This window comes from Schistocerca gregaria, chromosome X, assembly GCF_023897955.1.
Source record: "Schistocerca gregaria isolate iqSchGreg1 chromosome X, iqSchGreg1.2, whole genome shotgun sequence".
Classification (NCBI taxonomy): domain Eukaryota; kingdom Metazoa; phylum Arthropoda; class Insecta; order Orthoptera; family Acrididae; genus Schistocerca; species Schistocerca gregaria.
The window spans coordinates 529,011,425-529,155,603 of NC_064931.1; the positions used below are offsets into that span (position 1 = coordinate 529,011,425).

General features: G+C 42.9%; 1 long non-coding RNA gene across 1 annotated transcript; it reads left to right on the forward strand.

Annotated features, from left to right (window-relative positions):
• Positions 1 to 4,588: 4,588 nt before the first annotated feature.
• LOC126297979 (uncharacterized) lies at positions 4,589 to 113,992 on the forward strand. Its single transcript, XR_007552588.1, has 3 exons — positions 4,589 to 4,666; positions 107,552 to 107,796; positions 113,669 to 113,992. It is a non-coding gene; the product is annotated as an uncharacterized LOC126297979 (long non-coding RNA).
• The last annotated feature ends 30,187 nt before the right edge of the window (positions 113,993 to 144,179 follow it).

Genomic DNA, 144,179 nt, shown 5'->3' on the forward strand with positions numbered 1-144,179 from the left:
GAAAACGATGCACCGAATGAAAAAAAGTTCTAAGTGAACAGTTAATATTAGTAAAGGGGATATCTGTCTCTGCTACAACTGGTCACCTCCTAATTACTCCTGAGTGGGCGGGATCAACTTTATATTTTAAAATGGAACCCCCTCCTCCCTTTTTATTGCATATTCGGGTTCTATGCCAAAAAATAGGTACAGTTTACTCAAACCATTGTGTCCTGTTTGTGGTGGATGGCACTGTAGTTGACAAATATCAAGTCTGTCTATTTTTTCAATTAAGAACCGACGCATTTGATTCTACATTTCGTTTACGATTTAAATGTAAACTTTTGTCCCAACGGTTGATACTTATGTTAGAAATTTACTTTAGTGCTGCTAATTTGATTGTACAGAACTATATCGTTAGCCGTTTCAATGTCTGGTTAGAAACCACTTTTACCGTGACTCAGGAACAACAACGTGAATATAATAGTTTTCTTTTCCCATCGTAATGCTTGATGTCGGTGAGTCCCCTTGTCTCCACAACATTGTGGCGCTTGATTTCGGTGAGTACCCTTTCCGCTCACCATAAACGTAATTCACAATGATTTTAACTTGTGTACTTGCATTACACACACTAATTAGTAAATGTGTCGAAACAGAAGTTCGTCAGTTTGAGCATTTTTACTATGAATTACAACTATTGCAACTATTGGGAGAGGGAAGGGTACTCACCGAAATCATGCCTCCCGATGGGAACAGAAAACTATTACAGCCACGTCGTTATTCTTGAATCACACAACATCTACATCTACATCATACTCCGCAAGCCACCTAATGGTGTGTGGCGGAGGGTACTTTCGGTACCACTATCTGATCCCTCCAACCCTGTTCCACTAGCGAATAGTGCGTGGGAAGAATGATAGTCGGTAAGGCTCTGTATTGGCTCTAATTTCCCAAATTTTCTCCTCGTGGTCAATACGCGAGATGTACGCGGAGGAAGTAAAATGATGTCTGACTCCTCCTGAAAAAAGCTCTCCCGAAATTTCAATAGTAAATCTCTCAGTGATGCACAACGCCTCTCTTGTAACGTCTGCCAGTAGAGTTTGTTTAACATCTCCGTAACGCTCTTTCACCAGCTAAACGTTCCCGTGACGAAACGTACCGTTAATCGTTGGATCTCCTCTATCAGTCCTACCTGATAGGGATCTCATATAGATGACCAATACTCAAGAATTTGGCGAACAAGCGCCTTATAATTCACTTCTTTCGTGGATGAGTTACATTTCCGTAAGATTCTTCCGATGAATCTGAGTCTGGTGTCTGCTTTTCCCACTATCTGTTTTATATGATAATTCCACTTAAGGTCGCTCTGGATAGTTACGCCTAGCTGTTTTACGGGAGACGGTGTCTCCAACAGTTTGACATCAATAGAGTAGCTGTACAGTAGTGGATTTCTTTTCCTGTATATGCGCATATACGTACACTAACCGCAGTTTCTAACCAGACATCGAAACGGTTAACTATATTGTATTGTACAATCAAATTTCCGACACTGAAGTAAATTTTTAACATAAATATCAACCGTTATCCCATTTGAAAATACAAAGTTGACCCGACCCACGCAGGAGGGGTAGTTAGGAGTTGGCCATTTGTACCACAGGCAGATATCCAATATACTAATATTAACTTTTCACCTAGAACATTTTTTTGGTACGATGCCTCGTTTTCGAGATACTTAGCTGTTGCAAGTTAAAACAAAAGCTCTGTATACAGGGTGATTCGTATAAAAGATTAAAAAACCCCGAAGCGACGTAGATAAAGCTGTGACACGTAATGCAATATAAGACACACGTGGCTCAAATATCGTTAAATACCTCAAAAGTGGTTCAAATGGCTCTGAGCACTATGGGACTTAACTTCTGAGGTCATCAGTGCCCTAGAACTTAGAACTACTTAAACCTAACTAACCTAAGGACATCACACACATCCATGCCCGAGGCAGGATTCGAACCTGCGACCGTAGCGGTCGCGCGGTTCCAGACTGTAGCGCCTAGAACCGCTCGGCCACCCCGGCCGGCATCTCAAAAGTGGATGACAAATGCTGAACATGTGACTTCACGAGATGACATACCTGGCTGCACGAACTGCAGTGGAGCCGACCAGTCTACCGCGCCTGATCATCACAGCCCAAGTCAATTATTAGGTGTGACTCCGGGCCTACGTAGGCATCTTTAGCGCATGGGGCTCAGAATTCGAATCTTGCGTATGGGAGGCAGTGTTTTTCTGCATTGCGTTAGATAATTATGTGTTTACAATGAGGTAGCATTCATTATTTTATTTACCGGTCTCGCGGTCTCCACTGGTTTTCAAACTACAAAAAATTGTTCAAATGGCTCTAGGCACTGTGGGACTTAACATCTGAGGTACGCCGGCAGCGGTGGCCGTGCGGTTCTAGGCGCTCAGTCCGGAACCGCGTGACTGCTACGGTCGTAGGTTCGAATCCTGCCTCGGGCATGGATGTGTGTGATGTCCTTAAGTTAGTTAGGTTTAAGTAGTTCTAAGTTCTAGGGGACTGATGACCACAGATGTTAAGTCCCATAGTGCTCAAAGCCATTTTGAACATCTGAGGTCATCAGTCCTCTAGACTCAGAACTACTGAAACCTAACTAACCTAAGGACATCACACACATCCTTGCCCAAGGCAGGGTTCGAACCTGCGACGTACGAGTAGCGCGGTTCCGGACTGAAACGCCTAGAACCGCTCGGTCACATGGGTCTGCCTTCAAACTGCGGTACAATAAACACGTACTACATTGCATCACAGGTAAGTAAGTATAAGCTTCCAAAATGAATTGCTACCAATAACTGACCTACGTGTTCTTTCGTAAATGAAGTCCATAAAAAATACCAGAAGGTCAAAAGAACAGCTTTTGGTTGGTTACAGTGAGGACAATAATTTTGTAATTTTTACGTGTGCAACAGGTTTTCGAAAACAGAGCAGCCTAACGGAGCGATGTGTAGCACCGTCGCTACCGGTGACGGTAGGATCGACAAGCCCAAGTGCTGCACGTGTGCGATGTACATAATCTAGTGATTTACAATGTTCAACATTTGTCATACATTTTTTGGGGTGTTTCCCAATCTTTGCGACCCCATGTGTCTTACATTAAATTACCTGTTTCAGCGTCATCTACTTCGCTTCGAGGGTCTGTAAACGTTATTAATAATCACCCTGCATGTCAAATGTGATTAAAGGCTGGTGGTGCGAGTACGATGCTGCCTTCTGTAACAATAACGAGTCTTTTACTGAACTCATGAAGTCCGTTGCGATAGAACATCCTTCTACATCTACATCTACATTTATACTCCAGAAGCCACCCAACGATGTGTGGCGGAGGGCACTTTACGCGCCACTGTAATTACCTCCCTTTCCTGTTCCAGTCGTGTATGGTTCGCGGAAACAACGACTGCCGGAAAGCCTCCGTGCGCGCTCGAATCTCTCTAATTTTACATTCGTGATCTCCTCGGGAGGTGTAAGTAGGGGGAAGCAATATATTCTATACCTATCAAGAAACGCACCCTCTCGAAACCTGTACAGCAAGCTACACCGCGATGCAAAGAGCTTCTCTTGCATGGCCTGCCACTCGAGTTTGCTAAACATCTCCGTAACGCTATCACGCTTACCAAATAACCCTGTGACGAAACGCGCCGCTCTTCTTTGGATCTTCTCTGACTCCTCTGTCAACCCGACCTGGTATGGATCCCACACTGATGAGCAATACTCAAGTATAGGTCGAATGAGTGTTTTGTAAGCAGCCTCCTTTGTTGATGGACTACATTTTCTAAGGACTCTCCCAATGAATCTCAACCTGACACCCGCCTTACCAACAATTAACTTTATGTGATCATTCCACTTCAAATCGTTCCGTACGCATACTCCCAGATATTTTCAGAAGTAACTGCTACCAGTGTTTGTTCCGCTATCATATAATCATACAATAAAGGATCCTTCTTTCTGTGTATTCTCAATACATTACATTTGTTTATGTTAAGGGTCAGTTGCCAATCCCTGCACCAAGTGCCTATCCGCTGCAGATCTTCCTGCATTTCGCTGCAATTTCCTAATGCTGCCACTTCTCTGTATACTACAGCATCATCCGCTAAAAGCCGCATGGAGCTTCGGTGTGGAATCGGGTAGAGAGTGTGTTCGTGACTGTATGTGTATGTGTATGTGTGGCTGGGTTCCGCGCTCCCGATGAGTAACGACTTGGCGGATCAGTTCGCTTCGGCAAAGCTCCGAGCCCTGCCTCCAGAACCAGCGCGCCGACTTGTTGCTCGGTGACGTCACACGACGGGTAAGCGAAGTTCGCGGTCGAATGTCACGGCGAGCTGGGACTGCTACCCCGCGACAACATTCTCGACTTAGGTTTCAAATTAGAGAAGAGTCGGAACGGTGCATCGGTTACATAGGTGAGAGCGGAGGGGTGGTAGCTGGGAAGAGACGCGCGCCTGATCAATAGCGGAAGGCCGCGGCGTGGCACGCTGCCGCCGTCTTCCTCGCTGAGTCCTCGCTCCGCCTGCGAGCCAAGCAGAAGCTGCGCGCCCGCGCCCGCAGACAGTGCGCCTTCCACAGCCTTGGGGCGTTCTGCGGCCTGCCTGCTCCGCACTCTGCAGCGCGAACCGCCGCAAGGTGCGTGCCAGAGACTCCTCTTTATTCTACCGCACGTTTCTTCCCGTTCAATTTATTTACAAAACTGAACAGGAAAAACTGCACGTACGTGGCGAGGCCCCTAACTTTTACACCTCAAATAACTTCTGATTCTTAAAAAATATTTACAATATCCGGCTCCATGGTACTTCATTAAGCATGGAGATAGAGGCATCAGTTTAAAAAAAAAGACAAATGTGAATGGGACTAGATTTCTGAGTGTTCCCCACAAACTTAACTTTGCACATAGATAGCTTACCTGTGGCAGGGATAGTCAATCTTTTTTATCTACCACCAACTTTTGTATCTCTGTTAGTGATAAAATTTTCTAAGACCCACCAGTTCCCCAGCAGTGGTGACTTGTAGAGTAAGGAAGTAACGCCGTTTCACAAAATTTATAAAGCCGAGTTGCACCAAGTTAATGCATATAATAATAGTTATTTACTTTACGTCAAATAATTTTTTTATTCCCCTACCGCCTACCACCCACCATGAAAACTGGAACACCCACTACTGGGCGCTGGGGAGCAGGTTGACTATAACTGATCTATTTCTGTGAGTGAGTTTTCGAGTAACAAAATATGTGACATAAATGGGCGTATCTTTTGACTGCTTTGAATCAGAAGCTTAACTCTTTTACACCGTTAGCAGACCGTAGACTTTAGTATTTGGCATTAATTTCAGCCCTATACCTCTACCTGCCCTGGAGGAAAAGGGCTCCTAACAGACGGACGGACAGGCGAACAACAAAGTGATCTTGTAAGGCGAAGTCAAATAAAAAACTATAAAAATGGAAAAAGTAAGTAAACCGTTTATTATTTCAAAAGAAATTGCTGTAACTGTTAATATATTTTTCCCACTGTGACATAAGACGGCCAATACCTTCATGGAAAAATGTTTACGGGTACCTGTGTTACTATGATTGTACCCAGGCGTGCACCTCTTCGTCAGAAGCAAGACGACGGCCACGAATGTCTTTCCTCAGAGCTCCAAAAATATCGAAATCGCACGGTGAGTACAGTCGCGATCTCTCCCCCCTACGAATTCTATATTTTTGGAGTCCAGAAGAAAGTCATTCGTGGCCGCCGATTTGCTTCGGACGAAGAGATGCACGCCTGGGTAAAATCATAGTTTCCTAGGGCACAGCAAACATTTTTCCATGGAGGTTTCGCCCGTCTTCATTTATGGCGATTGCTTTTGAAAAAAAAATAAACAGTTTACTTAGTTTTCTTCCATCTGACTCATTTTCATTTCACTGTCCCCTAGAAAGGTTCCGTTTTTACCGGTTGAGATACGGAATTCTTAAAAGACGTAACTGTGGTATTTTTTGCACCAGAATAACATGTCTGTGTGAGAAAAATTCAGTGATGATACTTTGTTGTGAAACTAACAAGAAATTACTGAGTAAAACCTCGCTTAAAAGGGGAGTTTTTGTGCTGTCGCTGCGGCCATTTGAACTGCGCGCTGTCCGAAAGCTTACGCCATTCTCTATATAAACTAGCGCTACCGAGGCAAGAGGTACGTTAAGTTTACATCAACGTCCACCCAAACCATTAACCCGCTTTTCGTGCTGGCTAAAGTAGCATTTTCTTTGATTTAAAGTTTTGCAAAGAACACAGAACTTAAACAACTGCAACATGCATGACAGTAGACAAAAATATTCTTCGTTTTTTCCAACTTAAAAGATTTGCAAACACGTTCTGGCAACTGGTTTGTGTGCTCAGTATGGAGTGAGACCACCTCTGGCAGCAGTACAGACCTGATACCAACGGTGCGTACTGTGGATGATGCCATCAATCTCATTTTGAGGCAATAACGCCAATTTTTCCTGTAAAGCTTCTCGCAAGTCTTTGAGAGTGGTTGGTGGATTGTGACGTGATGCAACCTGTCTTCCCAGCGCGTCCCAGACATGCTGTATGGGACTCAAATAGGGAGAGCGAGCAGGCCACCCTGTGCGTGCAGTATCTTCGGTTTCTAAGAAAACATCAACCATCCGTGCTCTATGAGGTCGAGCATTATCATCGAAGAATACGAAGTCCTAGCGTACATCATCTCGCAACAACAGCACATGAGGTACCAAGACATGATAGCGATACCTGACAGCCGATTCACCCGTACAATTTCACGAAGAGGTGTTCGAGTGGTCAACATAATCCTTGCCCACACCATTAAGGATACTCCTCGATGTCGGTCTTTTTCCATAATGTTTGGATTCCGAGATCGTGTTCAACGTTCCCTCCAGATATGAATGCATCGAGAATCACTGTCCAGACCAAATCGGGACTCGTCTACGAAAAGAACATTGGCACACTGTTCGACCGTCCAGGTGGCATGTTGACGGCTCCACTCTAGACGTTCCCATCTGTGAAGACGCATCAGAGGTATACATACAGAACGTTTCCGACAGTAAAGGCTACTCTGCCGAAGCCTTCTGTACACCGTTTGCCTCGATATAACACGTCCAGCGGATGCTATGAGGTCAGATGCCAGGCGCCGTGCAGTACTAAGCCGGTACTGTCGTGCCCTTGCTGCCAAATAACGGTCCTCTCTTTTTGATATCACACGTGGACGGACGTGCCCTCGTCTTCGGGATACTTTATCGGTCTCTACAAATTGTCGCCACATCCGAGAAACGACAGAACGATTCGCATTCGGGCCTCATCGTTTTGCGATTGTCTTGCTTCCGTTCTTCTTATGACCCTCCACCGTAGAGAGTTTCGTAGGCATCTTCTTTGTGCCATACTGCACCGTCTGTGACTGTACACACAGCAATTGTGGATGTTGGACTGCCCGGCAAACACTACGCCGTTTGATAGGTGCCCTGACGTCATCTTGACGTGGTGGTACATTGACCGGAAAGCCATCTTCCATGCAGAACACGAATGTACGGACATCTGTTGACATATTGTATGATTATACTGTGAATTAGACACAACACGGGTAATTAACGTTTTATTGCTTTAATTGTGGACACCGGTGTAAACACTTTGCAGCAACTTTCTCCGTTCTTCGTCGCCTTATCAGCTACATTTTCACCTCACACGGGATTTTACTTGTGTATTTTACGTGCACCAGTAGAGTAATTTTGAACCTCTGTATCTCCGAAACGGAGAAAGATATGAAGAAAATTTTCAAAGTTGTTCGACGTCGGTACCTTAGGAATACATCGTGGTAGTTTGAGCCATTTGCTGTGCATATCCGTCTTGGAATCTTCAGCCGAGTTTTGTTCCGCTAGTGACGGCAAAAGTAAAGCAAAAAAACATCTATCTGAAAGATCACTCAGAGAGAGTTTTAAATGAGCAAAAAGACCTGCGAAATGGGAAATTCTTGGACAACGTTTTACCAATTCTACGACGAAGCATTGCCGAATCATAGAATGTAAAATTATCACTACACTCATTATTAAATATGACTGTAATGCATCATGCAACCATAAAGCAGTTTTTACTCGACTCTCATAGTTTACAGTACTGTTTCATTGGAGTGCTGTGACAGATTTGATACATAAGATCTTTGTACCATCTATTCAAAAATGACGTGCTCCCACAATAAAAGAACAAATATTTAGAAGTTATTTTAAAGAAATTAGTCACAGTCATATTTACACCAATGATGAACGATAATTTATTGTAATTGATTACAAAACCATATGCGGGTTAATTAACAAATTTCTGTAAAGTAATTATAATCTTCCTTGTGTTAAGAACGTTCAAACATTGGTCTCATAAATAAGAGCTTTGCGACAACCGCTCGAAAGTAACGTGCTCCTAAAATAGCATTAAACATCTGGGATTTATTTTATGAGCATAACATGGAGCCATAGGAGCAACGACATACGTGGCATAATTTATTACTAAAAATCATCCATAAAGTAAATTATAATACGCCTAGTATACCTACAATTACGACTTGTTCCTACATCAAAATCACAAGTGTCACTTAAGTATCCAATGCATAATGCTTCCGTTTTAGATACTTTAAAATACTCTAAGGCCTAAATTGTACAATCGTACATGAAATAAAGAGAATGGCAGCACAAGGTATCATGAAACCTTTCAAAAAATTCATCGCAGTTGCAGACGATCGCACTGAAAATTAAAGAAAATTATACCGCAATCTTGGCCAGCCGAAGTTTCCATTTCCTACATCCTACTGTCCTAGGTGTGTACCTAAAAGACTCAGACATTACTATTTTATTTCTTGCATTTATGTTGTTTAAATCTGTGTATGTACCCATGTATATATGTTTATCCCGTCTTAGAAATCTATCTTAAGGACTCAGACATCAAATTTTAACTGAATTTTTTGTTCTGAATGTTTAAATCTCTATATGTAGTCATGTATATATGTTAATATAACATGTAAATTTTAAAAGTGAATATTATGTAAATGTACAAAGAAAATGTAGCTGGTGAATTGCTGGATGCAACCTAAAACCAAATAAATAAAAAAAATTCAGCATCAACATCAACGAGCGTTATATCACTGTTACTATCTTTTCAATAGGTTTTGAATGCCGCCTAAAAAAGTACAGCGCTGCATAAAAAATACTTGCTGCAATATCTCGGATGGTACAAGATTTAAAGAATATTACCTAAGAACAAAATTACGTGCCATTCTGCCTAGTATCATTTTCAGAAAACATAGTTTCGATAATTTGAGCCGTTGACGAAATAAAATGGGTGATAGTTTTATGTGCTCCATCCTGTATATTATTGTTATCAGTAGTTTACAAACAACATTTGTCAGACTAATCTATCTGCAAGTGCCTTGTTTGGCAATGTCATGACAATGATTTTCAGAAAATCTAATCGTAAGCCACTTCTATCAGAGGTTTTTGACGCCAACTCAGATAACGTTCTAGTTCCTACGTCTCCCGCGGATTTCAATAACTCCAAAGATATGCCATCGACTCCTGCTTCCTTCTTTATGCTCAGATTATTTAGAGTTCTGTTCAACTCTGAAACCATTGTTGGATCACCTATGTCTTCCACATGAACTTTCTCCTCCTCTTCTGCCTCTCTTATGGACAGTTACTCTCCATTGTACAGACCTTCGATCAAATGCGGATCGAAAGGGTAGAGATCAAGATCTCCCTCCCAAAAGCAATAGAACTGTACTGACCTCTGATGTACATAGTTATCGAGATTATTTTAAAACATTTTAAATTTTTGTTTTTGTTATTATTAAAACTACACTTTATGCTAGCAACAGTCCGTCTACAAATAGTTGCACACAAAAGACATTGCGGGCAGAAGAGGATTAAGTTTTATTCTGGAAAGTTGGACAATACAAACGTCCAACAGGAGTCCTCGATCCAACTGAGAAAACGTTTTGGAATGCTCAGCAGAGGAATCGAAGAGAATGACATTGAGGGTCAATGGGATACAGTGAAAACGACCTATGTGCAGACTGCCGAAGTAATTCTTGGAACAAAGGACCATGGCACACACGACTGGATCTCTGACCATACTTGGAATGCAGTACACCAGAGGAGGAAGGCAGAACTTCGGTTAAACTGCGCACAAACAATGGAATTAAAATAAAAAATCCAACGGAAAAACTGCATGTTAAATAAGATGGTGAAGAGGATCAGAATAGATAAGAGAACCTTCATCAATAATTCCGCAGCTAAGGCGGAGGGAGCAGCTAAGAGAGGCGATAACAAGACACTACATAACATCACAAGGAGACTGTCAAATAAGAAATTGGGGAGTGATATGCCAAATGCAGAGGGTGGTGGTGGTTGTTGGGATGTTTAAGGGGAACTAAACAGCTAAGGTCATCAGTCCCCCAATGCAGAGGAGGAAACAACATATTGAGAACGTTCTGAACCGTGAAACTACAGATGACAATGTAACCCAACTTAATGTGGATAGGGGAGGACTCCCACAAGGTATGTCTATTAACGTAGATCCGCCATCCAAAGAAGAAGTCGCTAAAACAGTCCAACAAATAAAAAATGGAAAAGCTCCGGGTCTGGACAACATCAGTCCAGAGTTACTTAAAGTAGATCCCTCTACAACAGCAGAAATTTTACATCCACTCCTATCGACCATATGGATGAATTAAAATGTACCAAATGACTGGAACAGAGGCTTGCTCATCAAGCTCCCAAAGAAAGGAGACCTATCGGTTTGTGATAATTGGAGAGGCATCACCCTGCTGTCGATCGCAAGCAAGATCCTCTCGCGAATAATCCTAAACAGGATAAAAGTACATGTAGACAAGAAAATATGAAGAGAATAAGCAGCATTCAGGGAAGGTCGCTCTTGCATTGACCAGGTAAACACCCTGAGAATAATAGCTGAAAATTCATTTGAATACCCGTCACCGCTTTACATGCTGTTTGTAGACTTTGAAAAGGCGAGCTACAGTATAATTAGAACAAAAACATGGAGCTCACTCCAAACGTTTGGAATTCCCAAGAAAATAATTGCTCTTGTCAAGTGCATGTATGAAAACTACACGTGTCAGGTACAATATCGAGGTCTGCTTTCAGATCCAATAACAGTGAAAACAGGAGTTAAGCAAGCCTGCATGCTCTCACCCATACTATTCAACACATTACTGAATCTTGTAATGGCGCAAGCAATGGATAAAGTGAGAGCAAAATGGAACACATCTAGAAGACTTAGATTTTTCACACGACCTTTGCCTTATATCCCACAGCCTCAACGACATGAAAGAGAAGCTAGAAGATCTGAAATCTGCAGCGAAGAAAGTCGATCTGAAAATAAAAATGCCCAAAAAACAAAAGACGTACGGGCAAATGATAACAACACTGCATAGCTTAAGCTTGTGAGCCATATAATCGAAAGGGTGGATAAGTTTTGCTACCCTGGAAGCATGATTACACCATATGGTGGGGCAACAGAGGACATTAACAGCCGTATCAACAAAGCCAAAGGCGTTTTTACAACTCTCCACTCTATCTGGAGATCGAAGGAAATAACATTGAGAACCAAATCGCGGATATTTGAAAGTATTGTAGAATCTGTGCTTCTATATGGATGTGAAACATGGAAAGTGACAAAGCAGCTAATTCATAAACTGCAGACATTCAGCAACAGATGTCTGAGGAACATCCTGGGGATACGGTGGCCAAATGTCATCTATAACGAAACATTCTCGGAAAGAACCAGCCAGAAGTCAATTGAGATGCAAATAAGAAGCAGGAAATGGAGATGGTTAGGGCATACACTTAGCAGACCAAATGAACATATTGCGAAGGAAGCACTTTATTGGATCCCGCAGGGACGACGGAGACGAGAGCGGCCCCAAATGACGTGGAGACGATCAGTTGATGCCGAAGGTCAATAACAAGAAATAACCTAAGAAGAAGTGGAAATACTAGCAGAAGACAGAACAAGATGGTGATCCCTTGTTGCAGCCCTATGCTCCACATAAGGAGTTAATAAAAATGATTATTAAATCCTAGTTACCAGTGGCACGTTAATTGTGGGTGTGGCGGTAAGCTATATTTATGGTACGGGAGGAGGGGGAGTAGGAAGAGACATAGTAAAAGACTAAAAGACTGCCCCTCCTCCCCCTCCACCTACATCCCGAGCCTACTGGTCTTACTACTTCATTCTTAATATTCTTATACAACGTGATTCCGTAATGATGTTACAAACTTCCAGGGATGATGGAAGGCTGAATGTGTCGCTTTGAGATAAGGGACTCTAGTCCGGAAACGACAGAGTAGAAAAGTATAAGCGTGGGTCTACTCAAGTTCCGCCTTAGCCTCTTGCAACGGATACTCTAAGGGTCTCAGCTTCCTAAACCAGATCTGCATGTACAAATTTCCGCTGAATACTCCCCAGTACCCTCAGATAATTTCTCCTGTTGGCGGACTAGCAACGGGCACGTAACTTGATGTCAGAAAGACCAAAAATACTAAGTCTACAGTACAGTAATAATGAATTCCATTTACTTGTACAAGTTTCACGGGCTGCTACACTTACAACAGTTGTTCAAAATGGTGTCTTCCAGCGTCATTGCAGGCATGCTATCGTTGTACAAAGATCTGTCGTACCCGTTTTAATATCTTCGGTGTCGTCTGAACAGTGCGACAGGCAGCGACAACTCTTGCCAGGAGATCCTCTTCAGCCTAGACAGGCGTCTCGTAGTTCATCTGTTAACAACACGGTGTATAGAAGACTAGTGCGACCCATTTTTGAGTACGGCTAGAGCATTTGGGATTCCCACCAGGTCGGATTAAAGGAGGGCATCAAAGTAAATCAGGGGCATGCTGCTAGTTTTGTTACCAGTAGGTTCGATAAGCACGCAAGTATTACGGAGGTGCTCCGTGAACTCAAATGGGAATCCCTGGTGGAAAGACTGCGTTCCTTTCGCTAGACACTATTGAGGAAATTTAGATAACCGGCATTTGAGGTCGATTGCTGAACGATTTTACTGCCGCCATCGCACATTTCGCGTAAGGACCACGAAAATAAGATGAGAGAAGTGAGGGCTCGTGCGGGGGGTTATAGATGAAACGTCCCCTTAGAACAATTTATACACGACTGTGCTTAAACTGACACACAATAGTTTTTAGCACAACGCAATCTGACTTTCAAAAATCCCTACGAAAGAATGGCCCTGACTAACATTAACCTATACGTTTCACAAATCACTTACCTCACAAAAATCTTCGTTACTCAAGCTACTGCAATACAGCGAGCACCACTACTGCCAACTAAATGAAAGATTCAAACTACGGAAGGCACTATCTACTGATAGGCATAGTTAGCAAATGAAAGATTTTAATAGAGAACAAACAATGTATTTACCTTTATAGTCACAATATATATATATATATATCAGTTCATGACACCAATTCTTACAAATTTCAAAACTCCGCCATCTCTCTCCCCACGTCCACCACTGCTGGCGGCTCACCTCCAATTGCGGAACGCTACGCGCTGTTAGCATCCAGCTGCCCCTGCCCGACACTACAATGGCAGACAACAATGCAAACTAGCCACAGACTGCGCACAGCACAGCCAGTGATTTTTCATACAGAGCGCTATGTGGCGTTGGCGTTACCAATAAAAAAACCTAAACAGCCTACTTACATAGATAGTCGTTTTTCCCTTCCTGTATTTGAAAGTGGAACAGGAAAGGAAATGACTAGTAGTGGTGAGTGGTACCCTCCACCAGGGACCATACGGTGGCTTGCGATGTGTGTATGTATGTAGAAGACTTCTCACATGTCCCCACAGGAAGAAATCAGGTGGCGTGAGGCCAGGTGCTCGTGCTGACCACGAAACAGGGCCTCCTCTGCCTATCCACTTTTCAGGGAATATCTGATCCAGGTGTTCACGAACCCTCAGTCCAAAGTGAGGTGGGGCTCCATCATGGTGGAACCACATACGTCGTCGAATGATGTGTGGCATATTTCCTGAAACGTGGGTAGTGTGTCTCTCATAAACACTGTATTCAGTGGTGTATTTAAGAGAAGGGGAGGAAGAAGAAACAGGCCTAGCACGTAATTGTTGATATGCTGATCACACGTTACCTGATACGTTAGCTGCATTTCCCGTTATACTCGCCACACAGTACTCTGCGAAGTATTCATTTCACGTCCAGCTGATCGAGTACTGATGGCCGGCGCCTCATCCACTCTAGCAAGCAGTGCATCTTCTAAGTCGGGAATCTGTTTAGTTCGTCGTCCTCCTCGGTTGTTGTTCTGTGGTACCAATTTCCCTGTTTCGCATAATCGTTGGAATAGCCTTGGAAACACTGTGTGAGCCGGATGTCTACCACGCGGATATTTCGTCCTGTACAGCCCTTCCGTTTCTCTGCTGGTTCTATTTGCTTGCCTACACACGAAAATCATGTGTGCAACCTACGTTACCGGGTACAACACTGTATCGTAATGGCTGATCGACGTTAGTACTACTAAAGCAGGATATCATTGCACTTGACCATTATCGGAAATACCTCAAATTGATATATTTGCCCTTCTCCATTACCCCTGAACATCTCCAAGACACTACTCCAGGGGAGTGTAAAATTAATGTGCGTAACGGACAGTAATGAACGCTAAAATGCTGATTTGACCCTGTATGACTATCCCCCTGAAGCAGATCTTAGGATCTCTTAATGCTCTGTAAATGTAAATCACAACCTAAAAATAAATCACAACCTAAAAATAAATGAATGATTAAGGCAACTAATACTGCTAAATGATAAACGTTGTTTCTTATTATAAATTTATTGTAGATTAAAAAACAACCCTTTATTACAAATGTCTATATTTCCTAAGTAAAATTTCTGATCAATTGCCCAACTCTGCCCCTTTTTATGGCCATGCGATCTAACATAAATAACGCGAAATTACGGACATCATCTACGCACCAACCACTAGAAGACACTACTTTCAAAGATGACCTATGGTGGTGTGGAACCTCATTGGAAAGAAACTAACGTGATCGCAGTTGTTTAGCTTTATAGCCCTAATAAGCCGAAGCAATTAGAAATATCACTGTATGTACTGCGTCTGGTACATCGGAGTGATGGTTCTCATACTTGTCTGCGATGATGGAAGCACTCCAGTCACAAAATAAACTCTTTCAAACACTAGGATGGCAGAAGGCGGTCCTCTGACTAATGTATTCTAATACTGCCTTCTCCTCTCTGCGTTCTACAGATGAGAACCGCAAACTCCCAGTCACAAGGTGAGAGTTCAAATAACGTCTCAACGTAAGTGTAAGCAGAAGAAGTGCTCTCAATCACTGACCACTAGGTACTCAACGGCGACTTCCAACCCAGAGGCGAAGTCCAGAATTGTATAAGTTCGCTACAGTACAGTGCCTAACCGTTCTAACTATGAACTCTCCTGAGAGCAATGACAGTAAAGTACGTGTATACCAACAAAGCTGATACTGAGCGACCGTCACGAACGGGCACTCAAAAATGGAAGACCACTTCTCTACACCGTTGGCCTCCCAGCACAGCTCGGCTCGCCCTCCCTTGTAACTCAGAAAACGAATCATCTTCTCGAAACCACGGAACATTCTCCCTCTCTACAGATTCTTCTGAAGGCCGACCAAACATATTTCAGTCTTTTGTCGTCCAGCGCGGATAGTTTGCGAGGAAATACCTATACTCATACAATGGTACGCTTCTGAGTGAAAATCCGTGGAAATAACCCAGCCGACATGATTTCTGAGGTGACGCTTCCTCGTTCCTCTCAGCTGCATCCAAGATTTTCGTAGTTTCCGAAGTATAATCCTTCCGGCCGAGTTACAATACCGGTCAGCCGCCACTGTATTGTGTTTCCGTGCCCAGGTGTCCAGACTGTCCCTCTTGGCACTTCCTGTGTCAAGCAGGACAAGCACACCTGTGCGGGATTTTTTTTTTTTTCACCCAGAGCTTGAGTGCCGCTTGCCATTTCATCTCCACTGGCGTTCCAACCTCTACTACTATAGGCAATCATTCATTACGCCGTTTTTATAATAAAGTCACTCTGTCATCTTTCATGCAAAAGCTTTAACAATTATTTACAAAGCGTACAAGACACTGTCAGTCTCTTTAAATATTCATATATATGATGTACAACCTATCAAATGATACCTAATTGTGGTTGTAGATCATGGCAAAGTATGTAGATGAGTGCTTGTAAGGTGCGAAATTATAGCCAACTTACACCATTATCCCTGAACATCTGTAACGTCATTCTGGAATCATCCTGTATATTCTTCTTCTATGAATACTCTTGAGCATTTCCTTCTTTCGGTATACCTATGGTGTCATATCTAGGCTTAATTATTTCTTTCTTTATTAAATCCCATTCCTCTTTCAGTCAACTAATCTCAACGATTTTGCTTATGTTCTTGGTCACTACCTCAGTGAATTTCTGCTTAGTCTCATTCTGTCCTAAATTTTCAGCATTCCCTTTCATCGTGTACTCTGTTTTCTCTCATCTTCTTGAATTTAAACTGGGGTTATATTTTGAACTTCTGTCAGCATCCGGGTGTTTTCACTAGTCCTTATTTTGATGTCTAAATCTTTGTCTAAGCAGTCCAGCTGATATCTCCGTTTGGCTTCTTGCCTTTTCCAAGTAAACCTTCTATTCTTCTGACTGTAGAAGAGAGTGTTCGCTAGTACCACTTGGTTCCCATAACAGAACTCTAAGTACCTCGCTCCTCTCTCATTCATTTCACTCAGTCATAATTTCCTGTTGCCCTACCTTACATTCCTTTTCCTACATTAGCGTTGCGTTCACCTAGGATCGTCCAATTTTCATCTCCTTGTACATATTTTATTAATTCCTCTATTTCGTCATACATTCTCGCTCTCTCTTTATCACCAGCTTGCCGCGTTGACATGTAAACGTGTAAAACGGCGGTTGATGTTGGCTCTTGTTCAATACTCAGATGAATAAATCGATCACTGCGTTGCTCATATTAACACGCTTTGTTAAAATGCCACAAGATCATTTCTTTTTTTACCCCCCTTCCTCTTCATAGCGGTGCCGACACCTGTTATCATTCGACCAGAAACCTCTGTCGTCTTTCTAATTCGCTTTACTAACAGTTACCAAGCCTAGTTTGTCGCCTCTTGTTTCGTTTCTAGTTTTTATGCAAGATTCAGTTTTTTTGTTTCGTTTTTCCAGTTTAAGTATCTATAAACTTCCTTTAGGCGAGTTGAGAATAGTTTTGGCGATATGGAATCTCTTTGCCTGGCTCCTCTTTCATTTTTGGATTCGCCATTCTCCTGATGATGAAGTCTGATGGAAGCTGTAGCATTGAGTTATATAAGGGCCAATCAAGAATTTTCCGTTCGAAGGACACATTAACCTCTTGTTTAGCTGTCGATGTTTATACAGGGTGTTCGGGGAGGAGAGGTCAATATTTTACACAGTGATAATATAAGTAATTCTGAACAAAAAATGTTATTTGAACAGAGGTCAGCAAATGCTTCGTTAGGGAGGTATGGATATTGAAAGGAACTTCAATTCTGCAAAATTGATGTGCACAACGTAAGCGTATACGCAATACGACTGGACCGTAACGTGATATTCTTGAAAACAATGTTACAGAGAAGTACAGGTATGTTACACATTTTCACATAATGTTTATTTACTTTGCATTTAGTACATAATGCATTACAACATGCATGTTACCTGTATTCAGTTGAAAAAGACGTACCACGTCTTTTACAAACGGCTTTAACACTTATCGTACAGATGTTGTACAGTTCACAGAACAGGTGCGAATAGCCCACTATGAACGTCAACGCACTTTTACGCTCTAGCGATAACATGTTGTGTTGCTTGTTGAATTGCCTGTGGTTGGTTCCTAATAAATTTAGCAGCGTCCATGATGCGACGAAGCAGTTCATCTCGTGTATTTACCTTCAGTTTATGCACCTATGATTTCATCCAACCCAATAAACAGAAATCTAAAGGTGTAACGTTATGTGATCTTGGAGGCCAGTTAATATCACCGCCAGGACAATCCAGCGATTAGGGTAGACGCGGTTGAGGTAACGTAAGGTAGCATGTGGAGGGGCACCGTCATGTTGAAAGTACATTCCAGTTCGCTTGGCTAAAGGAACGTCTTCCAATAGTTCCAAAAATGAATTTTCCAAAACATGCAAGTACCTCTTTCCCGTCAATCGCTGATTGATAATAAATGGACCTATCAAAAGGTTGCCGATCATGCCGCACCAAACATTTATGGCAAAACGAACTTGGAAATTGCTATCCACTGAAGCGCGTGTATTTTCCCGTGACCATCGATGATAACTGCGTGTGTTGTTTATTCCATGTCGTGAAAACTGGGCTTCGTCAGTGAAGAGTATGTATGGAAGCAAATGACTATTGAAGTCGCTGGGCATTGTCGCCAACGTGGAGATTTTGGACGCGCTGTATGTGAAATGGATACAGGTTTTCCGCATGTAATGTTTCCCATACACGTGTCTGTGGGGCCGCCCGTACTGGGACTTCGCTCAACACTTGCCATAATTTCTTCCTGTTCTTGCAAAGTTTGTTGACTTGCAGGCTAGGACGAAAAATGTCTACTTGGAAGAGAGCCTGTTGCACGCAAGGTGATAAACACCCTGCGATGAGGTAATCGTCGAGTCGGAAAGTGCCCGCGGTATTCTTCTCCTGCAGCGGTAGCACTACCTTCGCAGAAGCCATAAACATACGCCATATATGCGTATTACTCATTACTGTAGACGTGTGGCATTGTTAGTAGCGCTTGTACGAACACAGTTAACACCATACACTACACAGCTAACCGATCCGTCGCCGGTACACTGCACAATGCGGCATACACGGCACATATGCGCAAACAACGGGTGATTCTTCTACATACTACGTACGTCACATGACCATAATACGTGGTAGATTGCATTGTGTAAACATGCCATGTAGCCGTGCATTGTTTGCAAGAAAATCACGTCACGGTCCAGTTGTATTGCGTACACGTTCACGCCGTGCACATCCGTTTTGGAGAATTAAAGTTCATTTCAATAAACATACCTCCCTAACGAAGCATTTTCGGACCTACGTCCATATAACATTTTTTGTTCAGAATTACTTATACTATCACTGATTAAAATATTACCCTTTCCTCCCCAAACACCCTGTATACGCGCATAAGAGTCACGTTGGGTTGTATACACCTGCAGTAACGCACTCAAACGGAAATGATTTGATAGTCTGTTATATAGTCTCTAGTATGCCAACACAAGTAATGGCTCATCGACTTCAGTACTACTCAAGCAAGGGCTGTCAGGACAGATTGGAGTCAAAATATTTCTCAAAATCTGTGAAAAGCAAGCAAATTGGTACTTCATACGAACTTTTTTGTGGGGTTTTGCTCCTACGCCTCACGTCGTGTATCCCATTCAATAAAAACAATTACGACGCAGTAGTAAGTTCCGTCCGAGTACGGGCAATGTACGGCCACGAACTATGAACGTGGCTCGCTACCGTCAATAAGAGGTGGCGTACACCGTCGAACAATTCACCATAATAATGTTTATGACAAAACCTTGCACTAGCAGTGAGACACAATCGCGAATAATTTAATCAAAGCTGAAATGAAGTTGGATCTGTTGGTTGAAACCCAGAAGGATAATAATATTGCTCAAAACACACTGATTTTAACTTTGATATAAACCCCTTTTATTTTCCAGAAATGCACAATGTATGCGAATAGTGGCCACGAACAAATAACTCATTGACTAACTGTTCAGTGTCTATCTGTAGTGAAAAATCTGGAGTTACTTTGTGCAGACAAAGCATTTACACCCAGCAGCATGTGCGAAATAGTAAAGTGCATCAGTACAATAAACTCTCGAAAACCTGAACTATCTCTCAAAGTTATGTAGCACGAGCTCTTTTATTCCCAGAGAATTTAAATGTTATAACCATAAATGATATTCAAACTATATCAGTTCGGGTCCATCGCAACATAATTCCGTTAAACCAAAAGTCTTTCCAGTTTCACAATTGCAGTGACATATAACAGAAACTAAAGTCGCTCATGCGACATCTCGTCACTAAGTAGGTGACTCTAAAAATTGAAATGAAAGTCCCGATATTTACAAGTTACCACACGCGCCCAAGATTATTCTAAGTCCCACTACACTAAAGTAACATTCGCAGCATACACACACTCCCATAACGTTACCACAAACAACTTAAGTTGACCAACTCCAGACGAAAATAACTCAACAAAACACCAGATGCAGGACGACAGACTGCACAAAATGTTCGGTCACACGATCACTCCTCGAATGCCTGCAAATACTTTCATGCTAACCATCGTTCATAATTTTCACAATAATTTCATAAAAATACTTGTGACAGAACTTATAGAAAATCTCTGCGATCAGTTTGCGGCCTCTTAATAAAATCAACAACTTTACACAAATCTGAAACACACAAATCACCGCATTCGGCACTCGAGTCAAAACACTGACTTGAACTATTTCATAGATCACAACTATAATGAAATATACATCGAAAGTTATTGGAATATAAAAGAAGGAAAGATTATTTGTGTCTCTGTGGAGGATTTCATAGTGATGTCACTGTTTACATAAATAAATGAAACTTTTTGTAAATCTGTTTAATTAGAAAAGTAATCCGTTCATTATATTGTTCACATTATTCTATTTCATCTGGTGTATCGTAAGTGTGTCTTTCACGATGGGTTGAGCTGTTACAACTTATTATGAAAAGTACACTACTGGCCATTAAAAATGCTACACCAAGAAGAAATGCAGATGATAAACGGGTATTCATTGCACAAATATATTATACTAGAACTGACATGTAATTACATTTTCATGCAATTTGGGTGCATAGATCCTGAGAAATCAGAACCCAGAACAACCACCTCTGGCCGTAATAACGGCCTTCATACGCCTGGGTATTGAGTCAAACAGAGCTTGGATGGCGTGTACAGGTACAGCTGCCCATGCAGCTTCAACACGATACACAGTTCATCAAGAGTAGTGACTGGCGTATTGTGATGAGCCAGTTGCTCGGCCACCATTGACCAGACGTTTTCAATTGGTGAGAGATCTGGAGAATGTGCTGGCCAGGGCAGCAGTCGAACATTTTCAGTATCCAGAGAGGCCCGTACAGGACCTGCAACATGCGGTCGTGCATTATCCTGCCGAAATGTAGGGTTTCGCAGGGATCGAATGGGGGGTAGAGCCACGGGTCGTAACACATCTGAAATGTAACGTCCACTGTTCAAAGTGCCGTCAACGCTAACAACAGCTGACCGAGACGTGTAACCAGTGTCACCCCATACCATCACGCCGGGTGATACGCCAGTATGGCGATGGCGAATACACGCTTCCAATGTGCGTTCACCGCGATGTCGCCAAACACGGATCCTGTAAACAGAACTTGGATTCATCCGAAAAATTGACGTTTTACCATTCGTGCACCAAGGTTCGTTGTTGAGTACACCATCGTAGGCGCTGGTGTCTGTGATGCAGCGTCAAGGATAACTGCAGCCATGGTCTCCGAGCTGATAATCCATGCTGGTGCAAACGTCGTCGAACTGTTCGTGCAGATGGTTGTTGTCTTGCAAACGTCCCCATCTGTTGACTCAGGGATCGAGACGTGGCTGCACGATCCTTTACAGGCATGCCGATAAGATGCCTGTCATCTCGACTGCTAGTGATATGATACGAGGACGTTGGGATCCAGCACGGCGTTCCGTATTACCCTCCTGAACCCACCGATTCGATATTCCGCTAACAGTCATTGCATCTCGACGAACGCGAGCAGCAATGTCGCGATACGATAAACCGCAATCGCGATGGGCTATAATCCGACCTTTATCAAAGTCGAAAACGTGATGGTACGCATTTTTCATCCTTACACAAGGCATCACAACAACGTTGCACCTGGCAACGCCGGTCAACTGCTGTTTGTGTATGAGAAATCGGTTGGAAACTTTCCTGATGTCAGAACGTTGTAGGGGTCGCCACTGGCGCCAACCTTGTGTGAACGCTCTGAAAAGCTAATCATTTGCATATCACAGCATCTTCTTCCTGTCGGTTAAATTTCGCGTCTGTAGAACGTCATCTTCGTGGTCTAGCAATTTTAATGACCAGTAGTGAAATAGTAATAATGTTGAGAACTTTTTTAATATTAAAGCTTCAAACGTAGTTTTATGTTCAGTGAGCTCGTCCCATTGCCACGCCGCGGTTCCAGAAGCTGTCGTTGGTTTCTTTCTTGCAAGCATTTTACATATTTTCACTAAAATTATATTAGTGATGATGTTCGAAGTCACAGGTCCCCCCATCTTAGCTGATCCCGCGACCACGCCGCCGGAAGATACCCCTCTTTCTTCCTGGGAAAATACCGATGACAACTGGGCCTCGTGGCTATCAGGCTGTAAGTGCGCTCATCTCGCCTGTCACGGTCCTGACAGCTGGCCGCTCTAACAAAGATTCACGCCCGCCCGCAGCCGACCCGTCAGATTCAGTCTGCCCTGCGACAGCCGAACCAGCTCTGATAATGTTACGTTCATACCCATATTCGTTCTATACTTTCGTTCATGACTTAAAAATGATCCGCAGTGTTACATCCGCTTCTAAGGCCAATTTATTTCTTCGCCTGATAAAAATATAATTGTTTTTCATAATTTTAAAGATTATCTGTCGCATTTATCGAGCAGCAGAATAATTACGTCGTTGTTCTAGTTTCGGAGCACTGTCTTATTTCGCAGACGTCATTCAAATATTTTGGAATTTCTTTTCGTATAACTTCTGCTTCAAAATTTATACTTTTAATGAAAAGTCATTATCCAGGCTCCTTCCCTTACTCTATACCTCGAGTGGCTTGGTACAGTTCATCTGAGCATTAAGTTTGTTACATCCAGCGCTTGATTTGTGATGGTACGCACGGTACCTCTGACGAAAAAATAGTCAGAACCGCAGATTACGAGATGTAGTACGATAGAATTATTGGGGAAAAAGACGTTGAGTCACTTTCAATGCGCTTGCCACTGAACAAACGAGATATGATTAAAGCATTTCGTGAGTATGTTTTTGACAGTTGTGAGAACTTTGATGGAAAGTGTGAAAACAAAAACAAGTATCCCACAAATTAGCTTATATTGACAACTACCATCAAGACAATTACTGTATCATCTAGTGAATGTGAACCAAATGAATCTGATCATTACTGACAGTAGAGCCTCTCTGTTAACAAAAACGGATTTTTCACTACTTTTGCTGAAGTTAAATGACCCACCACTGACTCGTTTTGACCCTTCAAAAGTCGTGGAATCTTGGCTGCTTCGTGGGCAGCGCCCCACCATGGACACCAACAGCAAGGAAACAGAGAGAAGGGATACGCGCAACGAAAACCTTTCAAAGCTTTGGACAGTTTTATAAACTAAAAGTTAAAACATTTAAGTTGTTTTCCCTTCTTCACTATCTTATAGTTCATATTTACGTGTGTTCGACTTACTATGATTCTTTTTGTAACAAATCGTAATTTGAGAAATAATCTAATAAAAGGTTCTTGGTGCACATGAGAGTTTTATTTTTTACCTATACAAATTGACACTCTTAAAATGTTCAAAAACCATTAACAAACGTTTTACGATGTCTAAATTTCGAGCCATCCACCTTTCCCCGGATGGTCATAATACAAGAACGTCTTCTTTTTCTTTTTACACATCATACACTGGTTATAACTATACGTGTTTCTGATTCGGCTGTTCAACTGTACAAACATGTAAAGAAATATATGACTGCTTGTAAAATATTCTCTCTATTGTAATAATGAACAAAGGGTTAAATTTTTTCAGTATGCTCATTTCTAGTAACTTGTTTTTCTACCAATGCATCGAACCAGTTACGGGAATTTTAACTAATATACAGTTGATTCCTTTTTTGCCGACTTTCGATAGCGATTTGGTAGAGGAGTACAGTTACACGGTGCTGTTACTGTTTTCGGAGAAAAGTTTATCAGAAAGCCGGGCAATCTGCTAAGTATTACGAACAACACAGCCATTACATGATAGGGACCGCGTCGTTACCAGGTGCTTACGTGGCAAAGCAGCCGAGACTGCAGTAGCAGCTGTATTGTCTCCTATATTTAACAAATTAACATTTCATTATGAGAAGAAAATTGACTGTAAACCGTAACTAGATTTATTTCATGCGGTTGGAAGTAGATATGAAGTGACGCAGCCAAACTGTCATCCCTTTGTGTGTATCACTTCTTAAATGACCTGTTTGAATTTCTTGAAACATTCCAAAAATGACTGATGTTAAAAACAATGGATGCATGCTATGTATTTGGGATCAAGAATACTCCTATAACCGTAAGAGCAACATCGGAAGTGTATTAATGCAGTATCAAAAGTTGCGAAAACATACTTGACCTCTAAGCAATAAATAATCCTGTGGAACCAGGGAGCATCATGACGGGTACAGGAATCAGTGACCACAAGTTAGTTGCAGAGACACTGAACATCGTAACATCCATACCCACCAAAAATAAATTCAAATGTATTTAAACGAGCAGATAAAAATTCGTTTGACGCCTCCATAAGAGACCTTCCCTGCTCCTTCTAAACTCAATATGTAATTGAAAACCGGATTGTGGCTTATATTCAGATTTGTATGAGCTGAATCCAAATCTAGCCTTGTATCACCCATAGTTTTCGAGCAATATGCTTTTTATTATATAGCATAAGAATCCTGTGCTATACGGTAAAGGGGGAAATTAATGAAACGCCTTGTTACAACATATGCATGGTTTGTATTTACAGTAAGCCACTTAAAACAATGATAGGCGTTAATAGAAGTTTCACTTGTCAGCTGGAATTGGTTTATATTTTCTTTCTCTTTTTTCTTTGAAGCTTCTTCTGTAGCTTTTTCTACGATGAGTCGCTTGCTGAACTTCTCGGTGAAGTGACAAACAGTAGTCCCCCATCATATTGGTGTTCCAGTGGCCTTGGTAGCCTTTCTTCCATCACTTTAATGTCGTGCTGAAAACACTCTCCTTACTCCTCACCAACATCTCCCATATTGTCCGGGAAGTAATCACGGTGGCTGTTGAAAAAGTGAACTTTGAGGCTCATTAAACATCCTAAAGTTTTAAACTTCTTTTAACATTGTAGCTATAATAGAAAAACAATTTGGGTCTTTTTCATGTCCTAAGAACTTCTTAACGACTTTTTTGAATGATACTCATGCTTCTTTCTCATTTAAGGTCATTGAGGATTCAAAGTTAACATCAGATATCAATTTTCCAATGTCAGGCCAGACAAAGACGACTTCTTCCACTTTAGCTTCTGAAAGGTGTGGAAACTTTTGGCAGAGATACTTATAACATCGTCATCTTTACGAAAAGCCTTTACAAACTGTTTCATTAGGCCTAACTTTATATGTAGAGGTGGTAGGAGTACGTTTTTTGAACTACAAGGTTTTTGCGTAGAATGTTCTTCTCACCAAGTTGTAAAGACTCCCTCACAGACCAGTTCTTTCTGCACCAGTGTTGAGCCCTAGCCCTACTGTCCCATTCACCCAAGAAACATGGAAATTTGGTAAAGCCACCTTGCTGACCAAGGAGCATGCATGTTACTTTTAGATCGCCGCATGTCATCCAACCATGAGCAGAATAGCCTATTTTATTTAGCACTATTTCGAGGTTTTCATAGCTTTCTTTCATATTTACAGAATTCCCAGCAGGTATAGATGCATACATGTTACCATTATGTAATAAAACAGCCTTTAAACTAGTTTTGGACGAATCAATAAACAGCCTCCAGTTTTCCTTTTTGTATTCAATACGAAACTCATTCATCAGACCGGGAATGACCGAGCAGTACACTAAATCTCCTTCTTCTTGAAAAAACTTTGAAAGTTAGTGCTCGCTCTGTATGTGCTGGTTCCAACTGCCAATAAGTTCTTTTCTTTTAATCTAGAGTCAAGCAATTCCGCGTTTTCTTTCGTTAAGCCCAAATCCCTAACCAAATCGTTAAGCTTGGTCTGAGTAAATAATTTGGTCTCTGGACTTTCTGTATTACACTGGAATTCATCATCATCTGGTTCATCTAAGTCATATTGTACATCAGAAAACACTTCTGTTGAAATAGATTTAAATCATCTGGTGGTTCAGGAACTGGCAAACCTACACCATGCTCTAGTGGTCTGATGGCGAATGGAAGATTAGGATAGCTTATTACTTTCTTGGTTTTCGAATTATGACCAGTAATATCAACACTGCAAAAGTAGCAACCATCGGAATGATTTCTTGGCTCCCTCTATATCATAGGAACAGCAACTGTAAAGGCTTTTTTTCTCCTTTCTGGACAATTTTCTCAGATCTTCAACACACACATAGCATACCATATGTGGCGCCCAAGATTTATCTTGATCACAAAGTTTAGATCCAAAGTATGATAAATAAAACTTTCTTACACTGTCAGTGATGTTTCGCCGGCCGGGGTGGCCGAGCGGTTCTAGGCGCTACAGTCTGGAACAGCACGACCGCTACGGTCGCAACTCGAATCCTGCCTCGGGCATGGATGTGTGTGATGTCCTTAGGATAGTTAGGTTTAAGTAGTTCTAAGTTATAGGGGACTGATGACCTCAGAAGTTAAGTCCCATAGTTGTCAGAGCCATTTGAACCATTTGTGATGTTTCTTTGTTATTGTTTAATCACAAATTCACCGCAAATATAACAAAAACTGTCAGCAGAATTTTTACAACCACGATTAGATATTGTACTGAGCACATGTATAGGAAACGGGAAAGTGAGATTAGGTTGACAGTAAGCAAAACACCATCTGTTAACACAAAAATAGAATCGACCTTTTTTGCCAGCTAATGTTTTTCAGCAGTGCTACCAACGTCAGCTACATTCATTACACTTCCTTTTTAAATTATTTTAACTATATAAAATCTGTTAAACTCTTTAAGAAATAGCTTAATTTAATAAATTTAACTGTAAAATGTGAAGAAATGGTGGTTGATACAGTTTTTAAGTATCATATTTGGATTTCCCATCCTAAAAAAGTAAGAATAAGGTATTTTCTGCAAAAAAGTTTTTCCATCGTTGGCCTATGTTATCATGAGCTGATAGGGATTCACCTCTCCACCGTGAGTAACATGGTCTACGTAAAACTGGTGGACGACGCAGCTTATGAACGGATCCTCGGTAACATGAGTGACCGTCAATTGAGACACCCAGAGAACGCCCTGTCCCTGTGGCACCAGATTGTGGTGCATGTGTTCAAGCTGCTGTTTGAAGCGCCCGCAGAGATGGTGCTCACAACATTGAGACCCTACGGAATTGAGATAAGCCATATAGAGGAAAAATGGGCACACTTCACCACATACACAGTTCTGAAAGGGATGCGCCAAGTTCTTGCAGACTAAACATGTTCTATCCTATTTGCAAATAGATAGATGCCATGCCATCATAACTGCAACAGTTCAAGTTGTGGGCAAGAGAGATATCTCAGATCAAGTAGAATGAAACATTGCATCACACCACTGTTACTGGGGGAACAGAATATGTCACTCAGTCTGACAGTGCTCTTACTGACGTATGTGGGATGCCTTCAATTTATGCCGTTTGATCATCGATTGTCAACAGAAACGACACCTCGAATCGATGCTGATGCGATGGCAGTGCACTACAGACGGACAATCTGGGCTGCTCAAGTACCCCCATGTCTCCTGCCATAGATAAAGCAGTTGCATCATTTCATGACAGTCAAATGCCGATGGATACTGTAGGGGACCCATTGTTGACAGAGGGGCCTTCTTCAGATCTCCCACCTCCACACCTCCCAATGGGCGCTAACAATACCACCAGTCCATGAAATGTCTACAGGATTGCCACCATGAACCTCAATACTATCAGTTCAACGGTCAGGTTGCAGATGTTTTGTCACATGTTGTGGGCGACGGATCTCGACATCACATTCCTATAGGAAGTGTGCCTTGACCACTTCCTGACTATTTATGGATATCACGTTTACCAGGTGCCATGCGGCAGTGGTAAGGCCATTCTTGTGAAGGAAAGCATCGTGATCAGTGGTGTTACCTACCTTCTGCCAGTACGATGTCTTGCTATCACGTATCAGGGCTTGAGAATCATGTATGTGTAAGTCCTCTCTGGTGCAGACAAGGGGAGGGAGCATTCGAGGTATTATGCAGAGAAGGTCGCACCCGTATTCGAGGGAAACTACAATCATATCATCCTAGGGGCAACTTTCGTTGTGCCCTATCACAACGGGATCAAATGCCGCATTTTAGCATGTGCCGCGAAGTACAACAGCTAATGCAAAGCCTCAGCCTCGTTGATACCTGGCGGATTATTCATAGTGCCTGACATAGATACACATACGTTATCAGACATTCGGCGAGTCACCTTGACCAGATCTATGTCTCTCGGGGACTTGTGAGGGAGATGTTTGATGCTGTGATATGGCCGACGGTCTTTACTGATCATGATACCTACCTCTGCACCATCTCCCTTCTGCGACAGAGAGTGTGGCTAGCTCGTGGGAGATGAATGTCGTGCTCCTCAAGGACCTGGAGTGTCGGCATAAGGTAGTGGAGATGTGGTGGAACTCTGAGAGGTGGCATCCAACGTTTCCTTCCATGATCCAGTTGTGACTCGATTGCTCAAAATCTATTTTGCTTCTCACGATAAGGCACTGCCGTCAAGAGGCAATGTGTTTACTACTACACACCATGGAATATCATTTTATGCTAGAACGGGAGATACCCGCCCAACCACTATCGCCAGGACGTCAGGCTGAGGGTCTCCAATTGCAAGCAAAGATCACTACCCTTACACGATGTGCGGGTGCGTGCATGTAGTCTGTGTGTTCATGCAGTCAGGACAAGATCGGGCGTGAGCTGCCAGCCACACATCACATTATCTGTGAAAGTCACAGATGTCGCAGTTGTCTCCTCATTGTGTTTTATTGTATGTTCCACGATGAAGTGTAGCCCTGATGGGTTAAGATGTAGCAAGAACTGATGATGCCTGCAGTGCAGATGCCACCTGCATTTGTCGACAGCATCCTTGCATCAGTCCCCAAGCCGTCTGCCGGAGGGAGACGTGACCATTACTGGCTTCTACGCTGCTCAACAGCGATTTCAAGACCTTTAAGAGGATTTTGGCTGCCCAAATTCAGAGTGTCCAGACAGCGCTAGGTGATTACTGTGATGTCTTCGCACTGGCAGTGGCGTGTTGCGTATATGGGGCCTTGGTGGATTTTGTCCTCGCTATCGAAAGGGTACGCCGTGACTATGTTGCGAAGCTGCTGCAGGGGCCGGCCTTCCCCCAGCCCTTCATTAACACCTTCATGTAGCTTCTGCTTGATGTGACTTCACAGGTTATGATCAATGGACATTCAGCAGGCAGGGTCACTATCGCCCACTCTGTGAGGCAAGGTTGCTTCCTATCAGTGGTTATGTATGCGATCTTACGCTGCTCAACAGCGATTTCAAGACCTTTAAGAGGATTTTGGCTGCCCAAATTCAGAGTACTTCTTCTTTCCGTGTGTGGAGAGGGATTCTGCAAGACACCTTTGCAGTTTTGTTTCCAACCAGACATGTCTCATCATTTTTTGTGCTATCTACATGAAGCTACTGGAAGTTTATGCAAGTAGCTCTGTGTCTACTATGCAGTCTACCGCTTGTCAGTTTTTTCTGTTGTGATGTTGTTACTACAAAGGTGTCTTACATAAGAAGGAATTCCTCTCCAGTGACATATGCCATTGACACGGAGCTGCTGTTACACGGATTACAGTGCTGGTTGTAGGGACTTACGGTGAGAGATCATAGCTTTGTCAGCCATCCGTATTTGGACGATCTTGTGTTTTTAGAGCGTACACTAGATGAAGTTCAAAGATTAGTGGACTGGATTGCCCTATACGGTGTCACAGCTGGAAGCGGCGTGAGCTTGGAGAAGTCTGGGATAATGGTCATCGGCAGATACCTCTCAGAAGGAAGCTTAGCCCCATACCCACTCTGAGATGTGATCAAATGGTTAGGTGTCATCTGTATAAGTGACAGTTAATGGACGGTGCACGTTAACCATGATCGTCTCCTACAAGGCATATGTACAGATGTCTGCAGCAATTTGCTGCGGCCTTTGAACATTGCCCAGTGGGTGGCTTATGTCAGTGTCCATCTGGTGGCGAGAGTACGCTATCTGGCTACGGTTCTCCTTATGCTGAATACTATAGCAAGCAGGCTACACGCAGTTACTGGTTACTTCGCCAGCGAGTGAATGATCATCAAAGAGCGACACAATACGCTCACACTCCCTACCGCCGAGGACGGTCTCGGAATGGTCAGTGTGAGGGTTTGAGCATCTGTTTTACATGTCTACACAATGACGAAAATGTGGACTCGCCACTAGCGCACCTACGTGGGAGCGCTGATCGAAGAATAGGCCCAGTCTCTCACGAACTACCAATTGCAGTGGCACAATTTTCACTGACACTATCTCACCTTAAGTATATTTCTGTGGACTTCAGTTACGTAAACACTGACCTGTTGAGTGAGCGGCTGAAGAGGGATCATGATGTTTATTACCGGATGACGAGAAGCCATCCCTGAAATCCGATCGCTCAGTTACTTGGCTGGTGGTCTAGCGTTCAGTGCACGGTGCTTTCTTCGATTCAGACGCCAGAGTGGTTTGGTAGTTGGTGGTCAACCGGTGAACCATAAATACACTCCTGGAAATGGAAAAAAGAACACATTGACACCGGTGTGTCAGACCCACCATACTTGCTCCGGACACTGCGAGAGGGCTGTACAAGCAATGATCACACGCACGGCACAGCGGACACACCAGGAACCGCGGTGTTGGCCGTCGAATGGCGCTAGCTGCGCAGCATTTGCGAACCGCCGCCGTCAGTGTCAGCCAGTTTGCCGTCGCATACGGAGCTCCGTCGCAGTTTTTAACACTGGTAGCATGCCGCGACAGCGTGGACGTGAACCGTATGTGCAGTTGACGGACTTTGAGCGAGGGCGTATAGTGGGCATGCGGGAGGCCGGGTGGACGTACCGCCGAATTGCTCAACACGTGGGGCGTGAGGTCTCCACAGTACGTCGATGTTGTCGCCAGTGGTCGGCGGAAGGTGCACGTGCCCGTCGACCTGGGACCGGACCGCAGCGACGCACGGATGCACGCCAAGACCGTAGGATCCTACGCAGTGCTGTAGGGGACCGCACCGCCAATTCCCAGCGAATTAGGGACCCTGTTGCTCCTGGGGTATCGGCGAGGACCATTCGCAACCGTCTCCATGAAGCTGGGCTACGCTCCCGCACACCGTTAGGCCGTCTTCCGCTCACGCCCCAACATCGTGCAGCCCGCCTCTAGTGGTGTCGCGACAGGCGTGAATGGAGGGACGAATGGAGACGTGTCGTCTTCAGCGATGAGAGTCGCTTCTGCCTTGGTGCCAATGATGGTCGTATGCGTGTTTGGCGCCGTGCAGGTGAGCGCCACAATCAGGACTGCATACGACCGAGGCACACAGGGCCAACACCCGGCATCATGGTGTGGGGAGCAATCTCCTACACTGGCCGTACACCTCTGGTGATCGTCGAGGGGACACTGAATAGTGCACGGTATATCCAAACCGTCATCGAACCCATCGTTCTACCATTCCTTGACCGGCAAGGGAACTTGCTCTTCCAACAGGACAATGCACGTTCGCATGTATCCCGTGCCACCCAACGTGCTCTAGAAGGTGTAAGTCAACTACCCTGGCCAGCAAGATCTCCGGATCTGTCCCCCATTGAGCATGTTTGGGACTGGATGAAGCGTCGTCTCACGCGGTCTGCACGTCCAGCACGAACGCTGGTCCAACTGAGGCGCCAGGTGGAAATGGCGTGGCAAGCCGTTCCACAGGACTACATCCAGCATCTCTACGATCGTCTCCATGGGAGAATAGCAGCCTGCATTGCTGCGAAAGGTGGATATACACTGTACTAGTGCCGACATTGTGCATGCTCTGTTGCCTGTGTCTATGTGCCTGTGGTTCTGTCAGTGTGATCATGTGATGTATCTGACCCCAGGAATGTGTCAATAAAGTTTCCCCTTCCTGGGACAATGAATTCACGGTGTTCTTATTTCAATTTCCAGGAGTGTATATGAATTACCAGAGACTCCCTTTCAGATGTATGGCCGGCTCTCTGCTATGTTTCCGATGTCATCTACGTGATACGAATAGACACTCTCTGGAATGTGGGTCTGCCGTAGAGGTGTGGAGATTGAAGAGAGTGATACTGGTTCTCTTCCAGTGCACGACCCCAACTGCAGTGACTCCGACCTCACTTCGCTTCCCGGATATGACGTTTTATCCACGTAATAAGATGCTTGCAGTGGCAAAGATCAAGGGTTTGACCGCACTGTATCTTTACCAGTATGGTAACAAGTACTTTCTCAATTTTCGGACCTTCCTATTGGAACGTTTCTCTACTCTCCGACGGCACCCACCCCACCGCCAATACTTTGATAATTATTTGGACAGTGTCTTCTTGGGTGCTCCCCACAGCAGGGGTGTGCTGAGCGTGAGAAGTGACAGAACTATATGGACCCTATGCCAGTGAAGACGTGCGCAGACTCAATGGCGGGTTGGAAGGATCCGCGGACGTCTCATCGCTAGTAGTTGCGGTTGTAGAGTGTAATGTTGGTTCTATTGGAAAGGCGACCTTTACGTTGTACCTATGCTTTTAGTATGTTTCTGCTATTTAAATACTTCCTTTACCGCGAGAAGGGCACAATTGTACGAATCAAGATTGTTTGCTTAACCTGCCTTCCTGTTCCACAGAAAAAAAAATCGGAGAGGGAGAGGTGGGTTCAAATTTTCGTGCGTCCCTATTGGGTAAAATGTTTATATATGATATACTGATGTCAAGAAACTCTCATTCAGCGAATTAATGTCAAAGTATTTCGTACAGTGTCTGTTCTCTCAATCATGCAAGTAAAACTTATTAATTACCTCTAAGGAGACGGTCTATTGACACCTAGCCAGCATCGATTCATAAAATGCCGTTCTTGTGTTATGTAACTAGCTCCTTATTCCACAAAGTCATGAGTGCTATCAATAACGGATCTCAATTTGATTCCATGTTTCTAGATTTCCAGTAGGCTTTAGGCACGGTTTCTCAAAAGAGATTTGTAATCAAATTTCTTGCCTATGGAATATCTTATCAGTTATGCGACTGGATTTGTGATTCCCCGCCAGATGGGTCACAGAGTAGAACACAAGTGATATCTGGCGTTACCCAAGGAAGTGTTATTTATGAGCCATTTGATGTTCCTAATCTAGATAAACGATTTAGGAGATAAGCTGAGTAGCCCTCTTAATTTGTCTGAAGATTATGCAGTCATTTATTGTCTAGTAAAGTCATTAGAAGATTAAAACCGATTGCAAAATGACTTAGACACGATATGTGGGTGTTGCGAAAAGCTGCAGTTGACTTTGAGCAAAGAAAGGTGAGAGGTCATCCCCATTAATACTAAAAATATTTGGTTATGCGGCAACTCACACATGTTTCACGTAAATTCAATCGCCAACATTCTCTTCTATATGCAAAAATCTTTTGTTGAAGCCAGCCTACATAGATAGAAGTGATTATCGTAATAAAATAAGAGATATCAGAACTTGGACGGTAATATTTAAGTGTTCGTTTCCCCGTGTGCCCTTCGAGAGTGAAATAGCAGAGGAATAGCCTAACACGTGATTCGATGAACGCTCAGCGAGACACTTAAGTATGAATTGCAGAGTATGTCATGCAGATGCAAATGTAGAACGTTGACTCCTATTTAGACACTAGAAATGATGGTGGCCCACAGATTTCATCTGGCTTGTTTTGCATCTAGTCCAGCCACTTTGCGAGGATGGTCCACGCCAGTCGTTATTTTTCCTGTCTTCACGAAAGTCTCCAGTTTTCCTTCAGGAAACCCTGGCAACAGTCCTTATATCATAAGTCATTCTTCCTCGTAACTTCATGTTATGACGGTACTACTGGAAACTTAATGACTTCCGCGATGTGGGAACGCAGCTGTTGCAGCGAAGCACACATTTCCCTCTTTACTGCGCTGTTTCGTCGTCTGTAGTCTGTAATTTACACCACCATCAAGGTCAACGACGTACAGCACCTTGTTACTCAAGTGTTGATACAGAAAATAACTAGTAAGGTAGATGGAACATTCTTTTTTATTCAATGCTGCCTTCTGGCAGGTTTTCAATCATAATTACAGGAACAGCAAATTATGGCACTGAAAAAAAGAAGGAAAGGTCAGGGTTCAACCTCTCGTCAGTGACGAGATAATTACAAAGGAAGCGCAAGCTAGGATTCGGGGAAGGTTGGGAAGAAAATCAGCCCTATTCGCTTCAAAGAAACCATCCTGGCATTTGTCTTAAGAGATTTAAACAAATCACGGAAAACCGAAACCTGGATGGCTGGGCTGGATTTGAACCACCACCAGGATATCTCGCTAGATATTTGTTCTGTTGGTATTCAAATCAAATGGCTTTGAGCACTATGGGACTTAACGTCTGAGGTCGTCAGCCCCCTAGAACTTTGAACTACTTAAACGTAACTAATCTGAGGACATCACACACATCCATGTTCGAGGCAAGATTCGAACCTGCGACCGTAACAATCGCGAGGTTCCAGACTGAAGCGCCTAGAACCGCTCGGCCACGCTGGCCGGCTTCTATTGGTATTGGTTGGTTAACTGCTAGTGGTTACATTTGCTATGTAACTAAGTATGCAAAATGTTTTTGCCATTGCATGGAACGTCTTTAGTCGTGTTTCGAGGAAGAAGACATTTGAGTTATTGTACTGGTATTCCTTAGCTGCTTGTGACTACATTTACTGGGACTACGCAGCACACTAAATTTTTGCTGTGGTATGCTGCAACTGGCTTCACGCTGCGGAACAATTATATTGCGACCGTCCCGTCAGCAAAACGGCTGACAAGACAAAAGGGCCACGACATAATTTTTCCTCAGCGCGGAGCCAGTTGCAGCAAACCACAGTTGGGTGCCAGACCACTGAAGGCAAACTGAGAGTCATCAGATTTATAGACTTCTGAGCAAACTGCATGACTGCAAAGAGGCTAATAAGGAACAGCATACATTTTAAACAAATAGATAAATTATTAATACGTGTTTTCCGTAAAACAGGAAAATTGTACGTTTGCCCAGTGCATCTCGGAATCACTTGACCTAGGTGGAAAAGAAATCATACATTCACCATTCTACGTGGTCTCCTGAATGCAGGTGTGTGATACACTGCCGGAAAAAAAATTGGACACCCTTTCAGAGGTTTTCTAAATCACTCAAGATTGGTTGTTGCAATAGTATACAGGGTGGTCCATTGATCATGACCGGGCCAAAACTCTCACGAAATAAGCGTCAAACAAAAAATTCACAAAGAACTATACTTGTCTAGGTTGAAGGGGGAAACCAGATGGCGCTATGGTTGGCCCGCTATATAACGCTGCCATAGGTCAAACGGATATCAACTGCGTTTTTTAAAATAGGAACCCCCGTTTTTTATTACATAATCCTGTAGTACGGAAAGAAATATAAATGTTTTAGTTGGACCATTTTTTTCGCTTTGTGAGAGATGGCGCTATAATAGTCACAAACATATGGCTCACAATTTTAGACAAACAGTTGGTAACAGGTAGGGTTTTTTTAAATTAAAATACAGAATGTAGGTACGTTTGAACATTTTATTTCGGTTGTTCCAATGTTATACATGTACCTTTGTGAAGATACCATTTCTGAGAACACACGCTGTTACAGCGTGATTACCTGTAAATACCACATTAATACAATAAACGCCCAAAATGATGTTCGTCAACCTCAGTGCATTTGGCAATACGTGTAACGACATTCCTCTCGACAGCGAGTAGTTCGCCTTCCGTAATGTTACGTGATACCGCGTACGTTTGTGACTATTACAGCGCTATCTATCACAAAGCGAAAAAGCATACTACACGAATATGTAATACAAAATGAGGGTTTCTATTAAAAAAAAAAAACGCAGTTGATATCCGTTTGACCTATGGCAGCGCCATCTAGCGGGCCAACCATAGCGCCATCTGGTTTCCCCCTTCAAGCTAGACGATTTTCGTTCTTTGTAGGTTTTTCGTATGATGCTTATTTCGTGAGATGTCTGGCCGGGTCACTATCAATGGACCACCCTGTACGTGGAGTACATGAAATGAGTACATTGCAGATCAATAGAACAAGCAGTTCTGAGGTATCAGTTACTGACTCATACTGAGACACCCGTATTTATGTGGTGTAGCCTCCACAGGCGGCAATACAGGCGCTGACTCTGGCATCCAGTCGATCGTACAGATAGCAAACACTGTCCCGGGATACGTTATGCCACGCCTGTTCGACTCGTTGGCGTAGTTCTGTGAAAGGTGTTGGCTGACGAGTCGCATGAGGCACTTCTCGTCACATCATATCCCACACATGTTCGATTGGAGACAAGTCCGGAGATCGTGCTGGGCGGGGAAGTTGCTGCTCGTCTTGCAGAGCACGATGAATTTCACGGGCAGTGTGTGGGCGAGCATTATCCTGTAGGAACAACACATCACCCTCCTGTTGCAATAACGTCCAAAGAACGGGCCTAACAACGTTCTGCACATACCGAGCACTTGTTAACGTTCCATCGAGAAACAACAAAGGTGAACGAGAGTTCTAGGTTATCGCATCCCAGACCATAAGGCCGGGGTGGAGCCAGAGTGTCTTGGACCAAAGCATTCTACGGGAGAATGCTCAACAGGTCTATGTCGTACACGCAGACGACCATCACTTACGTGCAGGCAGAATCTGCTTTCATCGCTGAAGGCCACGGTGTGCCATTCCATCTTCCATGTGATCCTTTGACGGCACCAGTCGAGGCGTGAACGTCGATACTATTGTGTAAGTGGAATACGGGCAAAGGGTGTGCACGTCCGTAGTCCCACTGCTAGTAACCGAGTCGCAATAGTTAGTTTTGACACGTCTGGGCTCACAAGCCCTCTTATCCGTTCTGTGGTAGCTGTACGATCTGCCGCTGCTGCCCTTACAATACGTTTATACTGGGAGTGGCTGTGCTGCGTGGACGTCCAGAACTTGTTGCACAACTAACGCATCATGTCCAACTTGTGTTGCAGTTCTCAGAAATAACCATCCCGTCATTCGGAAGGTCACAATTTGACCCCTTTCAGACTCGCTCGGTTGACTGTAGGAAGCACAATTGAATCTCTGTGGCATGGTTGCCTACTTGCTTCACACGTTAGCACCGCATTCAGCCTCCACGCTGTGAGAATTCCCTATTAAAATTCCCTATTAAAGAGTAGACACAGATGTCGCTCTGGTAACTGCGCCACTTTGTTGGCGGACGACGTTGAAACCATTATCAGTACATCTATTATGCCCCAGGAGGCGTATGTCGTCATCAGATCAAAATCGACGTCGTCTTTCCAGGTGTACTAACTTTTCCCGGCAGTGTAGTTTACAGAAGTTGTTCGAACAGTGGAGTGTGATGTAACTCTTGGTAAAAAGCAAGAGTTCCTCTGTAATATCGGAATATACCTTTTATTGTCCGATGCCTTGCTGGAGACAGCAGGGATCTCGTAAAGGTATCAGTTAGCGGACTGTTTGGCGCTCCGTGTCTCGATGAACTGTGGGTCTGCAGAGTACAGCAGGAAGTTGGCTGGCGAATGAATATCAGCGTGTGATGAGCAGATCAGCACCGTGTCCTATCAGATAGATCATAATAGTTTCTTGTTTTTACAGCTCCTATTTAACTGTTTATCTCTCTTCCTCTGCATCTTCTGTGATACCCGATTTCCTCCGTTGTGTGCCATTGGTCGGAAATATACCACATTATTGTACCAGTGATGAAAACTGTCACTTCTCACTCAAACTACTTACTTCCTCCCAGTTTATCGGCGATTCTCTTCCGAGCTCAGATATCATTATGTTTCCAATAGCGTCTAAAAAGAACAAGCTTAGCGGCGGTTTGCATTCCATGCTTTTACATAGTCTGTATACGGCATCGTTTACAGTGGGTTTAACTTCAACTGCACTCTACATCTTTAGCGCCTTTATGGCTGTACACACAAAAAGAGTTATAAGAGGGCAACGGCAGCAGAAAACTGTCAGTTGCTCAAGAAAATCGCGAGGACGAGCTGGTATTCAGGAATGAACATTAGCGGACGATGATTTTATGATTGCTGTGGCGAAGGATTTATGGTCACTTATTTATGGCTGCTTTGCAAAAAACTGGCCTCCTACAACAAGGCGAGCTTCACAATATTTTAAAGTAAAGGTTGCGAATGATACCGAAATTTTAGTAGCTTGCCGGCCGCTTCAGTCCGGAACCGCGCGACTGCTACGGTCACAGGTTCGAATCCTGCCTCGGGCATTGATGTGTGTGATGTCCTTAGGTTAGTTAGGTTTAATTAGTTCTACGTTCTAGGGGACTGATGACCTCAGAAGTTAAGTCCCATAGTGCTCAGAGCCATTTGAACCATTTTATTGGTAAATTACCATCACAGGTGCAGTAATTCTTCCAACTGTTTCCCAGCGAAATTTAAGGTATAAGGAGCAGTCAGATGAAAACGAGATAGATGAAAATAGGAGGGGCGTTCAATGAACAATTTCACACTTATATTTCTGAAAGCAGATTGATTTCATTCAGGATTCTAATACACTATATTACTGCCTACTCTTTAATCTAGAAAACCTTATGTTCAACACAATCTCCGTTCAATGCCATGGCTTTACCCCACCTCACTGGTAGGGCCTGAATAGTCACATGGTACCACCATACTGGTCGCCATAGAAGCCAACGTCTTACTGCATCAATAACCTCACAGTCAATCGCGTACTGGTTCCCGCGGAATGCATCCTTCATTTGGGCAGACAGATGAAAGTCGGAAGGTGAGAGATTCGGGCTGTAGGGTGGACGAGGAAGAACAATTCAATGAAGTTTTCTAACGTCCTCTCGGATACGCTGACTTGTGTGAGGCCCTGCATTGTCATGGAGAAGGAGAAGTTCGTTACATTTTTGTGGTGATGACGCGCTAAAGCTGTTTCTTCAATTTCCTGAGGGTCGCACGGTATACTTATGAATTGATCATTGCACGACGGGGGAGGACATCAAATAGAATAACCGCTTCAGAGTCTCCACGCTGTGGAGAATATGCATACAATTCTCAGTGTTCCCTATGGAATGGCCAGTTTCAGTTAAATGCTGTCCCAAAGCAGTTTTGTTCCGTGTCTGTGAGTGTTCTTTATGCCTTAATTCAAAAGAGAGGCCTGTTTGACCGATATAATATTTGTCACAGTTACTGCAGTCAATCCTGTATATCCTACATTAGCGACATCTGGTGAACTTACAACACAAACATCTTGTGGCTACTGTACGACAGCTTGTTTTGAACAGTAGTGTTACTGACAACATGACTCGTGCATATGATGTTATATATGACGATGCTGGTGCTGATTTTGCATTTTAACATTTGACGATGCCACTCTGGCTGCAGTACATTAGGACTCTTTGTTTTTATAATACAGGTGTGCCTCTTCATACTTAAAGCGCACAAACGCATATATATGCCAGTAGTACTTTTCATTATGGTCTATTTATTTTTTTAAACTGTAGACAATCTGCGAGTGTATTTACATTTTTTTCCATTTTTTGCTGCAGATCTGGTAATGGTCATTATAGACTGAAACCGGTAATCTGTTAACAAAAAGGTTTGTGACCATAGATGTAAATTAAAGGAAACGTATTCTATATACAGGTCACTGTTTTATTCGCGACAATGTCGCAGCTTGTGAAAAAAGCGTGCTGTAACCGATTTTCGAATTCCGAGACTTCGTCCACAAATGGAGCACTTTTAGCACTCTCTGCTTGAGCATGACAATGCCAGACCACACACAAGCGCTGTGACATCTGTAGCAATCCGACGTCTTGGGTTTACTGTCGTTGATCATCCTCAATATAGTCCCGACTCCATCCGATATTCATGTGTTTCCAAAATTTAAAGAACTCCTTTGAGGACTTCACTTTGATAGTGATGAGCTGGTGCGAGTAGAGGTCAACAAAGTCAAGTATTTTATGATAACAGTATCAAAAAACTAGTCTACATATGATGTTGTTGTTGTGGTCTTCAGTCCTGAAACTGGTTTGATGCAGCTCTCCATGCTACTCTATCCTGTGCAAGCTTCTTCATCTCCCGTACCTACTGCAACCTACATCCTTCTGAATCTGCTTAGTGTAGTCATCTCTTGGTCTCCCTCTACGATTTTTACCCTCCACGCTGCCCTCCAATACTAAATTGGTGATCCCTTGATGCCTCAGAACATGTCCTACCAACCGATCCCTTCTTCTGGTCAAGTTGTGCCACAAACTTCTCTTCTCCCCAATCCGATTCAATACTTCCTCATTAGTTATGTGATCTACCCATCTAATCTTCAGCATTCTTCTGTAGCACCACATTTCGAAAGCTTCTATTCTCTTCTTGTCCAAACTATTTATCGTCCATGATTCACTTCCATACATGGCTACACTCCATACAAATTCTTTCAGAAATGACTTCCTGACACTTAAATCTATACTCGATGTTAACAAACTTCTCTTCTTCAGAAACGCTTTCCTTCCCATTGCCAGTCTACATTTTATATCCTCTCTACTTCGACCATCATCAGTTATTTTGCTCCCCAAATAGCAAAACTCCTTTACTACCTTAAGTGTCTCACTTCCTAATCTAATTCCCTCTGCATCACCCGACTTTATTCGACTACATTCCATTATCCTCGTTTTGCTTTTGTTGATGGTCATCTTATATCCTCCTTTCAAGACACTATCCATTCCGTTCAAATGCTCTTCCAAGTCCTTTGCTGTCTCTGACAGAATTACGATGTCATCAGCGAACCTCAGAGTTTTTATTTATTCTCCATGGACTTTAATACCTACTCCGAATTTTTCTTTTGTTTCCTTCACTGCTTGCTCAATATACAGATTGAATAACATCGGGGATAGACTACAGCCCTGTCTCACTCCCTTCCCAACCACTGCTTCCCTTTCATGTCCCTCGACTCTTATAACTGCCATTTGGTTTCTGCACAAATTGTAAATAGCCTTTCGCTCCCTGTATTTTACTCGTGCCACCTTCAGAATTTGAAAGAGAGTATTCCAGTTAACATTGTCAAAAGCTTTCTCTAAGTCTACAAATGCTAGAAACGTAGGTTTGCCCTTCCTTAATCTAGCTTCTAAGATAAGTCTACATATACATCTACATTTATACTCTCCAAGCCACCCAACGGTGTGTGGCGGAGGGCACTTTACGTGCCACTGTCATGGCCTCCCTTTCCTGTTTCAGTCGCGTATGGTTCGCGGGAAGAACGACTGCCGGAAAGCCTCCGTGCGCGCTCGAATCTATCTAATTTTACATTCGTGATCTCCTCTGGAGGTATAAGTAGGGGGAACCAATATATTCGATACCTCATCCAGAAACGTACCCTCTCGAACCTGGACAGCAAGCTACACCGCGATGCACAGCGCCTCTCTTGCAGAGTCTGCCACTTGAGTTTGCTTAACATCTCCGTAACGCTATCACGCTTACAAAATAATCCTGTAACGAAACGCGCCGCTCTTCTTTGGATCTTCTCTATCTCCTCTGTCAACCCGACCTGGTACGGATCCCACACTAATGAGCAATACTCAAGTATAGGTCGAACGAGTGTTTTGTAAGCCACCTCCTTTGTTGATGGACTACATTTTCTAAGGACTCTCCCAATGAATCTCAACCTGGCACCCGCCTTACCAACAATTAACTTTATATGAACATTCCAATTCAAATCGTTCCGTACGCATACTGGTACCAGCGTTTGTTCCGCTATCATATAATCATACAATAAAGGATCCTACTTTCTATGTATTCGCAATACCTTACATTCGTCTATGTTAAGGGTCAGTTGCCACTCCCTGCACCAAGTGCCTATTCGCTGCAGATCTTCCTGCATTTCGCTGCAATTTTCTAATGCTGTAACCTCTCTGTATACTGCAGCATCATCCGCGAAAAGCCTATGGAACTTCCGACACTATCCACTAGGTCATTTATATATATTGTGAAAAGTAATGGTCCCATAACACTCCCCTGGGGCACGCCAGAAGTTACTTTAACGTCTGTAGACGCCTCTCCATTGAGAACAACACGCTGTGTTCTGCTTGCTAAAAACTCTTCAATCCAGCCACACAGCTGGTCTGATATTCCGTAGGCTCTTACTTTGTTTATCAGGCGACAGTGCGGAACTGTAACGAACGCCTTCCGGAAGTCAAGGAAAATGATATCTACCTGGGAGCCTGTATCTAATATTTTCTGGGTCTCATGAACAAATAAAGCGAGTTGGGTCTCACACGATCGCTGTTTCCGGAATCCATGTTGATTCCTATAAAGTAGATTCTGGGTTTCCGGAAATGACATGATACGCGAGCAAAAAACATGTTCTAAAATTCTACAACAGATCTATATCAGAGATATAGGCCTATAGTTTTGCGCATCTGCTCGACGACCTCTCTTGAAAACTGGAACTACCTGTGCTCTTTTACAATCATTTGGAACCTTCCGTTTCTCTATAGACTTGCGGTACACGACTGTTAGAAGGGGGGCAAGTTCTTTCGCGTACTCTGTGTAGAATCGAATTGGTATCCCGTCATATCCAGAGAATTTTCCTCTGTTGATTGATTTCAGTTGCTTTTCTATTCCTTGGACACTTATTTCGATGTCAGCCATTTTTTCGTTTGTGAGAAGATTTAGAGAAGGAACTGCAGTGCGGTCTTCCTCCGTGAAACAGCTTCGGAAGAAGGTGTTTAGTATTTCAGCTTATGCGCGAGTCATCCTCTGTTTTAATGCCATTATCATCCCAGAGTGTCTGGATATGCCATTTCGATCCACTTACTGATTTAACGTAAGACCAGAACTTCCTAGGATTTTCTGTCAAGTCGGTACATAGAATTGTACTCTCGGATTCAGTGAACGCTTCACACATAGCCCTTCTTACGCTACCTTTGACATCATTTAGCTTCTGTTTGTCTGAGGGGTTTTGGCTGCGTTTAAATTTGCAGTGAAGTTCTCTTTGCTTTCGCAGTAGTTTCCTACCTTTGTTGTTGAACCACGTTGGGTTTTTCCTGTCCCTCGCAGTTTTACTCGGCACGTACCTGTCTAAAACGCATTTTACAATTGCCTTGAACGTTTTCCATTAACACTCAACATTGTCAGTGTCGGAACAGAAGTTTTCGTTTTGATCTGTTAGGTAGTCTGAAATCTGCCTCCTATTACTCTTGCTAAACAGATAAACCTTCCACCCTTTTTTTATATTCCTATTTACTTCCATATTCAGGGATGCTGCAACGGCCTTATGATCACTGATTCCCTGTTCTGCGCTTACAGAGGCGAAAAGTTCAGGTCCGTTTGTTATCAGTTGTTCTCTCCACGAGTCGGTTCTCTGTTTAAGTGCTCGAGGTAATTTTCGGATAGTGCACTCAGTATAATGTCACTCAAGGCTCTGTCCCTACCACCCATCCTAAACATCTGGTGGGAGAAATGTGTTCGTCACCGGGGTGCCTATGTTGAGTAATAAATTTGTAGACATTAAGAATAAAGATGTGGAATGTTAATAACGTTTTATTTGAAAAGCCTTAAGAGTTGACATATAAAAGTAATCGGAGGCATTAGTTCTCAGCACGCGCTCGTATTTGTCTCAAGTGTAGCCTGGCATGCAAAGGATATGTTGACAGTAAAAAATAGGGATGGAAGAGAATATAAGATTTATAATTGTGGTGCTACAGAAGGATGCCGCAGATTAGGTGGACAGAAAGGATATCTAATAAAGAGGTACTGAATCGAATAGAGAAAAAAAAATATTGTGATGGTATACTTCGCATAAGGATGGTGTAGGGGGGGGGGGGGGAGGGGGACTTCCTGAGGAATCAATGGACATTTAATTTGGTAAAGGAGAAAAGTATGGTTGTTATAAATTGAAGATAGAGACCAATGCTTAACTTCAGTAAGCAGGTTCAGGTGGTGTTTGTTGTAGTAGTTACATATAAATGAACTGCGCAAGATACACCAACGTGGAGAGCTGCTCCAAACAAGTCATCGGAATGAAGACCACAACGACAACACCCAAGTGGAATAGCGATTTGGATAGGCAGCTGTTTGGCCAGGAAGGGCACTGGGCCTGCCATCTATTCATCCGACATCTACACTGCCAGGAACCATCCGCGCAAAACATTGATCGGAAATTGTATGATGTAATATTTCTCCTCTTCCCTTTTTCGTATACCAACAAAATAACGTCTGCAGAACAACGAAGGTTTACTTCGATGATGCTGGACAAAGCTTACATTATGACAGGAATGTATATAAATCCTGGTATGTAGTATGGTACATAAACTTGTCATGGTTTAATTAACTGAAGTGAATGTCAATTTTTTAAATGTACAGAGGCACATGACAATGAAGTCTGCATGCCGTAGCTGCGAGCATTCTGCAGTGCGCTACCATGTACAAGGACATGCACTAGTGTGTTCCTAAGCGAACGAGGTGGCTTAGTAGTTAAGACACTGGATTCGTCCTCGAGAAAACGGTTTGTTCAAATCCCCATCCGTCCGGTCATCGCTTTTTAAATGTTCCGTTATTGAGTCAGTTCGCCTACGGCTGAGGCCGGGACAGAATATTTGAAAAAGACAGCCGATTTCTGTCCTCATTATTCCCAAATCCGTCTCTAAATGGCGTCGTCGTCGATGCGAATCACAGTAAAATATCTTGGACTGACCCTCGACCGGCAACTAACGTGTACACCTCACCTACTAACCATCCAGCAGAGCCAGGCGTTGTGGCCGTGCGGTTCTAGGCGCTTCAGTCTGGAACCGCGTGACCGCTATGGTCGCAGGTTCGAATCCTGCCTCGGGCATGGATGTGTGTGATCTCCTTAGGTTAGTTAGGTTTAAGTAGTTCTAAGTTCTAGGGGACTGATGACCTCAGATGTTAAGTCCCATAGTGCTCAGAGCCATTTGAACCATTTTGAACCATCCAGCAGAAAGCCCAAAATAGACTACAACTACTTACAGGCCGAACGCGGGGATTACAACACTCCGCTATTATCCACACCTATACAACACTGATCCGAACCATCCTCTGCTACGCAAATGTTGCATGGATCTCTGCCCCACCAAAGTTCTATAAGTCTCCTCAAATCCTCGAGCAGCATGCACTCAGTCTCGCTTTCCGCATCCGTTTACCTTTCCCATCATGGATCCTCTACCATTTTATCAAATTCCCACCCCTCCTTATCCACATCGAACACCTCCGCATCTCCTATACTGTTCGCAATAAGATTCCAATAAACCCATTGTCTCGCCTCTGATCACCAGCCCAGCTATGCTGCCACACCTCCACAAACACGTCTCTCCATCCCAACACCTACACACCCTACATATCCTCTGTCAACGCAACTCCAGCGACTCCTAGAGAATGAGATTTGCCCCGATATTTATCCCTCCTATCCCTGCTACCAACATTAACCCTTCCCCACCTACCTCACTCCACATTAGGGCTCCTCTCTCCTTTTCCCTCTCCATCCATCCCTATATCTTTCCTCTTATACCACCAATCTCCCCACACACCATACACCTCCTCACCATGTCTTTACCATTTTCTATATTCTCACTATCCTCTTTACCTCCTACCTAAATCTCCACAGTTTCCCTGCCTAAAAGACCCCTATCTCTTTACCCACACACTTCAACCGCTATGGAACACAGACTCTCCTCCCAGAATCCTTCTCACTCTGTGCAGGTCCTTCAGATATTAAGTGAAAGTGCAGTACTCCAGTGCTTTTTCGTAGAAGAATATCATCATTTGAAATTGTGCTTTCTAAACTGTATATACTTTTTCGTCCTTTTTGCTGTCCATCATTAACCTTTTTAATTTAAAACGAAAACAATCCTCATGTTCTTTTTTCTATTATCTTTGTTGTATCTTTAGGAATGCTACTGGCTGAAGAGCGGAGTATAGGACTGCTGACAGATCAACCCCCGCCCTTATGGGGTGGGAAGGGGGTGGGGATGAAATAACAGTAAGAAAAAAAGAAGAGGAAACGAATCGAAACTTCAAAGGTTGAGAAGATATGAGATGTTATTTCAGTGGTCACAAAATGGAGTCAAATTTACAGAGAACTTGGCAGTGTAAGCACACTAATCATTATGATACTATACCTTCTCTGGCCTGGATCCATTCACTGATCCCATTGGAAATGGTGTCTTAAAGCTGTTGTATTCTCTGCTGAGGCAATATGGCCCACAACTGTTACAAATGGTTTTTCATATCCTGGATAGTGGCACTGTGACGCAGTTGACGTCCGAGCCCGTCCCACTAATGCTCTATCTGCCACAGATCTGGAGATCTAGCTGGTCGCGGGAGCAACTCAACATTACTCATACAGTTCATAGAGACACGTGCCGTGTGTGGACGAGCATTGGCCTATTGAAAAATGGCATCACGATACTGTCTCATAAGAGGTAAGACGTGAGGATGCAGGCTGCCCTTAACGTACCGTCGTGCAGCGGAGTTTCGTCAATCACTGTCAACGGTGACCTGAAGTCACACCCAACGACTCCCTACAACACGACGCCAGGAGTAACACCGCTGTGCCTCACCAGACCATTGGAAGCATGGGTCGCCAGGTCGCCACCATTCTGGCCGACGATGGACACTCGTGGTAGTGCAGAACCGCGATTCTTCGCAGATTGCAATACGATGCCATTCATCAGCAGACCATGCTTCCCAGTCACGGAACCATTCCAAACGCAGCCGTTAGTGTTGTGCTGGTAACGACAATCTACTCCAGGTGTGTCCAACCTGCCGTTCGTGGGCAGCATGAGGCCCAAAGCAAGAATGAGTGCGGCTCAAGACTGAGCATAAAAAAATCCATACTTTCCTTTTGTGTAAAGAAAAATAATGACATCTCTAATACAAACTGTCAAGTTATAGAACCATAAATTAATAAATTATAAATTACTTATCTGTTTTAACAAAGCATCTAGGACCCTCCTTTTTCCTAGCTGGTATTGTTGGTGTTATGGATGTTGTGTGCGACCCAAAAACACTCGCACTCTTCCAATGCGGCCCAGGTAAGTTGAAAAATTGGACACCACTGGTCTATGCTGTAGATAGATAATCCCTAATCTGGGTACTGCTAGTCACCAACCACAGATCAGGGATAACACAGAATGTTGCAGGGAGTCGATGCACTGTTCTCGGATGACAGGCACAGATGTGAAGGTTCAAAATGGTTCAAATGGCTCTGAGCACTATGGGACTCAACTGCTGTGGTCATTAGTCCCCTAGAACTTAGAACTACTTAAACCTAACTAACCTAACGACATCACACACATCCATGCCCGAGGCAGGATTCGAACTTGCGACCGTAGCAGTCGCACGGTTTCGGACTGCGCGCCTAGATGTGAAGGTGTTATGACGTGTTTGGTGCACAGTACGGTAATCCGGCCTTCTGGTGGTCAGAAGTGATCAACCGAAACCCAGACAACGAGTATGCTCTCCCTAAAATTCTCATGCTGTCCAACATTGGGCCACTGTCGCATCCGAATGCCCCAAAAAGACTGGATACTGCGCGATTCAAACAATGCTAATTCACAGCGGTGGCCGTCATAGAGAACTGCAATCTAATCATTTAAGGACCATCGATGATGTGTACGTATACGAAGTTCAAGTGACATCCGATCACGTCTTTTTGGGTGCTCCCTTTTTTTTTTTTTTTTGTTAGGCAGTGTAATTGGTACGGAGCACTTATTATTTGTCGTTTCTCTTCTCATCCACGAATGAGCCATGAGACATAAGAAAAAAAACCCAGTGTGTTTCTCCGTATGTGTAGTAAAGTCTCCCGTCATTCTCCAGTGGTACTTCAACATGATGGACAGTGTTTCACGGTAAGAGCGTCCAATTTCTTTGTATGGGTGTCAGTGTATGATCGTTGATAAACCGTCTGTGAACTTTCATTAACTGCTGTGGATTAATCTAATACACTTGGATCACATAGACGCTAACTGCGTCAAATCCAAGTCCCCGCAGTGGCAGACACTACAGAGCATCGATTTAAGACAGGAACGAAAGAAGCTCTGGGACACATTAAAACTCACTAGCGATATCATTGAGACTCACTCAACTTGATAATTCAAACCTTCAACCTCACTAGAAAACTGTGCGTGGCGTTCAGTAGAAAGAGGCCGTGAGTGGACAAATGCAGGAATATGATGACAGTCACAGGTCTACAATATTTCGCTCTGCCTACTAACAGACAGATGCAATATATGAAACACTTAGCGGATCGTGGCATGTACTCGTATAAGCTAGACTGAAATCTATCACACTGATACAAATAGCCAAGTGCAGCACTGGAATGATTAAAGGAAATTAGCACAGTTGTACTTATAATTAGAGGCTCCTCCTTTTTATTCTAATGTTTACATTATTTATTTATACTCATTTAATTAATTATATTTTCGGTCTTGTGATACTGAGCGAAATTAAAATACAAAAACTATTAAAATAACTGACGTTTCAGCCGCGTTATCGTGACCTTCCTCAGAGCATAAACTCTTTTTGCTGAAGGTGGGTCTTTTATATCTTGTGTATCTGCTGGAGCCGCAAGACCACCAATGTTAATATTATCAGTTTTTATAGGCATTAAAATTACAATGGTTTGTAGAAGACTAGAGAGGGGGAATCGACTATAGGCTCTTTGTGAATTTCGAAACTTGCTGGTAAGAGACTCGGCGACAAGCTTGTGGGTGCCGAGTTGTCTTACTGGTAGCCATGGAAACAGGCCGCCAGTTTTTCCTGTGCTGTTTGTTTACATATCGTGAAAGCCTCCTGTGAGTCTGCTGTCTGTCGTATCTGTGTCGGTGGCAGCCCGGATGTCGGAAGCCTGTTGATGTTGTTGGGTTGCTTCAGAATTTCAGTCTTTAGAAGAGCGTCTCAAAGCTACCATATTCGAGTCGATGAACTAACGCATATATTGTCCAACCAGCCTCATAGAACGGATGTTCTCTACTTTGCTATGCTCAAGAATTTGTGCCGAGATCTTTGTTTAACCACCATTAAAGACTTGTCTGACCATTAACCTGTTACTGGATTTATCAGAGAAGCCTTGGACCACACAAGCCAGTCAACATCTATCACAACTAATTGGATTAACAACAATGTTCGTCCCATAGAGGATGTTTCCATTACAACCAAAGTAGACGAAGTCGTCCCCTCATTCAAGGAAAAAATCAGAAGAGCCTTCTGACAAGCATCAGAACAACTTACCGGCCTAGCTACGACGAGTTCTTTTCTCCACTGTTACAAGACTTCAAGACACTCAAAAATCAGGCCCGACGACAGTGGAAACATTTGAGGAATCCAGATGAGCGGGAGGAAATGTAGTAGTTATAAATGAAACTACATATTCATGCTATAGTAGTCTAAACATTCATGGTGGTGTCTGTTTGTTCTATATCGTGTCTCCCTACCACTTTCGCGCAACGACGCTCTGAGTGTGTTTTTTAGGGAATTAACTAGTTTGAACCTGGGACCTGTTGCTGGTAAGGAGACGCCAGACCACACATGACATGTAGAATTCAGAAGAGTTCAGTGAGACTATCGATGATATAACCAAATACTTAATGATCTCAGCGTCAGCTCCACTGCACTCCCTGTAAAAGAATCTTAATACTAACTAAATATAGTGGAAAGGGTTCAAGGCTTTCCTATTTTTAGTTAGCTGGTAAAATAACGTCGAAAAAGCAGTTAAGTTTATCATTGGAAATTTTATTCTACTCACAAAATATCGTTTATAAATTGCACTATTGATAAAAGGAAATGTTTTAATACAGGATGGTAAAAACCAACTGCGTTCAACAAAAATGTGAACGAATATTCCCTAAATGGGTTTCCAAGTTCTACAATCGATCGAAGGATGACCTATGCCATATGACATCTATAATATAGGTTTAATTTAAGTTTCACAAAAGAGAAAACTATCAAAATGGTCTACAGTGACCCTCAATTATCTTTAATTACTTATCTAACTTGTCGTAAATTACAGTGGCTGATGTGGCTTCTCAATAACTATATAACAGAAAAATTATCGCGTTTCAGATTTTTACTTCAAGTGGCAAATGTGAACACCATGAGTTTTAATTAACGATCGACACTAGTATTACGCAAAAAAGGGGTGTAACAGATGAGTCTTCTGCAGTTCTGAGTGAAGCCTTATGCGCTCAAAAATGAGGCATCGCGTGCGTTCATTACCTTGTCGGTGTTTAGGCAGCGTCAGGGCGACAGCGGCCGGCGCAGCAGCCTTCCAGCTCGCCGTCTCGGAACCAACTCTCGTCTTCTCCTACTACAATTTACCGAAGTTGGTTTAAAAAACTATCTGGCTGTGTTTTAATCTGACCAATCAGGGTCTCAATGTTAACCTTAAGCTCAGCCTACAAAAATTCTTCCTATCCAATGAGAAACGTTATACTTTTCGTGGTGGGGCAATGTTTTTTAAAGTTTGCAACGTAACAGAGGCGCTAAAAAGTCTCACACTAAAACCTGCAGCTGGTGTGGTCCTTTTAGCGTTATCGTGAGATCTATACTGTTCTTCTGGAGGGCTCTATCTTTTAACATGGGCTGGAGGATTGTCCTAATGTAACAGACACGCGAAAAAGTCTCACGCTAAAACTTGCGGGTGGTAGTGGCCCTTTTTGTGTTATCGTAAGATCTATACTGTTTTTCTGGAGGGCTCTAGCTTTTAACATGGGCTGGAGGTTGTCCTTGACGTACCTGAGACGCGAAACAGTCTCACGCTAAAACGTGCGGTTTGTGTAGTCGTACAGGTAGGCTCTCGGCGTGGGTGCCCAGCCTCTCCCTTATCGTAGGGCCTTCTAGCTTAACACGGTTCTGCTCTCGGCTTCTGTCCTCGTTTCTCCCCTCGGAACTGCGTCTGCCTCACGGTGGGAAGGTACGACATGCATTTAGGCATTCTTGTGTTAGTCTGTGGTATTCCATTTGCTCACTCGTTACTCGTATTACTTTGGTTAATTTAATGTCACGATTTATTCGGAGCTATGTGACATACTACTGGATTTGCTTATCATGTCAGGGTTTTCATGTAAGGTGTTGGATTTGCCTGACACCTTACAGTAGATCGCACCGAAGTCTGGGAAGACAAGATGTTGACCAATATATTACAATCATGGAACTAATGGAGCCTCATCTGGTATCTGCATCAATCAGAGCCTCCTAAGCTGGTCATCCAGGATCCCACTGTTCCCATATGCGACCACAATCAGAGCCTCCTAAACTGGTCATCCAGGATCCCACTGTTCCCATATGAGACCACCTGCACAAGGCAGAGAGCTTAGCCAGTACTTAGTATGCACAAAACACCTTGGACCTCGACGACAACTATCCACAACAGAGTTCGCATGAGGGAATCTGAACTCACCAACCCATTTGGAGTCCAGAATATCATCAGGCATCTTGGGACCCATTCAACCCCAGGACCATTTAGTGCTACCAATGTCCAGCTTAAACACTTTCCGTAGAAGCTGTCGATACTCCTAATGAGAATATTCAATAAGTGCATGCTTGTGGAATACTGTCCAGCAGCTTGGAAAATCTCCAGGACAGTGCCACTTTCTAAAGCTATCAAGGACTTGAATCAGCTAGTGAATTTCTGGCCGATAAATATGTTATGTAATATGTTCAAAATTTTCGAATGTCTCATATTACATCAAATCAGACAACTGGTCACATACCACGAAAAAATCAGGCCAGACCAATTTGCATTTCAACCCTGATTATCAGGTGAACTTCCACTTCTGCGTATTTCTGAGAACATTGTTTATGATATAAATGTCTCCAAATACACTGCAGCGGTATTTTTAAATGTGGAGAAGGCATGCGTCCGCGCCTGAAAAGACAAACTACTGGCCAAACTACAGGACACAATCGGATCAAACTTCTAGATAGCTTCTTTCAGGACAGACAACTGATGGTAAAGGCGGAGGGACAACTATGTAGCATTGAACAACTCTCAGATGGTATCCTGCAGGGTCGGTGTTGTCCCTGACTATGTTCGTCATTTACGTCAATGATCTACTGGTGCTGCCACAGGTCGTCTTCGCCTAGTTTGTCGATGACACGGCTCTCTTAACTTGTTGCAAACGAGTGGCCACTGTTGTTGGGCACCTTCAGGGCCAATGGAACAGTGGGTGAAGACTAATACCATCACTCTCAACACAGACAGAACTCAAGCAGCTATGTTTACACGCTGTCGACAGGCCCTACAGGATTAGCAATTGCCACATGACACACCTAGTGTGTGGAACTACCAGGCCAAATATCTGGGAGTCATCTGAGACAGCAAACTATTCTTTAAACATAACATCTGAGAAAAGAGGGTGCAGATCCTCCGCCTCATCCTCCACTGCTTAGCTCCAACACGCAAGTACGTGAAAAGCTCAAATTGTGTAGGGCAACAGTTCACCCTGTGATCCTATATGTTTGTTCTATGTGGGGGACAATAGATGTTCAAACTTAAGAGCTATGCAGACAATGCAAGACGGGTGCCTACGTCTCATCCTCTGAGCCCCCAGATGGACAAGGATTCTGGATTTACACCAGGAACTCTAACAACCTATGTTCCAGTAGGCTATCATCCAGATGACGCAGAAGATCTTGGACAAAATCGATGCACTGAGACCTATTCTAGACATATCCAGTACACAGGATCAGTAGCACTCAAACACTGGCACTAAGTCACGGTGCCTGGGTTAACCATAGAAGTTCCCCAATAACATTAGACCTGAAAAACTAACACAAACCAAGGGCTAAAGGACAAAGAGCCCGCAATCCTAATTAGCTGCATATAAAGTGAACAATTACGCTTCCACTCACCACACTTGACGACCAGCCACCCAATTGGTAACACTTCAACTCAACCACTCCTCCCCAACTCCCCCATAAAAAACAAAAAATTCTACTGCCTCTCGTTCCCAAAACGAGTTTAAGAGACTACAGCTGCCCCTCTCCTTAAAAAACCATAGTGTAAAGTCCAATATTAGTAGGGTACTGTCAATTCTAGGAATGAATGAGTGACATATACAAAATCCATTCATGTGAAATAATTAATTAAAAATGGTTTGTCCTTGGAGTATCCATCTTTAATGGGCACTTAAACATAGCCGGTTGTTGTGACCGAGCGGTTCTAGGGGCTTCAGTCTGGAACCGCCCTGTTGCAAAGGTCGTAGGTTCGAATCCTGCCTCAGGCATGGATGTGTGTGATGTCCTTAGGTTAGTTAGGTTTAAGTAGTTCTAAGTATAGGTGACTGATGACCTCAGATGTTAAGTCCCATAGTGCTTAAGGCCATTTGAACCATTTAAACACAATAATAATATATTGCCTGAATAGCTGGTCATCTCACTATACTGTCCACCACTTCTACTTTCGAGAAATTTAGTGTGACATCGATTGTACATTTGTTTAAATTAGTAGTAATGTTTAACATAAGGTTGGGGAAGCTACCTCAAATGCCTTGATGTGGTAAAAAGGGTGCCTATTTTCGCCATTAGGCAGAGGAACACTAAGGTGCAGACAGCCTGACATCAATGGTACTGCACACAATTAACCTCTGCTGCTTCCTGACACTACATGTCCACATCTTATTAACTGTGGGATGTTATTTCCCTTGGCTTGGGCATGATAAAAGGGGGGTATTTGGCAAAACCGGCGTGGGGGGGGGGTTGGTTCTTTCAGATCGCCACCTCTTTAGTTGGTATCCACGCCAGGTGGTGGGAGATCCGCTTAGTGGAAAAATCAGAGCAGTGAAGGTATAAAGCCACCAGCATCTCGTTGTTAATACACTCCTGGAAATGGAAAAAAGAACACATTGACACCGGTGTGTCAGACTCACCATACTTGCTCCGGACACTGCGAGAGGGCTGTACAAGCAATGATCACACGCACGGCACAGCGGACACACCAGGAACCGCGATGTTGGCCGTCGAATGGCGCTAGCTGCGCAGCATTTGTGCACCGCCGCCGTCAGTGTCAGCCAGTTTGCCGTGGCATACGGAGCTCCATCGCAGTCTTTAACACTGGTAGCATGCCGCGACAGCGTGGACGTGAACCGTATGTGCAGTTGACGGACTTTGAGCGAGGGCGTATAGTGGGCATGCGGGAGGCCGGGTGGACGTACCGCCGAATTGCTCAACACGTGGGGCGTGAGGACTCCACAGTACATCGATGTTGTCGCCAGTGGTCGGCGGAAGATGCACGTGCCCGTCGACCTGGGACCGGACCGCAGCAACGCAGGGATGCACTCCAAGACCGTAGGATCCTACGCAGTGCCGTAGGGGACCGCACCACCACTTCCCAGGAAATTAGGGACACTGTTGCTCCTGGGGTATCGGCGAGGACCATTCGCAACCGTTTCCATGAAGCTGGGCTACGGTCCCGCACACCGTTAGGCCGTCTTCAGCTCACGCCCAAACATCGTGCAGCCCGCCTCCAGTGGTGTCGCGACAGGCGTGAATGGAGGGACGAATGGAGACGTGTCGTCTTCAGCGATGAGAGTCGCTTCTGCCTTGGTGCCAATGATGGTCGTATGCGTGTTTGGCGCCGTGCAGGTGAGCGCCACAATCAGGACTGCATACGACCGAGGCACACAGGGCCAACAACCGGCATCATGGTGTGGGGAGCGATCTCCTACACTGGCCGTACACCTCTGGTGATGGTCGAGGGGACACTGAATAGTGCACGGGACATCCAAACCGTCATCGAACCCATCGTTCTACCATTCCTAGACCGGCAAGGGAACTTGCTGTTCCAACAGGACAATGCACGTCCGCATGTATCCCATGCCACCCAACGTGCTCTAGAAGGTGTAAGTCAACTACCCTGGCCAGCAAGATCTCGGATCTGTCCCCCATTGAGCATGTTTGGGACTGGATGAAGCGTCGTCTCACGCGGTCTGCAGGTCCAGCACGAACGCTGGTCCAACTGAGGCGCCAGGTGGAAGTGGCATGGCAAGCCGTTCCACAGGACTACATCCAGCATCTCTACGATCGTGTCCATGGGAGAATAGCAGCCTGCATTGCTGCGAAAGGTGGATATACACTGTACTAGTGCCGACATTGTGCATGCTCTGTTGCCTGTGTCTATGTGCCTGTGGTTCTGTCAGTGTGATCATGTGATGTATCTGACCACAGGAATGTGTCAATAAAGTTTCCCCTTCCTGGGACAATGAATTCACGGTGTTCTTATTTCAATTTCCAGGAGTGTACATTAGTTATGCAGTCATACTTGGTCTCTCTCCATCAATGCCACCACCACAACACATGAGTAATTTTTCCTTGAGGTGAGCCAGTTTCATCATTACTTTCATTTGTTGCATGCTCCATCCTTTACGCTCTGGTTACACCCTTGATAAAATATTCCTTGGGATGAACAGCTGCAGTAGAGCAATGTGTTGTTTCTAAATTTTCCTGTAATCTATTATGTTTATAAGGCAGAGTGTAGGAGTACATGCCCAGCAACTCTTCAAAATCATGTCGTTCGATTTGAACTAAATTTGGCACAGGAGTCGCAGACCTCATGAATATCAGTGCTGTGGGGTTTGTAATCTCTTAGCTCCAGTAGGAGTGGAGATATGGGCAAATATGTGTTTTTTCTAGCGTCTGGTTTATAGGATGCCCTGCTCAATGAGCATGTTGTGCAGAAACAGTGTTAGCCTGCAAAATCAACCTGCATTACAGAGCAGCCTACATGTCAGCGGCAGGAAAAGGTTTTCTGGGCCCTGGCATATAAGTTTGACCTGCACAACAGACATGTTGTGCTGGAGTAGTATCAGCCTACTTTATCGATCTGCTTTGCATGATGCCAGTATATCAGGGGCGAATAAGTAACATTGAAGCTCCTGAGTGTAGCCTGCTCTGCATGACAGGTGTGTTGTAGGAGTAGCATAAGCCTGCTTTGTTGAATTATATTGCAGGGGTTACATGTGCTGATGAGCATAGCTGGGGACAGGTTAAGATGGATAGAGGACGGGGTAGACAGAGCGAGAGGGAGGAGAAAATGGACACAGGGAGAGGAGGAGGAGGGTAAGCAGCAGGAGTCAGGTGGAAGGTGTAGAGTGGTAGTGGGCAGGTGGAAAATAAAGAGAGAGAGACGAAAAGAGAGGAATTGAGGATATGGTCTGAGAGAGGAAGATGTGGTCGAAGAGAGGAGACGGAGGAATTGGACAAAGAGAGGGAGATGAGGAGATGAAGAGATGGAGAGATGAGGAGGTGAAACAAAGATAGAGATGGGAAGACAAGGTGAATAAACAGAGGGAGGAAAAGGTAGACACAGAGAGGGGCCGAGAAAATATGTTCCCTATATGTATAGAATACATACTAGGGCGAACCTGTGGAGAAACGCACGTGCTCGTTTGTGTGTGTGTGTGGGGGGGGGGGGGGGGGGGGGGGCGGCTCAAATGTTTTGTTCTATTGTTCTCTTTAATTTCAATACACCCTTTGCCTACAGTTCCATGCTAACTTCAATGAGATGAAAACGGCTCTGGGGTAGGAAAAATATCAACTTCATTCTCACTGATAAGAGCATTGAAAGAAGCCATTTACTTGTGTTTTTTTGATGAATATACCTTTTTATTGTGATCAGTAATTGCGACAGGAAGGAGGTACATAGTAAATAGGAAATCCACCATCAGTAAAATTACAGTACACGAACTTCTCCTCCTGGTAGGCAAGGAAGTCCGAATTGCTTGTCGAAAGGATAAAGTACATTAATCATTCTCGTTGCGCTTCACTTGCCAACACTCTCCCCCCGCCCCCTCCCCCACTTGGAACGGAAAATATAATAGTTCATTGGAGAAAATACGACTTGTAAATTAAAATATGTACATTTCAATTGGATCATTCATCAGTTAATTTCTTGCAAAATGTCTCGTTTTTAAGCTACGTAATTATAAGAATGAGGATCAAAGAAAATATTTGCGCTTAAAACCATAAATATCAAGGCCATATACATATGCATATGCTGCAGCTCTCCCGCTTACTTGTATTTTTCGACAATACACAAGCATCAGCTTCTATCTTTTTCATGATTTAATTCCTAATTTAATTTGCTGTTTCAGTCATGGACATTGTCACCAAATTTCTAGGTGCAAAATTATCGACAAAACAGCGATAAACGAAGAACTGACACCTACAGATTCTTGCAGACGCTCAGGTAGTAATGATGGAAATCTATGCTGCAAAGCGCCGGCCGAACCGCATACATGGAGGAGTATCTCAATTTTGCTGTTTTCGCCCAGGTATCTTTCGCAAATGTTTGACGGGCTACGTAAGATGCGGAGGTTATGAATAAGGTCGCAAAAAATTCGCGTAAACGATAAAGAGAAGAATAGCGTAAACTCGGCGGTTTTTAACGATATAACAGGAAATCGGATGTTTTTACGGAATGTCGCGTAATTTGACGCTTTCCCGTCCTCGTGTAAAAATTTCGTAGATTTGATGGGATCAGCTTACTAATGTCGTTAACTGATAGCCATTTAATACTGAACCTGAATCTTTATTTTTTTCCTTAAGGGTTACGTTATCGTGAAGCCTTAAAATGACCGTTCGTTTCATGCGTAGGTAACTGATTTACCATATGTGACGCCAGGTTCAAATATCCTACCTGAAATGAATTCTATTCCGTTAACAGGTTTATTCATGCATAGAAAAATCGAACCAGAAAATAAGAGTTTTGGAGAGAGATTTAATGCGGTGCACCTATTACGATGCACATTTTCATATACTTTAAATATAAATAAGAAAAGCTCAAAGTACAGTGCCTTAGCTATGCAAACACGCAAATAACGTAGTGGCTAGCTTTGTTTGCTTCTGGCAGCCAATTATAGCACAGGAAACGTGACGTCAGTAAATACGAGGGCAAAGACTGTAAGGAATTATAGGGGACAAGTTGGTTGCTTTGAGAAATTGCACAGTGTAGTTTCAATGAATTCCCATAAGTACGATACTTCAGATACACCTATTGTAATCTTTTTATTCTTTAATTCATGGTTTTCAGGTATTTATAGAATAATGATATATGATTAAAATCGTAAATTAAATCCAAACTGCGAATTTAAACGGTCAACACAGTTACGTTTTATGATACGAAGATTTTCATTACCCATTTTTGAAAGAATGAAGTACAGCGCCCACAAAAATTAACCTATGATTTAGCACCATGTTCAGCAGGGCACTTAAAATTGCTGATATCACAGTGTCAAAAAAATACACGTAAACAATGGCGAGGGACACAACATTGCTTATTTGCTTAAAGAATTATTCACATTTACGTGATTAGCACGAACTTTTGCAGCGAATTTGTGTTCATCAACATGTTCTGCATCGTAGTTACCCACAGCATCCTCGGATCTGTACAAATCGTCTCTCAGAAGCATTTTCCTGTATAAACACCACACACGTTACCATATGTTTTTGGCACTTCCCACTGTTTACGTGCACACATCTTGACAAAGTTCCGTTAGCAAGAATCTGAAATTAGAGATAGCGCTGCCATTTCTCGGTTTATTCTGTAGCCGTCCACTAACTTGAATAAAGCACACCCCATACCATGTTTTACATGCTATAACTCTTTTTCTCATCGAGTGTCCCTTACCATCGGTTACAATTGAGGTCTTCATACATCATTTCCATATATATATATATATATATATATATATATATATATATATATATATATATATATATATATTCCTGGAAATTGAAATAAGAACACCGTGAATTCATTGTCCAAGGAAGGGGAAACTTTATTGACACATTCCTGGGGTCAGATACATCACATGATCACACTGACAGAACCACAGGCACATAGACACAGGCAACAGAGCATGCACAATGTCAGCACTAGTACAGTGTATATCCACCTTTCGCAGCAATGCAGGCTGCTATTCTCCCATGGACACGATCGTAGAGATGCTGGATGTAGTCCTGTGGAACGGCTTGCCATGCCATTTCCACCTGGCGCCTCAGTTGGACCAGCGTTCGTGCTGGACGTGCAGACCGCGTGAGACGACGCTTCATCCAGTCCCAAACATGCTCAATGGGGGACAGATCCGGAGATCTTGCTGGCCAGGGTAGTTGACTTACACCTTCTAGAGCACGTTGGGTGGCATGGGATACATGCGGACGTGCATTGTCCTGTTGGAACAGCGAGTTCCCTTGCCGATCTAGGAATGGTAGAACGATGGGTTCGATGACGGTTTGGATGTACCGTGCACTATTCAGTGTCCCCTCGACGATCACCAGAGGTGTACGGCCAGTGTAGGAGATCGCTCCCCACACCATGATGCCGGGTGTTGGCCCTGTGTGCCTCGGTCGTATGCAGTCCTGATTGTGGCGCTCACCTGCACGGCGCCAAACACGCATACGACCATCATTGGCACCAAGGCAGAAGCGACTCTCATCGCTGAAGACGACACGTCTCCATTCGTCCCTCCATTCAAGCCTGTCGTGACACCACTGGAGGCGGGCTGCACGATGTTGGGGCGTGAGCGGAAGACGGCCTAACGGTGTTCGGGACCGTAGCCCAGCTTCATGGAGACGGTTGCGAATGGTCCTCGCCGATACCCCAGGAGCAACAGTGTCCCTAATTTGCTGGGAAGTGGCGGTGCGGTCCCCTACGGCACTGCGTAGCATCCTACGGTCTTGGCGTGCATCCGTGCGTCGCTGCGGTCGGGTCCCAGGTCGACGGTCACGTGCACCTTCCGCCGACCACTGGCGACAACATCGATGTACTGTGGAGACCTCACGCCCCACGTGTTGAGCAATTCGGCGGTATGTCCACCCGGCCTCCCGCATGCCCACTATACGCCCTCGCTCAAAGTCCGTCAACTGCACATACGGTTCACGTCCACGCTGTCGCGGCATGCTACCAGTGTTAAAGACTGCGATGGAGCTCCGTATGCCACGGCAAACTGGCTGACACTGACGGCGGCGGTGCACAAATGCTGCGCAGCTAGCGCCATTCGACGGCCAACACCGCGGTTCCTGGTTTGTCCGCTGTGCCGTGCGTGTGATCGTTGCTTGTACAGCCCTCTCGCAGTGTCCGGAGCAAGTATGGTGGGTCTGACACACCGGTGTCAATGTGTTCTTTTTTCCATTTCCAGGAGTATATATATATATATATATATATATATATATGAACAAAAGGTGTGCATATAAATTGGAAATGTATCTGCTCAAATTATTTATTTATTGGTTACTTAGTCTGATGATTAGGGCCTCTGCGCGTTTTACATCTGACCAGGAGCAACACATACTAAAAAATATCACATAACAATCACAATAATAATAATTTATATTATCAACAAAATAACTGGATCTATTAATAATAACAATAATAGTAACACTAGCAGTGATGATATAATGGATGAATTAAGAATGATGTGATTAGTTATTACATAAAATATTCAACAATAATTTGTATTATTAATTAAAAGTAATAATTGGCAATAATAACAATTGCAATCTATATCTACATCTACATCCATACTCCGCAAGCCACCGGACGGTGTGTGGCGGAGGGTACCTTGAGTACCTCTATCAGTTCTCCCTTCTATTCCAGTCTCACATTGTTCGTGGAAAGAAAGATTGTCGGTATGCCTCCGTGTGGGCTCTAATCTCTCTGATTTTATCCTCATGGTCTCTTCGAGGGATATACGTAGGAGGGAGCAGTATACTGCTTGACTCCTCAGTGAAGGTATATTCTCTAAACTTCAACAAAAGCCCGTACCGAGCTACTGAGCGTGTCTCTTACAGAGTCTTCCACTGGACACTAATAATGATAATAAAATAATGGCTCCTTTAAGAACGATACTGATTAGTTTAGCACTTTTGAAGCCTTGCTTGATATTACAAGGAGTGGAAGAGGCAATAAAGAGGAGACGATTGAAATGCAAGTGACAATGGCTGCTAGGAAAGAATAGAATTTGTACAGAGAGCTCTGTAGAGAAGGGGAGAGAAAACTAGTGGGCGAGGAAGGGCTGATGAGAGTGATTGCAGAAGAGATTGCTATTGTGATAGAAGACGGGCCATTAGGTGTTTTTTGAAGTTTGAAAAGATTTTAATTTCCCAAATATTTTAAGGAAGATTGTTCCAAAATCGGGTTCCTGATACAATAAATGATTTAGAGAAGATGGCAATATTTGCACAGTGGTACAGAGTGGATTTTACTTTGTTGAGAAAGAGTATTTCTGCTGTGTTGTTCAGACAGTTGGGTAAGAGTTGAAGATAAATAGGAGGGAGTGCGATGATTGAGAATGTGGATTATTAGTGCAATAGAAGGTACTACAAGTTACTGACCGATTTAGTTATGTCGGCAGCCTTGTCTGTAATAATAGGGACGCAGATGAAGATACGAGTATCACCAGGAGAATTCCAAAAGCTTTACCAGTATTCCAACGAATGCGATCCACATGACTACTAGATTCTATCTGTATGTCCACGAAACTTAGGCTGCACTCATCCACCATCCTAAGGACGGCCAAAAACGAATGTGAAATCTGGAAAATGTCAGAAAAATCAGGCCACAGGTTCAGTATATTTCACAAACGATGCTTGAGGCGAATTTTCATTATCACCAATCGCGAACACGTTTTGCATGATAAATTGCTGAGAAGAACTGAGTCTGCATAAAACTGTTGCTGATGGAAGGTTGAAGCTTGCGGGGCATGTTCTACGCATGAAAGGTGGAAGGATCCCCGAATCAGCTCTGTTATGGGAACAAATGGATGGATGCAGACGTAGAGGAAGACCTTGTAACGCCTGGAAAGGAGTTTTTACAACGGATGTTCGATGCATGAACATGAACAGGGAGATAGCTGAAAATCTGGCAGTTGATGTAGGAAGCTTGTTGCAGGATATACTACATAGCCTTCGAAGAACAAAGTCTAAGTAAGTATGTAGTCATTAATTTGTAACATACCATTGAAAAACAATGAAATAAGACTAGAAATATCTGGTACTTGAAAGCTAAGCCGCCAAAAAAAACCTCCAAATTTGGAAAAAATAAAACCAAAATTAGGCAAAGATCACACCGAAACAACTCATAAAATGAAAAGATTTTTTCCCGTCCCCAATCTTAGAGTACAAACCACGCACGCTGCTGGACACAGCTGCGGAGAACTGGATCCACAGACGTGACGAAACTGCATGCGCCACATTCGCTCTCCCCCATACAAGCGACTCGGCATCACGCGGCAGGCAGGTCACTCACTCGCCTCCACGTGTGCGAACACTCGCCGGGTGCGAGGCAACAGGTGCTATGGCCTTGTCACTAGCAACGGAAACATAGAGGCTAACTTCTTCAAAATGCAGTGATACTGATGGGTCTGGTACGCAGTGCAGCGCATTTCGAACTGGGACTCCCTTTTAGTAACGGGATTTCCGTACGTTCTATGGATGTAGTGTATGACCGATCCCTGAGGTTCTCAGAGTTTTCCACTGCGCTTGAATATCATTACGTATAACTAATATTAGCCGACCGAATTTACTGAAAGTCTCTGCAGGCCACGGATTTAGCTGTACAGCAGTAAGTAAGCTAATAGTTAATGTAATAACGCTCGTGTCCAATTTGCAGCCAAGATCACGCTGACAGTAAGAAGTATTTGGAGCAGACCAAATGAAAAAGATCAACATTGAAAATGTAATATTTGATAATAATTACCATCTCCATCAATAAATAATGGCATTAATAGCTTAAGACATAGCGTATGATGCCCAGTTTCATAATAGTGAAAGTAATTATTTTTGGAAGTACAGAATTTGTTGACGACTACTTTCATAGAACCATTCTAAAGTTTAGGCACGTAATAGTGAGTAAAATAAAAAATATGGCTATTAGAGTACAATACAAGCGGTACGTAAGTATAAGCAGGAATCTTAATTTCATTAAGTGGGGTAAGGATACCTAATTCCGTGATATTTTTCAACTAGTGTTGCGCACTGTCAGTAAATAAAAGATGCTTATTTAAATAACAACTCAGGAAGACAGACTGAACGTTATAGAATATTTTTTTCATTTGACTGATTACTGTAAAGCTTTACAAATATAGCGAAAATGTGCAGAACTGATTTTTGTGAAAATGGCTCCTAAAAGCGTTACAAGATTCCTAAACCGATGATAGTGGTATCCTAATTTCGTGAACGGTGTCCTAATTCCGTGAGACCAAAAACAATGAACATAAAATACACAACGTGATCCGCTACACTGCTTAATATTTCTAATAAATTAATATGATCAAAAAGACCTAAACGGCAAAATCTGCCAAAACTTATGTAGTTTAAAGCAACACATATCTTATACAGGGTGGTCAGAAACAGTCTGAAAAGCTTGTAACGGTGTTACAGGAGACGCTGCCTTGGCCAATAATTTTTAAGAAAAAAATTCGATACGTTACGCCATTGACGAATTGTTTAGCATTGAAGTTAGCCAATCAGGTCGTAATCAGCCTGTCAGAGAGAGGGTCGCCAAACTTGTTCTTCGTTTGGTTTCATCAAACCGAACATACGTTTCTCACCTATCTAAAATTTATCACATTCGAAAAAGGCACTTTTTAACTGTAATGAGCACTTGAACAAGACGTATCTCAAGGACCTGCAGACGTCTGTGCATTACCGCAGTTTAGCGCGTCAAGTGCTTGAATTTTCGGGCTTAAAGACCTGATTGGCCTACTTCAGTGCTAAAAAACTCGAAAACGGCGCAACGTATTTTTTTCTTAATAATTTATGGTCAGCACAATTTCTCCTGCGACACCATTACAAGCTTTTCAGATTGTTTCCGACCACCCAGTATAAGAAAAAAAAAGAAAAACTTGTACAAAAGTAAAAAAAAAAAACAAAGTAAGTAAATCAATTGCTAAACCTAAAACAGAAAGAGAAACTAGGTATCACATTTTTGTTCAAACAAACACATTAATCTATACACACTGAACACATTCAAACATCTTCGTCATGAGCATCCCCTAGACTCTCACATTTGTTGTGGTACAACTGAAGATAGAAACAACACTGTATCCACCCTGTTCCAGTGCTAGTCTGTATACTATGTTCCTAGTCCAAATTGAACACGGAACATTTAATGTTGTGAGATTTTGCGTTTCTTACTCCGCTCTTCCCCCATTTATTTCCAGCGCATTTTTTAGAAGATGTGCCATGTTCTCAATCAGGAAAGAGTATATTTGGAGATATAGTATGAACTTGAGCAGACTATGATTTTATATGAGTGTTCCTCGCTGGAGATGATTCACATAAAGGAGCAGACAGTATTTGTTCTTTCTTTGAGGTCTGGTTATCTTCAGAAACTGGTTTATTGGAGACTGAAAAGGGTACCAGAACCTCTGTTAAAAGTGTGCATCCCAGCGTTAAACTCATTATGCTATAATAATATTTACTTAACAATATGTTTCGCCATTTTTTCAGAAAATAGTTAATGAAAATTATATATTTACTTGTCTATACACTTCACATTATGTGTATGTAGAGCTTCACTTTCTTGGCTGTTTTATTTAATCATCTCTTTTGTTTAAATTTCCCATAGTAACCTTGGTTACGTAAAAGACCATGTTGCAGAAAATACGAAAACAAAGCATGAAACGGGAAAAATATTCTAGAACTGTGTAAGCACGACATTATTATAATAATGACTTACATCGATTCCTTGGAAGTTTATCTACATTATCAACCATTATTAACGTTTTTGCACTGATATTTACATCTCAGTTCAGTAGTTTTTCAGCACAAAGCACAGAAAATCTCGAGCGTTTCACTAACGTTCATGCACAACACATGGTGTGGTCATCTCCTTTAACATAGAATGTTAGGGAATATAGAATTGCTTGGGCTGTCTGCTGGATACTTCAGAAGGTCTAACTCACAGAGCCTAACACCACGGCAGGCAGCTGTAGTGTGTCACGCTATAGCTTCCTTACACTTAAATATCAAACAAAACTTACTCACCTAAATAAGAATATTTCGCTATCGTTTTAAGGCGGATCTAAGCTGACAATCATTTTATAGTTTAAAATATTACAAAATCCAAATACAGTTAATTACGACTGCAAGTGTACAAAAACGCATACTATTATTTCATGTAAGAAAATACAAGAGAACGCACTGCCAATACGTATGCGATAGTATTACGAGAGTTTTTGGTAATAGGAACTATATTGAGTTAGTTATTTAGGTAGTTTCTTGTTCCAGAGATCATTTGAACGATTATTTTATTGAAATATGTGGAACGAATCAGTTTACAGGATATGTATACATGTCTAATGTTAACATTAATGAACATATTTTTATTTTCTCTGCCTCGTGATGACTGGATGTTGTGTGATGTCCTTAGGTTAGTTAGGTTTAAGTAGTTCTAGGGAACTGATGACCATAGATGTTAAGTCCCATAGTGCTCAGAGCCATTTGAACCATTTTTTAACATATTTTTTAGTCCTACTCAAGCAACTGGTGTTTTTTACAGGCAACTTCCTTTAAATATAAATTCCTCCATGGAAAAGAAAGACTTGTCCAAGAAAAATGATTTTACGTTAGATTTGAATGGGTGAAAACCGTAATGGATAAAAGACATTTTTTGCAAAACTGAGTTAAGTGCACTTTCGACCACGAAATTAGGTATACTTGTCAGTAGCACAAAGATCCAGGTGCCTACTGTTAATGTCTGCCATTTATCGGCATGTGGTATAACTTCATTTATCGAATCACAATCGATAGGGAGTGTCAGGACGTTGCAAGCTACAACATGGCGGACGATTGACGAAATCTCAATCGGAAATGAGTAGTTTTACCTTTCAGTGTCAGTGTCGTTCAGAAACGACTGATGAAGATTTACCAGATGATGATTCAGTCACAGACGAAGATTATGTTCCTGTTCAATGTAACTAAAGTTCAAGCATTTTGTGTAACATTTTAGTGATTATGTAAGGTTTTGTTTTGAAATTTTCAGTGAATTTTGTGGCTATTAGAAACGTCTTAAACTATTTTTTAGTATATAAACACACATCAGACGAGCATAACAACTTCTCCTTACTGTCAATAAAAATTACGTTCCACACGGAAAATACTGTCACGAAAATATTGTCACCTGTACCGGTATGTCACTAAAATGCTTAACATCTCTGAGGTACGTTAGCATTCCCTTGACACAATTACATTCACCAGAACGACGTGATTATTTTGGGAATTTTATGTATGAAACTGATTTTTATATTGCTATTGGCGCTATATCGGTGCTTCAATGATATATTTCCTTTTCTATCCAGATGCATCATCTTCTGATGCAATCGAAGATCATAGCAAGCCAGAAAAACTCTAACAACAAAAAATCCATAACACAGTTGAAAAATTGTGCATAAAGCCCCTCATGAAACTCAAGGAAACATTGCTTCAAAAAAAGAGAAAAAGGAACGTGGAGTCATGGAAAGAGAATAAAAGGAAACGCCTAAGGAACCTGAGACAAGAATATACATCTACAACAGGAAAAATTATGCATGCAAGAGTCATCAAGCCATTTCAACATATCTGCCAATATGAATGCAGTAAAGGCAAAGAACTATCCACGAAGAGTTTTGGAAAACTGATTCTTGGCAACAACAAAAGTCCTTCATAGTAAAATGTGTTTCAACTGCAAGACCAAGAAGTCCAAAAAAAAACTGTAAGAAGTCAAAAACACAAAGAATTGTCATTATCCTGGATGGTAATCGAATGAGTAAGGAGTTCTTCCTGACGACATAACTATAAGCAATCGCTGGTTTACCACAACTGTGTTATACAAATCAAGAGTGGAAGGCCTATCTCTGGTTGATCAACATGGTAAACATGCTCCTGGAAATAAAGTAACAGAAGGTCGCCTCACTACCATAAGGAACCACATGAAAAGCCTTCCTAATTACAAAATTCTCATAAACATAATCTTCACAGGAAATGCATGCCGCCAGAGTTATCTGCCTCAAAAATGTATATGCTTTATACTAAGAAGTGTGACAAATGTCTCTGAGCACTATGTGACTCAACTTCTCAGGTCATTAGTCCCCTAGAACGTAGAACTAGTTAAACATAACTAACCTAATGACATCACACACATTCATGCCCGAGGCAGGATTCGAACCTGCAACCGTAGCGGTCTCGCTGTTCCAGACTGCAGCGCCTAGAACCGCACGACCACTTGGCCGGCAAGAAGTGTGAGGAAGAAAACATTTTGCCAGTGAAGGCGTGCATTTACCGTAAAGTGTTCAATTCAGAATTGAATCTATCATTTTATAAGCTAAGGACTGACACCTGCAGTACATGTGACCAATTAGAAAATTTAATCATAGAAAAGGTAGATACCAGTAAAATTAACATTCTAAAGCTGGAGAAAGAGCTTCACCTAATGAAAGTTGAGCAAGCAAGAGCCGCTAAGAAAGTAGATATACAGAAGTCAAAAGAAGGCTCAACACATGTACTTACTTTCGACCTTGAAATAACGTTGCCAACTCCAATGCTAACAACCAATATTATTTACTACAACAGACAGCTTTGGATATTTAACCTTCGAATACATGAGTGTAGAACAGATCATGCTTTCATGTATATGTGATTTGAAAATACTGCCTCAGGTGGACCTTCAGAAATTGGTCCTTGCTTACTGAAATAATCATTGCCATCTGATATTAAACATGTTATTACCTACAGTGATAAATTAAACAATCGCCCGATGTTGGCTCTATATTGTTGCTCATACTTCTATTGAAATTGTTGATTATAAGTTCCTCGTGGCTGGACATAGTTACCCTGAAAATAATGCTGGTTTTTCTCACATTGTGAGGAAGAAAAAGCAAACCGAAGTTATATTTGTGGCACAGGATTGGATGAAGCTTGCAGAAAATGCCAGGATGACATTTCATTTGAAAGAAATGAAGCAAGAGAATTTCCTATATACAGAACCAATTGCAAACTTCTTAACAGAGAAATAGCCACTGAGAAGCAAAAGGTTAACTGGTTAACACTGAGATGGATGCAGTGCAGAAAAGCTGAACGAAAAGCTTCCTTCATCAAGGAGACATTGAATGAAAACATACAGTATCGAAATGTAAATCTTGCACGTCCATATAGGTCTGGAGCAATACCTGAACAACTTACACTACTTCGACATGGGCCAGTATGTTTAAAGGAAGCAAAAACTGATGACTTGACGTCGTTGTTACAGTTTATTCCTCCAGTGTACCACAATTTCTATAAGAGTCTAACGCCGATTCAGAGCTCACCAGAAAACCAACCACAGGATGTCGTGGCGCCCTTGTAATAGTCCTTGTGGTTGTGGCAGCGGTCAGCATCAACTTTCACACTTTATGCAATACACTGCACACCCAGGTGATGAAGAATGCTATCCTGACAACTGTGATAGTGATAAAGGGAATGAAAGCGAGCAAGAGGAAAGAGTTTTTCTTTAAAAGCATAGTGATACAAGTGACATTGTATGAAGACATTTTGAAACCCTGATGGTACGAGTGAACTTAATGGATATTTTAAACTATGACGCCTTACACGAAAGACCATCAGATTATTATCATATATATGTCCCTCAAGTGTAAGACTTTGTATAAATCTTTTGTTTCATTTTGTATAACCTGTGACTTTATATAAACACTGAAATTTTTAAGGTCGTTTTTCTCACAATAAACTCTATGCTACTTACACCATTACGATTTTCACCCATTTATTTAAACTTGCTTTCCTACCTGTCAGACATCTTATGACACTGACTAAAAAATAATCAAAAGTTTTTGTTGCTGCATAGTGAATTGCTTTGTGAATCACTGACAGCTTTAATAAGCGGTAATAAAGGTCATTTTATCCTCTAGTGATGTAGGTGTGGACATCACTGTTTGTTCTCAAATTAAGATCGATTATACGGGGAGTAACGAGTATAAGTGGCGATATTTTTATATGTGGTACCTTAATATGTACACAATTCAGTGCATCGATTGTTTTTCCTCTGCGTCAAACAGTTTCCTGCAAACGCATCACATAATTTTCTGCCTGATATTTCCTGCATGGTCGTAACTGCACCACTGAGTGCATCCATACTTCAACACCTAAGGACTGCCAAGGGGAAAATAAGTATCAATGGCTTGCTCTTACCATATTTACTTGGAGGTACTAACAAAAATAAAAACATACAGCCCGTAAAAGCTGTAATTATTAATCTGTATATGAAGTAAATACCGATGTAATGTTGTTCAGAACACTGTCCTCAGTCACAAATAAAAATATCTGTACGTATAGCTCTAACACTCCATACACGAAGTTCATATCGATTATATGTATTGTAATGGTGCAGTTAAAATGCCAAGTCTAGAAGAGTTATCTAGATGACGACCGCAGGCGAACACCACATATTATTCTTACTCGCTTTTGTGCAATTGATACTTTCTTCCTTGAGTTACCCCAGAAAAGTATTCAATAGCACATTGAGTGGAAATGTGCAAAATGTGTCATGGGAGTCTTTCGTTATTTACCAGATTAGCAATCATAAGAAGAGCAAAAGTCGTTAATCTTTTGTTAATTATCACAGCTCCGAAAGAAGGTTTCAGTGTATTGTTCACATACCTTTCACAAATTATGGTTTGTGGAAAAGGATTGACCCAGTAATTTGTGTTGCACTAACTGCACATCATATTCGTATTTTCACACCATGCAGAGGGTGTTGATGAATTGATGAGGGTTTTCAGAGATACAACGTCGTTTGTTGTGCAAGTTCACCCACTCTTTTAAATATAATCATGCATCATCAGGAAAAATATCATTTTAGAACCAATCTCATCATCATGCACATACTGATATAGTCAGCTGCTATACCAAAGCCAAGAAATGGTATGTTAATCGGTCAATCGAATGCTGCTGACACATCAGCCTGAAGCGTTACGTTGTGGAATGACTTTTTTCCAACTTCTTTACAAAATAGTTCATAACCGTCTAATTCACCTAAAACTGATACGCTGCTTACCACTGCCTGAGGAAAGGGGTAGATCTTGCAAAACCAGGTTATCTTGATATGAAGCGCTGTTAGCTGTAATAGATCTTACGTCTCAATTATTTGTGCTAGGTTTCCCTGCTTACTGTAGCACTACGCCAACTCAAGTGTAACTTTCCCAAATCTACTACCCCCTTACTCGAAAAAATAGATTGCGTTTCGAGCTATGCTGTGCACGTCAAGAAGTTCCTAGGAGCAAACGCGAACACCAGCGCATCTAATCCGACGGTGAAACGAGTATGCTACTCTGAAAATAAATCCGTTGAACAAGGTGTTTCACAATTGCTCTAACAGAATTCTAGTGGTTCTTGGGGGGACTTAGTAGAAACGTTTTGATAAGCAACCCATGCGCAGAAATGTACCGTTTGGATGTAAAGTATATTTGGTGATCGGACCACTTTCAAATCTACCGTTTCACTGAAGGCACGCAACGAAAACATGAGCCCTGACCTGTGTAGTACACAGGAGCCGATGACACGGACAATGTTTCGAATACTCGTCACCGAATTCTCTTCTATGTGACGAGGGACGTCCTCTTCAAAATCGAGAGTGCGGTGCGTCCATGTAACAAGACAGTCAGCCATTCTAGTTACGAACGTACCAGTTTCTCGCAGCCGTCGTTGCATTCGGCGAAAATTGTGTGTTACCTTAATTAGAACATGAACAGACGACACGACACTCCTTTTCTCAGTTTGCGTGTACCGTGAAGCGGGGGGGAGGGGGGGGGGTTTGAAAGTGATCCGATCTTCAAACTTATTTTATATCCAAGCGCTACATTACCGGACATGGCTTCCTTATCAAAACTCTGTCTAATGATTTCCATCTACAGCCCCCACAAGCCTGTCATGAGAGCTGTGAAACACCCTATATTTGACTGCTAGTAGGAGACGTGATAGAGAGATTCGTGAAAAGCACAATACTGCGCATCTATGAAAATGGTAATGCTTGCTCTTCAAGAACAGGTTTCCTGACCAATTATTCGATTCAAGTTACAGCGTATTTCCATGTCGTCGACAGTCATGCATTGTACATGTGCAGCTAGCCTCCTTGCTGTACGAAAAAATTACCGAATAAAATGCTTAATGCTCGTAAATGTGCTTGTCTAATCCGCATAAAATGCATGATAATGCATGAATGAGACTTCCATTTTATCTCACAGATAAAGTTACGAATTTTCAGGGACACTGTTACCATAGTAGTAAAATTCCGTGAAGGACCATGTGTCGATGTAGGAAGTTATAGACAAGGTGGAAGCTGATAGCTGTCCAGGTAAGAATGCGTACGAATCATGGTTCACCTCCTTTTCACTTACTTCGGTTAGGTGTCAAGGATAACGTTTTCTGCGAATGTCGGAAGATACAAGAACATGCAAACGAATTGCTGTTTCCTTTGCAGATTCTTCAAAGCACAGAAAAACCGCCTGCTGTAAATATTTGTAAAAATGATGGTCCCATTTTCAAAAAGTGTGCCAGTCTCATGTTTCACGGAGATTTCGAAACGTAAAAAGTCGTTTTTGATTTCATACGAAACAGTATCGTGTGTTTACAAAATCTGGTGTGCAGCGGTTACATTAGCACTTTGATCTCCAGGTATAGGCTCTCCAGTTTCTTTTGAGTTACTTATCTTTTACCTTGTTTGTATCCTATTTCCTCCACGGTTGACGTCATGATCCTCATTATTTAGCTGCATGTTATGTGCCTATGTGGAAACAGTAAAATAATATTAAATGATTCTATAAACTCTTTCTATTGCGATCTCTCTATATAGATATTTTTATATTTGATTTGTGCCATGGCATTGGTGTTATAGTTCAATAAATCTAAACCAAATACATAAAATCATCACAAACTTCCCCGCAGAGTCTTTTGGAACTATTAAATGTCATACATTATGATCAGTCGGATTATACAGTTGAGGTCTTTGGTTCCTTCGATGCTTTTTGGACTATGCGTTAGCATCTTCAGCCTCTGTTACCTGTCAAAATCTGGCTCGTAGATATATGACCTCTTCAGAGATGTATTCAGGTTATGAGCAATTAGAGAGAGAGGAAGAGAGAGAGAGAATGTCGGGGGAGGGGGGGGGGCAAGAAGAGTAAGAAAAACGGAACATAACTGCCATATAAAGTTCTCAGACTTACTTACTCTCAGGCTCGCCTGACTTTGCCAGACTGTAAACGGTCGGCTACGATATTCCACCTATGATTTGCAAACGGACAGTTACGATAGGCGGTGGAGATAAAGCTACTTGCGAAACCGTACTGAAAGCGTTGTCTGAATAAACAGCTCGGACATCGTGTTTGGCGACACATTTGCTCCCGATGTATTTGACCTCCACCAGACTGGTAACTTTCAGGTAATTTTCCATACTGCTTACACATACGCAGGTGCAGACCGTCACACTTTCTTATGATGATGACGTATTTCAGCAGATTGTTAAAAGTGACTAAGCTGTTTCATGTTTTGTGAGTCACGTACGATGAATCTTCATTCAAATCTAAAAGGAGGTGCGAAAAATGATGAAACGCCAAACACACACACACACACACACACACACACACATGACAACACAAAAGAAAAAAGGAAAAAAGTAATTTCCAGAAATTACTGGGTTGTTTTCCAGCTAGTGGTAGAACGTGATATTAACAGTGTATAAAAGGGATTACAATGCATAGCTTTGGGACGTACAGGAGTAATCAATTTATTGGCTGCCCAATGTTCTGTATGACTTGTGAGATGTATCAGGGCCATAGAAAGTGAGATTACTGTTTAACATTCGTTCCAAGATCTCATGTTTATACGAAAGAGTGGCTAGAGGACTACACATTTAATCAGAACGAACTACATATATTAAATGCTGTAAAAATGACAATTATCCTTCTTATTGCTGTATGACTTCAAATAAGTTTCGTGTACAGGAGGAAGAAAGGAAGAGTTGAGTTTGTTGTTTCGTGAACAAGTAGGTCATTACAGATGGAGAGCAATCTTAGACTGGGAGGAGAAGAGATGTACATTGACTGGGTCATTTTCGGAGGAACTATAGCAACATTTGCCTTAAGTGATTTAGGGAAACCGTAGAGAATCAAAATAACCCGACTGAATAGCCGTGCGCCTTACCACGCCCCTTCCTGGATTCGAAGTATTACCGACGAGAGTTGGGGTGCCAGCCAGTTTGGGTGTTGTTTTTAGGCGGTTTCCCACATTCGACTAGTTGAATATCCGGCTGGTACCCACGTCCTGCCTCGGTTACACGAATCACAAACATTTCGGAAACGTTCTCACACTTTTACATGGGATAACACTAGGCACACACAAATGGGTGCACAAATTCCGTCCTGGGGAGGGGGGAGGGAGGGAGGTGTGGTGACAGGGAGGACATCCGACCACCCTCTGTCATTAACAGTGCCAAATATGCTGAAGACACGAGGTAAGGGGAAAAAGAAACAGAGGATAGATAACCTATATGTGGACGACCAGTTATGGATCCTAATCCCAGTCCTTGCGAATGCATTAGTTTAAACTTTGCACCATGTCGCTCGATTGACATGTGGGGCATGATACTACAAAATTGTTCACGGCATCAGCAGATAAGGGCACCTGCACAAAATATACATACACAACAAATAAAATTGACTGTAGATTCTACAATTCTAAGTCTCAATCGCTTTTTAATCATCTTAATGCAGATCGTCCATAATTCAATGATATTGCATCTTCCTACAGTCAAGAAGCTGTTACGTATTTAGCAGTTAGTTTGTTCACTGAACTTCTGTCCAGTAATTTACCACGTTTTGCTCTCACTAAATCAATCGAGTCTCAAGTTGTTCCGTGCCTAGCGTACAGTATAGGGCATGCTGTAGCCAGTAGCTAGTTCCTCCTCAGTGTATTATACTCGCCAGAGCGGTATTCTGTGAGACCAAGGAAATTGTGAATTGAGCTCCGTCGTCCTTCCTCGATCTGAGACTAGGGCAGTTTTTCACCTCCAAACACGAGACGAAGCTTTGTTATAGCTTCCACTCAGTCGATTCAATGAACTATATCCATTTCTTCTATCGTTGCCAGCTCCAATCATGGCGCGCTTTCAAGCTCAGACTATCAAAAACAGACAGAGTCGATAACACTACATAGCTTCGTTAATTAGACTCTCTTACATACGTATTCAAAACATAAAACATGTATCTAAAACACATACACACACAGGCTACACCATTTTAATCCATAATGAGGAATAAACCGGGATAGAGATGAGGTACTGCAAAACGTTTTAGATAAAAGCTGTAGGCGCCAAAGAGGGTCACATTCACGCATTGATACTAATGGCCGTGACCTTGAACGTAATTTTCAAGGTGATCTGTAGGTTGAAGTGATTTTTTAAAATGAAAACCGCAATATTTGATTTGAGATTTGAAAAGAGCTGGAAATTTTATGTATAAAATGATACATTATTGAAGGCCATGGTAAGGCTCAATCAAGGTCAAATAGGCAAATACGTTTTTAGTTCTAGTAGGAATTTACTCGGGATAGAGGAAGGCTATAGAAGAATGCAATGTTAGATGCAGATTGGAAGGGGCATAAGGGATAACCAATGACCATGATTTTAGAGGTAATTATGAATACACTAAGCAGATTCAGAAGGATGTAGGTTGCAGTAGATACTCGGAGATGAAGAAGTTTGCACAGGATAGAGTAGTATGGTGAGCTGCATCAAGCCAGTCTCTGGACTGAAGATCACAACAACAATTGAAGGTAATTCGAAGGTTGAGTTTTGTTTCATGGAAACCCCTATTTGTATAGTCGGATTTGGAAAGAGCAAACAGAGATTAGAACTTTCAGTTTTAATTAATGTGTTTATTGACAAAAATTAATACATCATAGAGTATAAATGTTATTGTGGCATTTGTAAGACAGAACAAGCATAAATAAAACGTAGATAATTGATTTACAAGTCATTGAATGAGTCCCTTCACCTCTAATTCCACGGGCTGCCCCTTCCACTTTGTATTTAACATTGTATTTTTCTGTATCCCTCCTCTATTCCAAATTAATCCCTACTAAAACTAAAAAGATATTTGCTTATTTGACCTTCACTGGGCTGGCCATGATCTTGAATAATGTATTACTTTATACGTAAAATTTGCCGCTCTTTACGAATCTTGAATCAAATATTAAGATTCCCATTTTAAAAAATCACTTTAACCTCCAAATCACCTTGAAAATCACGTTAACAATGCGTGACCCTCTTCGCCACCTGCAACTTTTACTTGAAACATTATACTGTATCTCATCTCCATCCCCAATTATTCCCCATTACTGATTAAAATGGTCCATCCTGTACACACATAATCTGATTAAAGGTGTCCGAACACATGCATGTCACGAGAGACGGACGCGCCTTTCAACAGGGGGCAGGGAATATTGTGTTGTTAGCAGACAAGTAATTACAACAGAATGGGTCCGTGAGTAGAGCGAGGTGACTTTGTACGTGAACTAGTTACTGGATGTCATTTGAGTGACCGATGCATCAGGAAAATTTCAGCCATTCTAAATCTGCTGAAGTCAACTGCTCTGATGTGACTGTGAAGCCAAAAATTGGAGGAATAACCGCAGCTGAGAAGAGGACCCTCCATACTGTAAATCACGGATTTTGATGTGCTTTAAATATGTTGTAGAGACACTTACGCTGAGTACCTGGCTATCCGGTTATTTATCGAATGACCTTGGTTTTTGAGAAAACTGATTTTGAAGTTCATTGCGTGGTTTGTATATCTGTAACATTATACTCATTCCGAGTACGTTAGCGTAGCGTAGCGGTAAAGGTTACGGCTCCCACTTAGCAGGTACCGTATTCGAATCCTGCTAGTGTACTACTTTCTTTTTTTTTTCAAAATCGACCGAATTTTCCAGTTTTATTCCAAAGATATTAACAAACAGCGTAAGGTGCGCGAAATTATAATTATATTAATTTTTTCGAATATTCGTTCCGTTTGTGGTTCGAAGTTGGAGTACCAAATGTTCGTACAACTGTCGCTTCTTGTTATTACCTGAAATCGATCTCCCCCCATTATTGTCCCCTCACCCGTGAATACCGTTAGCCGTAACGGAAACCACAGCTCCTAGTTGCGACCAATCAGGATGCGAGTTGCATTCCTTTACGTTCACATCTAACTACGGGGTTAGTTGCTCGCAAAGCGTCTCTAGTACCGTGTGTTAGAAAAATTCTGTGGGATGGAAGAACCACGCGTTTCTGCTGTAGTGTAGCCAGAAGAAGACCCACAAGTAGAGGAGTTGAACGAAGAATCAAAAGGCAAAATCACAAATGCCATTAAATACGCCGAAAATCTACTCCGCGAGCAGGATTCCAACACGGTACCTCCAGCACGGTCGCCGTGAACCTTTACCGCTGCGCTACGCTGACTTGCTCGAAATATATGTTATGTTACGGGTATACAAAGTGCGCAGTGAACTTCAAAATCGATTTTCTCAAAAACCAAGGCCCGTCGCAAAAAAAAAAAAAAAAAAAAAAAAAAACGTATAGCCAGGTACTCATGGTAAGTGCCTCTACAAAATATTTGAAGCGCATCAAAACCCGTGAGTCACAGTATGAAGGGTCCCCTTGTAAGCCGAGACCAGGCAGACCTCTGACGGACGGAGACTGTAGAACATTGCGGAAGGTGGTTGTAAAAAATCGAATGATATCAGTGGAAGGAATCAGTTGTGTGTTCCAAACCGCTACCAGCAGTCCATTTAGTACAATGGCTGTGCGTAGGAAGTTAAAGAAATAGGGTACAATTGTCCAACAGACACTCATAACCCAAACATTTCTGTAGTCACCACCTAAGCGACGCCTGAGATGGAACATAGCGGGTACATCTACTAGCTATGGGTGGTGTAAAAAGCGACTCGATTGGACAGAGGATTATTAAAAGCGAGTGATTTGAAGTGATTAATCGCTCTATACTCTGTGTCAATCGATCGAAGGGTTTGTTTTGCCGAACCCCTGGAGACCGATAGGCGCCGATATGTGAAGTAGTGAAGTACAGAGGAGGAGGTTTTAAGGTATGGTGGTGTTTTACTTGGTTATGGTGTGGTCTCCTTGCTGAGCCTAAGAAAACACTAAATTTGGAATGATATGAAGACATTTTAGAGCATCGTGTAGTGCATACAGTAGAGCAACAGTTCGGAGACGATGGCAGTTTGTATCAGAAAGAAAATGTACCTTATCATGCACCAGCATTTGTAAGGAAATCGTTTATGGATAACAACATTCCTGAAAAGGAATGGCCTGCCCAGAGACCCTATCTGAGCCAAATGGAACACCTTTGGCATCAATCAGAAAGCGACTTCGCAGTGGAGTCCAGATTCCAGCATTACTACCTTCTCTGGTTTCAGGTCATGAGGAAGAATGGACTGTCATTCCTCCTGAGATATTCACACACCTTACTGAAAATGTCCCCAACAGAGTTTATACTGTCGCAAAGGCCAAGAGTAGACGCACCCTATGTTAATCTCCACTAATAGGTGTCTTGATAACTGTGATCAGACAGTGTGTACAAAAACAGAAGATAAATGACCGCCTGCCTCATAGCGTGTTGGTCCATTTTTGGCACGCAATACAGCTACTACTCAGCGTCCCATGGAATCGACATATGCTTGGTAGGTTCTCGGAGCTTTTTGTGGCACCGGATGTCTATGCAAAGATTACGCAGTTCTCACAAATTATAGGTCTGTGGTTTGTGGGTGTGGTGCTAGCGCCCGATACCATCCGTCATGTGTTCCATCGGATTCTGACCACGCGAATTTGGTGGCCAAGGCATCAAAGTAAGTTCAGTATCAAGCCCCTCAAACGACTGTACGACGATTCTTACCTTGTGTCACGGATCTTGGTGAAAATGCCAGCGCCGTTGTTGAAGACATCAAGCATGCAGGAACGCAGGCTTTCCGCAATAACGTTCACGTAATCCACAGCCGTGACAGCACCTTTGATTACATGTCAGAAGTGCCCTGGAAAATGCATCCAATAGCAGAATACTGCACCCACCGGCCGTGGCGAGTTTCGAGCAGCCTTTCTCCTGGCACGATCACCGATCCGCTGTAAAAAGAAACGTGATTCATCCGACCACGCGACACGTTTGCATTGACCCACGTTCCAGCCTCGATGTTCACGTGTCCGCAGTAATCGTAACTGCTGGTGCTAATCGTAACTGCTGCTGCCGTTAGATCAACGTGGGAATAAGTAATAGTCGTCTGTTCCAGAGTACCACATTCGACAATGTGCACTAAATGGTGTGTTCTGATACACCTGTGACTCCAGAATCATTATACTCTGTCGTCCGACCTACCACAGATCACCATCTATCCTACTTTACTAAGGGTGTGTGCCTCCGACCTCCACGTTCTGACACCTTGTCGCCTACTCGTAGCTCCACCGTCCGTGAACCACTTTCCATAAATGCTCACTATGGTAGCTCACGAAAAGCCAAACAGCTTCACGGTTTCCGACATGCTCCTTCTAGTCGCCAGGCCATAACAGCAAGTCCTTCGTCTGAGTCGCTTATGTCGATGTGTTCCCTCACTTGAGGGCAGTATCGTCGCTATCATGATTCCCCATTCGTCCCTCTCCACTTACGACCTTACGTACTTCCCTTACCGCGTCACGTGGACACAACACAATCAGGCGTTATTTAGTTTTGCGTTGGGCGGTGGTCATAATGTTTTGGCTCATCAGATGACGACATGCTGAAAACTAATTCCTCCTAAATTTTTATGTCAAAACTCTGACGGCTTTTTATGAAAAGAAAACGTTGTTAACTTTCTAAATCTTTATTCTTCATGTCTACATATTTACTTCGCTACATACTAACCCTGGCGACTAGCATATTTGTCCCAACGAGAGCCCAATTTGTTGATGCCGCCACTGTAGGATGTTTGTTCACGGAGCCACAACCTCACCTCTGTTTGCAACGCTTCATCACTATCACAGAGAAGTCCTCGAATGCGTTCTTTTAAGTTCTGAAAAAAGATGAAAATCGGATGGGGTCAGGACGGGATTGTGTGGAGGATGATCGATGACAGTGCACTCTAGACGTCAGATTGCTGCAAAAATCGGAGCACTCGTGTTTGGTCTGGCATTCTCAAGGTGAATCAGAGAGTGCTCCATATGTAGACGAAGTCTTGGAATTCGAAACTCAATTACAGCGTGCCGTTTCTCACGCATCGACATAGTTACGTTGCACACCGCCATGTTAGAGAGTACAATTCGGAGCCATCTAGCGGCAGAGGGCTGCAAATATGTAGACTCGAAGTATTAAGATAAAGAACGTTAGTAATGTTTGTTTGATTCAAAAATCTTTACGAGTTTGCCCACAAAAAATTCGCAGATATTACTTTACAGAACGACCTCATATACAGGGGGTTTCTCCTAAGCGTCAGACACATTTGCTCTGGGATTATGGCAGATATCCGCCGTTTACTTTTTGCATAGTGCATATAGAGTCAGCCCAAACGGAAAGCGTCGGTTTGTTTCCTGTTACAAACAAAATGATTTCTGAGGCGGAATTTTATGTGCCCATTCGATAGAGTAGTCCCAAATAAGTCTAGCGCGATATTTGTATTATCGATGTGTACTACCTGGGACACAAAAACACGAAGAGTAACCAGTTCTCCAGCAACGACTGTGCAGCGCTGCTGCTGCATAGCGGTAGCAGTCAGTACTGGCCAGGGCGGTGCTGGAGCACTGGTTTTCTATGTGTTTTACTGCCCATGTCGATACATATCGATAGAACAAATGTTATACTAGGTTAATCTGGAGCCGCCCTACCGAATGGATAGGGAAAATGTCGCTTTAAAAATCATTTTGTTGGTAATGGGAAACAAACCGACGATTTCATTGGACGCTGTGTGTGGCATGAGAGACATGATGTGTAGTACGTATTTAAGATGACTCCAGCTACAGATGTTGCGAAAACGAAATTGCAGATATCTGCCGAAATACCAAAGGAAAGACGCCTGACGATTTTTAGGGAGACACCTTGTAAAGGATATAGAAACTAAGTATATAAATTTTTCAATCTCTAAAGGAGATAAGAGATAAAAGGAAACACCTTTTTTATGTGCCATAACTGTCACAGGAGGTAAGATATAAAAAAAACACCTTTTTTATGAGACATAAATGTCACAGGTGCACCATGTCTCTGGTATGGATCCATGAAGGTTTTGACGATACTGGTACTCAGAAATGGTGTTCAAGTTGCCATGTGATGAGTATTATTTCAGAGAGGTGTCTGGAAATGTAGTCCGTTTACATTAATGCACAACTGGCGTTTGTTGTGCGAGACAACAATAGACACTCCAGAAGAGCAGGTTGCGCGTTTGGTTGAAGCTGCATCCCCTATTCGTGAAACACCTGATAGTTTTATGCGTGTTGCACAATTATTAACACCCAGATGTCCAAATGTGGATTAATATCAACGGACGTCGTTTTCAGCAATGCCACTAAACAATGCACATCACAGGGCAGCTTGAGCACTGTCTCTAGCGTGAAGCCTTCAGAGACCCCTGGATGGGAAATAGGGCACCTTTGATATTTTAGTCCCATCTTATGTCCAGTGACATGTCTTACAATAATCGCAGCAGCTTATACTGATGAACATACATTGTGAGCAGTACCCACAGTGAGGCTGAATGCCAACGGGTGGAGTTGCTTGTATGGCACGCAGTAAGGTACGTACACTCACGCTCATAAATTAAGGATTATTGCAGAATGTGGTGCCACACAACGTGGCACTACACAAAACTGGCGCTAATAGCATAGGCACATAGGGAACACACACGATACAGATCTGTAAGTCCACGGTATTGGTGATAAGTTGAAAAAACCGTCGCGAAACACATGTGCTACAAAACGCCACTGTTTCCTGCCCAAGTACCCCAACATCAATACGGGATATGATCACCATGCACACGTACACAGGCTGCACAATGGGTTGGCTTACTCTGGATCAGGTAGTGAAGCAGCTGCTGGAATATAGCCTCCCATCCTTACACCAGTGCCTGTCAGAGTTCCTGAAGTGTGGTAGGGGTTTGAAGACGTTCAGCGATACGTCGACCGAGAACATCCCAGACGCGCTGGATTGGGTTTAGGTCTGGAGAAAAGTCAGGCCACTCCATTCGCCTGATATCTTCTGTTTCAAGGTACTCCTGCACGATGACAGCTCGGTGAGGCAGTGCGTTATCATCAATCAGGAGGAAGGTGGGACCCACTGCACCCCTGAAAAGGCGGACATAATGGTGCAAAATGGCATCCCGATACGCCTGACATGTTACAGTTCATCTGTCAAACACATGCAGGAGTGTACGTGAACCCAATCATAATCCCACCCCACACCATCAAACCACGAACTCCATACAAGTCCCTTTCAAAGACATTAAGGGGTTGGTATCTGGTTCCTGGTTCACGCCAGATGAAAACCTGGCGAGAATCACTGTTAGACTATACCTGTACTCGTCCGTGAACATAACCTGGGACCACTGTTCCAATGACCATGTACTGTGTTCTTGACACGAGGCTTTACGGGCTCTCCTGTGACCAGGGGTCAGTGGAATTCACCTTACAGGTCTCCGAGCGAATAAACCATGTCTGTTCAGTCGTCTGTAGACTGTGTGTCTGGAGACAACTGTCCCAGTGGCTGCGGTAAGGTCCCGAGCACGGCTACCTGCAGTACTCCGTGGCTGTCTGCGGGCACTGATGGTGAGATATCGGTGATCTTGTGGTGTCGTACACTGTGGACATCCCGTACTGTAGCGCCTGGACCGTTTCCTGTCTGCTGGAATCGTTGGCATAATACTGAGACCACACTTCGTGGCACACGGAGGGCCCGTGCTATGACCTTCTGTGTTTGGCCAGCCTCCAGTCGCCGTAGTATTCTACCCCTCATAACGTCATTAATATGTGCTCTTTGAGCCATTTTCAACACACAGTCACCATTAGCACATCTGAAAACGTCTGCACCCCGAGGTGATTTAAACTCGTAAACCGTCCACCAGAGCGTTGTTCCACCATGTATCAGCATTATCCTTAATCTATGAGCGTCAGTGTACATAACCCAAGCTAAGAAATAGAGGGGAATAATTATAGCGGCGATACTGGGCACAGATATAGAATTCCATTGACATAAGCCACTCTGACAGAGGGCGTATTATTAGGGTCCAGCTTCTAGAGCGAGCATCTCGGAAATAGCGAAGCTGGTCGACTGTCGACGTGCGACTGCCGTGAACATTCTTGGAAAGTGATTGAAGTCTAGCACAACCACAAGTAGGCACAAGGTGTTGTATTTTCAGACCTGAGCAGAGAATGTGGCTGTTGCAGGCGTGCCAGCTGTGTAAAATAGCATGGGCGGCGATCTGTCGCAGATCTGACAAGAGATGCCAGTGCTGGTGCAGGTGCCTGTGCTTCAGAGCACAGACGTGTTCCTGCGCTCACCTAACGACAGCGGCAATGCCGTCTGCAGTGGACACGGGACCGTGGGTTGTTGGAAACTGTCAACTGGTCAGACGAATCAAGTTTCTTACTACACCAGATCGTTGGTTGCGTAAAAACACGTTGTCATCCATGCGAAGGGCTACGCGGAACATGCATCGCGCCACAGACGCTTACCGGAGGGAGCAGTACTGTGCTATGGGGAACATTTACCAGGGCATGCAGTGGCACTGTGTAACAATGGTAGGCACAATGACAACTGTGAGCTACTTGAACATTATTAGGGACCGTCTCTGTCCGCTGATGCTTCATTTCTGTTTCGATGGCGATAATTCAACGTTTCAATTTTTTACAGTTGTAATTAATTTGTAGACATATGGAATGTTGGGTCGGTCTCGAGAGCGTGCAAGGATATCCGAAATGGCTAAGGCGACCACAGGCAATAAGCGGGAAATCAGGATTCGAGTCCCGGCGCGACACAGATTTCCATGTGTCACTAGTAAATTGGGCAGATAATGTCTAATCTTATTCTCAGTTTGCCAAAACATCTCTCCTAATTCAGATAACTGTCCGTGTCACAAGCCAAAACCGTGCTACAATTGTTTGAGGAGCATGATATTGAGCTTAAGTTGGTAGCTTTGTCACCAAATTCGCCTGATATGAGCCCTGTGGATCACATCTGAGACGGCGCCTTGTGCCAGCTCCGCATCCACAAAACAGACACTTAATTTAAGGGAATTGTGCGACCTGTGTGCACAGGCTTTTGTGCCACATAATTCCGGAAACCTACCGAGGACTTGTTGCTATGCATAACGTATCTTACGTGTTGTTTTGCATAAAATTATCGCAAAGATTACAATGTGTAACTGTTCTGAGGTTGGTATATTTCGCTTTAAGTTTCAGCATTTAATTACATACCTGAATGCCTTAACATACGTCCCCATTGTGTATCAGTGGAAGGCTGTGTCATGACTGAAAGTTCAATCGTTTTTCTTTGAGCCCAAGGAAATTATTGTGAGATTCCTGAGATTTATTAAACTATAACAATATCTGGAATGCATTTCTCAGTAGCCTCATTTTTTGGTGACTCTTCTATTTTCCTGGTCGAAATATAACGTTGCCATTATTGTGACTGAAGTTATCAGTGGTGGTGTGTTGGGGCTTATGGGCGCTCAACATCGAGGTCATCAGCGCCCTGAAGTTACCATACTGAGAATTTGGGATAAAGGCAATGACTGAGAACGCTGGCAGAAGCTCTCACAGAGAGCAAGAGTCCATAACCTCCTCCACCAGGCAGACCTGGAGACCGTAGCCACATTCCCGTCTGCCTCCAACTGAGGTCCTCACCAGAAACTCTGGGTACCATCTGGGAGTGCACTGCCTGGAAAAAAATGTCATCAGCAGAGCCTGTTTAACGTTCCGCGGGATTCATAGCACACATCAACTACGGGCCCAGATTCAGCAATACGTTCTTCAATTCTTCCTTAAAGCATTATTTTACTTTCGTGTAATAAGTGAAAGTAATAATAAAATTTAAGCACTACCAGCGGATGCTATGCATCTTCATTCTTGAACCATTGTCTGGACAACAAAATAAACATTACTCAAGGTCATAAAGCTGCCCACCATAGTTGACTTTTGCTATCTGCAGTCACACAGCACAGCACTGTTGCGATTAATAATATTCTCCATTATAAAACTGAAATAAAATAGGTTATTTGTGCATTGTGACACCCAGGTGTTGTTATTCATGTTTTCATTAAATGGGAAGAGCAATGTAACGACATTCCAGGTTTTTAAAATCACTGGAATTACCGGCAAGCTGAACCGACTTGCCGGCTGAAGCAGGTGCTGACTTGCATAAACGTTTTTGAAATTGGTTATAAATTATTGTAGCTACTGTTAAAAATTAAAACTAATCATACTGCCTATACACGCTGAACTACAACTCAACCGACAAACTATCACAGACAGTATTCTGGACCAAAACAAGAAAAAAGTATAATAAACATGGGCTCTAAAATGCATACCGTAAGAGGTACATTCATCTTCGCTGAAGTGAAACACATCTGTTCTACTGTACAAGGACTCATAGCTCTTAAGTTACGCATTTTCATGCTCATGTTTACTGGAAACTTTTACATTGTTTTCGTCTGTAATACTTCCTCCCCATACATAAATATATGGAAAGTAAAGAGCTTCCAGTAGAAGAGATTTGCTTCACAGAGTCGAAGATGAACAAGTGCTCTTAGCACTTAAAGGTCTGCATTTTAGATCCCTTGTTAATTATTACTACCACCACCGAAAGTTTGTCGGTGGAGTTCTGGTTCAGTCTGTATGATTTTTAGGCCTCTTGGCAGAACAAACTTTCGCGAAACCCTATACACGTTATGTGATCAAAAGTATCCGGACACCTGGCTGAAAATGACTTACAAGTTCGTGGCGCCCTCCATCGGTAATGCTGGAATTCAATATGGTGCTAGCCCCCCCCCCCCCAGCCTTGATGACAACTTCCACTCTCGCAGGCATACGCTCAATCAGGTGCTGGAATGTTTCTTGGGGAATGGCAGCCCATTTTTCACGGAGTGCTGCACTGAGGAGAGGTATCGATGTCGGCAAGTGATGCCTGGCACGAAGTCGGCGTTCCAAAACATCGTAAAGGTGTACTATAGGATTCAGGTCAGGACTCTGTGCAGGCCAGTGCATTACAGGAATATTACTGTCGTGTACACACTCCGCCATAGGCCGTGAATTATGAACAGGTGCTCGAACGTGTTGAAATGTGCAATCGCCATCCCCGAATTGCTCCTCAACAGTGGGAAGCAGGAAGGTGCTTAAAACGTCAATGTAGGCCTTTGCTATGATAGTGCAACTCAAAACAACAAGGAGGGCGAGCCTCCGCCATGAAAAAAACTCGACCACACCATAACACCACCATCTCTGAATTTTAGTGTTGGCACTTCACACGCTGGCAGACGACTTTCACCGGGCATTCGCCATACCCACACCCTGCCATCGGATCACCACATTGTGTACTGTGATTTGTCACTCCACACAACGTTTTACTATTGTTGAGTCGTTCAGTGTTTACGCTCCTTACACCAAGCGAGGCGTCGTTGGGCATTTAGCAGCGCGGTGTTTGGCTTATGACCAGCTGCTCGACCATGAAATCCAAATTTTCTCACCTTACTGCCATAGTATTTGCAGTGGATCCTGATGCAGTTTGGCATTCCTGTGTGATGGTGTGGATATATGTCTGCCTATTACACATTACGACCCTATTCAACTGTTGGCGATCTCTGTCAATCAACAGACGAGGTCGACCTGTACGTTTTTGTGCGGTACGTGTCCCTTCACTATCACATCGGAAGCAGTGGACCTAGGGATCTTTAGGAGTGGGGAAATCTCGCGTACAGACGTATGACACAAGTGACACCCAGTCACCTGACCACGTTCGAAGTACGTGAGTTCCGCGGAGCGCCTCATTCTGCTCTCTCACGACGTTAATGACTACTGAGGTCGCTGATATGGAGTACCTGGTAGTAGGTGGCAGCACAATACAACTAATATGAAAAAATGTATGTTTTTAATGGTGTCCGCATACTTTTGATCATATAGTGTATATCTATGCCATACGATGTGATATCGCCACACAACGTTTAGGAAAGCCTAATTTAAGTTTTACTTATTAGGGAAAGCTAGAAACGCAATATTGTGACGTTCAACGGAAATGAATGAGCACACTGGAGTATCCGAACGCTTTAAACATCAAAGCATGTATGAAAACATTACAGAAATCTTTTGACTTATGGTAGACAAACATGCTGTAATAGCACGCTATTTCTGAACCTAAAATTAATTAAAGAAGCGTAAAGCATTATTAAGTGATACAGGTTATTAAAACCTTTTTTTTTTAAATAACTGTCAGACTTTTGGAGTATTCTGTTTCACTAAGCGGCCTACATCTTTGGTGCAGGAATATATCAACAAGTGTTTTTTACAGCTTTGTCAACAATGTAAAGCAAATAATCTCCACAGAAAATTTTTTGGTTTAAATTCGTAATAATGCACAGAAAACCGGAGTGGAAAAGGACAATTAAATAAAAGTTTATGATACGTCAAATGAGGTTTAATTAAACGGGATGATGAACGTATTGTCCAAACGTTGGAAAAAACATACAATTTTATATTAATGATCTATGTTTCCAGTGTTTTAAAAATGATGCGCACATAATCCATAACAGTTTTGGCGTAACCACAAGTGCCCGAACGAAGATGCAGTGCGCAAGACCAGAGAAGTCGGTGAGGAAACGTCGGCCAATGGTGCGCGGAATTGGACCGCGCCGCGCCAGGAGAGATACCTGGAAGAAGTGAATATAAACGCCGCTCCTGCTGGCATCGGTCTCTCAGATCGGCCCAGTTTGCAACGTACATTAGTGCTACGCTGTCAGATTGTCATGAGCCGTATCAAGTGCTTACTTGGACTTAGTGTATAGGAAGAACTTTACTGTTTTCATGTCGCCTCTCGCTAGTGACATTTGCTGTAATAAAAGTTAAGTATTGTCAATTTGCTTTCTAGAAGTAAAACTACTAATTTTATTTGTTCGATTTGTTGTATAGAATTCCAAGAATGCAACATCCTTTAGGCACCCTATAAGCAACTAGTGGGCAAGATCCGACATAAACAGTACCATTATTTCCAATTTAAAGCTTATAACGTTTAAGTTTTCTCCTAAAACTTGGGGTTTGTGCCTTGTGGAAAAGTGTGTGTGTGTGTGGGGGGGAGGGGGGGGGGGGGGCGCACCAACTGCGCGGTGCCCGTAGCATGCGCTCCATGTTTCATATACCTCTGCCTATCGGTGGTGGAGAAGGCAAGCACACAGGCTTGAACTCGTCAGCAGCAGGGCTTGGTGATGGGGACGAACTGTTCAAGTCCTGCTGTGCATCACAGCATCGTCGCCATACAGCGTTCCGTTAGAGGCTTCTCACGTTTCTGTTCGAGTCCTCGGCATAACAGTCAGATACACTGACCGCTCAGCTCCCGAAGGAGTACCTTCGGGCAATATGTTTTAGAAGAGAAGTGAGAGGTGTGGGCTTTGCCGTAGGTTCGTGAGTAGTGGATTGAGGTGTGAGACTTGTTCGAAGTATTTTCACTGGAGGGAATGCCGTGGGGAAGACAGTGGTCATTCTGGTGAGATCTTCTCCTGGAACTGCAGGTTATGTAGCAAGAGCAAGAGTAAGTTGATAGAGGAGCAAGAGCGTAAGATCTGTGCCCTTCAGGTGCAGTTGAAAAACGCTCAGGAGGTGCTAGATAGGATGAGGAGGGAGAAGGGGGTTGGGGAATGGGAGCTGGCTGTTGGCAAGAGATCTGCTAGGAGAAGGAGATTTTCAGATAAATTTACTATTGGTGTTTGCAAAAGATATGACCAACTGTCAGAGTCTAGTGGAGAGGAATGCTGTAGATGTAGAAAGTATGCAGCAGACCTCAGCAGTTACGGTGGCTAGGACAGTTGAAAAGTCTAAGAGAAAGAAGAAGGTTCTGCTGTTAGGTAGTTCTTACGGTAGAGGTGTAGGCCAGCAGTTGCAGGAAGTGTTGGGGAGTGAGTACCAGGTCACCAGAATTGTGGAGCCTAATGCAGGATTGGCTCAGGTGACTGTTAACATAGGGGGGTTATGTAGGGATTTTACTAAAGAGGATCAGGTAGTGATTGTGGGTGGGGCTGGTAACAGTATTGATAGGGATGGGGAGTATGACACAGATGGTGACCTGGAAAAGATAGTCACTCAGACCGGCAACACGAATGTGCATTTCGTGGAACTGTTTCAGCGTCACGAACGGCTTCATCTTAATACAGCCGTCAAGCGTAATAACATGAGACTTGGGGGTGCGCTGATGACAGAAGGAATGAGTCACATTTCAGTGGTGTCGGTGGAGTCTATCAGCAGGACGGGTTTCACTAGACATGGCCTGCACCTCAACAGGTATGGAAACGGGAGGTTGGCAAAGCTTATAGGTGACAACATAGGTGGGGGTGGTGGGATCACTCATGGGAAAATTCCTGTACTAGTGGGTGTTAGAGCTGCACCTTTTTTAGATTGAAGTCAGCTGATAGGTATTCCTGCTTAAGGGAAGTCTCTCTAACAAAGAAACCACTTTCGACAAAGCTTAGGTGTCCGAGTAATGAGGGAATTAGTATATTTAATCAAAATGTACAAGGTATTAGAGATAAAGTTAGTGAACTGCTTATAGGTGTTGACTGTGAAATTATTGGTATATCTGAACACTTCTTAAATAAGGAGATAATTCAGAGGCTTCCTTTACCAGGATACAGGTTGGCTGGCAGCTTTTCTAGAAGCTCTTTGCGATGTGGGGGAGTAGTCATGTATATGAAAAACGGTATCCCATTTAAGTCAATTGATGTTTCAAAGTACTGCACTGAAAAGGTGTTTGAATATTGTGCAGGTGTGGTTAAATTTGGTGGAGTTAAACTTCTAACTGTTGTTATTTATAGATCCCCAGACTCCGATTTCACAACATTTTTGCTAAAACTAGAGGAGGTTCTTGGTTCACTTTATAGGAAATACAAAAAGTTAGTTATATGTGATGACTTCAGTATTAATTGTATAAGTGATTGTGCAAGGAAAAGGATGTTGGTAGACCTCCTTAATTCATGTAATCTTATGCAAACCGTATTCTTTCCAAAGAGAGCGCAAGGGAACAGTAGAACAACCATAGACATCATTTTTGTTCATTCCTCATTACTAGAAGGGCATTCTGTTAGCAAAAAAGTGAATGGCCTTTCAGATCATGATGCACAAGTTTTAACTCTAAAAGATTTTTGTGTTGCAACACATGTTAAATATAGTTATCAACTTTTTAGGAAAGCTGATCTAGTTGCTGTGTAGACCTTTGTATACCTTATCAAGGAACAAGAGTGGCAAGATGTTTATAGTGCTGATACAGTAGCGATAAATATAATGCTTTGAAAGTTGCTTTCCGTTAGAACGTTCAAAACAGGGTACTAGCACAAACAGGCAGCCTGGGTGGGTGACTAGAGGGATAAGAATATCCTGTAGAACAAAGTGGCAATTATTTAAAAACGTTAGAAACAGTCAAAATCTAAATGCAGCAGCCCATTACAAACAGTATTGTAAGGTGCTTAAAAAAGTTATTAGGAAGGCAAAAAGTATGTGATAAGTCTCAGGATAAAATTAAAACCATGCGGTCAGTTGTAAAGGACGTGGCTGGTCTGCAGAGACAGGTTGAGGATATAGAATCAGTAGCGATAAATATAATGCTTTCCACAAGACTTTTCTCGCGCTCTTTGAAAGTTGCTTTCCGTTAGAGCGTTCAAAACTGATAAGTCGCATATATGTACAGTATTTAATAATGACTTTTTGAATATAGCAGGTGAACTAAATACAAACCTAGTCCCAACAGGGAATCATATAGCGCTCGTAGAAAAAAGTGTTCCGAGACTGTTACCTGAAATGCCCCTCCATGATACTGACAAGAGGGAGATTGAGTTAATAATTAAATCACGAAAGACCAAGAACTCTCATGTATATGACGGGGTATCTAGCAGAATACTGTAGTATTGTTCTATGTATGTTAGCCCAGTACTTAGCCATATCTGTAACTCTTCCTTTAGGAGTGGTTGGTTTCCTAACCGATTAAAGTACTCGGTAGTGAAGCCACTTTATAAAAAGGGAGACAGGGATAATGTTGACAATTATAGACCTATTTCTATGTCATCGGTGTTTGCTAAAGTTATCAAGAAGGTTGTATATACAAGGTTACTGGAGCACTTAAATTCACATAATTTGCTTTCAAATGTACAGTTTGGGTTTTAGAAATGGTTTAAAAACGGAAAATGTTATATTCTGTTTTCTCTGTGAGGTTTTGAACGGATTAAATAGAAGGTTGCAAACGCTAGGTGTTTTCTTTGATTCAACGAAGGCTTTTGACTGTGTTGAGCACAAAATATTACTGCAGAAGTTGGACCATTATGGAGTAAGAGCAGTAGCTTACAATTAGTTCGCCTCTTACTTTAAGAACAGAAATCAGATGGTAATTCTCCGAAATATTGAGAGTGGTAGTGATGTTCTGTCGCAATGTGGCACTGTTAAGTGGGGCGTTGCCCAAGGGTCGGTGCTGGGGCCATTGCTGTTTCTTATTTATATAAATTATATGCCTTCTAGTATTACAGGTGATTCAAATATATTTTTGTTTGCTGATGACACCAGCTTGGTAGTGAAGGATCTTGTGTGTAATATTGAAACATTATCAAACAATGTAGTTCATGAAATAAGTTCGTGGCTTCTGGAAAATAATGTGATGCTAAATCACAGTAAGACTCAGTTTTTACAACTTCTAACTCACAATTCAACAAGAACTGATATTTTGATAAGGCAGAATGGGCATACTATAAGCGAGACGGATCAGTTCAAGTTCCTAGGCGTTCGGATAGATAGTAAGCTGTTGTGGAAAGCCTATGTTCAGGATCTTGTTCAGAAACTAAATGCTGCTTTATTTACCATTAGAACAGAATCTGAAATAAGTGACAGTTCAACACGAAAAATAGTCTACTTCGCGTATTTTCATACGCTTATGTCATATGGTATTACTTTTTGGGGTAATTCTTCTGATTCGAAAAGGGTATTTTTGGCTCAAAAACGGGCTGTTCGAGCTATATGTGGTGTAGGTTCGAGAACCTCTTGTCGACCCCTATTCAATAGTCTGGGAATTCTGGCATTGCCCTCAAAATATATTTTTTCTTTAATGTCGTTTGTTGTTATCAATATTAGCTTATTTCCAAGAGTTAGCAGCTTTCACTCAGTTAATACTAGGCAGAAATCAAATCTGCATGTGGAATGCACTTCCTTGACTCTTCTGCAGAAAGGAGTGCAGTATTATGCTGCATCCATTTTCAATAAGCTACCACAAGAACTCAAAAAGCTTAGCATTAGCCCAAACGCTTTTAAGTCTAAACTGAAGAGTTTCCTCATGGCTCGCTCCTTCTATTCTGTCGAGGAGCTCCTGGAAGAGCAGAAAAATTAAGCAAATTCCAGTGTTACATTGTTTATTTTCTTTATTTAAACTTACGAATTGTCGCCTGAATACGTTTCTTGTATTTCATTTTATCTGTTTCTACTATCGTGTTATAATTTCATGTATTGACTTGTTCCATGACCATGGAGACTTCTCCTTAATTTGGTGCCACGGAACAATAAATAAATAAAAAAAAGATGCGCAGCACTGATTAATATGAATGGGGCCCCATTGACGGATGAAGGGACGATTAATATTAACATCCCATAGATGACAACATCAGTAGAGACAGAGCACAAACGCGTGTTAGTTACGAATAGGCAATGAAGTCAGCTGTGACCTTCTCAGAGGAACCATTCCAATATCTGCGTTAAGCGATTTAGTGCATCTCGAAGGCCGGGAGGAGATTTTAACCACCTCCCTCCCGAATGTGAATCTAGCGTGCTAAGTCGTTGAGCGGGGTAAGTCAGATGCCAGCAGTCATTGACAGAATAGTTATTATCCAACATCTGATGTAGGTATTCATGTGAGAGCATCAAACAGGCTAGTTTAGTTGTTTTGGTACAATGAATATAATTGTAAAATGACTGGACAGTCAAAAAATTGTGCTGTAAATCTGTATCCCACACTTTTTTGTGAACATTCAGTCTCTGTCCATATGCTGACTGAAGGTAAATTTCCGTTTGTCCTACCCACAATAATTGCAGCAGACACTTAATAAAGAAGCAGCACAGGTGAGACACATCGCGCTAATCATAGTGAGTAAACGACTTAATAAACCGACTGTGAGCCGAGTGCTACGTGTCCCGACAGTCCAACTAGGAGATAACTGTTTATGCTACGTGCAGTGAGAAGAACAGCGATGCAAAAGTTTGCTGGGGAAGTGCTCTCGACAATCTGCCTGTCATCAAATGCATGCTCATCCCACTCTCACCCATTCTGTGTATTAGAGACCATTACAAGATTTAAAATCACAGAGACATAACACGGCTAGCTTTTCAGACTGGCAGCTACATTCGTTCGATAAGATATACACATCCTTACATAAACACTTACTAGGTTCGTGACACGTATGTGGCACTTTCACATTGGTTTCTGTTTTTCCCTTGTAACATTACAACTCTTTAAGTGTTTCGAACTGTCAGAATGTCAGTGGTTTTGTGATGTTGAGATGAGGTAGCATCGTGATTGATTTTACATTGTCAAATCGTTGTCGCCAGCAAAGCTGATGCGGCAGCAACGACAGTCGCAAATGTACTGTGGTTATTTAGAGTACTTATGTATAGTCTCAAGGCAGTACACGGAACTCATGGGTAAACGTAGCGTCCTAAAAACAAGAATAAATTTAAGGGCTAGTAAATCTGATTTTCTCGCACACAGATTGGTACTGGCTGAGTGCACCTGCATGCCAGCAAGGAGCGCTATCACGCAGTCACCATCTTTCAGAACTTTTTGTGCCACTATATTCATGGTGAACCAGAAATCCACCAAAAACTTCAGAGGTCGTTGACGTATACCTTCTGAGTATTTTGGTATAAGGGACACACGGCTTGGGGCGGCTCGTTGCAGAGTAACAATACGATTACGATTTATTCGGTTTGATACCGCACTCACCCTTGTTTCTGTGAAAATACATTCGCAACAGTGAAGGCGCATATAATACGCAGTAACCAAAACGAACAACACTCAGCACAGAGAAATGCAACAACCCTCAGACGAAACACATACTTTTACCACAGTGTGTTCAGTCTCTTCTGTCAGTGTACAGCAGGGCCTCTCACAAATTGAAAATCGCGCACGTGCAAAGCGAGGCACAGATAGTGTTTGCACGGTGCATCGATCCAACTCGGCTCAGTTCGCCTCAACTCGGCTTGCATGGTGCAGCCGCTGTCGTGTGCTGCCGAGTGCGTTGATAAACGGGTTATTCAATACTGAAATAGATCAACGCAAGACCGTTATTAGGATAATGGAACAACCTGCTCCGAAAAACAAAAATTTCCGAAGTCCATTTAAACCGGAGTGGGAAATTTACTTTTTTGTTAGTTGTGACGACGAAGCCAAATGTCTAATCTGCGGTGCAGTAACTACGTGTGTATGAAAATCTTCTGCTGAAAGACACTATAGCAAATTGCACTGACAAAGGTATAATGAAATCATAGGGAACGTCAGAGAGGAAGAATTAAGGAAATTGCAATTTTTTCAGAGGAGAATTCTCTATCCATAAGTGAGGCTTGTACCAGTACTTTAACATGTTTATTTTGGTTAAAGGTCCTGCTAAGCGAACTGAAGTTTGTTTACATTCTTCTCAAATGTATAATCATTTCCGTTTTCGCTTGTGTTATTCCTAACACAATCCTTTTTTCTCTAGTTTAGGGATGATGAAGAGTGCTGCGAAAGGACTCTTGGAGATAGTTATAAGCATGCACGTCCAAAGGAACACTGCATCATAATTCGTTATAACACAAGCACTGCAATATCGTATTTATCTGCTGATACCAGGCAATCGACTTTCAAGTAAAATGTCTCGCCTGTATGGGGATATAAATAATGGATGTACGGGTATCTGTTGTAGACAAATGGTTGACGACATATGGAAGTTTGGGTCTGGCCCTGGGTCGTGCTCGGATAGCCTAATGGTAAGACGACATCTCGCGATAAGCGGGAAATCCTTCGAGTCCCAAAACGGCACGAGTTTTCACTGTCGCCATTCTTTTGTCCGCGTTCGCGACTGCGAATACATTTCACGTAATACTTGATGTGTTTCTAAAGCCCTTTTAGATAGCAACTGAAACTGTGCCTCAAGATTTACGTTTCGAACTAATCTATTTGTAAAACGATGATCACTGTGGCTGAGCCGCTCTAGGCGCGACAGTCCGGAACCCCGCGACCGCTACGGTCGCAGGTTCGAATCCTGCCTCGAGCATGGATGTGTGTGATGTCCTTAGGTTAGTTAGGTTTAAGTAGTTCTAAGTTCTAGGGGACTGATGACCTCAGAAGTTAAGTCCCATTGTGCTCAGAGCCATTTGAACCATTTTGAACGATGATCACCGAAAGAATTTATTTTACTGTACCAAAGGTTTGTTCGAATTCTACCAGAATTTGTCGGAGGAAGAATTTCCTAAGCTGCACAGATTAGCAGCGAAGATTATTTCTGTGTTTCGTTACACATGACTATGTGAAAGCTTTTTCTTTGTTTTCTCTTGTATAGCTATATTGCGTGTAAGTATTTCTGAGCGTGATTGGAAAGATATTCCAAGAATTGTTGTCAGCCGATACCTTTTTCCAGATTTTAGTAACATAATTACAAATAAGAAAAAGGAGAAAACAGAAGAGATGATTTTCTGTTGAAGCCAGTTTTAAAGTTGTTATTATTATTATTAAAATATCTTTTGCTCCTGCCATCTTGTCCCACGAAACTAAGCTCGCCGTCCACTGCACGTAAGCCGGCCGGGATGGCCGAGCGGTTCTAGGCGCTACAGTCTGGAACCGCACGACCGATACGGTCGCAGGTTCGAATCCTGCCTCGGGTATAGATGTGTGTGCTGTCCTTAGGTTAGTTAAGTTTTGAACTAAGTACATGTCAAAACCTTATTATTCATCGCAGTAAACCTCGTTTCGTCATCCTTGCTGTCTCCTGCACTTTACCTTGTTGCTAGGTTAAACACTGATTTGTTAGTTTTACTGTAATTACCTGTTTCTTGGCGTTTTTGAGGATGATGTAAACAGTAGCTAGAAAGCTTGAATTAGATCAGTAGATGTTGAAAGGGACTCAGTGAATGTCTTCGTAGGTTTTAATTTCGTACTTAAATTAAATAATTTCTGTGTGGAGAAAAATAATGTTATTTATGTTATCACAGTGATTCCCGGTTCTAAGAAGGTAACATACATGCTATGTTGACTGACTGTTATTATCATACTTCTATTTATAGCATATATGGTATTGTGTTTGGCATGTAGGTGCTAAATAATATACCTCTGTCTGGTTTGTTGATGTTTCTCAGAACAAAACAGAAAGATCTATGAACATTTTAGAGGAAATAATTTAATGCATACATTTAGCTAAACAATCACATAACAGTCTAAATGAACAAACCAAACCTTACACAAAATAATTACATTTTGAGAACTTCAGGAAGATTTTTCCCGCTAGACAGAACGAACCACAGATCGTCTCTTAGTTTAAAATTTATTTTCATAGGTACAGTGATTTGGAATATATAGTCTGGCAGCATAGGTGACATAAAAAAGGTCATAGATATTAATTTAAGAATATATTCATCAGAGGCTACGAAGTCGGAAAGCTACCAACGACTGGGAGAACTGACCACATTCCTCATGCATAACGCATCCAAATGACGCAGTCATGTTGCGGTTCGTATGACTTATTGGCGGTAGCGGTAATTGCGCTTCCTACTTGTGCAGCAGGGAGTAATGTGAGCGCTTCCACAGCCGTGCACACTCCACAGCTTGGAGAGCAGCCCAGCCGCAGTACATTGTCTGCCTCAGAAGTGTCGTTTACGGTAGTAGAGGATAAAGAACTGGTCGAAACAGTATCGAAAATTCTTTGTATTTTTTGAAGTACCAAGTCCAGTATATAAAGAACAAAATCTGAAGTACAATGCTTGGAAGGTAATTACGGAAATCGACCAGACGTCAAGTAAGAAAATTTTATACAGCTTATTAACTATGCGCAGTGTAGTTACACCAGGTTTTGTAAAACTAGTAATAAATATTCAGTTGAGATAACGATCACCACAATAAAATAAGGGAAATCAGACCTCTTACGGAAAGATATAAGTGTTCATTCTTTCCGCGTGCTGTACGAGATTGGAACAATAGAAAATTGTGAAGATGGTTCGATGAACCCCCTGCCAGGCACTTAAATTTGATTTGCAGAGTATCCATGTAGATGTAGATGTAGATGTAGATGTAGATCAAGTAATCAGATTACTTTGCTAGGATACTTACTCTAAGCATCTGTTAAAATTGTTCATAACTGAGTCTCGCACAGAGAAACCTTCGTCATTGGGTACGCTACCACGTTTAGCAAGTGATATAAGAGTTTTAGATGGTAGCGACTCAGTTTAATATATTTCACAATGTTTGTTGTTACTGTACAGGAAAGCCTCCCTAAGTACATTCTACATAAAACAAGGTACAATGATTAAAGAAACTATCTTGTCAGGCCTTATGGCAAACTATATATAAGTAATGCGAAATACCTGACTTAATGAAGAAAAGGTAGTTTTAGAAACTCTACGAGCGCGACGTAGGCGCTAGTAGAAAGAGCTCTCTGATCGTCCAGACATATGGGACAAATGTTTATCATGTTTGGGACTTAACTTCTTTGGTCATCAGTCCCCTAGAACGCAGAACTTCTTAAACCTAACTAACCTAAGTACATCACACACATCCACGCGCGAGTCAGTATTCAACCTTCGACCGTAGCGGTCGCGCGGTTCCAGACTGTAGCGCCTAGAACCGCATGGCCACTGCGGCCGGCCATGTTTGTGTTATATCGAAGTATCTCATCCTCTACAAGAACACATGGCAAAAAATGTCAGAATTAGGGACGTATGACATTAATGAAGATGAATACATTGTTATTTTGACAATAGCAAGCAACATAACCGAGAATAAATCTTTGTAATTGAAGAGCCACCTTGAGCAGGAACAGATTTCACACATACTTTCCATCGATAGCTCTGACACACTTTCGGATTTTGCATTCAAACTTGTCAGACTTGTTTTCAAATTATGGGACGTAGACGCAGCAGAAACAGAGGCACTAATTTCTTACGAAGTATTGACCGCACTCTTTGTACGATTCTTTTGATGTAACTGTAATATGTTCTAAATGCAAAGGCCGATAATTTAAATGACTGGTTTGATGTCATCACCTTAAAGAAAGAACGCACTTGAAATTCTGAAAAAAGAAGCTAGTTGCGCTTGTGGTATGAAAGTTATGCATTTAATGACTGCACAGCCTGTGCTAGATTAAGAACAGATGGTTTCTATTGAACGTAGCATAATGGTTCGCTACTTACATACAGTGTCTCATCCCAGAAGAAGATTACAGGAGAAGATGAGGAAATATCAAAGACACCTATTAAAAGCGATTAAACAGAGGACAATAACCGTGTCTTCTACTTCAAGTCAATGTAAGAAATGGCCGCTGACAGACATGTTTACAGTTATTGGAATATTAGACCATAAGCTACAGTATAGATGAAAATGAAGTCACAGAAGATGGTTTTCGATTTGCAATTGCATTACACACTTCTCCTGTATTTAAAACTTCCATTTTCACGCCAGCAGTTAATACTAACACGTCTTCATCGTTGTTTGTGAATATTACCTATGATAATACAATCAAAGCTAATTGCTTATATAGACCCAAAAGAGCAACAGATTTCAGTTCTTTCTGAAATTCCAGCTTGCAATACCGAAACAAATATTAAACAAATAACTGTAGCATACAGTTATAAAGCACTCTGATTTTACTTACCTTTGAGTTATGGTTAATTTTTCGCCAGGTGTTACTGGACGGAGATATCTATTACATGAGGCCTTCCTGAGACTTTCTTTTATCAGATCAAGGACATAATTAAAAGGGGCTATATTTAGCCCAAAGAACTCACTGATTTCCCTGTCAGTTTTCTATAAATGACTGTTACCAAATATAGTAAAGAAGCCATCGTGAAGCTTCGTTCTAACGATGGGATGTATTTCAGCGCTTCCATCATGTAACGTTCAGAGTAGAATACCTTGTTCTTAATTTTTTTTTTTTTTTTTAGCAGTAAGTACAACAAATTCTCATTCTGAGAAAGAAGACCGTATTACCAACAACTGCCTACGATTGAAACTGCATACCATTTCGCCTGGTGGAAACAGGCAAAGCGCAATGTGTCAGCGCCCTTAGAAGAAATGCATTTACGTCGGAACTGAGACATTTGTCCATACGATTCCAAAGTGTGTCAGTGTACTAGTTACATTTTATCTTCAGTGAAGTATGTCGCAAAACGCAACAGACATACAGTAGCCAGGACTAACAAGTGGCAATGTGATATTCGTAAACAAATACTGAGATGATTTTATAACTATGATTGTTAATTATAAGGTACTTATAATGTTACAGTGCAAATACATTATACTAATTTATCTAAAAATGAGGTATTTTACAGATTCATTTTCTCCAAAAGAGCTGAGAATTGCTGCATTTTCTAAGCACATGGGACCAAAAACAGCGATTTCTCTTTTTTCATACAAAAAGTGGAAAATTAACTGAAAAGTAACTCCAGGCAATGGCGTAGCTTTATAAGTAGACAAATACAAATTGTTGCTATGTTTAACGTAGTTATTGATTGCGAAAGGCCTGTTTTGGCTACAATGCCATTTTCTAGCTGCCTGGGAATAATACATGATTTCGTTAACGTTTGTTTCTATTCTTAGTTTGATTATTGAGATTAGATAGTAGTACTTATGCCTAGCTGTTTTTACGTCCATAATACATCGACCTCCATCGAGCTACGGTCCCTCAAGAATACAAACTGATGTAGCTTTGTTTAAAATACGTACAGGCGTAGGAATTTAGTAAGTATTACTTCGTTTTTACTGCCTTAAGTGTACTGCAAATTAAGATTTTTTTTAACAAGATGTGTTTTGCGTTATTGATAAGGTATCGTTATTGGTGACTCTGTAACCATTTTACATATCTAATACATTTTTTCATTTTGATTGCCGTAGAATTAGAAACAGATTTGATTACAAATGTGAAGCCTTGTACACGTTACTTATGGTGTTTATTGCCTCTTTTTACGTGTTTTGACGCCAACTCGTTTTTCCTTACGTCCCTAGCAGAGGTTTCAGTCGAGAAAACTTCATTTCACTTTTTCTACTCGCTTTTTTCGACTTCTAACAGCTCACTTTCATTTTGACTGAATTTGGTTTTTAAATGTACTTCGCTCTAATTCCGTAAAGATTTGTATTAAAAGATGGCTGTGCACAAGTTTTGCTATAGCTACACTTGTTTGGTACTCAGTGATGTGCCATTGTATGTTCGTTTATTTTACCTGTATAATTGTACAACTGTAAATATATAAATGAAGTGGATGTAAAAACCGTATCACTACTGGTGATGCCTTACCAACAAAGTGAAATGCATCTGATGAAAAACGTTCTTAATTTGCAAACAGGAAAAAACAAATGATATTCGTTATTTAATAGCCGCTGCAAACAAACAAATTTTAGCAATGATATCAAAAAATGGTTCAAATGGCTCTGAGCACTATGGGACTTAACTGCTGAGGTCATCAGTCCCCTAGAACTTAGAACTACTTAAACCTAACTAACCTAAAGACATCACACACATCCATGCCCGAGGCAGGATTCGAACCTGCGACCGTAGCGGTCGCGCGGTTTCAAACTGTAGCGCCTAGAACCGCTCGGCCACTCAGGCCGACAGCAAGGATATCAGAAGATTATTTTTCTTTATGTACTCCCAGCTGCAGGCCACAGTCACTTCGTTGAAATCGCTCGTTAAAACGTCCACCATGAACGTCAGAAAGTCAGAATCGTCATTGAAACAGTACCTTTTGGCAGAGGATTACTCGCGATCGTTCAACTGCGCTTGGTCCTCAGAGCCTGGTCACATAATTAAATTTTTGGTTACTTAAACTACCGTACATAAATATTTACTTGTTTGTACAGAAATCAAGTTTCGTAAAACTTGCACATCCTCCCCAGTCTTCCTTTAATATAACACATAACCTGTAACACTTCAGTATCAACAACATTGGCAATTTATGCTAGATGATGTGCAGTCTTCTGATGACTGTCGTCATAGGAGCTCCGCACTTCCTAATCGCGAGTTTTCTGTCGTCAAGAAAGCCGTGAGAAGCCTCTTGTGTCCTTCTGCTGAAATATGGTCGCCGAAACCCAAAACCTATGCAACATAAAAGTTTCAGTAGACACTTATCTGAGTGCTGGATCCTCAAGTGCGCACATGTTTTCGGAGGCAGCTACAGGTTAAACCATTTTCCAGAATGGCTCTAACGATACACCGTCCTGAAAGGACTTTGGAATGTGCGTAGTATCTGACATTAACGGTTTGTCCATCCATAAGCTTTATTTTAAAACTAATATTGGAATAAATCCCAGTAATTATATATCAATTTCCTTATATCTGAAAAACTGAAACAGTGTTAATCCTATCCCCGTACACAAAGAACTGTTCTCGAAGTGACGCTGAAACCGTAATTTTCCTTCTTCTTCCCTTTACGAAATGACCGTAAAAGTTATAAGTTCCTAGCAAAATGATGTGCCAATAGAATACAAGGATACTTCCACTGGTAACCACCAGCAACAGCAGAGACTAAAATCCAGCTAATATCGTACAGTATCGTGAATAAACTTTTATGATACAAAATTTTAACTTCAGGCCACTCCAATACTAAGATAGTTTGCAAGAAAGTAGTGTAAACAGTACAAGATGTTTAAAAAAAGTATTCCGTATTGACCTATAGAATGTGGTAAACAAATGAGGACACATTACCCTGTTATCTTCCATGGATACAGCATGCAGTAAACATCTATTAGTGTTGTTTTTGTGAACCGTATACACAGTTATGAGTAAGTACAGAGCATTCATTAGTTATAATGCAAAGAGTTTGTGTTTTGATAATTTTGTGTTACGCCTTTACATTTTTGTTTTATCTTTACACTTACCAACATAATGAAAGCCTATTATTTCACACAGGATACGGCAGGCGTGATCTATAGCTATGGCTCACATGTACAGGTCTTATGTAATAGCAAGAAGATTACATTAAAGCTCTGCTATTTCACAGTAACAGAATAATGTGTTCTCATTTGTATATTCACTTGTTTACGGCACTGTATAGGTCGTTCGTAATAGCAGATAGCTCGCAGTATAAGACATGCCCTCCCATGAACCATGGACCTTGTCGTTGGTGGGGAGGCTTGCGTTCCTCAGCAATACAGATAGCAGTACCGTAGGTGCAACCACAACGGAGGGGTATCTTTTGAGAGGCCAGGCAAACGTGTGGTTCCTGAAGACGGGTAGCAGCCTTTTCACTAGTTGCAGGGGCAACAGTCTCGATGATTGACTGAACTGGCTTTGTAACGCTAACCAAAACGGCCCTCCTGTGCTGGTACTGCGAACGGCTGAAAGCAAGGGGAAACTACAGCCGTAATATTTCCCGAGGGCATGCGGCTTTACTGTATGGTTAAATGATGACGGCGTCCTGTTGGGTAAAACATTCTGGAGGTAAAGTAGTCCCCCATTCGGATCTCCGGGCGGGGACTACTCAGGAGGACGTTGTTATCAGGAGAAAGAAAACTAGCATTCTACGGGTCCGAGCATGGAATGTCAGATCCCTTAATCGGGCAGGTAGGTTAGAAAATTTTAAAAGGGAAATGGATAGCTTAAAGTTAGATACAGTGGGAATTAGTGAAGTTCGGTGGCAGGAGGAACAAGACGTCTGGTCAGGTGAATACAGCGTTATAAAAACAAACTCAAATAGAGGTAGTGCAGGAGTAGGTTTAATAATGAATCAAAAAATAGGAATGCGGGTAAGCTACTATAAACAGTATAGTGAACACATTATTGTGGCCGAGATAGATACCAAGCCCACTCCTACCATAGTAGTACAAGTTTATATGCCGACTAGCTCGGCAGATAACGAAGGGATTGATGAAATGTATGATGAGATAAAATAAATTATTCAGATAGTGAAGGGAGACGAAAATTTAATAGTCATAGGTGACTGGAATTCGATAGTAGGAAGAGGAAGAGGAGGAAACGTAGTAGGTGAATATGGAATGGGTTTAAGGAATGAAAGACGAAGCTGCCTGGTAGAATTTTACACAGAGCATAACTTAATCATAGCGAACAAATAGTTCAAATGGCTCTGAGCACAATGCGACTTAACGTCTGAGGTCAAATGATATTCGTTATTTAATAGCCGCTGCAAACAAACGAATTTTAGCAAGGATATCAAAAAATGGTTCAAATGGCTCTGAGCACTATGGGACTTAACTGCTGAGGTCATCAGTCCCCTAGAACTTAGAACTACTTGAACCTAACTAACCTAAGGACATCACACACATCCATGGCCGAGGCAGGAGTCGAACCTGCGACCGTAGCAGTCTCGCGGTTCCGGAAAGAAGCGCCTAGAACCACACGGCCACCGCGGCCGGCCATAGCTAACACTTGGTTCAAGAATCATGAAAGAAGGTTGTAAACATGGAAGAAGCCTGAACATACTGGAAGGTTTCAGATAGATTATATAATGGTTACAGAGAGATTTAGGAACCAGGTTTTAAATCGTAAGACATTTCCAGGGGCAGATAAGGACACTGTCCACAATCTGTTGGTTATGAACAGTAGATTAAAACTGAAGAAACTGCAAAAAAGTGGAAATTTAAGGAGATGGGACCTGGATAAACTGACAGAACCATAGGTGGTACAGAGTTTCAGAGAGACCATAAGGGAACGACTGACAAGAATGGGGGAAAGAAATACAGTAGAAGAAGAATGGGTGGCTTTGAGAGACGAAATAGTGAAGGCAGCAGAGGATCAAGTAGGTAAAAAGACGAGGCTAGTAGAAATCCTTGGGTAACATAAGATATATTGAATTTAATTGATGAAAGGAAAAAAAATAAAAATGCAGTAAATGAAGCAGGCAAAAAGGAATACAAAAGTCTCAAAAATGAGATCGACAGGAAGTGCAAAATGGCTAAGCAGGGATGGCTAGAGGACAAATGTAAGGATGTAGAAGCGTATATCACTAGGGGTAAGATAGATACTGTCTACAGGAAAATTAAAGAACCTTTGGAGAAAAGAGAACCACTTGTATGAATATCAAGGGCTCAGATGGAAACCCAGTTCTAAGCAAAGAAGGGAAAGCAGAAAGGTGGAAGTAGTATATACAGGGTCTATACAAGGGCGATGTTCTTGAGGACAAATGGAAGAGAATGTAGATGAAGATGAAATGGGAGATATGATACTGCGTGAAGAGTTTGACAGAGCACTGGAAGGCCTAAGTCGAAACAAGGTCCCGGGAGTAGACAACATTCCATTAGAACGACTGATAGCCTTGGGAGAGCCAGCCCTGACCATCTCGAGAGCAATATGTCTGAGACAGGCGAAATACCCTCAGACTTCAAGAAGAATATAATAATTCCAATCCCAAAGAAAGCAGGTGTTGACAGATTTGAAAATTACCGAACTATCAGTTTAATAAGACACGGCTGCAAAATACTAACACTAATTCTTTACAGCCGAATGGAAAAACTGGTAGAAGCCGACCTCGGGGAAGATCAGTTTGGATTTCGTAGAAATGTTGGAACACGTGAGGCAATGCTGACCCTACGACTTATCTTAGAAAATAGATTAAGGAAAAGCAAACCTACGTTTCTAGCATTTGTAGATTTAGAGAAAGCTTTTGACAATGTCGACTGGAATACACTCTTTCAAATTCTGAATTTGGCGGCGGTAAAAGACAGGGAGCGAAAGGCTATTTACAATCTGTGCAGAAACGAAATGGCAGTTATGAGAGTCGAGGTGCATGAAAGGGAAGCAGTGGTTGGAAAGGGAGTGAGACAGGGTTGTAGCCTCTCCTCGATGTTATTCAATCTGTATAATGAACAAGCAGTAAAGGAAACAAAAGAAAAATTAGGAGTAGGAATTAAAATCCAAAGAGAAGACATGAAAACTTTGAGATTCGCCGATGACATTATTATTCTGTCAGAGACAGCAAAGGACCTGGAAGAGCAGCTGAATGGAATGGATAGTGTCTTGAAAGGAGGATACAAGATGAACATCAACAAAAGCAAAACGAGGATAATGGAAAGTAGTCGAATAAGTCGGGTGATGCTGAGGGTATTAGATTAGCAAATGAGGCGCTTAAAGTAGTAAATGACTTTTGCTGTTTGGAGAGCAAAATAACTGATGATGGTCGAAGTAGAGAGGATATAAAATGTAGCCTGTTAATGGCAAGGAAAGCATTTCTGAAGAAGAGAAACTTGTTAACATCGAGTATAGATTTAAGTGTCAGGAAGTCGTTTCTGAAAGTATTTGTATGCAGTGTAGCCATGTATGGAAGTGAAACGTGGACGATAAATAGTTTAGACAAGAAGAGAATAGATGCTTTCGAAATGTGGTTCTACAGAATAATGCTGAAGATTAGATGGGTAGATCACATAACTAATGAGGAGGTATTGAATAGAATTGGGGAGAAGAAAAATTTGTGGCACAACTTGACTAGATGAAGGGACCGGTTGGTAGGACATATTCTGAGGCATCAAGGGCTCACCAATTTAGTATTGGAGGGCAGCGTGGAGTTTAAAAATCGTAGAGGGAGACCAAGGGATGAATACACTAAACAGATTCTGAAGGATGTAGGTTGCAATAGGTACTGGGAGATAATGAAGCTTGCACAGGATAGAGTAGCATGGAGAGATGCATCAAACCAGTCTCTGGATTGAAGACCACAACAACAACAACATAAGAGATGTGTTTCACATTAGGGAAGATGAATAAGTGCTCATAGCTCTTGAGGTATGCATTTTACAGGCCAAGTTTACCGGACTTTTGTTTCTTATTTTGGTCCAAACTGCCCCCTCTCAAAATATGAAATACTTTTTTCTAGCTCCCTGCATAAATGCAACGTTAAAATTATCACACTTAATTAATAAGCATTTGGTAGTTAACTGTTAATCATCTCTTCTTGAGTGAATTGTAGTCTTAGCCCACATGCAATCTCTTGGCTAGTTTGTCCGAGAATAGTTCTACTGAAACGGAGAGGGACATGGAGAAAGGATCAGTAGTATGCGCTAAGAGATATCCAGAGCACCAATATTTTAGAAAGGCATGAAGAATACAGTGCGTATGAAACATCTCCCATCCAGTAGCATCTATCCTAAGTATGGGAAGCACTGAAATGACGAATGTTAGACACATGTCGTATGTGAGCATTTATGACTACCTCTGGTCGTCTTAAGTTTCTACTACTTGTGCCGAGCTCAAACATGTCACACTAACAAAAATTCGCCGGGACTAAAGATTGTCCTAGTCTTCTACTATTTTAGATGGGAATATGTTTCTAAATCCGTTAAGAGAGAGATTTCCTGCGTGCTTTGGCGGATTGTTCTTCCCAGTTTAGATGTACATCCAAGTATATGGCGATATCTTTTAATGCTCCTTGCCAGTGTGACTGGAGATCATTAAGGTAGATGAGCAGAACTGTTTCATGAGAATTGTCACTCATCAACGTTCGGTATAATATGAGAACGACCTGTGACTTCACCGATCACGGTTTAGTATCCACTGTGAAAATGAATAAAGATCGCCATTCACACCTGATGCAGGAGTATCATGTTGATAGATCTGGCGTTTAGACTCAACTAGATGTCGTTGGCGTATAAATGATAATTAGAAGAATGTGACACTGATAAAATATCGGTGATATCCAACAAGAAAGGCAGCGAACAGGACTGAGGGCTCACGGACTCCTGCGAATACTTATCCCCACGTATGGCGACGAGAGGGTGGAATCTTGGCGCTACCTCGCCACCCTAATTTTGTTGTCTGCGGTTTCCTTCTCCTCGAACATGGTATCAGCAGCACCATCTTGTTCTGTACAACAGTGCAATTTCATACAGTGGTTAAGACACTGAATTTGTTTCCGGTAAGAGCGGGTCTCAGAGCTCCATGCAGCTTTTCTCACCTGGTACCACTTCAGGTAAATGTTAGGTTTGTGCCTTCAACACGGCGATGACCAACTTACGTTTTCCTAACCTGATCAACTGGGTTTTTGCTTTATCTGTAACGACCTAGACGTTGATGGGACGCTTAATTCTCTTTTTCCTCATTACATTATAGAAGACATCGCTGCTATTTCTAATGGCGCTTTCGTTTTACTCTCCACATTGTACGATGTACATTGTACGCATGTAAGTTCTATTGGGAGTTGACGGCTCTTAATCTTAAGTTTGCATGACTTCGTCGAGTCTCTGGTTATTTCAAGGCCGGATTTTGTGGGCACGTATGGCATATGGTAGATTATGACAAACAGCCACAAATATAATGTCATTTCCGACAGTACTTGATTTCCCGATGTAAACACACTGTAAGAATTTTGCTCTCCTTCTCTTGCTGAGAATTCTATTTGAATTTGCAGCTCATTGGTAGCCTCGAATGTTGAGTGATTAGACGGGATTTAGAAGAAGTTCTGGTTTTACAGTTCCACGGTCCATTGGTCTAGCCCTTTTCTCCTATTAAAGTTACCAGTGTACATTTTTTAGAAACCCTTATTTACGATTGTCGCTTTTAATGTACACATTTTGATGAACTATTTCAAATCAGTTAAATTTTAATCACTATTTGCTAGTGTACCTTATTCCACAGGTGAATATTAACTGTTCTTGTCAAAAGAGTCTAGTACCTAGCGAGTAGGAAGCAGGATAAAATATCCGTGTGTGATGGTCTGTCGTGGAGTTGTTTGTGATTTTTAACGCTTTCTTTTAAAGTGAAAAACCTCAATTTTCTTCTTAATCCTCATTATTGACTTTGATTATCAATTTAACTTCCAGGTAAGGAAATGGCAGAAGATTATGTTTTAACGTCCAGGGGAGGAAGAGAAGGAAAACAAGTTTGATAAATCGGGAGAGCAAATTCGCCATACCCGTTCAAAGGGATCATCCAGGCATTCATCTAAAGCAACATAGGGAAACCACGGAAAACATAAATCTGTATGGCTAGACTGGGATTGGAAGCGCCGTCATCCAGATGCCAATACATTGTCTTAAACACTACGCCATCTCACTCGATTTTCGAGGTAAGAGTAGGTTCAAAACGTTATATGTACCTTGAAATCAACGTTAGTATTACGTGTAATTACATGCTTTAGTGTCACACTTTGCAAAGAGCGAGATATTGAAAATTATAGAGTAAAGCATAGGCATAGGTAAGACGTTGGATATATAAGGGGCGATCAAAAAGTTTCCGTTGGAGGGAGCTGGTACAGCGTATATGCAACGCAGCGCGAGACACTGATGCTGGTGTATAAGCACCGACATGTAGACAAGGGATTTGTATGGCATTCGTGTCTTTCCGATGTGCGCGCGGTAAATGCAGAAACGTTAACTACGTCGCCGTTATCATGAATTGAGTAAAAACATGAGCAGCATGCTGTTATTCTTTTCTTGGCTGTTGAAAGACAAACACCGGTAGACATCTATCGGAGACTGAAGAATGTGTGTACAGTTAAGGCGAAACGTCCGGGAAAACTGCGACAACGGGTGCTGCTCCTTCATGATAATGCACGTCCCATATCCCAAATACCGCAACGCGGAAGTTACATCAACTCAAGTGGGAGACATTCGAGCATCCACTCCATAGTCCTGACCTCTTCCTATGCGATTATTATGCCTTCGGTCCCTTAGAAAAGGCCGTGAAGGGTCGAAGATTACTGTCAGATGAGAATGTGCCGCAGGCAGCAACTTTTTCACGCAGCAGGACACTGTCTTTTACCAAACTGGTATCTTAAACATGGTGCGTCGCGGGGATGATTGCCCCAATGCTCGCGGCGATTATACTTGATTGGTATACCGGTTCTGGACTGTGCCGCCTTCGAACGGAAATGTTTTGATCCTCCCTTATATGAGGTATTGTACTGCAGTTATAGAAGGATGATAGATATTTGAAATGCGAGGAGAGCTGCTGAGTTCACTAGTGACTAAAGAAGCGACGAAAACAAAAAAACAGCTGTGAAAATCATGTCACTTATCCGACCCTATCAACCACAACTGAGCATAGGAAGGACTGAGGTGATTGAACAACAGAATATTACAAACTCCCTTAGATAAGAATTCATAGTTAGCTATATTCGTCTGAAGTTTTCACTAGCTGTGCCGTTATGAAATATATCTTAATAGTATAATTAAGGAAGGACTGAAGATTGGATTAGTTTTCGTTTCATTGTAGTTGGAAATACGGTTCTAAATTTTTGATAGGCAAGAGGAAAGAGATGTTGTAACATGCTGTAACAGTTTGTTCTTATCAGTTTAAATGTTCATCCACGATTACGCTAAGATCATATAAGAGAGAGAGTTGTAACTAGAGGACAGTGTACCTAGGAACACACGATTTTTTTGGTCGGTACTTCAGTCTAGTGACTGATTTTAGAATCATATGTAGGAATGTGCTACAGAGACCACCGTAAGGAGTTTCCGCCGTTTTCTACATTTTTTATTGTTGTTAGACATAAGATTGTGTTTTGCGCAGCATTTGTAAATAATTCGAGTTCTAAACATTTAAGTACTTTAGAATATATTACAGCTTCCTGCGGTGTATTGTTGACTCTGCAGATACAGTATATTATAGTGAGCAAAATGCTGTATATGTTTTTGTAACTATGTATATAACACCCTGAGAGTTAGCCGTACTCCGTCGGTCGTGCACCATCATGTACCATGAAACAGAAGAAAGTCTTTTACCATGGAACATGTGAAACTCGCAAATGAACTGAGTTTCTTTAATGTCATAAGTTGCACCTCTCCTGATAATGGAAATTTGTGTTGGTTTTCGGTAACTTCTATTTCAAAATTTATTTAACTTGTACCCGAGTTTTGATAATACCTTTGCCTAATTTGATTCCACTTACTTATTATTAGTATGTAATAGACTATTAAATACAGAACTGCAATATTTTATCGATTGAAAAGCTTTTAAATTACAATCGGACATTTTTTTTCCTATGTACACTCCTGGAAATTGAAATAAGAACACCGTGAATTCATTGTCCCAGGAAGGGGAAACTTTATTGACACATTCCTGGGGTCAGATACATCACATGATCACACTGACAGAACCACAGGCACATAGACACAGGCAACAGAGCATGCACAATGTCGGCACTAGTACAGTGTATATCCACCTTTCGCAGCAATGCAGGCTGCTATTCTCCCATGGAGACGATCGTAGAGATGCTGGATGTAGTCCTGTGGAACGGCTTGCCATGCCATTTCCACCTGGCGCCTCAGTTGGACCAGCGTTCGTGCTGGACGTGCAGACCGCGTCAGACGACGCTTCATCCAGTTCCAAACATGCTCAATGGGGGACAGATCCGAGATCCTGCTGGCCAGGGTAGTTGACTTACACCTTCTAGAGCACGTTGGGTGGCACGGGATACATGCAGACGTGCATTGTCCTGTTGGAACAGCAAGTTCCCTTGAAGGTGTAGGAATGGTAGAACGATTGGTTCGATGACGGTTTGGATGTACCGTGCACTATTTAGTGTCCCCTCGACGATCGCCAGAGGTTTACGGCCAGTGTAGAAGATCGCTCCCCACACCATGATGCCGGGTGTTGCCCCTGTGTGCCTCGGTCGTATGCAGTCCTGATTGTGGCTCTCACCTGCACGGCGCCAAACACGCATACGACCATCATTGGCACCAAGGCAGAAGCGACTCTCATCGCTGAAGACGACACGTCTCCATTCGTCCCTCCATTCACGCCTGTCGCGACACCACTGGAGGCGGGCTGCACGATGTTGGGGCGTGAGCGGAAGACGGCCTAACGGTGTTCGGGACCGTAGCCCAGCTTCATGGAGACGGTTGCGAATGGTCCTCGCCGATACCCCAGGAGCAACAGTGTCCCTAATTTGCTGGGAAGTGGCGGTGCGGTCCCCTACGGCACTACGTAGGATCCTACGGTCTTGGAGTGCATCCGTGCGTCGCTGCGGTCCGGTCACAGGTCGACGGGCACGTGCACCTTCCGCCGACCACTGGCGACAACATCGATGTACTGTGGAGACCTTACGCCCCACGTGTTGAGCAATTCGGCGGTACGTCCACCCGGCCTCCCGCGTGCCCACTATACGCCCTCGCTCAAAGTCCGTCAACTGCACATATGGTTCACGTCCACGCTGTCGCGGCATACTACCAGTGTTAAAGACTGCGATGGAGCTCTGTATGCCACGGCAAACTGGCTGACACTGACGGCGGCGGTGCACAAATGCTGCGCAGCTAGCGCCATTCGGCGGCCAACACCGCGGTTCCTGGTGTGTCCGCTGTGCCGTGCGTGTGATCATTGCTTGTACAGCCCTCTCGCGGTGTCCGGAGCAAGTATGGTGGGTCTGACACACCGGTATCAATGTGTTCTTTTTTCCATTTCCAGGAGTGTATATGACCATGTTGTACTTCTGGAACATGTTTTTACATTTAGACAAAAAAGCGAATGCCATTCATTACTTACAAAAGGCATCCGAACATACTCCAGAAAATAGCTCCTCGTTTGACAAAGAAAAGACCGGACCTTTCACTTCAAGTGACACCAGAAAAGTAACTCGTAACCCTGAGTTATGTACAGGGTGACAATTATCGAGCTATATAAAAAAAACGTAAATTAGTTACAAACTACGGCGTTCACACAGTTAATTCAACAGGTAAATGTCACTACAGATATTCGGATTTAGGTTATGACATGTTCGATGTGCATGCCGTCATTGGCGATGATGTGGCGCAGACGAATAGCGAAATTCTGCATGACCCGCTGAAGTGTCGGATCATCGATGCTGTCGATGACCTACAGAATTGCTGTTTTCAGCTCAACAGTGGTTTTGGGGTTATCGCTGTGCGGCTTGTCTTTAACATAGACCCACAAAAAGAGCCGCATGTTTTCAGATCCGGAGAAAATGGCGGCCAGTCGAGGCCCATGTCAGTGGCCTCTGGCTACCCCAGAGCCAGATGGATGCATGGATATGATTTTATGGGCGTTCAACAGTGTAGTCTTTAGCGCCCGCAGAGCCAGAATGCAATCCCCAAAGTGCTCCTCCAGGACATCAGACAGTCTCCTGCTTCGATGGGGTCCCGTCTTGCAGGAACGACATCTTAACGAAATCAGGGTCACTTTGGATAATGGGGATGAAATCATCTCCCACAAACCTTCACATACCCTGTCGGAGAATATCGCACCGATTATTCCGTGACTGGACATTGCACATCACATAGTTTCGTGTTGAGGATGACGACGCTTCTCGGTCTCCAGATGCGGATTCTCAGTCCCTAAATGTGCCAAAATGTGCCAATTTCGCTTATTGTCGAACCCATCCATATGAAACTGAGCTTCGTCGCTAAACCAAACCATAGGGCACATACTAACTCTCATCGTGCCCCGCGGCCAACCGTGCAGTTTGAACGTCCTAACGTAAACCGTTCAAAAGTTATGACGATTTTAATTCATGTAGTTCAATAATTGTCACCCTGTAAATCAGACATTTTACTCAAAAATCGTTTAAAAACTAAAAAATCAGAATCAATTTTCTTCCAGTTCCAATTCAGTATTTATTGTTTTCAAGTTAACTAAGAGTTGGCCTTATTTTATTAACACTTATTTTGATAATAAACATTCTTCCTGAATGTATCTTTCGGGGTTTTCCATTTCTTTCTACATTTGTCCTCTATAACAACGAGAATTTTTAGCGTCAAAACAGATAATTATTGTAGAAGAAAGCTATAAAATGGCTCTGAGCACTATGGGACTTAACATCTGAGGTCATCAGTCCCTTATAACTTAGAACTACTTAAAGGTAACTAACCTGAGGACATCACACATATCCATGCCCGAGGCAGGATTCGAACCTGCGGCCGGAGCGGTCGCGCGGTTAAAAACTGTAGCGCCTAGAACCGCTCAGCCACCCCGGTCGGTGAAAGCTATGAGTGTGCATCCAAAATAATATAGCGTCAGTCACGGTGAAACGTACATTCTTTGAGGAGTCAAAGTACTGGTGATTCTTATCAAAAAAAGTTCATGTAGACATGTGTCCTATTCCGAATGGTTTCCGAGATAAAGAAATCATGAATAACCCCAATAGCCGACCTCTAACAAAAACGTGTAGAAATACAAGATTAAAGTACATTAAATTTCCTACAAAAAAGGTCGATATCATTTTTTCTCTAGGGTTCATAGTTTACACGAAGATTGCGAGAAAATATTGGATATCTCGAGCGACGCCAATGCGCCGTAACTTATGCCAATTTGAGGTAGTTTCCTACTTGATGGACCACAAGTGTCCCTCAAACTTTTCGCCTCGAATTCCTCTACACTGCTGTGGTGCGTTGTATACAACGACAATGTGCTAAGTAGTAAAAGAAACAAATAACAATGTACATTAAACGTGTTCTATCTCAGAAACCGTTCGGAATAGGGCGTTATGTTCATACGAGGTTTTTTATTCAGAATCACCAATACTTTCACTCCTCAAACCATGCACCTTTATTCTTGACTCACACTGTAGACTTCTATTTTTAATTGCTTATAATGAAAACATATAAACAAACAGAATTGGCTCTTACATTGTTAGTAAGTGCTAAACCTGAAGCAGGCCGGAGTGGCCGAGCGGTTCTAGGCGCTTCAGTCTGGAACCGCGCGACCGCTACGGTAGCAGGTTCTAATCCTGCCTCAGGCATGGATGTGTGTGATGTCCTTAGGTTAGTTAGGTTTAAGTAGTTCTAAATTCTAGGGGACTGATGACCTCAGAAGTTAAATCCCATAGTGCTCAGAGACATCTGAACCATTTTTTGCTAAACCTGTGTAATAAGGTATTTCCAGTAAAATTATTATTTCGTTAATTAAAAAACTGTTATTAATTTTGACTATAATTAATTGAATCATTTTGTACGAAAACTATTTGTTCTCTTTTGTTTTAGGTTTTTGGCAACAGTGGCCACTTTCAGACATCAAGTATTTGAATTTCGACTTGGAAGATGTACTGTTGACTTGATAGTTTTTTACACGTGTTCAGCTATTGTGCTAGAGTTTGGACCTGAAGTAATGGCGTTACCCACCGAAGAACACCTCGAGAATGTAGCAGAAAAATATTTTCTGTTACGGAAATTTCCAAACTGCACCGGAGCAATAGACGGACGTTATTGTTGACTTAAATGCCCACCACACAGTGGATCTAATTATTTCAACTATCTGAAATACTTTTCTGTAGTTCTGATGGGTGTTGCTGATGCCAATAAAAAGGTTTTGGTTATTGATGTAAGCACTAGAGAAAAATAAAGTGATGGGGGAATAACCTTCCGCGTCTATTTCCAGCAAAACTTATAACGTCACATAAAGAAAATTTTAATATTAATCCATCAAAAGCTAGAAAAACCACTGAATGTGCTTTTGGGATTTTTTGGATGAAATGGCGATTTTTAGGAACATGTTTAGTATTACGAAAGTGTCGAAAGTAGACAAATTTGTACAAACTGCTTGCATGCTGCACAATATTATCAGAGACAGGGATGACGTTAACGATGCGGTCCACATATCATTTCTCCGTGAAGAGAATATGACTGAATTGAAACGTCCATCGAATCCCATCAATATAGAGGGCCAATCGCCGAAGCAATGGCAATAAGGCATAAATTCATGACATATTTTAATCGATAGCTATCACTCTTTGCTAATTATTAGTGACATATTTTAATATTACAACACTAATTTACTAGTTATTGAACCATTTCTTGTCCCACTCCGATAGGAAATAATAAAAAAATATTCATTGCCAAATGATCATATTTGTATGAAACTGTTTAAGATAGTAAATTAATCTTACCTGACGGGTTTAAAGTATCTCCTATTTCATACTCCAATTTCTTTTTCACTGCGCTCTTTTTGAAATTAATGTATCTGTCATTCCTAAAACCTGGCCTGATTGAAATTCTGAGATCAGCTTCTTGCACTCGAGGTCAGTCGGTTTTCACTTTTCTGCCATCTTTGCTGCTGAGAACTTCTAAACAACTAGAAAAGACTGAGCGGTAAAAGAAATTTAATGTCTGGAGCGACTGATGAGCGGTGGAGCTCAAGCGACAATATGTTTCGCGTTGCCGCACCAGCTTATCCTGGCCGGCCGTCCCATATGCCCCTTGAACTCAATTGGAATCCAAACGAGAGTGGCCCCGCTTTGTCGCATTCCGCCCGTCTCTTGCCGCTTACCGCTCGTAACGCAGCCGAGGACTACGAGGGCGCTTGTAGCGCCACTATGAGGGTGCATATCACGTTTGCTTTAAATACACGCTGTAATCGTCGTGAGCGTTGGTCACCTTTGAGATTGGACATGGTGAGCTGATGTTAGTCAAGGATGCCTTTAAGGCGACAAAGATGCCATTATCAGCACCTCACTGAGTTTGAACGAGTTCATATAATAGATGTTCCTTTTCCGAGAGTGCAGAAAGATGTGGCAGGAATGTAGCCAGTATATGTGATTGCTGGAGCAATGGTCACGAGAAAGTGTGGTCTCTCCGGAGGCTACGTGGTAATACCGAGTATGGCTCTGACACTTCGTACTGCATCTGCAGCAGCAATCTAAGCAGCAGTTAGCACCGCAGAGACACAACGAACAGTTGCAAATCATGGACAGCTTCGAGCCAGACGCCTTGTAGCGTGCATTCCACTAACCCCAAACCACCGCCATTTGCTACTTCTGTTTTCTGACGAAAGCTGGTTCTCCCTCGGTGCCAATGATGGCCGTGTGTTGGTTAGAAGAAGGCCATTTGAGGGCCTGCCACCAACTTGTTTGCGTGCTAAACACACTGGAGTTGTGGTCTCGGATGTGATATCGTATGACAGCGTGACCACTCTCGTTGTTGTCCCTCACACCCAGGTGATTCGACCTGTTGTGCTGTCAATTGTGAACACCATTCCAGGAGATATTTTCCAATAGGATAAAGCTCACCCACTCATCGCGTTACCTTCACCTGCTCGATCACCAGATCTGTTTCCAATCGAGCACATATGGGACATCATCGTACGACAACTCCAGCGTCATCCACAAATACACTCCTGGAAATTGAAATAAGAACACCGTGAATTCATTGTCCCAGGAAGGGGAAACTTTATTGACACATTCCTGGGGTCAGATACATCCACATGATCACACTGACAGAACCACAGGCACATAGACACAGGCAACAGAGCATGTACAATGTCGGCACTAGTACAGTGTATATCCACCTTTCGCAGCAATGCAGGCTGCTATTCTCCTGTGGAACGGATTGCCATGCCATTTCCACCTGGCGCCTCAGTTGGACCAGCTTTCGTGCTGGACGTGCAGACCGCGTGAGACGACGTTACATCCTGTCCCAAACATGCTCAATGGGGGACAGATCAGGAGATCTTGCTGGCCAGGGTAGTTGACTTACACCTTCTAGAGCACGTTGGGTGGCACGGGATACCTGCGGACGTGCATTGTCCTGTTGAAACAGCAAGTTCCCTTTTCGGTCTAGGAATGGTAGAACGATGAGTTCGATGACGGTTAGGATGTACCGTGCACTATTCAGTGACCCCTCGAAGATTACCAGAGGTGTACGGCCAGTGTAGGAGATCGCTCCCCACACCATGATGCCGGGTATTGGCCCTGTGTGCCTCGGTCGTATGCAGTCTTGATTGTGGCGCTCACCAGCACGGCGCCAAACACGCATACGACCATCATTGGCACCAAGGCAGAAGCGACTCTCATCGCTGAAGACGACACGTCTCCATTCGTCCCTCCATTCACGCCTGTCGCGACACCACTGGAGGCGGGCTACACGATGTTGGGGCGTGAGCGGAAGACGGCCTAACGGTGTGCGGGACCGTAGCCCAGCTTCATGGAGACGGTTGCGAATGGTCCTCGCCGATACCCCAGGAGCAACAGTGTCCCTAATTTGCTGGGAAGTGGCGGTGCGGTCCCCTACGGCACTGCGTAGGATCCTACGGTCTTGGCGTGCATCCGTGCGTCGCTGCGGTCCGGTCCCAGGTCGACGGGCACGTGCACCTTCCGCCGACCACTGGCGACAACATCAATGTACTGTGGAGACCTCACGCCCCACGTGTTGAGCAATTCGGCGGTACGTCCACCCGGCCTCCCGCATGCCCACTATACGCCCTCGCTCAAAGTCCGTCAACTGCACATATGGTTCACGTCCACTCTGTCGCGGCATACTACCAGTGTTAAAGACTGCGATGGAGCTCCGTATGCCACGGCAAACTGGCTGACACTGACGGCGGCGGTGCACAAATGCTGCGCAGCTAGCGCCATTCGACGGCCAACACCGCGTTTCCTGGTGTGTCCGCTGTGCCGTGCGTGTGATCATTGCTTGTACAGCCCTCTCGCAGCGTCCGGAGCAAGTATGGCGGGTCTGACACACCGGTGTCAATGTGTTTTTTTTTTTTTTCATTTGCAGGAGTGTAGTATTAACCGTCCCTGTACTGACCGACCAAATGCAATAGGCATGGAGCTCCGTCCCACAAACTTACATGCGGCACCTATACAATACAAAATGGTTCAAATGGCTCTGAGCACTATGGGACTTAACATCTGAGGTCATCAGTCCCCTAGAACTTAGAACTACTTAAACCTAACTAACCTAAGGACATCACACACATCCATGCCCGAGGCAGGATTCGAACCTGCGACCGTAGCAGTCACGCGGTTCCGGACTGAGCGCCTTAACCGCGAGACCACCGCGGCCGGCTATACAATACAATGCATGCACATTCGCAAGCTTGCATTCAATATTCTGACGGTACATCTGTTATTAATGTACCAGCATTTTACATTTTCAATGGCTTTACTCGCGCTTACATTAACCTGTGATCTTGCAATGTTAATCACTTAATTATGAAACCTAAACAATTGTATTTCCGAAATTTAATTATTCTATATTATTTTTTGGCGTTGTGATTTCTTTTCCCGTCACTGTATATTTAATGCCCATTAGAGGCAAAAGTCTGAAAAATGTTCTAAAGTTTCAACACTCTCAACTACTGTTTTTAGTAGAGTAAGTGAATACCACTGAAGTGTTTAGTGACCAATTTAGGGTATGATATGAGGAGGACCTACGTCTTCTGATGGTTAAGTTCAAGACCTAGGGTTTGTGTTCACTGTGACACTGAACCAAGGCCATAATTCACAGCTGACATGGCACCAGAAACGCATTTCACACATTTTTTTACACATATTTCAGCTTTATCTGTAGCTAATGTCACCTTGCAGTTTTCGTTTTTACGCATCTCAGTGTTTACGCATCTCAGTGTTTATAATATCATATCTCCTGAACTATGTGTCATACATGTGTATAATTTTGCAGATACATTCAGTGATATTGTGGATACTGTCTGAAAAGTTTGTCACGAATAGAGTTAGTAGTCAAGAAGTAATAAATTAAAACGTCGTGTGTGACGCGGCATATTTACTGCATGAATAGCAAAAACATATTAAACGAGAAACGTTTTTTCTTTCAACATTTTTGAGAAAAAGATTCGTATAGGTTTGATATTATGTGCAAAGTATGTTGCAAGTCACCAAGTGCTCTCATTCTCAAATACTGGATGAATAAGGCCAGGGTATTCGCGTGAGACTGGGTATTCGCTCGTCGTGTGCAACTTTTCTTCTTTTTCCTCCCTCACCTCTACCCTTTGATAGATAAGTAGTTCTTGCCCCCACAACGATTATTTCTAGACAGCAAGTGATATAAGTACTAAGCTTGGCTGAAATCGGTCCAGTTGTTTAGGAGGAGATTTAGAACACACATACAGGCATATTTCCATCAATTTTTATAACGTATATGGATTTTTAATCACGATATCTTTTTTTTCCATGATCTGATATTGATGACATAAACCATATACATTGTCCCGTGATAATCTCAAGATATATGGGAAAACTCTGTAAAAATTCGTCCAGCAGTCATGGAGATTAGTGCGTTCAAACAGACAAACACGTCAGTTTCAGAAAAAATTTAAATCCCAATATATTTTTCCGTGGTCTATTATCGGTGAAATAAAGTGCCCCAAACTGTGATCAAGTTACATATGAAAACCCCATGAAGATTCATCTAGCAATCTTAGAGATCAGCGTGTTCAAACAGACAAATGGGCAGGCATGGCGTTTTACAGCTTTATTATTAGTATATACACTGCGGGAAATAAAAGCTAGTACACCTGCAAATACAACGTCGATTTTGATCCGATGACGGCATGTGCCACCTGGGGTATAGTACATGTATTGTATGACACTGGAGACCTAGAAACGACGGAAAGGCTTCGTCCCCTCCGTAGCCCTCAGTGGTTCACAACCCCACAGCAGGCTACAGCAGTCCACTCACCCCACCGCCGCCCCACACCGAACCCAGGGTTATTGTGCGGTTCTGTCCCTAGTGGACCCCAGCGGGAACGTCTCACGCCAGACGAGTGTAACCCCTGTATAGGCGTGGTAGAGTAATTATGGTGTACTCGTACGTGGAGAAAGTGTTTGCGCAGCAATTGCCGATATAGTGTAACTGAGGCGGAATAAGGGGAACCAGCCTCAATTCGCCGAGGCAGATGGAAAACCGCCTTAAAAACCATTCACAGACTGGCCTGCACACGGGATTTCGATACTAATCTGCCGGGCGGATTCGTGTCGGGGACCGGCACGCTTTCCCGCCCGGAAAGCAGTGCGTTAGACCGCACGGCTAACCGGACGGGCTATAGTACATGAACCGATAATGGTTTCAACGTCATCTACCAAGAGATAGCGTAACAGCATAACGACCATCTGTGTCTATACTTTAGTAGGGAATGCTCACAGCTAGAAGTCTCAGTGTGGTGCAAACGTGTGAAACAAGCAGGCAACCATGCCACAGAGACGCACTCGCGCTTCATACATCCAACTAAGCTAGTTTGAAAGGGGTTAAATTGTGGCCGTCCGAGTGGTGGGATGGTCCTTTCACAAAATTTCCAGACAAGTGGGACGTGCTGCGTCAGTTGTACAGCAGTGCTGGTATCAATGGTCTTGTGAACATACCCACACACGTAGACGACGTTCTGGACGTCCATGCAGCAGACACGCCCGCCAGGATCGTCGTATTGTAAGCGCAGCGGTGATAGATCGTACAGCTGACAAAGCATAGATAAGAGGCTTGTGAGCCGAGATGTTTCAGTACGATCTGTGGCAAACCGGTTATTAGCAGTGGCACTACGGGCGCGCACACCTGTATCCCGTCTTCCACTCCCGCCGCAGCTGTGGTGTGCATGGCCCCACCACTTGGAAGGTGGAATGGCGCGGCCTGGTCTTCAGCGCTGAAAGCAGGTTCTGCCTGCACGCAACTGATGGTCGTTTGCGGGTGCAACGTAGAGCTATTCAGCACTGCCTTGTAGAGTGCATTCGTCCAAGGCACACTGACCCTAACCCAGACGTTATAATCTGGAGCGGGATAAGCTACAACTCTCGTTCACCTTTGGCATTTCTCGAGGGATAGCTAACTAGCGCTCAGTACGTACAGAATGTTGTTAGCCCATTCTTTTGCGTTTCTGGTAACGGGAAGGTGATTTGTTGCTCCAACTCGGCAATGCTCGACCACACAAAGTGCTCTGCGATATGTACAGCAACTAATTTGGCCAGCACGATCTCCAGACTTGTCTCCAATTGAACACGTGTGGTATATGTTGGGACGAGAAGTGACTTGTGTGACTCGCCAAACAGCAATTCTTACAGAGCTATGTGAACAGGTCGAGCAGGCATGGCATAACTCATCGCAGGAGAGTATCCAGCATCTGTTCGATCGACTGGATGCCAAGGGTCACAGCTTGCATTCTGCGACCATATGGGTTTTATGGTAATGTGCATGTGGTGCGGGTGACGAAATAAAATACAATCTGTCTCATCAACTCACTGAAAATCAAAATTCTAAACTGTTCACAAGTTTTGTATCAGCTCAAAGCCTCCACGTGGTACTGTATGAAAAAGATTTACCCACGCATTACACAGCACAAATGCTTCAATGGACCTCTATAAATGTGGTGGGATTCACAAGTTCGGCTACGTTTCGTTTTTGGGGCACCATCTCACATTCGCCGCAATGTTCCCAGTGTTATCCAATATTATTTAATATAAATACAAGCTGGATTTGCTATGCAAAAATCATGAACACACTCATGTATTTTTTAGAGTTTCACAAATTCGAGTTTATTTCCAATAATAACACAGAAAAACCGAAAGTCAAAGTTCACAATAAATTGATTTCAGAGCCTGACCGAGTTCCTTAAGATGTTTGAGGCGGTTGAATGGACCACGATAAACTGCATGAGTTTTATTTAGAAAACATTTAAAGTTTCATAGTATCTTGAACTACAGTATAAATTCCGCAATGGCTACGCTCTGAAATCTTCTGTGCGGCTTGTATCACACGCAACCCGAAGAATAAGTCCTTCACATGCCGAAAACTTTCTGTGTTAGAAAGTAGGAACTCTGAATAATTCACACACGTGAACTAGCGGCTCTTTCACCGCTCGTTAGATAAAACTTTCTCGAAACACAGATTAATACAGCCTGACCGCCTCCAACTGCGTCTGAACATAGACTCGTACCAAAATACCGCTGTTCAAGCAGGAACCCTCGAACAAGCACCACTGAAATCACTCAAACTACTCAACATGGAAATTACTGAAACTATTAACGTTAAACTTATAGACATATGACACATTAAATCATACGGAAATTTTCCGAGAAAATTATGCTGTTATCAGTTTTCTTTTACCTGCCATAGTTTTTTTTATAAACAATGGTTCCTATGGTTTTTCTTCTTTTTCGGATTTATAAATGTAAATATGAACAACAGCGTAAATTATGCATTAAATAATTTCCTATATCTCTAAAGTTTACAGTACTGCCACTACTCGTAATGTTTCACTATTTATTTAGTAAGAAAAGCTGTTCTTAATTGCGCCAGACCCATACTATCACAGTCCGACACAGTTCTACGAGTTGTCTCCGTAGGCCCCTCGTTCGTTGTAATCGCATAATGCGTTGCCGAGATATTCACTTTTATAGTTCAGAAATTACTGACAACATTTAACTTATATGCCTTTTATCTTGTAGGGCTTCCGCGAGCACGGAGAAGTGCCGCAACTGGACGTGGCACGGACTCGACTGCTGTCTGAAGTAGTGCTGGAGGGAACTGACACCGTGAATCCTTCAGGGCTGTCCATAAATCCGTAAGAGTATGAGGAGGTGGAGATCTCTTCTGAACTGCAAGTTGCAAGGCATCACAGATATGCTTAACAAAGTTCTTGTCGGGGGCGTTTGGTGGTCAGCAGAAGCGTTTAAACTCAGAGGAGTGTTCCTGGAGCCACTCTGTAGCAATTCTGGAAGTGTGGGACGTCGCGTTGTCCTGTTGGAATTGCCCATGGTCGTCGGAATGCACAACTGACATGAATGGATGCAGGTGATTAGACAGGATGCTTAGCACATTTCACCTGTCAGAGTCGTATCTAGACGTATCAAGGGACCCATATCACTCCAACTGCGCACACTTCACACCACTCCAGCGCTTGCACCAGCTTGAAAAGCCCCCTGCTGACATGGCGGTTCCTTGGATTCATGATGTTGCCTCCATACCCGTACATGTCCATCTCCTCGATACATTTTATACGAGACTCGTCCGGCCAGGCAACATGTTTCCAGTAACCAACAGTCAAATGTCGATGCTAACGGGCCCAAGTGAGACGTAAAGTTTTGTGTCGTGCAGTCATCAAGAGTACTCGAGTGGCCATTCGGCTCCGAAAGCCTATATCGATAATGTTTCGTAGAATGGTTCGAACGCTGATATTTGTTGATGACCCAGCACTGAAATCTGTAGCAATTTGCGGAAGGGTGGCACTACTGTCACGATGGACGACTCTCTTCAGTCGTCTTTGATCCCGTTCTTGCAGGATCTTTTTCTCGTCGCAGCGACTTCGGAGATTTGGTATTTTACTGTATTCCTGATACTCACGGTACACTCGTGAAATGGTCGTACGAAAAAATCCCCACTTCATCGCTACATCGGAGACGCTGTGTCCCATCGCTCGTGCGTCGACTAATCGTACAAAGTCACTTAAATGTTGATAACCTGCCATTGTATCAGCAGTAACCGATCTAACAACTGCGCCAGACACTTGTTGTCTTATATAGGCGTTGCCGACCGCAGCGCCATATTCTGCCTGTTTGCGTATCTGTGTATTTGAATACGCGTGCCTATACCGGTTTCTTTGGCGCTTCTGTGTACAATAACTTATAAACTAATGCGAATATCAAAGGCTCGTCTTCACACCCATAATCGTCCAAAAAATGGTTCAAATGGCTCTGAGCACTATGGGACTTAACATCTGAGGTCATCAGTCCCCTAGAACTTAGAACTACTTAAAACTAACTAACCTAAGGACATCACACACATCCATGCCCGAGGCAGGATTCGACCCTGCGACCGTAGCGGTCGCGCGGTTCCAGACTGTAGCGCCTAGAACCGCTCTGCCACTGCGGCTGGCCAAATCGTTTATCTCTTCCCCCAACCGGTCCTAGCTTCACGTGCTAATTCATTTCCCAGTAGCAGGTATAAATGCCAGATGCAAGCGTGAACTGATATCCTGTTAAGATATACGGCCTCTTGAAAGTTTGTGCAAGTCGGAACGAAAGAAATGCTTCTGGTTATGTCTTCTACTGAACGTCACGCATTAATGTCAGCAGACGAACTGCGGCATTGCCAGAGAGGACAGGCCATGATATATACAACCAGGATGACTCAGACCGCCACAGGGACGTGTGAAATAGAATTGTTTTAGAAGGAACAGGAGCGGAAGGATATTCACCGGACATTATTGCACCGCACATTTAAGGGTACATAATGCTTGGAACTGTGGGGCTGTGGAATATTAATAAACGGTACGATGACGTGCGACATTTTGGCGTCACGTTTACGGCTTCCAGCAGCTATAGCAGAGGCTACGGTTCTGAATAAGGAATAAGATGAAGTAGCACAATGTCTCAGAAACAGCAGCACACGTCAACCTATCTTTATCAGCATGTGAAACCTAACAGAACGCAGAGAAGGACTACTTATTATTAGTATTTCCAAGTAGCAACTCATTATTATCGCTCAGAGTGCATGTGAATCGTGTACTCAGCTCACGTTAATAAGGAGATGATCCGCAAATAACTTGGCACACTCACATGACTGAATGCACAGAATAATAAGATTTGTGGCAAAATGAAACTGAGTGAAACGATTTAACAAGCGGTATATGATCAATAAATAAAGTAATATACTTTACATCCCCATAGGAATATTCCACCTGCAATTCCAAAATTTAAATTTACAAGCAGAAGAAACATTGAAAACTTCCTCGCAGATTAAAACTTTGTGTCGCACCGAGACTCGAACTCGGGACCTTTGCCTTTTGCAGGCAACTGCTCTACTATGTGAGCTACCCAAGCACGACTCAAGCCTCAACCTCACAGCTTCACTACTGCAACTAATTCGTCTTCTAACTTCCAAACTTCACAGAAGCTCTTCTGCGAACCTTGAAGAACTAGCACTCCTGGAAGAAAGGATATTGCGGAGACATGGCTTAGCCACAGCCTGGGGGATGTTTCTAGAATGAGATTTTCACTCTGCAGTGGAGTGTCCGCTGATATGAAACTTCCTGGCAGATTAAAACTGTGTGCCGGACCGAAATTAGAACTCGGGACCTTTGCCTTTTGCGGGCAAGTGCTCTACCATCTGAGCCACCAAAGCGCGACTCACACACTGTCCTCACAGCTTTACTTCTGCCAGTACCTCGTCTCCTACCTTCCAAACTTCACAGAAGCTCCTCTGCGAACCTTGCAGAACTAGCACTCTTGGAAGAAAGCATATTGCGAAGACATATCAGCACACACTCCGCTGCAGAGTGAAAATTTTTTTCTGGAAACATCCCCCAGGCTGTGGCTAAGCTCTTCTGCGAACCTGTCAGAACTAGCACTCTTGGAAGAAAGCATATTGCAGAGACATATCAGCACACAGTCCTCTACAGAGTGAAAATCTCTTTCTGGAAACATTCCCCAGGCTGTGGCTAAGCCATGTCTCCGCAAAAGCCTTTCTTCCAGGAGTGCTACTTCTGCAAGGTTCGCAGAAGGGCTTCTGTGAAGTTTGGAAGTTAGAAGACGAGTTAGATGGAGAAGTGAAGCTGTGAGGACGGGGAGTGAGTCGTGCTTGGATAGCTCAGATGGTAGAACACTTGCCCGCAAAAGACAAAGGTCCCGAGGTCGAGTCGCGGTCCGGCACACAGTTTTAATCTGCCAGGAAGTTTCATATCAGTGCACACTCCGCTGCAGAGTGAAAATCTCATTTTAGAGGAAACACTGTCTTCGTAACACATAATTCTGGCTGACTGAAAATCAAATCTTTATTTTTCAGGAGAGGGTTACGCCTTTGAATTTACAATACCATTAAGTAAAATAAAGCATATGAGATGTATTAACCACCTACCAAAGTATTACAAACGTATGAGCTCATATTCCACAGCGCACAAGCACGTGCCTTGTTACCTACATGGGGGGTGATTTTGACTAAAAAGTGAGTCAAATGGCTCTAAGCACTATGGGACTTAACATCTGTCATCAGTCCCCTAGACTTAGAACTACTTAAACCTAACTTAATCTAAGGACATCACACATATCCATGCCCGAGGCAGGATTCAAACCTGCGACCGTAGCAGTAGCGCGGTTCCGGACTAAGGCGCCTAGAGCCGCTCGGCCACAGTGGCCGGCGATTTTAACTAAGTAGTGTGACACTAGTCTCACCACGAAAAGTAACTTTCATCATAGCAAATAAATTGTAATGATCTCACCCGATTTCTTATGTATTGTAGTATCTCCATAACAGTATGGACCAACACCAGACAAAAAATACCTCCCTCAGAACGTCAGAACAGAGACTCTTCGACTTCACCACAACTGTTCAGAACAGAGAGTGTCTAACTAATATAACGTCGTATTCCGTGGAATCGAACAGAGTCCCCGGACCCAAAATGCACAGACGAAACCCACTTGTCGAAAGCAAACCGAGCTCCCAAAGACTTAAAACTCTTAGTGATCAAGCAAACGGGTTGCTACAAAGCCTGTACCGACTTATCGAACTGGTTAGAGTTGACTCGCATAGAGTACGTAAATATCGCGATCCACAGAAAAAAGAATATAATGTTAGGAAATGAAGGTGCTGAGTATATAGGCAACTTTCACAACGTATTCAATAGTGTCGCTGTAGATGCCACGACAAAATCATGGTGACAGCAATCTTATAGTCGAGTACCATTTTGATTCTGGTTCTTACTTGAGCAGCCTGTGTCTATCTATGGCGGAGAGCTGCTCACCCTCTCGAATTCCCCGGCCGCCATACAATACTGAGTGGGTCACCCCAAGGGTGTAAGTAGTTGTGAGTATTCCAGTCATCGAACGTTGTGTGTTGGAGTAGTCTCGCGCTAGAAACGGTTACTGTGAAAAATGTCAATAGATGTAGAAAGAAAAATGTAAACTTTACTATGTAATGTGTAAGTAGTCTATCGATTTAGCAGCAGCTTGAGTTCCGGTGGACTATATCTTCTAAGGGCGGAGGGGGGTAGGAGTTGTGACAACTCCTTCACTAACAGACCTCACACCCCTTGGCCAGGTGGACCAGAGCATGCTGCCTCCGAAATTATTCTGTGAGAACCGGAGTAATGCCGAAGAGCAATGGTGCAAGACACAAGGCCGGCGCAATGACGTGTGTGGTTACCTCATGCTGCATTATCTTGGCCCATCGACATGATTAGAAGGGGCACCTTGTCATAACAGAAATGAGCCGAACGAACGTAAATACGTGCCGCTCAGCCTAGCTGTAATATCATAGCATGGTGCCTGTATCGAGAACAACTCCAGGTCATTCGTCGACGCCATGCTGGTCACCTAGTAATGTCTACACTATCCGCCACCTCTGCTAGCTGCGGGTTTATGGGCTACTCCTAGGCTTGATGCTGCCGGTGTCTCAAGAGATTCAATCCACCTGTCAACAACCGACTCCTGTACGTCTCCGTGAGGCCCTGGGTTCGCCAACCACGGCTGGGTGCATCTCGCAAATGAAATACTGCTGGGGCTGCTATATATCAGGCGCTTTCTCACCTTGCTGTCGGTGGAACGCCCGACCAAGCAGCGTGCTTTGAAGGTCGCTGGCGCAGCGACTCTGCCGAGGCCACCTTGCTGACCGCTGGCGTCCGTGCAGTGGCAATACACCACCTTGCGTTATGCTGACATGGGTCTGCTGCCCAGGGTCGACACACGCCATCGAGACGCTACCAGCGGCTACTGTATGAGTTCTTGTTGAGAAAGAATGATGTTTACGTCGCTGCATTTCTGATTCCACGGCTGCTGGGGACTTTGTGCTTCGCACCTGTCATCCTGCTCACTGTCCGGAGTAGTCATCCTAACATTTTACGGCGTCAGTGACTACTGGACCATCCTGAGGCTTATGGGACTGCCTACCCGTAGCACACAAATAGAACCACCAAGCCCATACTAAATAATAATTACACGTTTCTAAAACACAGTTCTTGGTTTAATGTTAATGTTCATTACTTCCTATCATCACTTTGTTCACTCAAACTGCACGCTCTCACTAATTGTAAGCATCCATATCCAACATACGACTAGAAACCGCAACAAAAATGAAACTGCTTACCATTAAAATGTTCGCATCGTTACCGGTTACCAGATCCGCTGGTGATAATATTACACAGTTTCTTACTTCTCATCGAACTAAAGTCTCTAAACAAAGACTATAAAATACGACTGGTGGTATTACCATTTGAAGTAAGAAAGTCAATTTTCAGTTTAGTAATAAAACTCTAAGAAAAATCATCTAAATCGTACACTGTTATAGTTGCGCCGCAACAATGCATAGTGCTGATTATCAATTTCTCAAAGAAAAGGTGTTACTTTCCAAGCTCCCAATAAAAGGTTTCTCCATATCCACATACAGTTACACCTGTGGTCAGAGAATGACACGGCGGCCGGTCTGTACCGTTGGGCCTTCATGGCCTGTTCGGGCGGAGTTTAGTTTTAGTTTTTATAAACGGTTTCTGCGCTGAGTCTTTGGATCTCAGAAATATGACACGCAAACCTTTTTTGTTTGCTGTGACTGAATCACGTGTAAGAACGACTTTTAGTTATAAGAAACGTACATAGACTATCTAAACATCGCGAAGTCCCAAGCAACTGGAGAAAATTTCAGGTGGCTCCCTTACATACGAGTACGTTAGAAGGGTAAAATTACAGGCAAAACTACAGGCCCATTTCCTTAACGTCGATTTGCTACAGAATTCTTGGACGTCAAAACTTGAGACATAAAAGCTTCTGTCTACAATTCAGCAAGGATCTAGGAAGCATCTCACGTACTAAACTCGGCCTGTCTTCTCTCATACGACATTCTGCGAACCATGGACGAAGGGCAACATGCAGTTTCCATATTTGTAGATTTCCGGAAAGCGTTTGATTCAGCACCCCACTGCACACTGTTAACGGAGTTTTTAGATATCGAATAGGTTCTCAGATACGTGAGTGTCTAGAAGATGCTTCGAGGTTAGAGGGTCTCGGGAAAACACAAAAAGCCGGCCGGTGCAGCCGAGCGGTTCTAGTCGCTTCCGTCTGGAACCGCGTGACCGCTACGGTCACAGGTTCGAATCCTGCCTCGGGCTTGGATGTTTGTGGTGTCCTTAGGTTAGTTAGGTTTAAGTAGTTCTAATTTCTAGGGGACTGATGACCTCAGATGTTAATTCCCAGTACTCGCTTCGGCTGTACATATACTTAAATTGGAACGATACAGAGAAAGGATGTTAAGTCGCATAGTGCTCAGAGCCATTTTTGTAAACACAAAAAGGGCTTCAGTCACAAAGAGTGCAGGCCGAACACAGGAAGAACGTAGATACAGGAGCCATCGGTATACAAGTTGTAAATTTTCGTAGCTGTGTTGGGCAAGTCCCAGAGTTTCAACCGAAAAAGCACTGATGCACAAATCGTTATAGGCACTGAAAGCTGGCTAAAGCCGGAGGTAAGCTCAGCCGAAATTTTTGCGAAGAACTTAAAGGTGTTCCGAAAGGCTAGGCTAAACACGGTTGGCGGTGGCGTGTTTGTTGCTGTTACAAGTAGTTTATCTTGTCGCAAAATTGAAGTAGATAGTTCCTGAGAGTTAGTATTGGCAACCGCAATAAAATAATAATTTCATCCTTTTACCGACCTCCCAATTCAGATGATACAATTTCTGAAAAGTTCAAAGAAAACTTGAGTTTGATTTCAAAGACGTACCCGACTCACACAATTATAGTTGGTGGTGACTTCAATTTAACCTCTATATGTTGGCGAAAATACATGGTAAGTTCCGGAGGTACGCATAAAAAGTCACCCGAAATTGTGCTAAACAGATTCTCTGAAAATTATTTCGAGCAATTAGTTCATGAGCCCATGCAATAGTAGACAGTTGTGAAAACACACTTGAACTCTAGCAACAAATAATCCTGAGCTAATAACGAACATCGAAACTATTACAGGGATTAGTGAACACTGGGTTGTCGTAGCGAGATTGAATATTGTAATCCCCAAAAACCTTCAAAAATAAACGAAAATTTTACCTATACAAGAAAGCAGATAAGAATTCACTTGACGCCTTCCTGAGAGACAATCTCCACTCCTTCCAAATTAATAAAAGTGTAGAGCAGATGTGGCATGAATGCAAAGAAATAGTATCGGCAGCAATTGAGAGAGTTGTACCAAATAAATTAACAAACGACGGAGCTGATCCTCCTTGGTACACAAAACGGGTCAGAACACTGTTGCAGAAACAACGAAAAAGACTTGCCAAATTTAAACAGACTCTAAATCTCCAAGATTGGCGATCTTTTACAGAAGCTCGAAATTTAGCGCGGACTTCAATGCGAGACGCTTATAAGAGTTTCCACAACGAAATTTTCTCTCGAAACCTGGCGGAAAATTCAAAGATATTCTGGTCGTATGTGAAGTATGTTAGCGGCAAGAATCAATCAATGCCTTCTCTCCGCGATAGCAATGGAGATACTGTCGATGACAGTGCTGCCGCCGGCAGCGGTGGTCTCGCGGTTCTAGGCGCTCAGTCCGGAGCCGCGCGACTGCTACGGTCGCAGGTTCGAATCCTGCCTCGGGAATAGATGCGTGTGATGTCCTTAGGTTAGTTAGGTTTAAATAGTTCTAAGTTCTAGGGACTGATGACCACAGATGTTAAGTCCCATGGTGCTCAGAGCCATTTGAACCAACCACAGTGCTGCCGAAACAGATTTACTAAACACAGCCCTCCGAAATGCCTTCACGAAAGAAGACGAAGTAAATATTCCAGAATTCGAATCTAGAACAGCTGCCAACATGAGTAACATAGAAGTAGATATCCTTGGAGTAGTGAAGCGACTTAAATCACTTAATAAAAGCAAGTCTTCTGGTCCAAACGGTACACCAGTTAGGTTCCTTTCAAAGTATGCTGGTGCAATAGCTCCATACTTAACAATCATATACAACCGTTCGCTCGACGAAAGATCCATACCCGAAGACTGGAAAGTTGCACAGGTCACACCAATATTTAAGAAAGGTAGTAGGAGTAATCCACTAAATTGCAGGACCATATCTTAAACGTCGGTATGCAGCAGGATTCTGGAAAATGTATTGTGTTCGAACATTACGAATTACCTGGAAGAAAATGGCCTTTTGACACACAGTCATCACGGATTTAGAAAACCTCATTCTTGTGAAACACAACTAGCTCTTTACTCGCATGAAGTGTTGAGTGCTATTGGCAAGGGATTTCAAATTGATTCCGTATTTCTGGATTTCCGGAAGGCTTTTGAAACTGCACCGCACAAGCGGCTCGTAGTGAAATTGTGTGCTTATGGAGTATCGTCTCCGTTGTGTGACTGGATTCGTGATTTCCTATCCGAGAGGTCAGAGTTCGTAGTAACTGACGGAAAGTCTTCGAGTAAGACAGAAGTTATTTCTGGTGTTCCCCAAGGTACTTTTATAGGCAGTTTGCTATTTCTTATCTATATAAACGATTTGGGAGACAAGCTGAGCAGCCGTCTTAGGTTGTATGCAGATGACGCTGTCGTTTATCGACTAGTAAATTCATCAGAAGATCAAAGAAATTGCAAAACGATTTAGGAAAGACATCTGTATGGTGTGAAAATTGGCAATTCTCCCTAAATAACGAAAAGTGTGAGGTCATCCACATGAGTGCTCAAAGGGATCCGCATACTACTACTACCGTTATCAATACTACTACTACTACTACTACTACTACTACTACTAATAATAATAATAATAATAATATAATAAAAAAGTGGGATGCTTTGATTCAGTGAGTTCTAAAACAGGGAAATACCCAGCTAGTGACGTTGAGAAATAAGAAAGGTCTGATGGGAAAGAAAAACACTTACGTTTATCTGTAATGAAGTGAGGAGTACGTACAAGAACAAAAGCTAACATAATTGCTGCTTTAGTAGATACGCGTTTTCTATCTCTTGAATCTGGATATGCAGTTTAGTTCTCTAATTGAAAAAAAATGGTTCAAATGGCTCTGAGCAGTATGGGACTTAACTTCTGAGGTCATCAGTCCCCTAGAACTTAGAACTACTTAAAGTTAACTAACCTAAGGACATCACACACATCCATGCCCGAGGCAGGATTCGAACCTGCGACCGTAGCTGCCACGCGGTTCCAGACTGTAGCGCCTAGAACCGCTCGGCCACCCTGGCCGGCTCTCTGATTGAATGAGAGAGACCATTTCATTGTCCGGTTCTTGCGACTTCTGAAGGTCTTAGAGAGTTAGGCTATGTTATGGACTGGAATAGAAGAGATTTTGTTCGAATGGGAATTAATTTGTTTGCCGTGTTGCTCAGACAGCAGAGCTACGATCGACGAAAGGTATGTGAGACTGCATACGTTGACTAGACCTAAACGAGATGTATGGGAATTTCTGTGCTTGTCTGCACAGAGCTAGGATAGTTGTGCCTGAGGTGGTGAAATATGTCTAACGTCATAGACGTAGCGTACGGGCGTTCATCACCTCTTCCAAGCGCCATGAGCTTCCCTGAGAAAGACCTTGCAGGATAACATCGCTTTAAGAAACGCCTTTAAGTACATGAGTTTCTTTTTTTAGAACCAGAGAGCAGGATTTCTGTATTTTTGTAAAGCGATGTTGCCGTCGTCTTTCTGACGTGTTCAACGGCGAGTTGCTCTGCCATACGGCAAGTTTTCATTTATTATTATTCTCAGACTCTTCACTGAGGGAGAGAGAAATTTGTGATTCTTTCCTATTTACGATTAAAAATGGCAAGGGTTCCCGAGTTCTAGAGCGAATGAGTCTGCAATGACGACCCAGGAATGATTGAGTTTTGGGTAGATTGAACTTTAACCCTATATTCTGTGTCCGCTTTGTTCATTCGCACAACCTCGTGGTGGAAATATTTTAGATCTGGTAGCCACGAACAGACCAGACCTCATCGACGGTGTCAGTGTTTAGACAGGGATTCGTGATCATTATGTTGTCATTACGACTATGGTTACGAAGGTTAAAAAGTCGGTCAAGAAGGCTAGGAGAGTATTCTTGCTATAAAGAGCAGATGAGCAGTTGTTAGCATCCCACTTAGTAAATGAATCGACTTTACTTCCGGTACGATGGACGTGGAAGAATTATGGGCAAATTTTAAACACATTGTAAATCACGCAGTGAACAAGTATGTGCCTAAAAAGTGGGTTACGGACGGAAAAGCCCCACCGTGGTTTAACAGCGCAGTTCGGAGAATGCTCAGGAAGCAAAGACAGTTGCACTCGCGGTACAAGAAAGATCGGGAGAATGAGGACAGGCAAAAGTTAGTAGAAATTAGTGCTGCCGTAAAAAGAGCGATGCGCGAAGCATTCAACCACTACCACCGTCATACCTTAGCAAAACATCTTGCTGAAAACCCAAGGAAATTCTGGTCTTACGTAAAATCGGTAAGCGGGTCGAAGGCTTCCATCCAGTCACTCACTGATCAGTCTGGCCTGGCAACGGAAGACAGCAAAACGAAACCTGAAATTATAAACTTAGCATTTGAGAAATCTTTCACGCAGGAGGATCGTACAAACATACCGCCGTTTGAGTCTACTACAGATTCCCGTATGGAGGACATAGTGATAGATACCCCTGGGGTTGTGAAGCAGGTGAATGGGTTGAAAATGAATAAATCGCCAGGTCCTGATGGGATTTCAATTCGGTTTTACAAAGAGTACTCTACTGCATTGGCTCCTTACTTAGCTTGCATTTATCGCGAATTTCTTGCCCAACGTAAAGCCCCGAGCGACTGGAAAAAGGCGCTGGTGACGCCTGTATATAAGAAGGGTAGAAGTACGGATCCTCAAAGTTACAGACCAATGTCCTTAACATTGGTTTGTTGCAGGATTCTCGAACATATTCTCAGTTCGAATATAATGAATTTCCTTGAGACAGAGAAGTTGCTGTCCATGCATCACCACGACTTTAGAAAGCATCGCTCCTTCGAAACGCAACTCGCCCTTTTTTCACATGATATCTTGCGAACCATGGATGAAGGGTGTCAGACGGATGCCATGTTCCTTGACTTCCGGAAAGCGTTTGACTCGGTGCCCCACTGCAGACTCCTAACTAAGGTACGAGCATATGGGATTGGTTCGCAAATATGTGAGTGGCTCGAAGACTTCTTACGTAATAGAACCCAGTACGTTGTCCTCGATGGTGAGTGTTCATTGGAGGTGAGGGTATCAGCTGTAGTGCCCCAGGGAAGTGTGCTAGTTTCGCTGTTGTTTTCTATCTACATAAATGATCTTTTGGATAGGGTGGATAGCAATGTGTGGCTGTTTGCTGATGATGCTGTGGTGTACGGGAAGGTGTCGTCGTTGAGTGACTATAGGAGGATGCAAGATGATTTGGACAGGATTTTTGGTTGGTGTAAAGAATGGCAGCTAACTCTAAATATACATAAATGTAAATTAATGCAGATGAATAGGAAAAAGACCCCGTAATGTTTGAATATTCCATTAGTAGTGTAGCGCTTGACACAGTCACGTTGATTAAATATTTGCGCGTGACATTGCAGAGCGATATGAAGTGGGACAAGCAGTTGTGGGGAAGGCAGATAGTCGTCTTCGGTTCATTGGTAGAAGTTTGGGAAGATGTGGTTCATCTGTAAAGGAGACCGCTTATAAAACACTAATACGACCTATTCTTGAGTACTGCTCGAGCGTTTGGAATCCCTATCAGGTCGGATTGAGGGAGGACATAGAAGCAATTCAGAGGTTGGCTGCTACATTTGTTACTGATAGGTTTGATCATCACGCGAGTGTTACGGAAATGCTTCAGGAACTCGGATGGGAGTATCTGGAGGAAAGAAGGCGTTCTTTTCGTGAATCGCTACTGAGGAAATTTAGAGAACCAGCATTTGAGGCTGACTGCAGTACAATTTTACTGCCGCCAACTAACATTTCGCTGAAAGACCACAAAGATAAGATAAGAGAGATTAGGGCTCGTACAGAGGCATTTTTCCCTCGTTCTGTTTCGGAGTGGAACAGAGAGAGAAGATGCTAGTTATGGTACGAGGTACCCTCCGCCACGCACCGTATGGTGGATTGCGGAGTATGTATGTAGATGTGACTAGTTTTGTGCTTACACATAACTGGAGGGAATCAGAATACATGTGGTAGTTACAGTGGGACAGAACGGAAGAGTATCGGGCTTAATACCGAACCCTGGGGAATGCTTAATACTGTTGTTCTGAAGTCGAGAAAACTGTAGTCTATCCATGGATAGCTTCAAGCTGTCTTATTGCTTTTATTGAAGAAGTTGTTGTGTTACGAAGTTTGTGAAAGCCTGTTTGGTATTTGCTTAGTAATCAATTCATTGTTAAGCAGTCGGTAAGCAGCTCGAGGACTCCGTGTTTTATGGCCTTAGACAGTGCTGGAAAACTACAAGTGGGCTAACTACTGGAAGATACTATTTGGACTTTGTTGGCGCTGAAGTATCTGGTTCACAATAATAAAAATACACAGACTCATTTATGACGTATTACTCATAACAACATAGCATGTCGATCTCTACGGTTTTGCTATCGCATAATGACGTTCTTGCTTAAAAGAAGCCGGTAACTCTCAAAGAAAAGGTCCTAAACTGTATTGTAATAAATAATAATCAACCGTCGATAACATCTACGGGACGGTTAGCTCATGAACAAATATTAACTAAGTTAGCAACACGTCAGCATGCGGTTATCGACTGGCGCTTGAATCATCAGTGTCTAAGTAACATGAGATAACGTTCGCTCACTGTCTACTGTGGTATCTCGACCGAACTGGAAGAATGCTGTAGAGCTTAACGGAATAGTTTATTACATCAGAGGATGAGAGAGTCTTTGAAAATTTGAACTGGAGCCGATAAGGCAACAAGATTGTGACAGATTTAGTTGATAACGTCGAGTACCATTGGGATACAGAACAATTATGCATTACAATAGAGCACTCAATATGTACGAACAATTCCTAGTTACTCTTTTTATTAATATGTATGTACGGTACATTCATGTCCCATTCATTAATACGGCATCTAAAGTCTTACAACATACGAATGAAAATTTTATGAAGACAAATTAACATACAACTATATCAATAAATCTTTGATGCCTATAAATATTATGTTTTTTTACCGGCTGCACTCTCTTAATTAAAGTGTATCGGTACTACACGGAAACGAATTACATACATCGCATGGCCACTGTGTTGTTTCTTATATCTGCAACAGAGACTGTAATTTATTTGCTATCTCACGTCGACTATTGCAACATAACTCGGTCGTACGTCGACAAGCGCAGTGCCTCTATTTCGAATGAATTAACCTTGTGTGTGTTAGGTAAGGTACTGGACAAAACTATTTTCATGGAGGCTCGTATCTGCAAACAGTCAAAACAAGGAAGATGACCATAAACCAATTACGAAACCTACAGGCTAATTGTTGTGGGGATACAGGGCAGCATACGTTTAGCTCTGCTCAAGAGATTTACGATAAATCATGGTCAAGACTGGAGATAATTTTCTCGTAAATGCTGTGTAGAACTTGATAAGGATTCCCTGGTACCTTACTCTGTTTTAGCGATTTAAGTTGCTTTGGAATACCATTAGCATTTATTGTTATCTCACTCGTCTTCGAAGCGGCAACGCTCTTGAATAATGGCATTACCCCTTAATTTTCCGTTGTAAGGAAAAGTTTGAAGACAGAATTCAGTATTTCGGCTCTTTCGTTTACGTTATCTGTTTACAAATCGTGTCAATTTTTGAAGCATTTTTCATGGTTTAATTGTTTTTGAGGCGGAGTTGGGGATACAGCTGTGTAGTTCCGTCGACAGGTGTGGAAAACGCCCAAAACCCACGCTCAAGCTGATCTGTTTACCAGACCAGTGGTCGATATAATCTGGAGTATGGAATCAGTCAGTGTCTGCCTCAATTTTCCGTCGTGCAAGCAATCGTGCTATGCGTTAAACTGCACTTTGTGGTTTTCTTGGCCTGTTCCGCCATGTTTTTATGTCGGTATACATCTACTATACGCCACAATGGCAGTGACGTCTATCTACACATTAATGAAAATATATTTTTCCCGGCATGGCTGAAAGCCCTAAGGTGTTAGCAGAATTACTCTGTTGTGGGTTCTTATGCCAGTAAAGTTAAAAATATTGTAAGTTTCATACAGTCGATTTCAGGAAAAAAACTTCCCCATCCATCACAAGCTAAAATGTTACCAATCTAAAAAATTATGTAAAGCGTATATGATGAAAAGCATGTACAGATGGTTATTGCAAACTGACGACTCGTTCATACTATGGATAGCTTTGTCCATACAATCAATTATTGGGTTAAAATCATTTCGACTAATACTATTGTTTGCTGAAGATCTAATACAGATATTCTTGAACAGAGTACAATAATTTGAAGTGATGTTCCACGCGAGTGGATTTGGAATCAAGATTTATAGTTTTTTGATTGAACTGGTTTTGTAAGAAGAAAGCACAATTAAATAATCAAAAAACAGTTTCGGGTAAAATATAGAACTGTAAACAATGATTTGCTTATGGATATTGTCCTTTTGCATTTTGTGCATAATGGTAACTTCTTGCGTTAAAATCTTCATGTGATTGATCACTACGTGGTAAATAACGAAGCAGTCTCCTACAAAGTCTATTATCTCACTATGAACTGTGAGTCATTCTGAATTCAAATAAATATTGCTATTATTTGGATTTTATATGAAACTGAGAACTGTACGTGTGTATTGGATTCACACACTGACATTCAACACAAGTAAGAAGTAAGTATGGCATAAAATAAGTCAGAAAATTGTGAACAAAATTAATAGATTATCAGAACTACGTTGTACGCGGTGGAAATGTAACTGTAACAAAGACATTATCAGAACTATGTCGTACGCAATCGAAATGTAATATTACGTAAACGTAGGTTGTGTCCAGTCTGCAGGAATCTGTCAGTTTTCGACCTGGTGCATGCAATAGACTGATTTTTATACGGGCAACTATGGCTTCCTCTCCTGCACCAAACTCTTCATCTAACAAGGAATCCCTTGAGTGCGAGGTAGAAAGTTCAGTCTTTCGTAAGGCTCACTTGAAAGTATTGTTTTAATAATTATAGCAGGAAAAATATTAGCTGGTCATGACTCACCGTGTGCATCAGGAGAGTGACAGAAAATGAGTGTCCGGGAAGTGCAGAGATCAACCTTCTATGGGAAGTATGCATTACGCTTCACTAAATGCATTGCACTTCACAAATGTTCGCGCAATCGAGATGGAAGGCGAACTCCTCGGGAGTTACAAACCGTGCAGGACGGTCAGCTAGATATCCGTTCTTAAATAATGCATTTAGATTCATATTGATGTATTGGGGTGATGAGATGAAATGCAACCGAATGCAAAACAGTCTGTCGTGCAGTTTATCGTGAAACTGGGTATCCTTAAGACGTAGCTGCAAATAATGCGCTGGCCGCGGTGGTCTCGCGGTTCTAGGCGCGCAGTCCGGAACCGTGCGACTGCTACGGTCGCAGGTTCGAATCCTGCCTCGGGCATGGATGTGTGTGATGTCCTTAGGTTAGTTAGGTTTAAGTAGTTCTAAGTTCTAGGGGACTAATGACCACAGCAGTTGAGTCCCATAGTGCTCAGAGCCATTTGAACCATTTTTTTGCAAGTAATGCGAGAATACGTTTTATAGCCACGAAGAAAACAAACATCCAGATGCTGAATTTGACCAGTGCTTCCAGGTGGTATAGACTGCGATGTCACTCACTTTTTAGGAGGGATAGTTTACTCTAAATGAGTATGATTTTTATATGTACACCATGAAGCAAGCAAAAGCAAGTTATTTTGACCAGCTATTGGCCAAAAGCAGTGCTCGTACCATAGTTGTAATGCTTTTACGCCCATTTTCTCACTCTTGCTTGCTGTGACGTAAATAATCCCTACTGTCTTTGCAAGATCACTCACACGAGAAAGAATCGTAGCAATCAGGACACCTCCAACTTGTTGCAGTACAATAAATAACTTTCCAGCCAATTTTCGTCCAGATTAACAGTCGGCATTAATATTAGTTGATCTTGGTACAACTTTCTCGGTACATCTGATTTCCAGGGTTCCTTTCATATGAATTTCCTCTTCAAATGCCGGTTGGTTGGACTTAAAAACAAATTCGTTACTGAATTATGGGGTAAGTTTATTTATCTCATCTACAAATTTTTGGGCCGATTCCGCAGTGTGCTGTCATCGTCGAGTTGACCCTTTGTTTGAAGTTTTGTTATCTTACGTCTTCCAGTCCTGTAGCACGGTCTGAAGTTATGAAACCATCCACTGCTTCACTTGAAATCACTGTAACCTATGTCGCGCGCAATTTGATGTACGTAACGTAGTAGGTTACTATCATGTACATCTAGTAACTGTATCGAGCATCTTTGAATCGCACAAACACTAGGTTTTGTCAACAAGTGCACTTTATCCTCCCTTGAATGTCCGTAGTTTTTCTTATGCACTACACGGTAAAAATTTGCGGACTTATTCGAATGCTGCTCATAATTGTTTTTTACTATGCTGCGTATGATCTTACAAGTACGTAATTACACTCCTGGAAATGGAAAAAAGAACACATTGACACCGGTGTGTCAGACCCACCATACTTGCTCCGGACACTGAGAGAGGGCAATACAAGCAATGATCACACGCACGGCACAGCGGACACACCAGGAACCGCGGTGTTGGCCGTCGAATGGCGCTAGCTGCGGAGCATTTGTGCACCGCCGCCGTCAGTGTCAGCCAGTTTGCCGTGGCATACGGAGCTCCATCGCAGTCTTTAACACTGGTAGCATGCCGCGACAGCGTGGACGTGAACCGTATGTGCAGTTGACGGACTTTGAGCGAGAGCGTATAGTGGGCATGCGGGAGGCCGGGTGGACGTACCGCCGAATTGCTCAACACGTGGGGCGTGATGTCTGCACAGTACATCGATGTTGTCGCCAGTGGTCGGCGGAAGGTGCACGTGCCCGTCGACCTGGGACCGGACCGCACCGGCGCACGGATGCACGCCAAGACCGTAGGATCCTACGCAGTGCCCTAGGGGACCGCACCGCCACTTCCCAGCAAATTAGGGACACTGTTGCTCCTGGGGTATCGGCGAGGACCATTCGCAACCGTCTCCATGAAGCTAGGCTACGGTCCCGCACACCGTTAGGCCGTCTTCCGCTCACGCCCCAACATCGTGCAGCCCGTCTCCAGTGGTGTCGCGACAGGCTTGAATGGAGGGACGAATGGAGACGTGTCGTCTTCAGCGATGAGAGTCGCTTCTGCCTTGGTGCCAATGATGGTCGTATGCGTGTTTGGCGCCGTGCAGGTGAGCGCCACAATCTGGACTGCATACGACCGAGGCACACAGGGCCAACACCCAGCATCATGGTGTGGGGAGCGATCTCCTACACTGGCCGTACACCTCTGGTGATCGTCGAGGGGACACTGAATAGTGCACGGTACATCCAAACCGTCATCGAACCCATCGTTCTACCATTCCTAGACCGGCAAGGGAACTTGCTGTTCCAACAGGACAATGCACGTCCGCATGTATCCTGTGCCACCCAACGTGCTCTAGAAGGGGTAAGTCAACTACCCTGGCCAGCAAGATCTCCGGATCTGTCCCCCATTGAGCATGTTTGGGACTGGATGAAGCGTCGTCTTACGCGGTCTGCACGTCCAGCACGAACGCTGGTCCAACTGAGGCGCCAGGTGGAAATGGCATGGCAAGCCGTTCCACAGGACTACATCCAGCATCTCTACGATCGTCTCCATGGGAGAATAGCAGCCTGCATAGCTGCGAAAGGTGGATATACACTGTACTAGTGCCGACATTGTGCATGCTCTGTTGCCTGTGTCTATGTGCCTGTGGTTCTGTCAGTGTGATCATGTGATGTATCTGACCCCAGGAATGTGTCAATAAAGTTTCCCCTTCCTGGGACAATGAATTCACGGTGTTCTTATTTCAATTTCCAGGAGTGTATATTCAGTACCTGCTCCTCCGACAACGATTGTCCTTTACTCAGTTTCACTGGAGACGGGATTTGTGACTCCGTGTTCCGCAAGGATAATGAACAACATGGCCCGACAGCTGTTCCAATATCACTTTCACTGGTTAGGCACGTATCGTTATCATTATTCTTCTCATGTACTTTGTCCACATAGTGGAGTTCAAAAGGCTCTGAGCTCTACAGGACTTAACTTCAGAGGTCATCAGTCCCCTAGAACTTAGAACTACTTAAACCTAACTAACCTAAGGACGTCACACACATCCATGCGCGAGGCAGGATTCGAACCTGGGACCGTAGCGGTCGCGCGGGTCCAGACTGTAGCGCCTAGAACCGCTCGATCACATAGCGGAGTATATACGACATCACACACTCCATTGGCTCATCTTGGAGGAACGCTAATATTTCATCTACCACTTATTTCTCATTCTGCGAAATTCCTTCAGTTCCTTTCTGACAAAATGTCATCGTCGGCAACTATTGTAGGTATAATGCAATGTTTGCTTTGTTTATCGTTGCCATTGCTCTGTTTTGTATCAACACAACTAGGGCCCTAGTACTCTTGTGAGTTAAATGTCGACTCAGCAGTTTAACTACGCTCCGTAGCTTCATGTTGTGCTCATCGGTGTATACCTCCAGTCCCGCCCCCTGTTGCCATTAGTAGCCAATGTGATTGCATCGTAGAGAATATGTGGAGGTCTAATGCCGTAAACAGTACTGGCCTTTTGCGACCTCGCAAATAAGGGCTTACTTGCAAGAGCTGTACTTACATATAACGTCTTGAATTATTTGTTGGATACAATTCAGTCTCTGTCTTCCCCTACGATTTTTGCCTTCTGCAGCTCCCTCTGGTACGTGGAAGTTATCATACATGTCAGAACACATGTCCTATCATCATGGGTGTATCCAGCGGGGCAGGGGCAGGGTGCAAGCCATCACACAGACAGAGGTGTCAGTTCAGTATAGGTCTAAAGAAACGTGGAACATTTAATGTCTACTGCCTACTAGCAAGCGTACCCAGAACAAAGCCGGTCGTGGTGGTCTCGCGGTTCTAGGCGCGCAGTCCGGAACCGTGCGACTGCTACGGTCGCAGGTTCGAATCCTGCCTCGGGCGTGGATGTGTGTGATGTCCTTACGTTAGTTAGGTTTAAGTAGTCCTAAGTTCTAGGGGACTGATGACCACAGCAATTGAGTCCCATAGTGCTCAGAGCCATTTGAACCATTTTGAACCCAGAACCAAATGTCGTGAAGACTGAAAACTATATCGCCCCTCACCATCAGGTTAGTTTGATTCCCTGATCTGAACCGTTGGTAGACATCTGGGACACTATCGGGCGCCAGCTTCGAGACCTCAAACCAGCAGCCTGTAATTTACGGGAATTGTTTGACCTAGGCGTATGCATCTAGTGCCACAAACCTCTAAACACCTACCAAGGGCTTGTAGAATCTATGCCACGCAGATTCGCTGCTGGACTGCATTACAGATCTGCACCAACACGCTACTAAGCAGTTTGTCATAATGTTTGGGCTATGAGTGTATGCATCTCTAATTTTGAGTCAATGAGTAAGGGAAGAGAAAGATGGGAATGAAAAATAGCGTTGGCATGTAGTTTATTGCCACGTAGGCGATAGCTGACCTTGGCGTTCCCTGTGCAGCAAGCGAACTGTCCGTCCTTTTCGATATAGGGTTGTCGTTCCCTCGTGAACTTCACACGTACACGTTGTAATGTTACGAGTACGAAAGCGAGTTATTCGTCCACCTAGTACTAGTATTGAGGAGAGCTGAATTTGCTTACTGGGATGGGTGTGTGTCGGCTGGACGAAGACGTCACACAGCCGCCCCGGGCTTGTCTGCGTGCTGAGACGAGCAGCGTCACCGCAAAACGGGTAAATCCCACGCTGGGATTTTGGACCGCTGTCGGTCGCATTTCCTTTGAGCAGAATATGCTCCAGGAAGCGGCAGAGTGTCAGACAGTCGTAAAGATGCCCAAGTTACAGCTCGCTGAAATTCGGTAATAAGCCACATCACACATTAATGCAAATCTGAATAAATTTGCGAGCTCAGAAAAATGGGACGCGTCCAATGGCACAGCAATTCTAATGATTGTATAGATTATTTGACTGCAGGATCACAGCTACAGATTATTATTTGCACAGAATTAGGTGCGGGGCATGCAAGCAGACGTGCGTGGCTCGACTCTATGACTACAGCGAGCTATTATTTTTTAACCAGATCTGTGCATAGCCCAAGTACCTAAGGTACAAGCAATATCAGGTAAAAGTTGCAACTGGTTTGGTTGTACGGACTGCTGTTTAGAACAGATACTCAACAGTAACAGATAGGTACCGCCGCAACCTCACGTGGTTGCAGCTCAACGTAATCAGACAAGCCGCAGACTTGTGTTATCGCCAATATTACGAAACAATTCGAACGTAGAGCTACTCCAAGACAGAATGTCGCTCGTTAGCGTAGAAAGGAAGATAATAAGAAGACAGTGTCTCTTACATGATAATAAAAAAAAGTTCATATGACTCAATGGCCAGGTGCAAGTATTTCAATTGGAGGCTAGTTCGGCAACTTGCGTGTGCCTAATCTATCCCACTTATCCAACTGGGGAAACGGGACCTACAGTAGGCCTGGAATCTGAACGACGTGTCGTTCCTGGCGACTTCTTGCATCTTTCAGATGTTAAGGCTAGATTAAAGGGAGACTGAAAATTTCCAGGGTCCAACTGCAAGTCAATCCCACGACCTCTCGGTTTCCAGGTACACGCTTTACCGACAACCATCAAGGCCTGACGTGTCTTTTAGATTATTTATCCAGGTAACCATTTGTGGCACACTGACACCTCGAATCACCCGAAACTTTCGCATTTAAGAAAAAGGATATAATCCGTCTGAAGGCAGCTAAACACTCAACAGGGACTTCCAAGCACGTATTCGAGATCCTGTGCAGAAAATGCGCGAAATGAACATCAAAGATACCTTATAATTAAATGTTTTACCTGAGACATTTAAGTCTCTTTTTATTACCTACGATAATGATAGAAGCAGACGAAATGAATTCAAATTTGTACTGCATCCGAGACTCGAAGCCGGGTCTTCTTGCTGACGAGGCAGAAATGCTGACTATTATACCATCGCAGTACGATGGTTAGCATTCCTGTGCAAACTACCTAAGGTGAGTGCCCTTCCCATCTCAAACTTCAATTCATTTTTCCCTTACATATTGTCACTACTGCCAGCGCTCTACGATATTGGCTAGCAAGTTTGCTTCGATCATTTTAGTAGATAATAAAAAGAGACTTAAATGTCTCAGAGAAACATTTAATTATAAGATCTATAAGATCACCAATGATACAAGGACGTCCCATTACGACCAAATGCTGGGGTACAAATTTTAATTCATTTCGTCTGCTTTCGAACATTATCAACGATGCCGGTTCACACGTAGAGGGAAGTTGGCTACTGTTCCAAATAAAAGAGCGATGGAAAAATCTAAATTTCCAGTCATTTTCGTAGTGTTCAGAGCAGGAAAATTCTTTCAAACTAGCGTTTACGTTTATACGTAAAGAATACAAATTAAGTGTCCAGACACGTTGCCAAAATTAATTCAGTTAAACATAAAAATAGCGGAGGAATAACTATGTTGAGATAACAAGGCTGTGCGAAGCAGGGGCGGGTTGCTATTTGTCTACAAAAGTATGTTCCAGAAGATGGCCTTGAGCGAACAGTTTTATAT